This window comes from Linepithema humile, chromosome 4 (genome assembly GCF_040581485.1).
Source record: "Linepithema humile isolate Giens D197 chromosome 4, Lhum_UNIL_v1.0, whole genome shotgun sequence".
NCBI classification, from domain to species: domain Eukaryota; kingdom Metazoa; phylum Arthropoda; class Insecta; order Hymenoptera; family Formicidae; genus Linepithema; species Linepithema humile.
The window spans coordinates 11,126,425-11,256,778 of record NC_090131.1 but is presented as its reverse complement, the minus strand read 5'-3'; the positions used below and the strand labels follow the sequence as shown (position 1 = coordinate 11,256,778).

Here is a 130,354-nt window from a genome sequence, read left to right as displayed (position 1 = left end):
TGGACAAGCATTAGTCAAGACATTATTACAAGAAACAGCCTTTCCACGCCTTATTGGCTGAATTTCCGCAGCTCACTAGCCCGACCGGAAAGACGGAATCCGCGCCGCACTCAACGATGCGTTACATCGAAACTACACCGGGACCACCGGAAACGTGAAGGCCGAGGAGACTGGCGCCGGAAAAACTTAGAGAGGCGAAACAACAATTCGACTTATTGCTGCAGGAAGGCGTAATCGCGCCGTCCAAGAGCGTATGGGCCTCGCCGTTGCATATGGCACCTAAGAAAGGTGGCACGTGGCGACCATGCGGCGATTACCACAAGCTCAACAACCAAACGGTGCCGCACAGGTACCCGATTCCGCACATCGAGGATTTCACACAAGTTCTTCACGGGAAATCAATTTTCTCTACACTGGATCTGGTTAGAGCTTACAACCAGATTCCAGTAAATCTGGAAAACGTGCCTAAAACGGCGATCACCACACCGTTCGGCCTATTTGAATTTCTTAAAATGCCTTTCGGCTTAAGAAATGCAGCTCAAACGTTCCAGAGGTTTATCAATGAGGTGACACGCGGGCTTGATTTCTGCTACGCCTATATCGATGACATCCTGGTAGCATCTCACGACGAAGAAAAGCACAAAAAACATCTAACATTATTGTTCCAGAGACTCAGCAAATACGGAATGCAACTCAACCCGGCAAAATGCGTGTTCGGCAGAGAGGTCGTAGCATTTTTGGGGTACCAAGTCTCAGCAGAAGGAACACAGCCCTTACCGGAGAAGGTCGAGGCGATACAAAAATTCCCGAAGCCTACCACCGTCAAGCAGCTTCGGCAGTTCCTCGGAACCTTGAATTTTTATAGGAGATTCATTCCGGGAACAGCCATGGATCAGGCTACTTTGACGCGCTCAAAGGCAACCAAAAGGAAAAACACCAATCGTATGGAGCGCAGAAAGAGAGGCAGCATTTGAAACGTGCAGAGAGAGCCTCGCATGTGCAACGCTCTTGGCGCATCTAGATCCGGCAGCAGAACTTTCTTTGACGACCGACGTCTCGGATTTTGCAATCGGAGCAGTAATCCATCAGTATGGCAAGCACGGGCAGCAGCCGGTGGCGTTCCTCAGCAAAAAATTGACCGCCGCGCAGCAGAAATACAGCCCGTACAACCGAGAGCTCCTGGCAATTTATGTAGCCATCAAACATTTTCGGCATTGGTTGGAAGGAAGGGAGTTCACAATATACACGGACCACAAGCCGTTTGTGTACAGGGTGCTTCCGCAACATACAGATCAGTAAGTCGGGTTGCCTATTTGTTTATCGGCAGGGGCATACTTTACCGACCGTGCAGAATAAGGTTAGATCGCAAGTCCGGCAGAAAATAAGGTGTAAGATTGCTAAGAATACCACCGATAGACGGCGCCAGCGGACGGCAGCCAGATGATCGAGCAGCGCCTCGATAAAATCGATTCTGCGCGGGCGCGCTCCCGCCCCATATTTTTAATGTTAAACATGTAACCGATCTGTTTTCGAGAATGTTCCAGCGAGTCGACCTGCGAGAGAACTGAATATCGAGATTCACTCTCTAACGTCGGGTCGAGCTATTAAGTCACAAAATAAAAGAAATTATAGAGAGACTGTCGGAAGTATAAATTGAAAAAAACTTGTATTTTTCGGTCGTACTAACATTATAAAATCGCTGTTTGCTTAAATTGATTTCCAATATAAGTGTTCTATTAGAATCAGTGTTTTAACATTCATTTACAAACTGCTTTTTCATCCATAATAATATCGTTGCCGAATAAAACTCACTTAAATAAATAAGGTCGGAGAGAGGACGTAAACGTCCTACCGTTCAAAAAGTTAGTCGTTGCCGAACATTATATTTTTCATATTTTATTTAAAAATTACAGACTGTCGGTAAATTTCTTACAGCTCAGAAGTGGGATTACGGTATCCTTGAGCCGTGTCGTGTTGAAATACGTTAAAAAATCACTGCCGTGTCGTGCCGAAATTGAAAAAGGGCTTTTCAAGTCCGCAACGTGTCGAAAAAGAACTAAGATCGCTGCCGTGTCGTGTCAAAGTCGAAAACAGGCTCTTTGAGTCTAAAAGCAGAGAAAAACTATTAAAAAGACGTTGTCGGGTCGTGTCGGGCAACCAACATGCCAAAGACGAGGTCGATGCTAGATCGGGAGGATTTGGAGCAGGCTTCGTTAGAAGCGATTCAAAGGGAGGCTCGGCGGTATCAGATACCGGTAATTAACGACCGAGACCTCCTTATTGATCAAATACTCACCCACCTTGAGAGGATTGGGCCGTCGGAGAGGACGGTGGACGAACAACAGGCGGTTGGTGAGGTCCACGTCCCAGCAGCATCGTCTGCAAAGCGAACAGTCGGAGGAGAGCCGCTGACGTCGGAGATGTTCCGTCAGGCGATGTCGGACATCTCCACAACGATCTAGAAGCAGCAGCAGGAGCTTCAGCAGCAACAGCAGCAGTTCATGCTGCAGGTACTGCAGCAGCTGGCGCCGAGGGCGGGAAACGTCCAGGTGATCTAGTCAGACGGAGAGGCAGACCCAGGTAGCCCTGAAACAATTAGCAGAAATGAAGGTAATGTGTCGAACAATTTAAATTCAGCGATAAACGGCCAGACTCATATTAGTGCAAATACATTACCGGCGGGCAACGCGGTTAGTTGGCTGGCCTCTCAGATTCCGGAGTTTAGTGGCGGTGAAGACGAAAATGTTGCCGTGTGGTCGAGACGGGTCGACCAAGTTGCCGTCATACATGGCGCGTCCAACGGGGTCACATTACTGGCCGCGTCCAGTAAATTAACGAAATTCGCCTGCCAGTGGTATGAGATCCAGACGGGCGAAGTGATCGGATCTTGGCTAGCCCTGAAAATTGAACTCAATAAAATGTTCGAAAAGAAAGTGCCATTTTACAAGGCGATGCAGAAGGTCGAGGCGCGAAAATGGAACGCGCATAAAGAAACGTTTGACCAATACGCAATCGCCAAACTCGCGTTATTGAACAGTTTAAATTTACCGTTAAAAGACTCGATACATCTGTTTATAGGCGGAATAACGCAGAGCTCATTGAGAGCCATAGCTCTCTCGATCGCGGGCGACTCAATTGACGACTTTCTAGTGAAAATGCGCCGTATCGCGGAGGGTGGCGTTGATACCGAACGGAAACGCGGTTCGTCAGCAAACGCGCCTAGAGAAACGAACGTTAATTTGTGCCGAAATTGCGGGAAAAAAGGACATACGCATAAAGAATGTCGAGGTGACACTACCTGCTTTTACTGCAAGGCGAAGGGTCACCGTCAATTTGATTGCCCCGTGCTCAAGAGCAAGGGCGACGGAAAGCCGACGGTACAGGCTCGCCAGGCGACGGCCTATACAGCAGCAGCTGTTTCCTCCGTGGCGTCGAACGACGACGTCGTGGCGATCGTCGCAGAACCAGCCGGAGGCAGATTAGAGCTGTCCCAGCCGACAACGAAAATCACGAACGTCTGCGAAGAAAAATGCGAATTAGAAGCGTTAGTTGATACCGGCACTCCGGTATCATTTATTAACTATCGGATTTTTGCTAAATTTATAATGCCGAAAAAATTCTACCGGCGAATAGGGACTTAGTAAATTTGAGTACAAAACCGTTGAAGGTCGCAGGGATCGTGCCGACTAAAGTAACGTTAAAAGACATTGAAAACAAAACATTCGAAATCCCGTTGTATATATTAAACGAGTCGTACACAGGTGATTTGATTCTAGGTCGCGACTTCATAAAAAAGAACAAACTCACCTTAATTTATAAACACAGCGACGCGTCGGAGGTAAGCTCAACAAGCCGAGTCAGCTTGTTCGAGCAATTGCCGCTCTATATTGAAGATAATCAGGCGCACGACCTGCAGAATATAATTGAAGATAGCATTAGCAATATAGATTTAGAATTTAAGGAAAAATTAATTAACTTGTTAGTAGATATAGAAAATAAGAATGTCGAGCCGATCGAAGATAATTATGAAGTAGAAGTACACTTACGTGATCCTTCAATTTATGCATTTGCGCCGCGACGCTTTGCCTATGCGGAGCGCCTACAGATTAGAGAGATCACCGATGATCTATTAAAAAGAAGAATTATCCGTCCGAGCGTCTCACCATATTGCGCGCGGATAATACCTGTAAGGAAGAAAAATGGTAATATCAGATTATGCGTCGATTTAAGGCCATTAAACAGAGTCGAAAAACAAAAGTATCCGTTTCCGGGTATCGAAGACTGCTTGTCGCGTCTGTCGAATAAAGCCGTTTTCACTTTATTGGACCTGAAAAATGGGTTCCATCAAATCAAGGTACACACGCATTCAACACGGTATTTTTCATTTGCGACGCCAGACGGACAATACGAGTACACACGCTTGCCTTTCAAGTACTCAGAAGCGCCCGCCGAATTTCAAAAACGTGTTATTCAAATTTTAAATCCGTTGATCCGTGCGGATAAAATTTTAGTATATATAGATGACGTTTTAATTCCGACTGAAACGGTAGAACAAAATTTCAAAATTTTAGAAGAGGTGCTTTACCTATTGAAACAGTATCGCTTCGTGTTGAATTATAAAAAATGTATATTCATGAAAAGCGAGATTGAATTTTTGGGATACATTATATCGTCAGACGGAATCGCATTAAATCCAAGACACACGGAGTCGGTAAAGAATTTTAAACAGCCAAGAAACGTTCACGAGGTACAACGATTTTTCGGGCTGACTAGTTATTTCCGAAAATTTATCAAAGATTTCGCGATTAAAGCGAAGCCGTTGCACAATCTTTTGAAGAAAGATACTGCTTTCATTTTCGACGCGGAATGCATGAGAGCATTCGATCAATTGAAAAATGAACTCACCTCAGCGCCGGTTCTAGCGCTTTATAACCCGGCCCTCGACACGGAACTGCACACCGATGCAAGCAGTCTGGGCCTGGGCGCAATACTGCTTCAGAAGCAGAACGACGGTAGATGGTGTCCGGTTGCGTACTTCAGTCAGGCAACCAATAATGCTGAAACGAGATATCACAGCTTTGAGCTCGAAATGTTAGCGATCGTGAGAGCAATTGAAAGATTTCACTTATATCTTTTCGGGCTAAATTTTGTAATTGTTACCGACTGTAATGCCCTTGTGCATGCAGTAAACAAAGCAAATCTTAACTTGCGAATTGCGAGATGGACACTCACCTTGCAAAATTACCGCTTTAAGGTGACGCACCGGCCGAGCAAAAGAATGGCACACGTCGATGCCCTCAGCCGATGCACCGGATACGTGAACGAGCTACCGCTCGAGAGGGAGCTCGAGTTCCGACAATTAGCCGATCCTAAAATTAAAGCAATTAGTGAAGAATTAGAGTTTAAGAATAGCGATAAGTTTAAGTTAATTAATGGTTTAGTTTATTTTATCCGTAACGGGGAAACGAGTTTCGTCGTGCCGGAGTCGATGGAGACCTGCGTGGTCAGGGCTCACCACGACGACATGGCCCATTGTGGCCTAGAAAAAACATTAAAAGGAATCAGACAAAATTATTGGTTCCCGTCGATGCGGAAAAAAAATCTACGATTACATTGAAAATTGTCTTACGTGCATAATGTCCAATGATGCGCCTACTCGTAAAGAGGGGGAGACGAGTCTCTATCCCTCGCCAACAGCACCGTTAGAAATGCTGCACCTTGACCATTTCGGTCCGCTGCAGGAATCTGTGGATAAATACAAGCACATTTTTGTAATAGTCGATGCGTTCACACGATTTACGTGGCTGTGCCCCACGAGATTGACATCCACTGCTGAAGTGGTGGATTATTTAAAAAAAATATGTTATACTTTCGGTAACCCACGAGAAATGGTGTCGGATCGAGGTACTGCGTTTACCTCCAAAGATTTTGCGGAGTTTGCATCGGAATATAAAATTATGGGCGTATTGCCCGAAGGATTTGTTCGACTCGGTTGAAAGTTTTATATGAACCAATTTATGTTAGAAAAATATAATTTTATTTTTCTCGTCAGAGAATGAGTATATGTACAAGTTTTGATTTGTGTATTTAAATTAATTGATTGCGCCAGAGGCGCTTTCTCGGTAAAGGTGTAAGACCGAGAATTAAAAGAAAAATTGACGGGCGCGGTAAGAGATTACCGACCGCGTCTTGGTATACTGAACGGGTCCTAAAAAGGACGGTTCAATTCAATCCGCTCGTTGTAGCCCCTTTCCCGGCGTCGGTGGAACTCCGTTCGGAAAGTGGTCTTCCGTCTGACAACTGTTCTCTGAGCAGGCTCTAGGCGGCGAAGTTTGGATCGCCACGGAACGAGTTTCCGGTGTGCCGTAGGGATGGGCGATCTTTCCAAAAGAAACGATTTTTTGGATCGATCTAGATCGAAGACTTAAACATCGATTTGCCAAAAAATCGACTGTCAAAGAATCGATCTATTAAAAATCGATCTTTTTTATCAAATTTTACAAAATATTAAATATTATTTAAGATTACTCAATTTTTTATAATTACAGCATATTTTTGTTTAAGTATAAAACAATAATTATTGTTTGTTAATATATGTTTATTATTAATGTTTTACAAACATTCATATGTGTGTGTGTGTGTAAATCCTATTTTTTTGGTTTTACAGTCTTCAAATTATTTATCACATTACTTATTACTGATTACAATATCAGCATTAGACACGCATTATTAACATTATTCTTAATATTACTGAGTGTTCAGGAATAAGTATAATTTTAAAGTATATCTCGTCAAATTCGCTGTTGATATTCTCGTTCGAAATCTCACTCATTATTTTGTCAACACAGAACGATACGCGGCGGTCGCGCGACGCGGATCGCCGGCGCGATTCCCCTAAATGAGCGCTCCGCGCATTCGCTCTCTTTCCGCGGGTGAGTAGGCTTCCAGACACCAATCGATACAGATCGAAATACTGTTCGCCTCGCTTATAACACCTTACGTATAACTGTGACTCGGATAATAAAGATTTAATTTAACGAATACAAGAGGGATTCTTCCGAAAATTACCGCCTTGGTGTGCGAGCCTTTGATACAAGGTTTTACCAACGCAAACCGAAACATTCTGGTCCTTCGAGCCGGATCGTCGCCAAGGAGAATTACTGGCCTTCCGAACACTCAAATTCCGAATCACGATCGTCGATATGGACACCTCGACATCTTTCGAGCAGCTTTTGTCTCTACAAACCCAGAAGATGGGTTTCGTATCCCGGGCGCTCGCCAATTACAAGAAGCTGGGGCAAGCCAAAATGACACCTGCGGTAACGCGTCAACGTCTCGTCACCTTGAAGGAAGCCTTTACCACTTGCCAGGAGCTCGACAGTCGAATCGTGCTTCTTGCGGACGATGAAGACAGAGCATCGCATGCCTACTTTACGAAGAATTCGCTTCTGGAATGTGAGGACTGCTACCACGAGGCTGCCGACTACATGGCGGAGGTATTAGAGAGCTACGAATCCCGCACCCCTCCCGCTACTTCATCACAAAACGTAAGTGGCTTTCGTGATGTACTCCGAACCGCGTCGCATCTTCCGAGGATCAACCTACCAACCTTCGACGGGAGCATCGACAAATGGGAAAGTTTTCGCGATAAATTCCAATCGATGATTCACAACGATCATAGTTTGTCAAATGTCGATCGCTTACATTATTTATGCTCATGTGTAAAAGGGGATGCAAGTGACGCGCTTGACCACCTCGCGGTAACCAATCATAATTTCGATATCGCGTGGAAAATTCTGGTCTCTCGTTACGACAACACACGTCGTCTCGTTACCACACATTTACAATCGCTGTTGAATTTGCCGTTGCTCACAACAGAAACCGCTCATGACCTTCGTCAGCTTCGCGACCAAACCAACAAAGCGATACAAGCGCTTAGGAATCTCAACCGTCCTGTCGAACATTGGGATGATTTGCTTGTTTTGCTCGTTGCACAAAAACTTGACAAATACTCGCGTAAGGCTTGGGAACTCAAGCTCGGTGATACTGTAGAATATCCGCGTTATAATGAACTCGATCAATTTCTCGAGTCTCGAATTCGCGCGCTCGAGGCGATTGCACCACCTCCAAAAGAAAAGCCATCCGCTACCTCTAAAGGAAAAACTCTCGCGGCGCATACCGCGTCTACCGTTTCGTTCGCATGTCCGTGGTGCAAAGCCAATCACTTATTATACCAATGTTCTACATTTTTAAAACAAACACCCTCCCAACGTTTCGATTTTATTAAACAGCAAAAACGATGTTTAAACTGCTTTAGTAGTAAGCATTCTGTCAAAGATTGTTCAAATTCTCGCGTATGCCGCCAGTGTAATAAACGTCATCACACGTTGTTACATTTCGATAACTCGACTCAGCCGGATAAAACTGAGTCACCACCGGCGATAAGCAAAATTGTAAACGAAGTCACGTCGCATTTACTATCGAAAACCGTCGCGCCGAATTCTAATATTCTGCTCGCGACTGCCCGTGTGAAAGTCTACTCGCCTGTTGGACGTTTTACGACTGTACGCGCGCTTTTGGATCAAGGCTCCGTTTCTACGTTTATTACCGAATCGCTCGCGCAACGTTTACGACTCCCAAAATTAAATCGTTCGATTTTCGTCACCGGCATCAGCGAGATGCAATCCGTTGTCCGGCATGCTGCCCACATTACCATTACGCCGGCGAATTACGACGAACCCGCTTATTCAACGACCGCGCTCATTCTTCGATCGTTGACAAAATATCTGCCGAATCGAATAAGCACTATGTGCACGTGGAACCATGTCGACGGACTCCAATTAGCTGATAGTGACCCCATGAGTACCGACCCGATTGATATGATAATCGGAGCGGACTTATTCGGCATGCTTGTTCTCGATGGTGTTCGAAAAGGTTCCGAAATGGAGCCTACCGCGCAAAATACCACTCTCGGTTGGATTATTTCAGGTCCAATCGCATCGTCTTCGACCAATTGTTCGATTTCTGAGATCGCGCATCACGGAGTTGTTCTTGAAGCGTTAGATCTCGACCTTCGTCGTTTCTGGGAGACTGAAGAAGTCCCTCAGCCCCAACGCCACAGCCCTGACGAGCGAAAGTGTGAAGAGCACTTCCTCGCTACCCATTCCCGCACTCCTCAAGGACGCTACATTGTTAGATTACCGTTTAAAACCGGACCACCAATCTCGTTAGGAGAATCTCGTTTCATTGCCGAATCGAACCTCTACCGCCTAGAGCAACGTTTCAGACGCAACCCATCTATCGCTTCCGAATATCACGACTTTCTCGCGGAGTACGAAAACCTCGGTCATATGATTAAAAGTCCACCGACAGAAATTGTTCATACGGATCAAAGTTATTATATACCGCACCACGCTGTCTTACGTGACAGCAGTGCAACCACTCGGCTGCGGGTTGTTTTTAACGCCTCCTGCCGTACCACTAACGGAACCTCGCTAAACGATAACATGTTTATCGGACCTAAACTTCAAAGGGATTTGGCCGCTGTCATAATGCAGTGGCGCCAACATCGTTACGTATTTACCGCCGATATCGCTAAAATGTATCGGCAAATATTAGTTGACTTCCGCGATACTGATTATCAGCGCATTCTATGGCGCTCTTCTCCCAGTGAACCTGTTCGCGACTACCGTCTTCTCACTGTGACGTACGGCACTGCCGCCGCTCCATATCTCGCTCTTCGAGTGCTCGACCAACTCGCTGAAGATAACGGTGCCCAATTTCCATTAGCCGTCCCGGTTCTCCGTCATCAGACATACGTCGATGATTGCGCGTTCGGAGCCGATGATCGCATCCTTGCACGGCAAACGCGCGACCAATTAATCGCGCTTCTCGCTAAAGGAGGCTTTCGTCTGCGAAAATGGGCAAGTAATTCCACAGATCTCTTGTCAGACCTCGATCCTGCCGATCATGGACTAGCCACTCACAAAGTCCTTCAAGACGATGAGCACCTTAAAGTATTAGGAGTCATTTGGAATCCGAAGCTCGATGCGTTTCAACTTCGCGTATCTCTCCCGTCTTTGCCGGGAAAAACCAAAAGAACTGTTCTCTCGACTATCGCTAAGTTTTTCGATCCGATGGGATGGGCTACTCCCGTCATCATCGGTGCGAAAATATTCATGCAACGATTGTGGTCGCTCCAATGTCAGTGGGACGATGAAATTCCATGTGAACATTTCGACTACTGGGCAAATTATCACCACCAATTACCGTGTCTCGAGGCTCTCAGTATTCCGCGCTGGACGACGCATGGATCCCATACTCTGCACAGCGCACTTCATGGCTTTTCCGATGCCTCAACTATGGCCTTTGCAGCAGTTGTTTACCTTCGCGTTGTTAATGTCGATGGCTCAATTACCATCTCTCTTCTCATCGCAAAATCGAAAGTGGCACCTCTTAAAACGATCAGCGTTCCCCGATTGGAATTGTCAGCTGCGCTTCTTCTCGCTCGGTTAGTTAATTATGCGCGTTCTGCTCTTCAACTTCCGAGCATCGAATGTCACTGTTGGACCGACTCAACGATCACACTCGCTTGGCTGAGGCAGTCTCCGTCTCGATGGAAAACTTTCGTTGCCAATCGCGTTTCGATCGTTCAGTCCTTGCTTCCTGGAATTTATTGGCGTCATGTCCCAACTCAGGACAATCCTGCCGATTGCGCTTCTCGCGGTCTAGCTCCCGATGCTCTCGCAAATTATAATTTATGGTGGGCAGGCCCTTCATGGCTTTGTCAATCTCCAGAGTCTTGGCCGACTTTCGATCTCTCGATACCATCTGATACCACCCTTGAACAGCGTTCTCAACCACCTATTCACTCCTTACATTCGACCCCTCGTTGGAATCTCGCATCACGTTATTCCTCGTGGCCTCGATTGCTCCGAATTACCGCTTACCTTTACCGTTTTCTTAATCGACTCCGATCCTCTAAAAGCGCCTCGCCTACACCAGCGAGTCTGCTTCCCGAAGAGATTCAGAAAGCCAAACATTACTGGCTCCAGGTTATGCAGTCAGAGATGTTTCCTATTGAAATCTCGACTTTACAACGGCAACTTCCGTTACCAAAAACCAGTTCCTTATCTGCACTCAATCCTTATTTTGACGCTGACAGACTTCTTCGTATCAGAGGACGGCTCCGTCATGCATGCCTTCCAGAAGCGACAAAAAATCCGCTCGTATTACGAGCACACCCATTGTTAATTCTTATTATTCAGCATCATCATCTAAGAACGTTACATGCTGGTCCTCAATTAACGCTCGCTTCATTACGTAATGAATTTTGGATTATCCGATCTCGCGCTACCGTCCGTGCCGTTCTGTATCAGTGCGTACAATGCACTCGTGAGCGCGCTAAAAAACCTGTCGAACTCATGGGCGATCTACCGGACGCGAGAGTTAACCGTGCCGCTCGCGCATTTATACATACCGGCGTTGATTACGCTGGACCAATCGCTGTCCGAACCGCGCCCGGCCGAGGACACAAATCGCAAAAGGCTTATATTACGTTGTTCGTATGCCTGACGACCAAGGCTATACACTTAGAACTTGTTTCCGATTATAGTTCGCCGACCTTTATTGCGGCGTACCAGCAATTTGTCTCCCGCCGAGGACTACCGCAGTCCATGTACTCAGACAATGGAACAACATTTCATGGCGCTAACCGAGAATTGTCCGAAGCTCACGCAAAAGCAATTCGCGATCCAAGTTTTCGAAATCGGCTCGCTACCGATGGAACCGCGTGGCAGTTCCTACCCCCAGCCGCACCCCATTTCGGCGGACTGTGGGAGGCCGGTGTTCGGAGCGTGAAACACCACATAAAGCGTTGCATAGGCCTCCACACATTAACCTTTGAAGAAATGACCACACTTCTTTGCCGCATTGAAGCTTGCCTAAATTCCCGTCCGATAGCTCCCGTTTCCGATAATCCTGATGATTATCACGCGTTAACGCCTGGTCATTTCTTGATCGGTACCCCTCTTATCGCTCCCGCCGAACCAAGCGTGCTCGATTTAAACGAGAATCGATTGTCGCGTTGGCAAATGATTCAACGTCTGACGGAAGAGTTTTGGCGGTCATGGTCAAGCGATTACTTGCACTCCCTTCAACAACGCCCAAAATGGCGCGTTATACAGCGACTGGCTAAAGTCGGCCAAATAGTCCTAGTGCGCAATCCCTTAGCCCCGCCAAGCCAATGGGAACTTGGACGAATTATCGCTTGTTATCCGGGAGATGATGGCCTGACGCGAGTTGTCACGGTCAAAACTTCTCGTTCCGAATATAAACGTCCGATCGTGAAACTATGCTTCTTACCTGTCGCGATTAATACCGAAGAATTAAAAGATTCCGTCATGGCGGGCGGAATCTCGTCTTTATAAGCGATACCATAACGTTCTTTGTTAGTGAAATCTCAACCGGATACCGATATTCATTGTACAGCGTTTATTTCATTATGTATTCTATCGTTGTCAAAACCATTTCTAACTCCTTTCGAATGTATACATTCGAGGCGGGCGGTATGTTCAGGAATAAGTATAATTTTAAAGTATATCTCGTCAAATTCGCTGTTGATATTCTCGTTCGAAATCTCACTCATTATTTTGTCAACACAGAACGATACGCGGCGGTCGCGCGACGCGGATCGCCGGCGCGATTCCCCTAAATGAGCGCTCCGCGCATTCGCTCTCTTTCCGCGGGTGAGTAGGCTTCCAGACACCAATCGATACAGATCGAAATACTGTTCGCCTCGCTTATAACACCTTACGTATAACTGTGACTCGGATAATAAAGATTTAATTTAACGAATACAAGAGGGATTCTTCCGAAAATTACCGCCTTGGTGTGCGAGCCTTTGATACAAGGTTTTACCAACGCAAACCGAAACACTGAGTTTATCACTTAAATTTAATACTCAAACTAAATATTGCATATTTTATATATGTATTATTGTGCGATTTTTTTAACTTATAAATAAAAGGGTAGACTTAAAACAGGTACAAATGTAACTTAATCTGAAAGATGCCAATCTACCATATTTAAAGAACTTAAAAATAATAATCTAGAAAGCCTATCGCCTTTCAGCCGATTGCGATTGTCTAACATTATGTTACCTGTACGGGAAAAAAGTCGTTCCGAAGGAACCGATGTCGCTATAGTAGACAAGTACTTAAGGGCAATCTTACTTAAGTTGAAACTAGTACTTTCTAAAGAGGTCCAGTACTGTATTGGATTCATTTCTAAAGGCAAAATATCTTGGCTGAGATAATTTTTCAATTGACTATGTAAGCCAGATCCAGAACCATTTTTTGAAATTAAGTCATTAGCCTTTGCAACTAATGAGCTGTGGGTACTCCACAGACTAGTTGAGTCGACTTCAGTACGCACACTAGTTTGATTTTCAACATTTACTCGTTCATTTTTTGTCACATCTTTAAGTAATTCATTAATTTTATGAATTGCATTACAGCATGACAATTGACTTTCAAAGTATAATTTACGAAATCGCGGATCAAGTATCGTTGCAATTGCATAATGCTCATTGTTTTCAATATTACTAAATCTTGCATTAATTTCCTGCAAAATATACTTTTTTAAATGTTTTCCAATATCAGATTCTGGATTTAGCTCGTTTATTTTAACACGTAGTAAATAAATCATAGAAATGACCTTGCTGATTGTAGGATATTTTTCGCCAGATATTTCTGCAGTAATCGTTTCAAACGGTTTTAACATTTTTAGTATTTCTTGAGCAGTTGCTACCTCAAACGCGGATATCATGGGCGGAGAATTGCGTTGATTAATCAAAACTGCACTTACATGATCGATTACTTGCATGAATCTTTCAAGCATATAGTAAGTAGATGACCATCGCGTAGAAACTTCCTGAACTAATTTCAAAGAAATTCCCGAAACGCTTTGACTTTTACGAAATTCATCCGCCGCAACAACGCTATGTTTAAAGTAACTTACAATTAATTTAATTTTATCAATAAGTAGTTTCAAATCTGGCAGTTTTTCAAACATTTTAGCGGGAATAAGATTTATCGAATGCGAGAAACATGCTACATGTTTACTTTTGCCAAAAACAGTTTCTACTGCTTTTACTATGTTCGCAGCATTGTCTGTTACCACGGCTTGAATTTTACATAATGGAATATTCCAATCCTTACAGACTGTATTTAAAACGGTTCCTAAATATGTTGCGGTATGCCTTTCTTCCAATTCGTATACTCCTATTGACACGGAAATCAATTCACCTTCTAACATAAAGTGGACAGTTACGCCCAAAAAACTAACCGTATTCAGGACTTCGGTTCACACATCGCAGGTTAAGATAATTGTAGTTGCAGCCGACAGTTTGTTCATCATGAGAAGCGACAGCATTTCATACTTATTGTCCATTAGTTCCGTGAATTGTTTACGAGCAGGAATTTTGTAGAGAGGAGCAATAACTTTTAAAAAATATTGAAAGCCATTCTTTTCGACCGTGTTTAATGGCATATTATCTTTGGCAACCATGAATAAAAGGGCATTAGTTATTACCGCTGCTTTAGCACCTCCATCTGTAAAATAATTAGTCAATATAATATACTTACTTATTATTAATAATTGTTTATAAATACACAAGTAAAACACACACACACACACACACACAAAATTCTAGCAATCAATTACAATAGTTTACAGCCAAAAATTATTTTGAACCAAACAAAGTGTTATAGATTTTTGGATGCTGAAAACAATGGCGCAAATCAAATTCCACGAGCATGTCAGGTTTTCAGCATCCAAAAATCTATAAGAAACATCTTGTCTAGTGAATAATTATTTTAAAAAATATTTTCTGTAAACTACTGTTATTGTTCTAACCTACCTACTTTTTCTTTACAGATTTAAATAACATTAAAATGCAGTTGTTAATAATTTACCTTCAAAAGCTGTGATCATTTTTATTGCAGTATCGATGCGTGGTTGCGACGAGCTATTTTTGCGTTTACCAGATATTAACATTTTTGACGCATCAGTAACCTGTAAATTTCATTTTTGTTACATTACAAATATTAAAATTATTCCGTGAACATGTAACTACAATGGCTCTCTTTTTCGCATGTATTACCGATGATGAATTCACTTTAATTCCCGTACTTGTACTGGGAGTAGGATTAGCATTAGGCGTAATATTCTCAGTCTCTTCAGTCTGGAAAAATAAATTTCGAGATATTAGGACATTAAAAATACGATATATTTTTAATATTTTTTTATTTTGTTTAAGTAATAGTAGTACTAAAAATATAACAAAAATTTCGGGCAAAAATATATAATTGAATCGCGCTTTCGATTGAGCTGCATCACCCCAATCCGCACATGTAAACATTTATAATATTGATGGTCTGGTTAAAGTTGCACTTTTGACGTGATAATTATAAGTGATGAGTTATTCTATTAATAAATAGATTTTCTGAATTATTACATACAAAAATAAGAAAAAAAGTGCAAACTTCAACGTGGATCAAGCTTTGCGACCATGCATGCCAATTAAAAGCACAAGAAATTAACATTTGTCTCCGCATTGTACTTACACATGAAGCTTCAGCAGGAATATCTTGACACACTTCAATGAATTGGTCATCCGTTGTTTGTTGAATGCCACGGTTGTTTGCTATGTTTTCCCCAATGGCTTTGTGACATCTTTTCAGATGGTTAGTTAGGTTAGTGGTATTGCCACTACATCTAACTTGCCTTTGGCATATTTTGCAAATACCACCACGTGAATCCTTTAAAAAGTATTGCCACACACTGCTTCTTTTCACCTTACCCATTTCAAACTTTTTTTGTATTTTGTCGCCCTTTTTATACTTCGTCCAGCAAGAGAATTATCTGACTCGGACAAAAACTCGTCCATTTTACGCAGGCCCCCCCCCCCCCCCCCCCCCGGCACCCATTCCACATAACTGTACTGCTCATGCAGCTTGTTAATGCCAACGCTCTCCCCACTTTGACCGCTATGCTTCTCCTATGCGCAAAAAGAGGTATATTCTCTTTGGACAGAGTATAGACAGTCCCGAGTAGGAAAGAGATGTCAACGAAAACACGTGACCAGTTCTGTGATTGGCTGACACAATTCTGCATAGGAACAGGAATCGGTATAATTGGCTGGCACTGAAAATCAGAATTGGTCACGTGATACTGTTAGCGTCTCTCTGAATATATTCTCTATTGTGATTGATATACCCACAATCGATAAATGTATCAAAGCTTATGGAGGATTCACACCGCGTCCGATGTTCGACGTACGACGTCCGATATCCAATAATAGAGCTGGTTTTCTAAATGATAAAATATCTTTAGCTAAAATTTCTAGAAAACGACCTCTTTTATTGGATATCGGACGTCGTACGTCGGACATCGGACACAGTATGAATCCTCCATTAGAGCAAACAAATTTGTATAGATGCATAATGCACATACGCGAAAAATCAACCAATGCGTTCAGTGGATTTTATATTTTTATAGCATCGATCTTTGGTCTCAAGAAACGATTCACTGGATTAATCGAAACTGTAAGATCGATCTAAAAAAATCGAAAATCGGATGCAAAAGATCGATTCTTTAGAAGATCAATTTAAAATCGCCCATCCCTAGTGTGCCGGTGGCTGCCACCGTCTCGGCTCTCGCCTTGCGAGGCAGCGTGAGAAAAACTGCGAGACAATTTGCCTCTGGTTAAGTTCTGCTAAAGCAGAGTATGACTCAGATCAAGGGCTCTTGGAGAGAGCTCGCCTTGAAGCAAGTGAGTGAGGAAAGATCTGCGGAGAAGCTCTTTTATATTGCTTCGATCGAAGCTTGATCGCGAAAAAGCTTATGGTGGTATGTTACACCAATTATACTGTCGTGATCAGGAGGATGTCCGGAGACTAAAGAACGAACGCTCGACACAAGATCTGGGTAGGAAAAAGATATATTTTTCACTCAAACGGAAAAGCGTCCTACACGCGAACCACACGTAAAAACAAGTGACTGTCCGTTTGCACACTGCGCGCCTTTTTCTTCTTCCGCGTCCTCACGAGCCGAGCGCTCTGATTGGTTGCGGCCTTTTTCGCCGCTCGATCTAGTGACTATTTTATTGTCACCACTTAACAGTGCGCCACAATACCCCCTTCGAGTAACGTAATTATTATCTACGATACTTTACCCGAGAGCTTACATCTAAATCACAGTTTCATAACTAAGTTTAACGTTCTTACTTTTAATTAATATGTGCGCGTGCTTAATGCTAAAAAAAAGTCTTTATATGAACACACGCATAATTATGCTGGAAAAGAAAAGAAAACAATTAATGGAATGAAGAAATAAGGAATACTGTAGAAGAATAAACTTAAAGTCTCTAAATTTATAGTTTATAGTTTGAATCGGAGACGTTTTGTCTTAGGACCGCTATAAGTTTTTAGCACTCTTTGGCTTTGCACTATCACCGGCGAGGTTGGCTGCGATACCTTCACTGTCACTTTTTTGCCAGCCACTGACCTCTGCTTCGTAGTCAGCGTTGCTGTAGGTGCGGTGATGTTACCGTTTGACGATTTTGCAGGCGTGACTTTCGGTTCCTCCGGCGTTTCCGGCTGTTGAGATGGGACTTGTTGACATTGGTTATCCGAATTGGCTTGGGCTGTCATGCTGATATCCTCTTGAAGTTGGTATGCCGGTTTTTAACGCTCGGTATTGACAACCAGTTCCTTATCGGCGTTTAACCGAATCTTGAAAACTCTGTCAGTGATTCTCTCTAGGATTTTGAACGGTCCGGAGTATGGCTGCTTGAGAGACTTCTTCACCGTGTCATCGCGCAAAAACACATGTGTACAGGTGTACAGGTCCTTGAAAACGAAGGATGTGTTCTTGATGTGGTGTGCGGTAGGCGTCGGTCTAAGTCTTCGCATAATCTCGCGAAATCTCTCTACAAAAACTTCGGGATCCTCGTCCAATTCTTCTTCCTGGAAAAACTCTCCCGGAATACGTAGTGTAGAACCATATACCAATTCCGCGGGTGTGCACTTGATGTCGTCCTTATACGCTGATCGTATGCCTAAAAGTACGACAGGCAACGCGTCGATCCAGTTGGACTCTTCATGGCACATCAATGCTGTTTTATTTGTACGGTGAGAACGCTCTATCATGCCGTTTCCTTGTGGGTGGTACGCAGTGGTCCTGACCCTCTTGCAGCCGATCATGTTTTTTAGGGCGTTGAAAAGTCGAGCTTCAAATTGGCTGCCCTGGTCTGTGGTAATGCAGCGAGGCGCTCCGAATCGCGCAATCCAGTGGGTATACAGAGCATTAGCGATGGTGTCAGCTTCTATATCTTTGAGCGGAATTGTCTCCGGCCATCTGGAAAAACGATCAATCAAGGTTAAACAATACTTGTACCCATTAATTGAGCGAAGTGGTCCCACCAGGTCAGTATGAATGTGATCAAAACGTCTGCTTGGAATATGGATTTTGTCTGGGTGATTTTTATTGTGTCTATGAATTTTAGAGCGTTGGCAGACAATGCACGTCTTAGCCCAAAGCGTAATTTGTTTGTTCATGCTTGGCCACACGAATTTTTTGCTAATAACTTTGGCTGTGCTCCTCCCACTGGAATGAGATAACCTATGGACATTGTCGAAGATTTGTCGTCTCAATGATTTGGGTATGTATGGGCGGATGTCTCCTGTAGACACGTCGCAGTACACTGCCTCCAAAGCTTCATTGATGATCACTTTCTGCAGTCGTAACGAAGTATTGCAAGATTTAAGCAGATGCTTAAGCTCCTCGTCGTCCTTTTGTTCCCAGGCGATTTGAACGTCGTCCACAATTACAGGTATTGCAATAGTTTCTACTCTGGAGAGGGCGTCGGCGGCCACATTTTCTGCCCCCACGATGTGCTTGATGTTGGTTGTGAATTGGCTGATGAAGTCCAGCTGTCGAAGTTGATGCGGAAGAGCTTTTTCGGGTTTTTGTTTGAACGCGAACACCAGCGGTTTATGATCCGTTCGTATCTTAAGTTCACGGCCCTCGACCATGTATCGAAAATACCGTAGTGAATTATAGATTGCTGCTAACTCTCGGTCATATGCGCTCCATCCCCTTTTACGTTCCGACAACTTCTTTGAGTAAAAACCGATGGGCGACCACTTCCCAGATACTTGCTGTTCCAACGTAGCTCCCATACAGGTATCAGATGCATCGGTGGTAAGTCGCAGAAGTGCATTTTCCACCGGATGAGTTAGAAGTGTAGCGTTGGCCAACTCGCTCTTGCAGCGTTCGAACGCCAGTTCAGACTGGGCTGTCCAAAGAATAGGGCGTTTGTCGTTCTTGATGCTATTTTTAATATAAGCGTTTAACAATGCTTGACTCGAAGCTGCTCTTTCTACGAATCGACGGTAAAAGTTGATGAGCCCTAAGAATCTCCTCATCTCTTGAACGTTTTCTGGTTTCTTGTATTCGTGAATTGCGACAACACGGTCGGGTAACGGCAGCGAACCCTCGCTGGTAATTTCATAACCTAGGAAGGCGATCTCGCTCTTGCCGAAAACGCATTTCTCGACCTTGATTGTAAGGCTGTAACGGTGCGTATTTTTACGCCTCACGGGCGGTGCGTAATGATGCGGAATTTCGACGGTATGCGGATTTTTCGATGCGGAATTACGACGGTGCGTAGTTAGCGAAGCGGATTCTTACGACGCGGAATAACTCGTCGGTCTGCCAGAGTTCGTTCGTGTGGTTTATCGGGAGACTCCAAATTAACAAGAATAATTTAAAGAAAAATAACTATTTATTCAATAAAGCATTATAATTATAAAAGAAAATAGTAACAACGAGTACATGTGTATTTCTGGAACGGTCTAATATCTTAACGGTATAATCGGATACAACTATCGTAAATAAATAAATAATTCCTTATCGGTTAGACGAGTTAATATTGCGACGGTACATGTTTATAATTCTAATTGCGAACGAATGAATAATGAACGGAAAATAAACGGCGTAAATCGTTGGTGCGCTTTTGGCTGAATTATAAACAAATTAAATTATTTAAGGGATTAGGCCACCCCTAAAGTTTAAAAAAATCGAATTTTTTTTTTTGCTTAAATCATTAGTTTTAAGTCTTAAAAATAAGATGAAAACAGTTTTATAGCGAAATTGCACTCCTAACATGTTGTTAGAGCTGTCTTAGCGAAGCGCCTCGCCGCGCTGCCGAGCGGCTTAAGGTGTTTCGGAGCGCGGCGGCGTTCTTTATGCTCCGCAGGTATATAGGACCATTTTTCGAATGAAAAGGGGGTCCTGCTCGATATATATAGATGTCACTACAATTATACAGCTGTTATAGCGTCGGTTTTAGTGTCACGACGCCGTTAGTAAATATCACACGTGTTACGTTATTTCGGAGCATTTAGAGTAATTTAAAAGTTATGGCGAGTAAAAAGATAACGTATGATACCAAAAAGGGTTCCCGAAATACACCTGGACGTGCTTGTAGAACTAACATTAATAAGAGAAAGGTATTAAATCGATATCAGATGGAGCAAGAAACTGAGAGTGTGAGCACCTCCGCCAAAAAAATTAAGACTTTGATAGAAGAGTATGATACAGAGATATCTTCGGCTTTTGAATATTGTTTTATTGATTTTTTAACTGTTTTTACTGCATTATCACAAATATTAGTGTGCAAACAATGTGGAACAAGAGTTGTTTTTAATGACAAAAGTAAGCGAGGCTTAGGTTACAAAATCGTGGTGAAATGTGACAAATGCGAACCAACTGTCATCAATGCTGTTCCAGTTATTAAAAAAAATGCATACGGTATAAATCGCCGTATTATTTTTGCCATGAGATTGCTCGGCATCGGTCTTCATGGCATAACAAAATTCTGCGCTTTTATGGATTTACCACACCCAATTTTTCATTCTTTCTACGACACTGTTATTAAAAATATATTTACCGCTACTACTGTTGTTCGTGAAAAGTCGTTAAAAAAAGCTGCTGCAGGAGAAAAACAAATTAGTGAAGAAAATGGTCACAACTGCTTAACAGTATCCGGCGATGGATCATGGCGCAAAAGAGGATTTTCATCTTTGTTTGGCATCGCTACATTGATTGGATAGTTTACTGGTAAAGTTGTAGATGTTATTGTGAAATCCAAATATTGCAAAATGTGTGAGTTCTGGGAGAAGAAAACAGACTCTGCTGAATACGAAGAGTGGGCAAAAAATCATCATAATCAATGCCAAGCAAACCACGAAGGTTCGTCCGGTAAGATGGAAGTGGACGCTATTGTGGAAATGTTTTGCCGATCTGAAGAATTACATGGTGTTAAATATTCTAACTACGTGGGTGACGGAGACAGCAAAACATTTAAAGGCATATTAGATTGTGAGCCTTACGACAATTTTACTGTGTGCAAAAAGGAGTGTGTAGGCCATGTGCAAAAACGCATGGGTACTCGGCTTAGAAATTTAAAAAAAAACAGTAAAGGTCTGGGTGGAAAGGGTAAGCTTACCGGTAAATTAATAGATGAATTGACAATTTATTATGGCTTAGCAATCAGGCGTAATGTCGATTCAGTCGAAAAAATGAAGAAAGAAATCTAGGCAACATTGTATCATAAAATATCGACTGACGAAAAATTACAGCACGACTTTTGCCCTGCCGGCGAAAACTCTTGGTGTTCCTACCAAAAAGCGAAGGCAACTAACAAACTTTCAGAATACAAGCATAAAACACCAATGAAATCTGTTGTTTTCGATGCTGTTAAACCGATTTATGAAGAATTAAGTAAAGACGAACTTTTATTAAGATGTTTAGGAGGCTTCACGCAAAACAGCAATGAAAGTTTTAACGCGACTGTGTGGGCACTGGCACCAAAATCTTATGCAAGTGGAAAAAAAAGAATTGACATTGCAACAAATATTGCTGTTTGTAATTTCAACGATGGATTCAGGAGCATAATGGAAATTATGGAAGTTTTAAATCTTTGTGTGGGCCCCAATTGTTACAATTTTTGTGAGGAAGCGGACGCGCGGCGCATTAAAGCGGCTGAGCACAGTCTGACCGACGCAGCAAAAGAGGTCAGAAAATCGTTATTATCCACTAAAAAGAAAGCTGATGAAGCTGATACAGAGGTGGAAGGGCAGCTTTATGGGGCAGGCATCGCAGACTAAAGGTAAAATTAAAATTTTTATTTTTATAGACAAAAAATCCTCTTGAAAAACTTTAAACGTGTTTTTCTCAAAACAGCATTTTTTAAATCGGTGTACAATATAACTTTTACAGTTTTTATCCGATTTACTTGAAATTTTAATAGTATATTCTTCAATGTATTCTGCAAAGAAGTACGTAGGCTTTTTCCAAAATATTGAAAACTTTTTTTGCAATTAACATTTTTATATGTAAATTTTAGGACAAAAATGCAAATTTTTAGTAAAATAGTTGCCATTTTGAGAAAAATCAATATTTTGAAAAATCCCTACGTACTTCTTTAGTTTTTGATATGTAGATTATGAAAATCTTTCGTTTTTTGTTCCAGGTCAAACCGTGTGTCTGAAATCCTGTACACCGATTTCAAGTTGCAGAAAAACAGGATTTTGCAAGTGAGCTAGTGTGCCGCCATTTTCAATATTAAAAATATTAAAAAAATATTTTTTTACTATGTTTTATATGTACAATAAAGCCCTCTAAACAGATTTTTAATAAAGTCATTCATTTACTCAAAAAAAATTCCTAAACTTATGCATGATTTTAAGGCCTCAGGGATGGCCTAACCCCTTAATCGGTCGGTTCGTACGGTACGAAGCAAAGTAATAAAAAATAAGCGATAACGCATATATCCGAGCCTTGCTGAGTCATCGACGGTTGCCGGTACGCTGTGTCCAAAGACAGTGAGAGACTTCTCTCGTGCAAGGGGTATCGGAAGTCAAACGCCGGGAACACCCGACCGAGGCAGAGAACACCCTGTCCCTAGAACGACGGAGAGTCGGAAGTCGAACGCAGAGACACCCGGCCGAGGCAGAGAACGCCCTGCCTTTAGAACGACGGAGAGTCGGAAGTCGAACGCCGAGACACCCGGCCGAGGCAGAGAACGCCCTGCCCCTAGAACGACGGAGTTATAGGAAGTCGAATGCCGGGAACACCCGACCGAAGCAGAGAACGCCCTGCCTCTAGAACGACTATCGGGATGGGAGCGAGTACGACCGGAGTTTCAGAGTGCGCCCTGAGGCTTGTCCAAGTCGTACTCGGGGAATGGGTCTCGATCTGTTTCGCGAGCCGGCTTTTATACCGGTCGCGCTACCCCCACTTGGGGTGCTACCCTACCCGGCGGCTACCCCTTCTTGAGCTTTTACCCTCGAGTTGGGGGATCGGATTGCGGCCCTAAATGGGGGTGCTCACGTGGAGCCCGCGTGCCGCTTAGTAACAGCGCGTGCTGTTACAAGGCCATGTTCGCTTAACCTAGCGAAGACTTCTCGTAGGTGTTGCACGTGCTCCTCTTGATCCCTTGAGGCTATTAACACGTCGTCGATGTAGCAGTACGTAAAGTCCAAGCCGCGGAGGACGATGTCCATCTTGCGTTGAAAGGTTTGCGCTGCGTTGCAAAGCCCGAAGCACATTACCGGAAATTCGTACAATCCGAACGGGGTTATAACAGCTGTTTTTTGTATGTCTTCCTCTGCGACTTTTATTTGATGATACGCCCTTACCAGGTCTAGTGTAGAGAATATCTTCTTACCACTGAGACGATGGGTAAAATCATGAATGTGAGCGATGGGATACCTATCAGGTATCGTTATACGGTTAAGTCCACGGTAATCCCCACATGGGCGCCATGTGCCGGCTTGTTTCTTTTTTACCATGTGTAACGGGCTGGCCCACGGACTATTTGATGGACGGCAAATACCTCTCTGTAGCATGTATTCAAATTCCTCTTTGGCAGCCTTATATTTTTCAGGTGGTAAACGACGAGCTTTTCCTGCTACCGGTGGTCCTTGTGTGACAATGTGATGTCGAAAGGTGGATTCATCAGTAACGATGGGCTTATTTCCCTCCTGGGTAATCTGGACAAATTCTTTGAGAATGTCATAGTAAGGTCCCTGGTCGGTGATCGTCGTGAGTCCCAAACACACTGCTGGTTCGACGGTTCCCTTACTGGTAAGTCCTGTCCTACAATCGATAAGCTGTTTCCTGTTAATGTCGACGAGCAAATCGAAACGTTGGAGAAAATCAGCACCTATTATCGGTGAATGCACGTCGGCGACGATAAACATCCATTTGAAATCTCTTCTGAGTCCCAAATCGAGCGAGACGACTGTCTCCCCGTACTTCGCGATGGCTGAGCCGTTTGCTGCGAAAAGGTGTGTTTCGTCCGGCTTAGTTCTTTCTTGTGGAGGTATGATAGAGACGGATGCCCCCGTGTCAATCAAATATCTGCGTGCTGACGTAGGGTCTGTGACGTGCAAGCGGTTTTCGAGTGCGACCTCCTTATTGACCGCTGACAGTAACGACGGAACTAGTTTTCCAAAAGATATGTGCACTGTCCCTCACAGTACTTGGCTTTGTCTCCAAACTTTTTATGATAAAAGCATATCTTGCTCTTTTTCTCTTTTTTCTTCTCTTCAAGGTCCTCTTCATCCTCTTTTGCTGGAAGTGCTAGGCGTTTCCTTGAAGATGAGCGTTGTCGACCTTTCCGGTGCGTGTTGCCGGCCTCCCCGCGCGAGACGTGTAAGTTTTTAAACCTACGCTCTACCAAAGAGAAAACTTTTTCCGCGATGGCGTCCACAGGAATCTGCGACACTGCGTTTACCGAAGTACGAGAAATCTGCGCTTCTGTGTATCTATCGGCGGCTTCAGCCAACATCTTTAGCTGAGCGGATGCATCGACTGTTGGATCGACCGGACTAGTCACCAGAATGCAGCGGAGAGTCTCTGGAAGTGCATCGAGCCAAATAGTTTTAATGGCATTCGAAGATAAAGCAGTACCTGACAGGTTTTGTATCTCTCTCAAAAGATCTGACGGCCGCTGCGAGCTTCCGAGCCTCTTCTCCTTAATCACTCGCCGCATCCGTTTTTCCTCAGACTCTTCGCATCTCTCAAGGATTGCTTTCTTGAGAGTCTCGTATTTGTTGGCCTCGGGTGGAGTTTCCACGATATCCGCGACGAAATCGAAAGTGTCGTTGTCCAGTTCCACGAGCACTTTATGAAATTTACTATTATCGGACGCCACTTTATGCACGACGAATTGCGACTCTAATAACCGAAACCACGCTTTTGCCCTATCCGGTGTGAATTTTTGCGATTCGATTTTGTCGACCGCGTCGACCTGAGGACGTGCATTTCCGTATGCCCCTTGTGAGCTTCCTGAATCATCGGAAGTATTCATGCTCGTTCTCGTTTGTATTATCCGTATCGTTTGTAGGAAATACGAGAATATCGCGACGTTCGCGTGAAACCTACGCGAAAGTTAATCTCGTGCACGCAAAAAGAAAACGCGAGCTCTCGCGCGCCCGTCTTACTGTTTTTTCTTTGACGAACACAGAAAAAGGACACCTCGTAACCTGTCGGCCATCGATCACGTCGGGGTCACCAATTATGGTGGTATGTTACACCAATTATACTGTCGTGATCAGGAGGATGTCCGGAGACTAAAGAACGAACGCTCGACACAAGATCTGGGTAGGAAAAAGATATATTTTTCACTCAAACGAAAAAGCGTCCTACACGCGAACTACACGTAAAAACAAGTGACTGTCCGTTTGCACACTGCGCGCCTTTTTCTTCTTCCGCGTCCTCACGAGCCGAGCGCTCTGATTGGTTGCGGCCTTTTTCGCCGCTCGATCTAGTGACTATTTTATTGTCACCACTTAACAGTGCGCCACAAGCTCTTCACCGCCTGCGCAACCTGGCGGTGTCTCCGCAAGTTCATAACTCGGTAGAAGGCCTGCGGCGCGTAGCGGCGCCGCGGCGTATTATGCCGCGTCAGTGTAGCGGTGTGGCGGTGAGCCGCCACAAAAATAAAACACCGAAAAGTAGCCGTAACGGCTCCATGGGCGAACGGCCTAGTGAAACGCGTCAACCGATTTAAAAAATCCTCGTTAACAAAATTGTTAAGTAACGCGGCAGATTGGAAAAAGGAACTCGGAAGGTTGCAATATATAATTAATAATTCATACCATGCGGTAACCAAGTCCAGTCCTTCCATGCTGCTACTCGGTTACGAACAGCGCAACCATGCCGACCAAGATTTTGCACGATTCACCAAGGCCCTGGCAAGCATTGACACGGACCTGCAAGCCGAACGTCACACAATTCGTGAAACGGCGCGCAACGCCACAGATTTGATACGAAACTACAATAAAAATTTTCGTGACATTAACCTAAGGAAACCGTCGATGTACAATCAGGGTGATTACGTCATGATTAAAAACTCTAGGGTTAAGCCCGGAAAAAATGTCAAGTTAAAACCAAAATTTATAGAGCCATATATGGTTAAGAAGGCCCTAGGAAATAATAGATATGTAATTTCAGACATACCTGGATTCAATATAACAGCGAAGCCCCTCGATACGATGCTTTCGTGCAATCGCCTCAAACCGTGGATCAGATGTGATCCTCTTGAGGACAAATCAGAAACATTATAAATTATATTATGTTATTTCAATATAAAATAAATAATGCTTTCCGCTGATTAGGTTTAAGATTATAGTAAGTAAGTGTATATAATTTGTAATAACGGCTTGAATACATACCCCGAACAGGTTCACAAAATCACACACGATGAACCACGGACACATACAGTCAATTGCGCAATAATTTCACTTGAGGAAAACTTCGAGGACGAAGTTCAAGGCCAGGACGGCCGAGCTGAAAGATTGTTAAGAATACCATCGATAGACGGCGCCAGCGGACGGCAGCCAGATGATCGAACAGCGCCTCGATAAAATTGATTCTGCGCGGGCGCGCTCCCGCCCCATATTTTTAATGTTAAACATGTGTAACGGTGCGCATTTTCACGCCTCACGGGCGGTGCGTAACGATGCGGAATTACGACGGTGCGTAGTTAGCGAAGCGGATTCTTACGACGCGGAATAACTCGTCGGTTTGCCAGAATTCGTTCGTGTGGTTTATCGGGAGACTCCAAATTAACAAAAATAATTTAAAGAAAAATAAATATTTATTCAATAGAGCATTTGGATTAATAATATAATTATAAAAGAAAATAGTAACAACGAGTACATGAGTATTTCTGTAACGGTCTACTATCTTAACGGTATAATCGGATACAACTATCGGAAATAAATATTTTAATACTGAGTAGACTGCGTAGTTTATTTAACGTGTCGCGCGTTTGGCCGCAATTTAAATAATTATGAACATGATTAATCCTATTTAATTCTAAATCGGTCGGTTCGTACGGTACGGAGCAAAGTTAAAAAAAAATAAGTGATACCGCGTATATCCGAGCCCTGCTGAGTCGTCGACGGTTGCCGGTGCGCTGTGTCCGAAGACAGTGAGAGACTTCTCTCGTGCAAGGGATATCGGAAGTCGAACGCCGGGAACACGTGTTCCCAGTAAACATTTTTGCTGGTGGAAGTTCTAAAAGATATCTAAAAAATATCTTTAGCAAGATATCTTGAAGACACTTTGAAAAGAACTCTAAACGGTATCGCAAAGACGTCGTGTTGCACGACGCGACTGCTTGATGGCGCGACAGTCGTTTTCGCCTATAAATATTTGGCACGGTTCGTGTGTTAAAGATATTGATTGTTTGTTTGCTTGATCGATACAACTAAGTGCTACTGTGATCTGCGATTTTTATTATTTTTAACAAGTGAGTGCAAAAACAGACTATTTTTTTTAACAATTTGTGTCTTTAAACTCAATCTGAAAAAAAATTACAAAAGGTTAGTCAGTATTCTTTATAAAGCCTTTAATTCTTTTACGTATGATTAGCACGTGATATTTCAATAGGTTATGTATTCCTATTAAGCGAAGATTAATCTGACATGATAAATAATATATACCTTTACAAATTTACAAACAGCTAAACATTATTTAATCAAATTTCTTTTGTTACGAAGATTTTTTGAAATAACTGAATCTGTACATTTTCTAACTTTTAAGCTCCTCCTAAGGATATAACCTTCAAAGAGTATTGTCCATCTGCGACAACAATATATATTTCTTACATGTTAACGTAGACAATTTTTCAACAAATCTTTATCAAAGAAATGTCATATTTACAATTAAACAATTCAGCAAAATAAAGTAATGTTAACAAGTTAATAATATGGATCTCTAAGTAAATGTCGTTCAAGATAAACAGTTTAAGAACAATAAATATAATATATACAATAAAATATAATACATAAAAATATAATACATACTTTTTGGCATCAAATCTACATATTAGCGAGCTATAGTTTGTTTCTCAATTGGTTACATAATTAGATAATTAAAAACAGTAAATATTTATAAAAATTAATTAAATTTGTATTAATCGTTAGATGTTCGGCTATTGAAACATTTACTTTAAATATGGATAAATAAATATTGATGATAAATATTAGATTTGTGCAATAAATAACATGTTATATTAATAATATCAAATGTCACAATAAGCTAACTTAATTTTTTTACTCGACTGTTTTGGCATGATTTTGGCATTCAATATTTATTGGCGATTATTCCTTCAGTTAAAAAAATTTTAAATACATAAGTTTATATAACGTTAATATATTAAGCTTTATTTTAGCGCTATAGTCTTTCGCATGACACTTTGTGTGTTTCAAACCATACGTTTTAAAAGAAAACAATTCTGTTTAAAAAACGAGAAAATATTTTTAAAAAGTCTTATTTACATTAAACTTTATTTTGGTTTTCTAAAATATTTGCTATTATAAATTTATTAACATTGAAGTTATTGAATCGATAATAGCAAATATTTAAAAAAAAATTTACATTTAGTTTTATTTTTGTTTTTTAAAATATTTGCTTATCAATAATCGATGATTAATGATTTGTTAACATTAAAGTTTTAGAACGGCCAAAATTATGCCAAAGCGTAAAAAATATATTGATTTTTCTTGATCTCAACAATGGCGTCGACGAAAGGAAATATCAGACTTTGATAAAAATAAAATTTTCAATAATACGAAAGAGGAACATTGTGAAAAAATTGATGTTTCTCAAGCATCCGAGGCAAACGACGATAATGTCAATGGCATTGAAGAAATGATTACTTCTGACAATGTGCGAGAAATAACTTATCATTCTTTTTCACATTTCTGACGCATCTGACGCAGAATCTAAATACGATTCAAGTGAAAGCGACGTGGAATCAAGATCTGAACTTTAATCTCCAGAAAGAAATTCCATTGAGAAAATTTCTAAAATCATGGGCCGTTGAAAATAACATTACGCATTCTGCTTTGACAAAATTGCTGAAGGGTCTTAGGCGTAATGGCCATGAAAATCTTCCCAGCGATGCAAGAACATTACTGCAAACACCAACTATAAAATCAACAGTGCCAATTGAAAGCGGATCTTTCTATTACCATGGCTTGCGAAAATCACTGGAAGAATACCTAACACGTACCAGGTCTATCAATAAATCCATCGAAAATCCCATTTTGATTAATTTAAGCATTGATGGGCTGCCGCTTGCGAAAAGTTCAAAGAGTCAATTGTGGCCTCTTTTAGGGCAGATAATTCATGACGATTGTAGAGAGGAACCATTTTTAATCGGAGCGTTCCATGGATACATGAAACCATTGAATCCTGACGAAATCGTTCGTCCATTTATTGAAGAGTATTGCGAAATAAGGAATAAAGGATGTACGTATCACGGGAAGAAATACAATGTTTTAATAAATTGTGTAATATGTGATGCCCCGGCTAAGGCATTTTTGAAATCTATTAAAAGTCATACAGGATTCTATGGATGTGATAAATGCGAAGAAGAAGGGGAATGGATGGAACACCGAATGGTATTCCTTAATGAAAGTTCTCAATTGCGCACAGATGAAAGTTTTTTATTACGCCGAAATGATGATCATCATATAGGCGATTCTCTATTTGAGGCTGCTGGATTAAAAATGGTGACGCAGTTTCCATTAGACTACATGCACTTAGTTTGCCTCGGCGTCACAAAAAGGCTACTACATTTTTGGATAAAAGGAGTAAAAGGCATTAAGATGCGTGCTTCGGACATTAACGAACTATCAGCTCATTTGAAGACGTTAGGACAATATATACCTAGAGAATTTGCCAGAAAACCGAGAGGACTAGATGAATTAGATCGATGGAAAGCGACAGAATTAAGATTATTTCTGTTGTACACCAGTTTGATTGTTCTGCAGTCACGCTTGACTGATGATTACCTTAGACATTTTTACGCTCTTCATTGTGCTATTTCTATTCTATGCAATGTCTTTGATTGTCAATATAATAACGGATATGCGAAGGAGCTATTAGTACATTTTGTCAAGGCGTTCAAGATTTTATATGGTGAAAAATATGTCACATACAATGTACATAATCTGATCCATTTAGCTGAGGATGTCAAGATATACGGATTTCTGGACATGTTTAGTGCATTTCCTTTCGAAAATTTCTTACAAAAACTAAAAAGAATGCTGAGGAAAAGTGCTCAACCTTTAGAGCAGTTGCAGAGACGTTTACGAGAAAAAACATTGAGTGTAACAAGTACTGATAATTGTCAACAATATCCTATTCTCAAATATCCCAAAATTGAAGAATTACCGTTTGGATGCACCAATCCGCACAAAGAAATTGTTTTGTCGAAGTACACACTGTCTTGTGCTAACCAGGCGGATAGATATTGTTACACAACTGATAAATCTATTGTCAAAATCGAGCACATTGCCAAGAAAAATGGTGAATTAATTTTGATTGGAAGAGTACCGCAGAACACCTCGGGTTTGCCATTTTATCCATGCGATTCGCGTAATTTAGACATCCACATTGGAAATGAGTGGTCACAGTTAGAAGTGTTTCCGTTAAACACTGTACGTGGAAAAACAATGAGACTTCCTCATGAAAATACGTTTTGTTTTATTCCAATTCTGCATACCGACAAATAAGGTAAATTCAACTCTATCTTCTATTCTCATTTTATATGACATTTAATTTAAAGAAAGATTTTTTATTTTAGCCACTAAAAATAAGATTTTGTATTTCTGCAAATGTATTTAGATTATTCTATGCCAATTCAACAAGGCTTTCATCTTATAACTCTTTGTTGGGATGGCGCTTAAGTCAGTTCTTCATTCTCATGATTGGGCGCTATTCGCTATTGGATGGAATTTTCTCGATTGCTTACTAAACACATTATTATTATTCGACACCGACCTGTGTAGCGTTCGTTTTATAAATATATATTGTCTCTTGCATTTTATTGTGGCGGGTTCTGTGATTTTCTATTCCACCTCCACATATCACATCACTCTTTAAAGTTATTCCTATTTTTTTGTAAAATTACTCTTAATAAAGAAATTCAAATTTTTGTGAACAAACTAGGAGACAGAACGCAATCAAATAAATTTCTTTTTATTAATGCAATTTAAAATTCTTACATTACCGCAGATGTATTACGTGGCATTTTGGGACGAATACTGTTCGGCTGTTGCGGACAATTGGGTAGATTTTCAATGCAAAACTATTATGTTTCCACCCGCTGGAACCAATATTACAACGGTTATAAAAAAGAAACTTCCACCACAAGATTCGTGGAACATTTATACATACAGTAAGCTTTTCAGGCCTTACAACACATTCGAATTGGCACGCAATGCCGAAAAAACTTGTGTCGATATATCGAGCAACGATGAAATTCGCCTCACTCAATTGTCGGAGTACTCTACGCCCGTATCGGCAAAGCGTCTTGTCACGAAAAAACGTTTTTATGATGACAGCGGCGAAGACGATGAAAACAATAACGGTATATTTTCACTATCTATAAAATCTATATGTATAAAAAATTTTGTTAAAGTGTACGAATAAACTATAACTACAAATTATGTAAATTATTTTATTGCGAACACTATAATTTAATATTTATATTGTACGTTCTACAGAAAGTTCTCCAAAATCAAAACGAACCATATCTCGTCCTCCAGATTCATATAAAAAACGTAAAAATGAGACAATTAGCGCAAGAAAGGACGAAGTACTCGACTCTCATCTCTCAGTAAGTATCTCTGCAATAGAAATGTTCAAGCATAAATATTTTTATGAGTATTACAACTTGGTGACGTTAATTTATATAGTATGTTATATGTTAAATATTATACACATTTATATATTACATATTTATATATATAACATTACATGCACACTTCAAATATATAAGCTTTGTAAATATATATTTCCAATTTATTATTTAATTATTCCTACTAATAGCTTATTTTCAATTTTCCTAACCATGTATTACAGGCAAGTACATCTGCAAGTTCTATGCAAAAACCGACCGTGCGCAACATTATTCCTGCGACATTAAACTGTCATCCATATTCTATCGAAGTTTTCGAGGAAACCGAAAGAAGCGAGAACGATGAAGATTCTTGTATCGAAGATGAAGACTGTACCTTGGAAAGTGTACAAAAACTATTTTATGACAAAGAAAGTAGGACTAACAGCAGAAAAACTGTGTCTGGTACGATTTTTATGAATCTTGTATTCCAGTGCAATAAATTGTTTACATCGTCTTCATGAATATTTTTTGTGGTTCATATAATCTAGACAAATCATCGTTTTCGCTGGATGAGTCTCAAAGATCCTGAGGGCAAAAAGTAGAGGCCAGAAAAGCACACTCCGAATCAGAAGAACCTGTCACTTTAGGTAAGTGACTCTTTCTTCAGATTATCATTTTACCGTTATACTGAGAAATCATATCAAATTGAAAGTATGTTTTTATTTATAGAATTTTTTTCTTGCAGAAATAGTTTGGAATAAACTTAACAAACTAAGCGAGGAATGGCATGCGTTTCAAGCGGAATATAAGCGAGATGCCAAAAAGCAGAACGCAAAATTCACCGAACTAATTGCAATGTTAAAAGAAAAAAAAGTTTCTGCCGAAATAGAATCTAGTTTGCCGGATGAATCGCCTGATACTTTCTTGCCCGATTTTCCGTTAACGTCACTCGAAGAGTTCTTCGAATTTAACACGAAACTCACAAACGACGAAACATTACAAAAATATTTTGTATATATTTTTTATAAATTTTATATTAATTATTAAAAGTCACTTTGTTCATAATTTTGTATTTTAATACGTATATTAAATAAATTAATAATATTTAAGATGTTCTTTTCAGAAGCAAAAGATTGCAAAATTAATTGGAGGGCAGATGACTACGCAAAAAACAGTATCAACAATCCTATCGAATATGATGGCATATAAATTAGGTCATAGAATGTCCTGGACTGGCGCTAAAGGGTCTGTGGCAGTAAAAGACACAACTTTTATGAATGTTATTATTGGTGAGTAATTCGGGTACAGTTTCTGTAATAATTTAATTAGATTTCCTAATATGACATATACAATGTATGTGTATACTTTAGGTGCTGTCAGTGCATTTATTGCAAAGGGCCAGCACCAATGTGGTAGAAATCATAAAACACATCAAAAACTAGCTACAACATGCTGGCGATAAAATCCGCCGCTGTAAAATAGAGCTTGAGATTGTTCTTTAAATACACAATGTCCGCTAAAGTAAAACTCTTGAGGCGCGACGCGTATGCACGTGAGCGATTAAAAGTACTCGGACGAATAAAACGTGTAATACGTCAGGATAGTCTTTTAGCCGAAATGAGGAACGAAGGGATGACAGGCACTAAAGACAAGTATAATCACCATCACTGATAAATCTTTATTATCAAGATAAAAGAACACGTGTGTCTTGTTACACGTACTAACGCACAATGCATATAGGCAAAATAAGAATAAGTAATACAACTCCGCGTAAAGCTTCTTTCTTAAAAATTAAAAAAAAAAAACATATTCCACACGTAGGGGAAGGTGGGGTAAGACGGACCGCGGGGTAAAATGGTCCATTTACTAGATCTTATTAGTACGTACCTCTATCTGCTAGATAAACATAAAATTAATTTCCTTTTTGATGCTTTTTAACTGTTTAAAAATTACGTCATTATATCATAAGACTATCGTAAGTTATTTATAAAGAAACGTCAAATTCTTGCAAATAGATCTCGTGATCTAATTTCTTAGTATTACATTTTAAGTGACTAAGATTGCAAAACTTAAAATTTTTAAATTTTTCTACAAGTTCCATATTTCTGGTTATTTAGAAGTAATATTTCATCAGTTACATTTAAAAAATAATTTTGATACAGGTAAATAAAAATAAGATAATATTAATGTTGTTATGTGGGGTAAAATGGACCAATTTAAATGGGGTAAAACGGACCAATTTATATATTTGTTCTACTTATATTTTCTACTTATACTTTCTACTTATAGTTTTCTGCTTATATATTTGCTCTGATTTGAGAAATATTTTACATTTCATTTTTTTTTTACTGGCAAAAGCTATGAAAAATAAAAAACGCACTGTTAAAAGTAGAAGAAACTTGAAATTTATTGAAAATAATGTCTCCAAATAAAAACAGATTTTATAATAATTATTTATTTTATTTACATGCTTTATTTTAAAATGTTATATTTAATGTTATATTTAATATAAACGTTAAAAATTATAAAGATTATAATTATTTTAAAGATTTGTGTGTATAATAAAATGATTAATGTTAAATTAATTTCTATTCTTATTCAAAAATATTTAATAAATAATATATAGTTTTGATTTTGAGTTAATCAGTTAAATTATTTCTTGATCCATACTATCTCGGCTTGGTCCGTTTTACCCCATGGGATGGTCTATTTTACCCCATCCATGGGGTAAAACAGACCAAAATTAAGTTTTTAAAAATCTTAATAATAATTCAAACTTTTGCAAATTTTGAAAATTTAACATTATAATCTTATAATAAACATTCTACAGTTTTTTCATGCTAAATTTCAGTTATTTTTTGTCATTAATATAAAAAATATAGCCATTTTCGCTTAGAGGGTCCGTCTTACCCCACCTTCCCTTATTTAAATTATATCTTTATATTAACTTTATATTATATCTTTACTTATTATATCGTTATTATATCGTTATTATATCGTTTATTATATGTTTATTATATGTATTTATATCTTTATTATATGTAACTTATCTTATTATATATCATAAATGTTCTGTGATAGACTATATATATATATATATATATATATATATATATATATATATATATATATATATATATATATTTATTATAATAATAATAAAAAATTAAATTATTTACAAACAGATACATGCGCCGCGGTTTTTTATTGTAACAAATTTCTATATAAGAACGTTTTGCAAAAAGAAAAAAATGATGTTTTATATACAATTAATTTTAAAAAATATATAAATTAACAAGAAACTGATGTTTTAACAAATTCTTTATTAAATTTTAGTATCTATACTTACTGCTACTACTTACTGCTTTCTATACAATTAGATTCAATGTTTTTTCAAATGTCTTCGTGATGTTTGACGTATATTCGGTATAAGATATACATCATATATATATATCGTCAAAATTGTCTGAAAGATATCTTTATAAAGATCACAAAGAATAATTCAAGATATCTTTAAGATTTCTTAAAGAAGTCTAAAAGTGTTGCATAAGACATCTATTAGATTTCTTTTCAAGGTCTTTTGGGCAATTTCTAAGATATCTAAAAGACATGCAAGACATCTTTTAGGCATCTAAAAGATATCTTTTTGTTTACTGGGACCCGACCGAGGCAGAGAACGCCCTGCCCCTAGAACGACGGGAAGTCGGAAGTCGAACGCCGGGAACACCCGACCGAGGCAGAGAACGCCCTGCCCCTAGAACGACGGAAAGTCGAAAGTCGAACGCCGGAAACACCCGACCGAGGCAGAGAACGCCCTGCCCCTAGAACGACGGAGAGTCGGAAGTCGAACGCCGGGAACACCCGACCGAGGCAGAGAACGCCCTGCCCCTAGAACGACGGAGAGTCGGAAGTCGAACGCCGGGAACACCCGACCGAGGCAGAGAACGCCCTGCCCCTAGAACGACGAGGTATAGGAAGTCGAACGCCGGGAACACCCGACCGAAGCAGAGAACGCCCAGCTCCTAGAACGACTATCGGGATGGGAGCGAGTACGACCGGAGCTTCAGAGTGCGCCCTGAGGCTTGTCCGAGTCGTACTCGGGGGAATGGTATCGATCTGTTCCGCGAGCCGGCTTTTATACCGGTCGCGCTACCCCCACTTGGGGTGCTACCCTACCCGGCAGCTACCCCTTCTTGAGCTTTAACCCCCGAGTTGGGGGATCGGAATGCGGCCCGAAATGGGGGTGCTCACGTGGAGCCCGCGTGACGCTTAGTAACAGCGCGTGCTGTTACACATGTAACCGATCTGTTTTCGAGAATGTTCTAGCGAGTCGACCTGCGAGAGAACTGAATATCGAGATTCACTCTCTAACGTCGGGTCGAGCTATTAAGTCGCAAAATAAAAAAAATTATAGAGAGACTGTCGGAAGTATAAATTGAAAAGAACTTGTATTTTTCGGTCGTACTAACATTGTAAAATCGCTGTTTGCTTAAATTGATTTCCAATATAAGTGTTCTACTAGAATCAGTGTTTTAACATTCATTTACAAACTGCTTTTCCATCCGTAATAATATCGTTGCCGAATAAAACTCACTTAAATAAATAAGGTCGGAGAAAGGACGTAACCGTCCTACCGTTCAAAAAGTTAGTCGTTGCCGAACATTATATTTTTCATATTTTATTTAAAAATTACAGACTGTCGGTAAATTTCTTACAAAGGCAAAAGAAATTTGAGTTTTATCATTCTGGTATAGTGTAAGATTTATTAATATATATATAATAAAATTGTAACGGTGCGTATTTTTACGCCTCACGGGCGGTGCGTAACGATGCGGAATTTCGACGGTGCGTAGGTAGCAAAGCGGATTCTTATGATGCGGAGTTTCGACGGTGCGCAGGTGGCAAAGCGGATTCTTAGGACGCGGAATAACTCGCCGGTTCGCCAGAATTCGTTCGTGTGGTTTTTCGGGAGACTCCAAATTAACAAAAACAAATTAAAGAAACAAAATAAATATTTATTCAAGAGAGCGTGATAAAAGAAAACATTTAACAATGAGCACATAAGTAATTCTTTATCGGTTAAATTATCTAATGTTTTAACGGTATAAACGGGTATAATTCTAAATGTGAACGAATGAACAACTATCGGAATTAATCGGATAATAAATAAATTGCGTAAATCGTTAAATGTGGTGCGCCTTTGGCCGAATAATAAACAACTTAAATTATTTAATTCTAAACTAATCTTTTGATTGGCACAGATAAACGTTATAATTAATCCTAAGTTGGTCGGTTCGTACGGTACGGAGTCAAAGTATTAAAAAATAAGTGATACCGCGTGTATCCGAGCCCTGCTGAGTCGTCGACGGTTGTCGGTGCGCTGTGTCCGAAGACAAAGAGAATCTTTCTCTCGTGCGAGGGATATAGGAAGTCGAACGCCGGGAACACCCGACCGAAGCAGAGAACGCCCTGCTCCTGGAACGACGAGAGGTCGGAAGTCGAACGTCGGAAACACCCGACCGAAGCAGGGAACGCCCTGCTCCTAGAACGACGGAAAGTCGGAAGTCGAATGCCGGGAACACCCGACCGAAGCAGGGAACGCCCTGCTCTTAGAACGACGGAAAGTCGGAAATCGAACGCCGGGAACACCCGGCCGAAGTAGGGAACGCCCTGCTCCTAGAACGACGAGGTATAGGAAGTCGAACGCCGGGAACACCCGACTGAAGCAGAGAACGCCCTGCTTCTAGAACGACTATCGGGATGGGAGCGAGTACGACCGGAGCTTCAGAGTGCGCCCTGAGGCTTGTCCGAGTCGTACTCGGGGGAATGGTCTCGGTCTGCTCCGCGAGCCGGCTTTTATACCGGTCGCGCTACCCCCACTTGGGGTGCTACCCTACCGGCAGCTACCCCTTCTGGAGCTACCTTCGAGTTGGGGGATCGGAATGCGGCCCATGATGGGGGGTGCTCACGTGAAGCCCGTGTGGCGCTTAGTAACAGCGCGTGCTATTACAAAATATATATACAATTGTATATAATAATTTATTAATTATATATAATATAATAAAATATATACAAGGTGTCCCATTTGAGACAACTAAATACACTCACCCGAAAAAAAGCGGTACACTGAAAATGTGGGAAAAATTCATCAAATTTCAACTGACGATAACTTCGTAAATGATAAAGATAGAAAGTTGTATAAAATATGAAAATAAAGCTTAGAATCTCTACTTTAAGAATCGATGTATTTCAATGTTGCAAGATAAATTTATTGAAAATGGCGGATGATAAAGCGAGAGCATGCGAAATTGAAAAATAATGGTTCGAGTTTGCGACGGTGCACGACGTAAACGAAAAAATTGTAGTTTATTGGGATCAAAAGCGTATGAAAGTACAGAGTCTCCTCTTTAAAATGCTTCTTTATGCATCTCGATCCGATGATTTTTCGCTGAGAGATTCGCATTTGAAGTAAGAACCTGCCTTTTTCTTCAAATGCGAATCTCTCGGCGAAAAATCATCGTATCGAGATGCATAAAAAAACATTTTAAAGAGGAGACTCTGTACTTTCATACGCTTTGGATCCCAATAAGCTACAATTTTTTGTTTATACCGTGCAATGTCGCAAACTCAAACCATTATTTTTCAATTTTGCATGCTCTCGCTTTGTCATCCGCCATTTTCAATAAATTTATCTTGCAACATTGAAATAAATCGATTCTTAAAGTAGAGATTCTAAGCTTTATTTTCATATTTTATACAACTTTCTATCTTTATTATTTACGAAGTTATCGTCAGTTGAAATTTGATGAATTTTTCCCACATTTTCAGTGTACCGCTTTTTTTTGGGTGAGTGTATTTCGAAAAATAAGCATTGTACGAAAAAATGTCCCAAATAAACTTTTAATATTATCAAAGGGGACGTCTGCCTGTGCAAAAATTAACCCGCCCCCACCGCCCCTTGGGGGTGGGGCGGGTGGCAACTTTGAAATTTCAAATGGGAACCCCCATTTTTTATTGCAGATTCGGATTTTTTGGAAAAAAATACGTAAGTTTTGTCCGAGACATTTTTTCGAATCGTGATAGATGGCGCTGTAATCAGTGAAAATTAGTTTTTGCCATTTTCTCTCACCATTGGGGTGCTTTATTTTGGTGAGTCCCCTCGCCTCTCACTATTCAATTACAATAAATGCTCGAAATGATGATCTTCCATTTCGATGCATTTATTAACTCTAGCTTGGAATGCTTGTACACATGTAGAAAGTGTATCTGGCGTTATTTGTGCACAAGCATATCTAATACGTTCCACCATGTTTTCTCGAGTATTTGGTACTTCTGTATACACTTTTTCTTTAAGGTAACATAAAATTATTTTAACTTTCAAAATTATTTCAAAATTATTTTAACTTTCTCCTCTATAGATAAATAATCCATTATTTATTTGCTGAAATAAAGAAGGCGTCTGTAAAAAAACAAGTAGCTAGCGTACGTATTACTGAAATTTACTTGACTTGAAATTTAAAGAATCCAGTTATTGAAGAATTGTTCTGACTTAATTTCTTTCATTTATTTTGTTTCTCCTTTTCAGTATTTTCAGTATTTCAGAAATTTACTACATATGTAGATGCCTTATAGTTTTGGTACGCTAGCTACTTGTTTTTTTACGGACGCGTTCTTCATTTCAGCAAATAAATAATGGATTATTTATCTTTAGAGGAGAAAGTTGAAATAATTTTAATTTATGGTGAGTGTGGAAGAAATATCGACGAAACTGTTACCCTCTATGCTGACCGTTTCCCTGATAGGCCACGATCACGTGCTATTTTTTTTCGTTTGGTTAAACAATTTACTACCGAAGGAAATGTAACAGCTAAAAAAAAACCCGTAGAGCGACTGCCACGGAGGAGAACAATGGAAAGAAGAAAGATGGCAAAATTAACGGCAAACTCATGACCAAGATGTTGCCGCAACAGGTCAAACACATTGGACAAGAAATGCTCAATGAATGCAAAACTATAGGCAAGTATCAGTATTTGGTAAAACGTACTATGCCGGACGGTGTCTGCGCGTGAGATCGGTGGATTTATTCTTTGCCATTTTAATTATAATTTCTTGTATTTTCACCGCCTTTGTATAATTTTTAATATTTTACATGTAATTTAAATTAACGTATTATTTGTGTTGTCTTCGTGAATTTCAGAGGATGCTAACAATTGCGAAATAGGCTTCAATTTCAACAAATGCATGTACCAAGCAAATCCCGTGGTATGTATAAAGGCGCACAATGAATATTTTAGTATAGAAATACAAAATATTAGATAATATATAATTTCAATAATTGTTAACGCAAGGCGCTATCTCATTGTGTTTTTTCCAGGCCTACTTTGTTATCTAAATAATAATATGTATTTGAAAGTATGATAAGAACTCAGAGCATCATCTGTAAATTGTAACATAAAATAAAATTATCTAAATGTTATCAATTTTTTAAAAATATTTAAATATTTTACTTTTATTTTTCGTTCTTTAATTTATATAAATAGGGTAAAATACGTATTCAGAGTAAAAATAAAATAAGTCAAGTTTTAAAGTAAAAACATTTAATAACATCTTTGTACATGATTTGATATAATAGTAATTTTCGTATGTATCCATTGCGTTTAATATTGTGTTATATCACACAATTTAACGATTTACATATCTGATAATGCAGTGCAAGTTCGACTTGATGCATTATGCATTCTAATATTTATCTTAAAATATTATGTCGAAAGTTTTTTAATTCTTTAAGTGTAATGATGGATATATACATCATTTAAAAACTGACATGATAATCGCAGTCTATGCGTCATTCCAGAAAAAGTGGTTTCCATCTGTAAGATTTTCACAAAACAGAGCATTCAAGATTTTTTTAAACTAAATTCAAATTTCTCATCAACATTTTCAAATTTAATATGGGATAATCTAGCTGCAAACACAAATTTGACAAATATTCCATTCTCATCAAACGCCTAAATTTCATCTGACAAAAAATTTTGAAATGTATTAGAATTATGTGTTACACGTTGTATTGATTCATTATATCTTTTATATATTTTTCCATCCTATTTTCCTTTTGTTTATTATCTTTTATTACTTAATTTACAGGGTCAAATATCTTATCCCTTACAACAAATTATAAAACAAAAAAAATAAACAAAAATATTCTGCAGAAATTCGACAATTTGCATTGACATTAAATTTTTATTCTTCAAAAGCATATAATTACATTCGTACACATTTTGGCGATCTTTTACCACACCCAAGAACCATAAGAAAGTGGTATTCTATGTTACATGGTAAACCAGGATTCACGAAAGAAGCTTTTGAGGCATTAAAATGTAAAGTAAAGTCAAGAACCAATTATTTGCAATATTGTACTTGATGAAATTGCAATACGTCAGCAAGTGACATATGATGGCCACAGATATTATAGATATGTTAATTTAGGTGTTAACGAGATAAATATGGACGCTCCACTTCAGGCTAGAAATGCTTTAGTTTTTATGGCTGTTTCCTTAAATGAGCATTGGAAAATACCTATTGGTTATTTCTTAATAAATAGTTTAACTGCGACAGAAAGGGCGTCTTTGCTTAAAACATGTTTAGAATTAATGTATGACGCAGGTACACATGTACATTCTCTAACATTTGATGGCGCAAGTGTTAATTTGAATATGTGTGTATGTCTAGGTGCTAATTTTCAAATTGGTCCATCTTTTAAACCATATATTTTACATCCGGTAAGTAAAGAAAAAGTATTTTGTATATTTGATCCTTCCCACATGGTGAAATTAGTCAGAAACACTTTAGGTGATAAAAAAATTCTTAAAGTTCAAAATCAATTTATATATTGGCAAAACATCGTCTTACTTCAACAATTGCAAGAAAAAGAAGGCTTAAGAGCAGCAACAAAAATTACTAAAAAACACATTTTTTATCAAAATAATAAAATGAATGTCCGGTTAGCTGTACAAGTTTTAAGCAATAGTGTCAGCTGTGCTCTCAAATTTGTTGAACAATGTGGTCTTACAGATTTTCAAGTGCCTCAAGAAACAGCTCATTTTTGTGAAACTTTTAATAATGCTTTTGATTTATTAAATGTTCATTATAGATTTTCTAAAGGTATTCAGCAAAAAGCGGCTCTTTGCGCTGAAAATTTTACAGAATTGAAAAGTCTTGCATATAATATTATAAACTATATTACTAATTTAAAAGATACTAATAATAAAAAAATTTTAGAAACTAATAGAAAAACAGGCTTTTTAGGATTTATATTATGTTTGCAAAATATATTTGATTTATTTGATGTATTAAAAAAAAAGAAATTACAATATTTATTAACATATAAGTTAAGTCAAGACCACATTGAAACATTTTTTAGCGCTTTAAGAAGTAAGGGTGGATTTAATAATAATCCAAATTCACAGCAATTTGAAAATGACTACAAGCGATTATTGGTGCGTCATGAAATAAACGCTTCTGAACAAGGAAATTGTTTAATAAATGACGTGCAAATATTGTTTTTTTCAGCAAAAAGTTATCAATCAGATTCATTATATATTGAAAATAATGAAGCACATGCAACATCAGTCGAGATATTTGACCACGATTATGTCTCAAATTTATGGACACTTAGTCCATTTATTGAAGATATTATTTCATATATAAGCGGTTTTGTCGTTAAAAAATTAATGTATGCTAAAAGTATGTGCCATATATGTGCATTTTTTCTCACAAGTACAGAAAATACCTCAAAATTAATAATGTTAAAGAACAGAGGAAATTTAATATTTCCTTTAAATAACGTGATAAAAATAGCAAGAACATGTGAAAGTATTATTAGACAAGATAAGGATTTCATTTTTCAAAGTCACAAAAAAGAATATTTACTTTCAAAAATTTTTAATGCAGTTTGTTTTGATGTATTTCTAGAAGATGAAATGTTACAACATATAATGTCGCAGAATATTATAGAAAATCATAAGACACAATTGATAAAAATGATTATAAAGTGTTATGTTAATATAAGATTATTCTATGAAGTTAAATGTGCAACAAATTTGTCCAAAGAAAACTATGTATATTAGACAAAAGTATACAAAACTAATACTATTTAAGCATCAATGAAGTTTTTAAATATTTTTTTTATTATTTATTACAATAATTTTTATTGTACTAGTTACTATATATACAAGATATAATTAAAATAAGATAACAAACTTTAGAGGAGCAAGAATATTACATAATAATAAATATTACTTTTTTATTTTTTATTAATAATATATATTTTATATCAGTAACAGTGGGTTTGACGGACATATGTTAATGTCAAATTTTTTTTCACGTTTAGTCTCGCTCCTCAAAGTTTGTTATCTTATTTTAGTTCATCCTGTACATCCTGTATATAATTATTGTTCATTACAGTATTTGTTTTTGGTTATGTGCATCATTATTTTTATTTTATTTCGCAAGACTATTATTACATATTACTACATATTATTATATATAATTTATAATATTGTTATGTCCCTGATATCTCATCGTATCGATATATCGATATGTCAATGAGTTTCCTTGGAGACAGGTTGTTGACATCTCACGCCTTTCAGATTTCGGCTGGCTGTCTCGTTGTACGGATGTACTTAGCAGCACGGTCTTCTTTTAAAAGCGCTCTTGTTAATTAACATGTGTTTATTGTGTTACTGTTGTTCTGAGTTAATAAACTGTTAATAGTTCTTTCTAAAAGTGTTGGTTTATTTGTGTAAACCGCGCGACACGTTTCGGAAACGCAACATTTTGGGGGCTCAGCCGGGATCGAAAGTGCTCAGTGCATAAAATTGAGAAATGGCCACAAGAACGGAACAACGGGCAGGAGCCGGCGTAGCAACGCGAAAAAGGCTTCGACTACAGAGTGTTCATGCGTCCGATTCGATGGAAGAATCTTCAACAACAGAAGCTTCGACGCTTCAAGCAGTGATGAGGAAAATTCGGCAACTGCAGTCAGAACGCCGGCAGCAGCAGGAAGAATTCGTTGAGGAGATACGGATGCGGGACGATATGCTCCGAGAGATGGAGGAACGAATGCAGAACTACGAAATTCAGCTAAGTCGTAGAAATAATAGAATAGATGAGCGAATTGCACAAAGAGATAGCGCGGAATTAGATTCACGAGAAACGATCGCGAAAGAATTAGGGTTTAAATTAAAACCCGATAATTTTGACGGGACAGTTCCGCTTCGGGAATTCTTCACACAATTTGACTTGATTGCGCGAGCGAACCAATGGTCAGACTCGGCAAAAACGGTCGCGCTCGTCTCATGTCTGCGTGGCAAAGCTCGTACGGTATTAGAATGTATAAGGGATCTTGAAAATCTAGAGTTTTCGGAGCTCAAAACAAAATTGGAATTGCGTTTTGGAGAAAGTCATCTTGCTCAAACGTATTATTCACAATTTACGAATCGCCGACAGAAATTCGGTGAGGATGAGGCGACACTTGGCTCTGATATCGAGCGATTGTCTCAATTGGCGTATCCTGAGTGTACACATCAGGTTCGGGAAAAGATCGCATGTGCGCAGTTTATTTCTGCACTATATAACGGATTTGTGAAGAGAACGTTACAATTAGAGGGAGTTTCATCCCTTAAAATTGCAATTCAAAGAGCAATGGCTGTGAGAGTGATCCAGGAGGGAAATCATGAAAAACAACATTATTTTAAAAACAAAAATTATGATAATGAAGGAAAGAAAATGGAAAATGAAAATTATAAAAAGAAAAATGTTGATCTGAATAAAAATAAAGTTTTCTTAGATCAGAAGGCACGCTCTACGAAAGAGTGTTGGCAATGTGGTGCTACCGGTCATTTTCGTGCGGACTGTCCTGCGGTAAAACAAAAGGCCGGGGAAAACTAGGTTTTGTCGAATTAGTCGGGGCGAATTCGACAGGAAAGTGTAGAGCCTCGGAGGAGAATGTAAATACTATAATTTCTAGAAAACAAATGTTTTGTTTGAACGGTTTTGTAAACGGCTGTAGATGTAATTTTAAAATTGATACAGGCTCAGATGTGACTCTAATTCGGAGCGATTTTCTTAGTTTTTCGAAAAAGATTTCTTTTAAGGAATCATTTATTCTTAAGTATCCAACGGGAGAAAGAGTTCCTATTAAGGGAAGGGTAGAAATTTTGGTAAAAATAGGAAAATTTAAAGTAAAATTATTTACGTATGTGGTTGATATGCTTGAGGAATGTTTATTAGGGGTTGATTTTCTTTCAGAAGTGAAGTTTGATACTTTCTTTAATTCATTTTTCGAAGGTTCTTCTTGTAAAGGAGAAATTCCGATTTGTTCTCGTGTAATGGAAATTCCTTCTACTTTGAAGGAACTATTCGAACAAGAAACAAGTGGTTTGGAGGACGAACAGAAGAAACGTTTTGCTCAATTTTTGATTGAATTCCAGGATGTATTTTCGGAGGAGGTTATTGCGGGAAATTGTAAGGAAGTTGAACACAAAATTACGCTAATGGATTCTAACTCAATTAAACAAGCCCCTCGTCGTGTCCCTTTCCATTTTCGGGAAGAAGTCGATAAGATAATAGAGGATATGAAGCAGCAGGGAGTTATTGAGGAATCTTATAGTCCATGTGTATCCCCTGCGGTTATAGTAAAGAAAAAAGATGGTTCCATTCGATTTTGTGTTGATTATAGGAAATTAAATTCAGTAACAATTAATGATTCTTTTCCTTTACCTCGTATAGACGATATATTTGATAAACTGTCTGGCAATAGTTGGTTCTCTACTCTTGACCTCAAAAACGGTTACTGGCAGATTAAAATTCGTCCGGAGGATAAAGAAAAGACAGCGTTTTCGATAGGCAAAGGTTTATGGCAATTCACTGTCATGCCTTTCGGTCTTTGTAATGCTCCTGCTACTTTCGAGCGATTAATGGAGAAAGTACTTCTTTCATTATTGAAAGACTGCTTGATGTATTTAGATGATGTCATTATCTTTGCTACGAATTTTGACGAGTTACTCGAACGTTTAAGAAAAGTTTTTCTAAAACTTCGTTCTTCAAATTTAAAGTTAAATCCAAAAAAATGTTTATTTTTAAAGAGGGAAATTAAATATTTAGGTCATGTGGTTTCTGAAAGGGGTATTGCCACTAATGAAGAAAAAATTTCTGCTGTTAAAAATTGGCCTACTCCTGTAACTAAAAAGCAAATTAGAAGTTTTCTAAGATTCTGTTCTTATTATAGAAGATTTGTTAAGGGATTTTCTTTAATAGCCAAACCGTTATTTTCTTTAACGGAAAGTTCTTCGAAATTCATTTGGACGGAGCAATGTAATACTGCTTTTGAAGAATTAAAACTTCGTTTGACGTCTTCTCCTATACTTTCTTTCCCTACGGAAATTGGGCAATTTATTTTGGATACGGATGCTTCAAATCATGGAATGGGAGCAGTACTTTCTCAAGTACAAGATGGTAAAGAAAAGGTTATAGCTTATTTAAGCAAGGTTTTTGATAAATCCGAAAGGAATTATTGTGTCACGCGTAGAGAGTTGTTAGCTATTATTGTTTTGTTAAAATCTTTCCATCATTATCTTTACGGAAGAAAATTCTTGATTAGAACTGACCATATCTCTTTACGTTGGCTAATGTCATTTAAAAATCTAGAAGGACAACTGGCACGCTGGCTGGAGCAAATTCAACAATATGATTTTGAAATCATGCATCGCAAGGGAATCTTGCATGGAAATGCTGATGGTCTATCCAGACGTCCATGTGAAAAGGTTAATTGTCAATATTGCTTTAAAGCTGAGACGAAAGAAGAAAAGGAAATTGGCCGTATTATTTTTGATTCCTTTCAGATTAATTGGAGGGAGGAACAATTAAAAGATTTAATGCTTAATAAAGTTCTACGAGGGAAAGAAGTAAATTGTCGTCCTAATTTACAAGAGGTTGTTTCTGAGGATTTTTCAGCTAGAATTTATTGGACTCTATGGGATTCCCTTCTGGTTGTTACGCCGTGCCCGTGACTCAAAGATCTCGTCGCGGGCCAACGCAGTATTCGGGATCCGTCGTGTAGGGCCAAGGGGGTTGATCCAAGGGAGATAATTATTGAACGATGTTCAATGAGAAATAAAATATCTTTATTCACTTAGCACTCGCGTACACTTTATTTAACGGCTTCCTCACAGTCGCTACGATCGCGTAAAATACAAACTCGGAGTTCGCGATACCGACGTGCAGCTCGTGCTTAGATCAAACTTAAAAAACCCGTGGTGACAATCGAGTCACCTTCTTTTATACAGATCAGTATCTAGGTTAGCAACGTCTGCTTTTCCTTGAATGCTGATCTGCTTCGCTTGTTTGTGAGGCAATCCGCCGATCGTTTCCTCATACGGTTAACGCCTCAGCGTTTAATTACTTGTTTAAAGAATAGCATTGGTCAATATCTTTGTTAATTTTAAATACCTTATTCGTCTTTCTAAGAACGTGTTTCGAATTGAAAGTTTTATTTGCTAATTCTTTAAACAATAGCGTTGCTAAATTAAAATATCTCGTTGTAGTCTTTCGACACACAACATGGTTAAAGAAGCTGTTCTCTATAAAAATTGGGAAGCAACTAATTTCAAAAAATCCGTTCTCCAAATTATTGTTCCAAAGCAAAGAATCAAACAAATCTTGGAAATAGCACACGATTCTTCATCAGGAGGTCATTTTGGAATAAATAAAACATTGGATAAAATTTGAAGGCGATTTTATTGGGCGTTATGTAAGCAAGATGCTGAAAATTGGTGTAGGACTTGTGATGTGGATTTGTATAGCAAAAAAAGGACCTTCTGGGAAAGGGAAATCTGAAATGCAAATTTATGACACCGGTTCTCCTTTTGAGAGACTTCAAATGGACATTCTTGGTCCATTTCCCACTTCCACTTCTGGGAATAAATATTTGTTAGTTATAATGGATTGTTTCACTAGGTGGGTAGAAGCTTTTCCTCTTAAAAATTTTAGAGCTAAATCGGTAGCGGAAGTTTTTGTTAATCAATTTATTTCTCGATATGGAGTACCTTCGGAGCTTCATACTGATCAAGGAAAGAACTTTGATTCAAAGCTTTTCGTAGAGTTATCTATTTTATTAGGAATTAAGAAGACTAGGACAACTCCATTGCATCCGCAATCAAATGGAATAGTCGAACGTCAACATCAGACAATAATAAATTACTTAGCGAAGTTCGTATCAGAAAATCAGTTAGATTGGAACCGCTGGATAAGAATGTGCTTGCTAGCTTTGAGGTCGGCTAGGCATGAAGCCATCAGAACTACTCCTGCTGAAATGTGTTTTGGAAGGGACTTAACACTTCCATTAGATCTTCTCCGCGGAAACCCTCCACAAGAATTTGTGTTCACTAGAGGGAATTGTGTTTTTCAATTAAAAGAAAAATTAAACTCCATTCATGAAGAAGTTAGACAACTTCTGAATATGAGATCTTTAAAAATAAAAACTCTTTATGATCAAAACGCTCGCCGTATTTTATTCAATCCGGGACAAAAAGTCTGGTTGTATAATCCTCGAAAATTTATAGGAAGGTCCCCAAAATTACAGAGTAATTGGGAAGGATCTTTTGAGGTTGTCAAAAGGTTAAATGACGTAGTTTATTGTATTAGGCAGTCCCAAAAACATAAGTATAAAATAATTCATTTGGATAGGTTAGCTCCTTATAATGAGAGACAAATATAGAGTCAATAGGAGTCTGTCTTATTATTATTATTATTATTAAAATATTTAGTTTACTCTTATTATTTTTCTATGTATTATAGTACAAACAAGAAGGAAATTCGTGGAGCAAGGAATAAAAAGAAAAGGAAGGAAGGAAGTTTTCAGAAAACAGGGCGACAGGAATCTGTTTATGAAGTCTGCTTCGCCCACGGTTTTTGAACCGTGGTTTTTCAGATTTCGGCTGGTTGTCTCGTTGTACGGATGTACTTAGCAGCACGATCTTCTTTTAAAAGCGCTCTTGTTAATTAACGTGTGTTTATTGTGTTACTGTTGTTCTGAGTTAATAAACTATTAATAGTTTTTTCTAAAAGTGTTGGTTTATTTGTGTAAACCGCGCGACACGTTTCGGAAACGCAACAATATATTGCAATTATATTATAATATAACTTAAAGAATAAATTGTTATAATCAAATTTTCAAATGCCTTCCACCTATTTTAAATCTTTCTACTTTCAACTTAAGCGGTTATTCATTCGCGCAAGCGCATTGACCGATTTCGTACAGACAAGGATAGATAAATGTAGGGGACACTTTTGTTATGTATATTTAGATAGGCCAAGATCTATAGAGAGAAGGTTACCTTAGTAAAATCCACGGTGTAAAAATATAAGGTGATTTCACGACCATTGTATTCTATCAAAAAATCTGTGATCAAGATGTCATAGTTAAGGCATGTCACACAAGATGTCACGTTGGTGCAAAATCCCAAGTAAAAAAGAATAGAAGATATGGATAGATGTGGATAGAAAAAGATAGATGATGAATCTCTAAAGCACATCTATATATAATTATAGTCCTAAATAATACAAATTTTTTAAAATAAAACTTAACATTGTGTATAAAAATATATATTACTGACAAAATATTTTTTTATTTTTTTATAACAAATTATTCTTACAAGGGGAGGACGCGGACTTCGGGTCACCGATTTCAAAGAAATTTTTATATGGTATAGTACTCTATCAGAAGAGTACTTGAATAAAAGGATAAGGCGCAACGCTTAGCTGTTTTCGAGAAAAATCGATTTGAAGTTTATGGCGTCCCTTATATTCCGGTCCTATTGGATCGATTGTCGAGATGGCGGCGTAGCTCGGGCACTTAGGCCCTAAGCTATCATGCTGTCGACCTAGGTTCGATCCCTGCCTATTATACTTTTTTTTATTTATTTTATTTATTCTAGCAAATATTTATTCATTATATTATAATTAAATAAAATTATTTTAATTAACAATTTTGTTTTTTTTTTAATTTGCACTTTCACTACTATTATATAAAAAATAAAGTAAAAAAAACGTCTACAATTTAAATAATATTATAATTATTATTTAATACCAGAAATATTTTATTAATCATAATTTAATTTGGTGTGTAGGAATATACGTTACAGAAGGGAAGTAGTCTGAAGGGGAGCTAAAAACTGTTAGCAGTTACCTGATGTGACAACATTAGGTATACAAATATTATGGTTGGAGCAATAAGTAACTCAACGAAGTTGAGTGAAAAATTACATACCAAATTAAATTATGATTAATAAAATATTTCTGGTATTACATAATAATTATAATATTATTTAAATCGTAGACGTTTTTTTTACTTTATTTTTTATATGATAGAAATAGTGAAAGTGCAAATTAAAAAAAAAAAACAAAATTGTTAATTAAAATAAATTTCTTTTATTATAATAATATAATGAATAAATATTCGCTAGAATAAATAAAATAAATGAAAAAAAAGTATAATAGGCAGGGATCGAACCCAGGTCGACAGCGTGATAGCCCAGAGCCTAAGTGCCTGAGCTACGCCGCCATCTCGACAATCGATCCAACAAGACCGGAATATAAGGGACGCCATGAACTTCAAATCGATTTTTCTCGAAAACGGCTAAGCGTTGCGCCCTATCCTTTTACTAAAGTACTCTTCTGATAGAGTACTATACCATATAAAAATTTCTTTGAAATCGGTGACCCGAAGTCCGCGTCCTCCCCTTGTTAGTTAAATTTGCAAAAAAAATAATTAATAATGTATTCCAGTCTTTATAGAAAATTAAGTTTCTTTAAGAAAATGAATATTTATAATTAAGTTCCGCAGGACAATAAAATTTTAATAAAATTTATATATATATATATATATATATATATATATATATATATATATATATATATATATATATATTTAAAGTCCCTCAACACGTAGCCACCTAGCGGTTCAATGTGGAACAATGACAGAAATCACAAAAATTTGTTGCCGTGAAATCACCTTATATTCTTACACCGTGGTAAAACCGGTTGAGGGCGAGGGACGATGAAGTAAGGGGGGAGCTAGAAACAGCTTGATGGCAAGGAGCGATGAAGGAAGGGGGGAGCTAGAAACAGCTTGATGGCGAGGGACGATGAAGGAAGGAGAGAGCCTTAGAACATATATACTGGAAGGGGCATAGCTGACTTGCCGTTGTCCTCAACATCTATCTATCCTTGTCTGTACATTTTATTGCAATACGCATGAGTCGATTATGTTCATGTGTGTGATGACAAACTAGACAAGCTTATCTATGATAAGCCTTCCAATATAATCAAGTCTAAAGAAATAATCATAAAAAAGTATACAAAACTAATACTATTTAAACATCAATGAAGTTTTTAAATATTTTTTTTATTATTTATTATAATAATTTTTATTGTACTAGTTACTATATATACAAGATATAATTAAAATAAGGTAACAAACTTTAGAGGAGCGAGAATATTACATAATAATAAATATTACTTTTTTATTTTTCATTAATAATATATATTTTATATCGGTAACAGTGGGTTTGACGAACATATGTTGATGTCAAATTTTTTTTCTTGTTTGGTCTCGCTCCTCAAAGTTTGTTATCTTATTTTAGTTCATCCTGTACATCCTGTATATAATTATTGTTCATTACAGTATTTGTTTTTGGTTATGTGCATCATTATTTTTATTTTATTTCGCAAGACTATTATTACATATTACTACATATTATTATATATAATTTATAATATATTGCAATTATATTATAATATAATTTAAAGAATAAATTGTTATAATCAAATTTTCAAATGCCTTCCACCTATTTTAAATCTTTCTACTTTCAACTTAAGCGGTTATTCATTGGCGCAAGCGCATTGACCGATTTCGTACAGACAAGGATAGATAGATGTAGGGGACACTTTTGTTATGTATATTTAGATAGGCTATGCCCCTTTCAGTATATATGTTCTAAGGGGAGAGCATGATGATCTCATCGACAAACAGTAGCTGTCTGAGATAGCTTCTGTTTGCCGATGAGATCATCATTGCCCCTCTTGCCGCTCGCCCCTCTCTGCATTTGCCCCTCTTGCCGCTCGTCCCTCTTTACGCATGAGATAACCTTCTCTCTATAGATCTTGTAGATAGGCTATGCCCCTTCCAGTATATATGTTCTAAGGTAATAAGACGCTGAGAAGTTGGAAAATCTGAACTTCTGAGCGTCGACGCTGAAACTAGTATGACGTCATAAAATCGTCTTGACACGCGTCAACTGACGCTCATGAAAAGGCACCTTTAGCGTCCCCCTCCTCTGCTCGCACCAGAGCAAACCCTACTCTAACGCAAGTCCTCATACTTGCGTCACTTGAAAAAAATAAGTCCTAGTGAGCAGACGTTTCATTTTAAACTCACTCGAAAAAAATAAATCCTAGTGAACAGACGTTTCATTTTAAACTCACTCGAACAAAATAAGTCCTAGTGAGCAGACGTTTCATTTTAAACTCACTCGAAAAAAATAAATCCTAGTGAACAGACGTTTTATTTTAAACTCACTCGAAAAAAATAAGTCCTAGTGAACAGACGTTTCATTTTAAACTCACTCGAAAGAAGTCATTCACAAAGTACAGACGTGTTCTAAAATCGCGCTTATACTCAAAAAGGTCATAGGGTGTGATCCACTAGATGTTGCATATGCTTCGAAACGTTTACGGTACGATCCACTAGACGCTTCGAAGCGTTTTCATAGCAGTTATGACGTCATAAATACGTCACGGATATTCGCTTCTAGCGTGCTTCAAATGCTTCAGCCGGAGAGGTAGTATGCCTGAAGCGAAATTTTGAATACTTAACAACGCGGGAAGACCAATCGAGAAAAGTGCCAATGGTGACAGTGTTCTTAGATTTGCTATTATTTTGTTATTAATAAATCAATTGAAATTAATATTAAAGCAAAATGACGAGCATACAATTATTAGATATTAATACTGGAATTGTTCACACATTACAAGTTTCCGAAGAAGATGCACAAAAGGCTAATGAAGGTAAAATATATAACATAACCTATATGAGTATAATTGAAAGAGTAAAGAGAAGATTTATAACTTGATATATATCTTTTTAAATAGATTTGTTGTTTGCAACTCAACTTTTAAATAGCCATAAAACATCATTGACTCAGCCAGTTGCCAAACCAGGTAATATTTTATGTATTGTAAATTTTGAAATAGATATTTATGTTACAAACTAACATTAATAATATAAGTTTAGCACTTTTTTTATAATTTTAAATAGAAAAATGTTTAATAAATAATTTATTTTATTAATAGGATCTTCAAATCATGACTCAAGTTATATTACACAGATGGATATACAGGAGTCATCAGTGGAAGAATCTTCAACCTCTTCTGAAGAAAAAGGTATAACATATTATTACTATGTTTTTACAAAAAGAGAAAAGTTTACTTTAAAACTACAAGAAGATAAAAATATAGTTAACATAATGTGTTGTTTTGTAGGTGTTTTTCATTGGCCACATGAGGCAATTCTTTTACTTCTTACATTATATGCAGAGCATGAGCAAATTAAAAGTGGAAAAATATCAATGAAAAAGATTTGGAATATTATTGCTTCTGAATTAAATAAAAAAGGTTATGATGTCACAGATCTGCAATGTAAAAGTAAAATGGCAGGCATGAAAAATACTTACAAGTTATATTACACAGATGGATATACAGGAGTCATCAGTGGAAGAATCTTCAACCTCTTCTGAAGAAAAAGGTATAACATATTATTACTATGTTTTTACAAAAAGAGAAAAGTTTACTTTAAAACTACAAGAAGATAAAAATATAGTTAACATAATGTGTTGTTTTGTAGGTGTTTTTCATTGGCCACATGAGGCAATTCTTTTACTTCTTACATTATATGCAGAGCATGAGCAAATTAAAAGTGGAAAAATATCAATGAAAAAGATTTGGAATATTATTGCTTCTGAATTAAATAAAAAAGGTTATGATGTCACAGATCTGCAATGTAAAAGTAAAATGGCAGGCATGAAAAATACTTACAAGAGTATAAAAGATCACAATGCAAAAAGTGGCAATAATAATAGAATATGGCAATATTTTAGTGTAAGTATATAATAAATTTATTTAAAATTATAATGATATAAGGCTCATATGATTTTCAAAATCAAAATTATTAAACAGGAGCGTAAAGAGCCACACAGCAAGTTGATCGTGCAAAGGTAATAGTGTATTACTTAATTTACATTATCGTAGAATATAAACGTTTCGGCTTGTCATCAAGCCTTTATCAATATAAATAATAAAAAATTACAAAAAAAAGCCGCAACGCATTCATTACAGAAAAAGTGTGATAACATAATAAAGTTTTTCGGAATAATCCATAGAAGAACAGACGTAACGTTCAAAATCAAATGACATTAAGATTGTGGTAAAAACATAGTGTAGGCGAAAAGATCATTAAGATTTTGACCATCATTTAAAATGGACCTAAGTGTTTCTCTCCTATCTTACTATTGAGGGGATGATCTTTTCGCCTACACTATGTTTTTGCCACAATCTTAATGTCATTTGATTTTGAACGTTACGTCTGTTCTTCTATGGATTATTCCGAAAAACTTTATTATGTTATCACACTTTTTCTGTAATTAATGCGTTGCGGCTTTTTTTTTGTAATTTTTATTATTTATATTGATAAAGGCTTGATGACAAGCTGAAACGTTTATATTCTACGATAATGTAAATTAAGTAATACACTATTACCTTTGCACGATCAACTTGCTGTGTGGCTCTTTACGCTCCTGTTTAATAATTTAAATTTATTTAATATGATGTATACTTGTGTTTTTAGTAAACCATGTATTATATTTTAGTGAAACATATTGTATAACTATGTTATGTAATATATGTCTTTTTATGTGATATATATAATTTTTCTGGCATATTGTAGATTATGGATGAACAATTTAATGATAAACCTTGGATAGCTCCAGTACTTACACTGGACAGCAATAATCCATCTCCACTAAAATCAGAAATTATTAACATTGGATCTGAAAAAAAGAAGTTCCTCAGATAAGTTTCAGATACCTTCTAAACGTAAGTATCACAATTACTATATTCAATAAAATGTAGTATAATAAATTTAAATAAACATGATTCTAATAATTATAGTATATAATTTATATATTTTTGTCTTACGAGTATATAATGTTATTTCCGTAAGGGAATTAGTATTCTGTTACAATAAATATTGCACGTACATAATTACAGGTATTAAGCAGTTTGCCTTGTTGGAAAAAGTAATCACTGTGACAGAAGAAAATATTACTCAGCGTCAAAAAATGCACGAAGAAGCAATGGCTTGGCAAGATAAATTGCTTAACATTCTTGAAAAGATGATTACTAAATAATATGAGAAGAGAAATCGTATTAAATACCAAAGCGCCTAATATTAAAAATATTTCTTGTTTTTTTCAGATTTAAGATTGTTACAAAGTAATTTTTGTTAAACCACACGTATATAGATTGGCATAACTTAATCATATAAAATTATTATTTTAAAGCCTATATTTTTTATAAGAAGCTCTAAAATGATATTATTTCATGTGTTCAGAGTATTATGTTGTTTTGTATTTTTATTATCAGACTGAAATTTTATTTTATTATAATTTATATAGGTTTATACGTGTGCATAAATAAAAAGTTTTATATTTATAATTTCATATAATAATTTTTATTTTATAGGTCAATCTTTCTAATAAATGTGATATAATGTGATATGAAATAAAATACTCATATTTATATTAAAATATATAAAAAATATTATAAAGTTATATTTAAATAAACATATTAATAATATATTTTTTAAGTGCGTCTCATTTGTAAATTAGCACATATGTTATTCCGTTTTATTTCTGCAATATTTCTATTATTACATTCGAATCTTTGTAATGATTCTGTTTCTTGAACTTCTTCAACAATGATGCCATCTTGAAATTCCAGTCCATCCTTTTTTAGTAGACAAATATTGTGCAGTACACAACATGCTAATATATGGTAAGGTATAATTTCGATGTCATTCATTGCCAATAATTGTAAAAGACTTCTCCAGCGGCATTTTAAAAGAGCAAATGCTCGTTCAATCACCATTCTACTTGAAGAATGACAATAATTATAATTTTTTTGATGTTGTGTCAAATGTCCATTATCAGTATATGGAGTTAAAAGATGCTGATGCAGTCTGTAAGCAGCATCTCCAATCAAATGTATAATGTCAGGAAACTTTTCTGCATTATTCTTTTCTATTTCTGATATATTCTTCAATAGGTGATAAGCGGAATACACGAGCATCATGGACCGAACCTACATTTCCAACATAAATATGTGTGAACAGCCTTCTGTGATCACAAACAGCCTGCAAAGATTAAACAGTTCAATCACATTATTCATATTCATTATCAAATTTTATCAGTAGTAAATTATATCAAAATTGTATCAGTAGTAAAGTATAATACACATAATAATAGGCAAACTAATCATACTAATACTTAAAAATATTATTTAAACATTACCTGAAGCTGAATTGAATGATGATCTTTTCTATTTACATAGGTCTCTGCATTTTTCTTCGGTGCAGGAATGTTAATGTGAGTGCCGTCTATGGCTCCAATTGTATTAGGAAAATTATTTATACTGGAGAAACCAAGCACAATTTCTTCAATGTTATTCCCTGTGTGCCATACTATGTATTGTGGCGAAAGCTCGCATAATGCTGCACTAACAAGACGCACAGCTCTTATAGCAGTGGCATGACCAACATTAAATCGTTGGATTATAGATCTAAAACAAAATTTTTTTTATTATAGCTACAATACGAATTAATATTATTCATAGTTAATTGTATAATGAAATTAACTGTCATATTTATAAATCTATATCTATACCTATATGAATCTGGAGTCGCAAAACGCCATAAGCTCAATAGAAGCTGCTTTTCTGCAGGTATCATTTCATTCCCTTCAATACTGCGAATAAGTTTCTTTCCAATTTTTCTCAAAATAAATTCAAATGTTGACGGTAGCATTCTAAGTTATAAAAGTGCAAGTTAATTATACAAAATTATGCATTTTTAGGTATATATTTATAACAGTATATTGTAAGAAATATATATAATGACAATATACATACCGAAAGTGAGATTGTGAACTGCATGCTATTGAGTAAGGGAATTACAAATTCCACATATTCTTCTATTTTGGGAATTCGTTGAGGATTGTTTCTCAAAGCTTCTATTTGATCTATTATTATTTGTAGATCTATATTTTCATTATTATAAATATAATGTAGAGATTCTTGAAAAATTTTGGCTATACAAATTATGGCCACGTTTGTTTTCATATTAATAATCAATACTATTATTAATGTTCATCAATACTGATATTAATATTAAGGTTATGTTTTTAATGTCTTCTTAAGACTATTATATTCTTACGCTTCGCATTGATCCACTTGTGTAGCGTTGGCAATGTCAGTAGCGCTAACGGATCACTCTATCGGAAGTATTTGTAGCAAGTTTATTTGAAGCATTTGAAGCGTCTAACAAATTGCACCCATAGTGAGTCCTCAATACAAACACGTTAATTTTAATAAATAGTCAAATTCGAGTCCCGCGATTCAATTTTGTAAGGCGCCGGGTTCCATTTCCGGGATTTCCTACAAAAATAATTAATATTTAAATCAAATTCAATTAATTACATTTAGTATATGGGCAGCGTTCCCATAAAACAAATACAATTACATCGTTTATTGAAAAACACATTTCATTATAAATTAAAAATAAAGTTTAGTATAGTAATTCTAGCATTGTAATAAAATATGTAATCAACTATAAATTTAAGCATTCGTTTAATTATTTAAGTACCAAAAATTAATAATTAGAAGCAGTGTATGTACGCGCTCAGCAATCTACATATTTCAGCGAACAACATTTATTGAGGTAAGAATTATAAAATATATTAATTACTACTAACTTTAAATAATATCATAAAATTCTATGCGATATAAGAAAGAATAAAGTCGAGACAGTGCGCGATCTAATTGCATTCCATCACCAAAGTATAGAGATAGATACGAGTATCTAATCAAAGAGAGATTACGGTTACCGGCTTCTCTCTCTCATTGCCTAACCATTCGTAGCTTCGCGACAGACTCTTAACTAATTGCAAGTGCATAAGAAAAAATTACCGTGAGTTATCGACTCGTTTCTCATTGTGCGGATCTTCGTCGACCGCCCGACTCTACTGTCCGCGCGCACCGTCGAACGCCCCCACTCTACTGACTACGTGCTTGAGCTATCGGCTCTCCCGGAGAGCCTCTCCGTCTTGTGCGGATTTTCGTCGAGCGTCCCGTCAAAACTGCTCGGTACAGTCAACTCAAAGCCAACGCGAAATATAGTCCGCGCTAAAAGTTTTCGATATAATAAGTTAGATTCTATACTTAGTTTTTAATTTCGATATTACTATTATTATTACTACATACATATACTTACATACAGATAATCATTAGAGTTTTATCACATAACAAGAACTATTACAATTAACCAAAGTCAAATAAAATATCAGTTCTAATATTTTACTAATAATTATTTATTCATTACTTTATTTAGCTGTGTTTAGGAGGAACATTTAAATATAGTAAACGGAAATTCTAATAAAGAAGGAACCGAATATTATTAACATTATTATTATCTCTGCGAAACAAAGATAAGGTACCATCGTTTACCCTTCTCTATTAACAATTATTTTACGATTTATTAATATTTAAATTATGATCTTTCCTGATAGATGTCTCACCAATTATATATTAACTACAGAAAACATCCTATAATACCCTTATACCCTAACTTTAATATAAATATTACAGAAACATTTACTAATAAGTTCATATATTGTTGTGGCGGCACACCGCCACACCGCTGCACCGAAGCGGCATAGTACGCCGCGGCGCCGCTACGCGCCGCAGGGCCTCAGCCAAGTTCTGAGCCTACAGCTACACCTCCAGGGGTGCGTTCGGAAACCTATTCCTCGGGGTAGAGATTAACTTGTCTAAGAAACGTCACGTGACCACCTGGGTAAATATGGCGGTCGATGAGAAACAAAAAACTGTCCAAACGGTTAGGGTAAAGACTGAGGGAAAAAAATGGCAGAAAATTTAAAACAAAATATAATTATTGCTACTGTAATAGTTATGGGGACACAACTTATAAAAGATTGTGAATATTCAGAAACGTCTTCATCAGATAGTGAAATTGAAAAATTATTAAAGGTTAGTTATTGCAGTTTAAGGTTAATTACGTGTATTATTATTAGTTTGTACAAAATGTTTTATATTATAATATTTGTTTATTACAGAAGTTCGCTAAAAGAAAGAAGATACAGCGTATTGAGAGATATATTGAAAGAGTTGTATCAAATTATACAAATCATCAATTCCAATCTCACTTTTAGATTACACGTATTACATTTGAAGTTTTATTGACAATTCTTGGTCCAAACTTGGAAAATAATTTAGACACTGGTAAGCCAACAACGTCAGTAGAGAAGCAATTACAATAGTATAGCTAGGAGAGTTCAAACCCATGGGGCAATGCGGGGGAAGAGGGGAAGAGGGGATATCGGATTACGCTGCGTTAGCACTTTTGGAGGGGAGGGGGGTATCGGATTACACTGCGTCAGCACTTTTGGAGGGGAGGGAGGTATCGGATTACGCTGCGTCAGCACTTTTGAAAAGGAGGGGAGTATTGGATTACGCTGCGTCAGCACTTTGGAGAGGAGGGGATATCAGATTACAGATCTTTGAGGGGAGGAGGTATCAGATTACAACACTGTAGAGGGGTATCAGGTTACACACGTTTACAGTTGTAAAAGCGCAGCATCAGCACTTTTGCGATGTGTATATTAGGTTACAAGAGATTAGAGAGGACCACATATTTTACGGATTACGTCATCACTTTTTAGAATTTGCAGGCGCCATTTTGCGTCGTCAGCACTTTCGGCACTATTTTGCATTGTTACAAGAATAATATCACTATTTTTAGCAGCAGCCACGTCAGCATTTTTTTGACGCCATGGTTGCCAGATTTCTTTATATTTAGTCAGCACTTTTAATAGTGCCGTGTGCAAAAGCCCATAGCAACAGGCAGCCACGTCAGCATTTTGGGCGCCATTGTTGCCAGATTTCAATGTTTTAATCAGCATTGTCAGCATTTTTTTAATTAGTCGTGTGCAAAAAGCGGGTATAAAAAGCTTGCGAAAAATACAAATTGTCACAATTGTTCAAAATGGAGACGGAGCGTGATCTCACCGTTCAAGCTGCAAACATTAAAACGTTGAGAGAGTTCCTCCCATGGGACTACGAGTGTGACGAGTACCTCAATATATTGAGGGAAAAATGTCGCAAGAAACAACGCACTGGACTAATAAATTTTTTGGTGGCGCAAATAACACGTCTGGAGGGTGTAAAAAACACCCTGCATGAGCGATTTGTGCCCATCGGTGCTGGATATAGAGCGAAGAAAGGATTCATTTGGAAAGAAATCGAGACGGCCTTCAGAAACCGTATATTAACCAGCGCAGTCATTAACTCGGACTATATCAAACCTTGTCCATTTTTGGAACAAATAAAAAGTATAATCATAAAGCGGATCCACAGCGTCATGGTGAAACATGGCAGTGTCAAGATCAACACTATGTTCAACGGGGAATTTATCGTTGGTGACAAGACTGCCGTAAAGACCATCGCCACAAAAAACCGTGAGCTATTTCCCACATCTGATCTAAACGAATGGTACATGAAGCATATGGTTGACGCCATCCTGACGTCTCTGGAGGAATTTCAAGAACGCGACAGCGGATGGGCATTGTTACATATCTTGGACCTCACCATCAACGTCAAGAAGTTCAATCCTCTGCACGCGGGATGCCACATCAAGTTACCGCGGGAAATTTTATTCAAAAGGGCAGTGGTCAACGTGCAATCGACGGACAATGTATGTTTCGCGTGGGCAGTCGTCGCTTTACATCCAGCGGAAAAGTACTCGGAAAGAGTATCGCAGTACCCGCACTATTCAACGGTGCTGAATTTGTGCGGTATCGAGTTCCCCATGACGCTTCCACAAATCTCAAAATTTGAAAAATTGAACACCACCACCGTAAACGTATTCACAATCGAAGGCCGTTCAATCATTCCTCTGCGTCTCACCGACGATAAAAAAGAGAAGCATGTCAACCTGCTCTACGTGCCTGGAAACAACGAGGCACACTTTGTATATATCAAGGATTTATCGCGGTTGGTGAGCTCGCAACTGAGCAAGCGAAATGGCAAAAAGTACGTTTGTGATCGATAAGTAAAAACATATTTATAGAATAATTTGAAACTTTATTCGCAGTATTAATTATACAAATTATTACAGGTGTCTACACTACTTTCGGACTAGCGAGAAATTGTCAGTCCACAGTGTCGACTGCGGGAAGATGAACAACTGCGCCGTCATTCTTCCCAACGAAAACAACAAGTAGCTGACGTTCCGCAACTACAACCGGAAGGAGCGGCTCCTGTTTGTAGTGTACGCCGATCTGGAATGCACGCTTGAGAAGAAGGAGGAACAAGATCATACAACCTACGCCTACCAACATCACAAAGCGTTTAGCGTAGGATATTATGTAAGTTGTACATACGATAATTCATTATCTAGTTTTAAGTCTTATTGCGGTGAGGATTGCATAGCATGGTTCGTCAACGAACTCCACGATTTGGCGCGCCGTGTGAAAGCAATCCTTACCACCGTCGTCCCCATGGCGGATCTTACGCGGGAGGAATCGGAAAAATTCCATAGCGCTGTTAATTGCCACGTGTGTGAAAAACTGTTTGCATCGGAAGATACGCGGGTGCGCGATCATTGCCATCTGACCGGGCGTTACCGAGGTCCCGCGCACTCATCGTGCAATCTAAATTACAAAGACTCCCACGTTATCTCCGTAATATTTCACAATTTATCCGGTTACGATGCGCATTTCATTATTAAAGATGTCGCTAACGCCTTTGAAGGCAACATTGATTTACTGCCGCTGACAAAAGAGCGATACATTTCTTTTACAAAAAATGTTAAAGATACAGAGGATAAAAATTCCAAAATTTGCGTCAAATTACGTTTTATAGATTCATTTAGATTTCTCGGCACCAGTCTGGAAAAATTGGCATCTTATCTGACAATAGATGAATTAAAAACTTCACATTCCGAATTTAGTTATTTATCCGCGGAAAATTTCAATCTTCTTACGCGCAGTGTTTCCCTACGCAATGTGTTTTCCTACGAGTATGTCAACAGCGTCGACAAGCTCCGGGAGACTTGCCTACCTCCGCGCAAATCATTTTACAGTTCGTTGACTGGTGAAACGGTAATCGAGAGCGATTATGCGCACACAACAAATGTTTGGCAAACTTTTTCGATTGAAACTTTAGGTCAATACAGTGATTTATATTTAAAAACAGACGTTCTTTTGTTAGCGGATATTTTTCAAAATTTCAGAAACACGTGTATCAAAAGTTACGGTTTAGATCCTGCTCAGTATTACACATTACCGGGATATACGTGGGACGCCATGTTGAAGCACACGGGCATCAAGTTTAAATTACTCACAGACATCGATATGGTCATGTTCGTTGAACGCGGTATACGCGGCGGTCTTAGCCAATGCTCCAACAGATACGCTCGCGCAAATAATAAATACATGTCATCGTACGATCCATTGAAACCATCATCGTACCTCATTTACTTTGATATAAACAACTTGTACGGCTCAGCAATGTGTCAACCGTTGGCCTATGCCGATTTTCAGTGGGTCGAAAATGTCGCGAGCTTTGATGTAATGTCCATAACATCCGATTCGGCTACCGGTTGTGTTGGAAGTCGACCTTGTGTATCCGATGAATCTTCACGACGCGCACACTGACTTACCGTTCTGTCCAACGCGCGATAAGCCGCCCGGCAAGCGGGAGGTCAAGTTACTCGCTACGCTATGCGATAAGCAGCGATACGTCATCCACTACCGTAACCTGCAACAATATATTTGACACGGGTTGCAGGTTACAAAGATTCATCGAATATTGCAATTCGCGCAATCTCCATGGCTTTGAGGATATATAGAATTAAATACACAATTTCGGACACTCGCGAGCAATGAATTCGAGAAAAATTTATACAAATTAATGAACAACGCGGTTTTTGGCAAAACTATGGAGAATGTGCGAAATCATACGGATGTACGGCTCGTTACACAGTGGGAGGGACGATACGGAGCGGAGGCCATGATCGCCAAACCAAATTTTCATAGCCGAAGCGTGTTCTCGGAGAATCTAATCGCCATAGAATTGCGGAAACTCGAAGTGAAATTTGACAAGCCGATCTACGTGGGTATGTGTATTCTCGACATATCCAAAACCTGCTTGTACGAGTTTCACTACGAATACATGGCACCTTTATACCGCGACAATTGTAAAATTATGTACACCGACACAGACAGTCTGATATACTTTCTACAATGCGAGAACGTATATCACGATATGAAACGCGACCTTTCAAAATTTGATACGAGTGATTATTCCGAGGACAATGTTTACGGTATACCGCGTGCGAACAAGAAGATACCGGGTCTGATGAAAGATGAGAACAACGGCGCGATCATGACGGAATTTGTCGGACTGAGGGCGAAAATGTATGCGTTGAGAGTCACCGGCCAAAAAAACACCAAAAAGGTCAAAGGTGTAAAAAAGAGTGTAGTCGCCAGAACTATAACGTTTGACGATTACACTCGATGTCTCAATGATGATATCGAGCTGACGCGGCGTCAATCGTGTATCCGATCAAAGATGCACGAAGTGTACACTGTATCAGAGTCAAAGCTCGCGTTCAGTCCGTACGATGATAAGCGCTGCATCGTATCCGGTTCCACCGACACTCTACCGTGGGGACATTATAAAATACAATTGTAGTATTAGTATTTATGTATAGTTTATTATGTTGTATATAGTTTATACATTATATTATTTATATTGTTTATACACTAGTGTTAATATTTATGTATAGTTTATATATTATTTAATAAATAACACCATTGCAGTACATGTATATAATTGTTTATTGTACAATAAATATATTTTATTACAATACATTGTTTTTATTTATCCAAGAGTTGTGCGAGGAATCAAATCCTAACCATTTTACAAACACCTTGAAACCGTGTGAGCTTTTCGGACGCGGTATAGCTCGCCGGAATCCAGATTCGTTCGGTTGGGGGTGTGTCAAGAATGTACGCGAATTGTTAATAATAAATAAGAAGACGTGTTTTATTCAATTAATATGTCTGATGACTGTGTGTACATGCGATGTGTGTTTGCGATGTATGTAGCGAGATTTGTATAAATGAGATGTACGATTGCGATGCGAAAAGTATATACAAGCAACGGCGAAATAAGTAGAAAAGTATCGGTGAGATCAGTATAAAGGCAACGGTGAAATAATTATTAAGCAACGGCGAAATAATTATTAAAGCAGCATGAAATAAATATAAAAGCAGCGTGAAATAAATATAAAAGCAACGGTGAAATAATTATACGGCAACGGCGAAATAATTATTCAAGCAACGATGAAGTGATTATAAAAGCAACGGCGAAATATGATAAAGTTTGACGTGAGGCGTCTTAGTGCGATCGGCGGAACGATCGGCGCAGGCGCGTTGTGATCGAGTCGTAACGGTTGGCACACGACGGAGCGCTGGTCGGTGAGTGCGTTCGTAGAGTGTCGCGAGTCCGTTCGATAATAGATCGATGCGGACTATTCGGCGGCGCGGATTGGTCGACGCGGTTTTGCCTGCCGGGTGGATTACGATTCGAAATCCCGGCGAATAAACGCGATATATGGATTAGGATGCCGATTACGCTCGGCGGAAGTACGAGAACGCTCGTACAAAGGCGAGAATAGAACGGCAATCCGGCTTGGTGCACGGGAATGCCCGTTGCACGAAGATCGGTGCCTAGAGAGGCCGAGTGCGCTCGGCGGGAGTACGAGGATGCTTGTACCAGAGAGTAGCCTGAGAGCGGTCATCCCCCCGATTTAGCTGCAACCACAATTCAAGACGCCTCTATGTGCACAAAACGTGCACATTGAACTACTAAGCCATGTGCATGATACTTTCCAGTGGGTAACATGCTATGTGCACAATGTTTGGTTCTGTTCCATGCTATGTGCACAATGTTTGGTTCTGTTCTATGCTATGTGCACAAAATGTCGGTAACACAGAGCTAGTAGGGTAACATTGATGTATATAAAATAAATTTTCAATAAAAACATGCACGTGTCATTTATTTATTTTTATGTTAAAGCTTAATTTACAATAAGTTCTTTTTAACATCAATATATGTGACAATTTTGTTAATAAAAATTGCATCCAAGAATCGTGACATATAAACTTTTTTAATTTTTGTAAATTCTATTTTTATATTTTGTCCTTACTTTACAATTTTTACGTTGCAAGATTATAACTTTAGATACATATATATATATACGCGAGTTACTTATATAAATACAAAGTGTCCCAAATGTTCCGCAACAGGCAAATATCTCGAAAATAAAGCATTTTTGAGAAAAATGTTTCAAATAAAAGTTGTAGAGTTTAAAAAGATCTATTTACTGATCTTATTAGTTTGACCTTGGATAGAGTTCTCGAAATTATATAAAGATCAAATTTAATGTTTTAAATGGAACTTCCTATTTTTATTGCATATTCTTGTAGGTAAAGTCGAAACGTTTTCAAAACAACATAAAAAAGTATTTTTTCATTAAGTACTTTTCGAGTTATTTTATATCTTAATCTGACATATTTTGATATAAAATCTAAAATGTCTCATAAAATATTTAGTTTTCGATAATCTTACCGTAATATTTTTATGTACAGAACAATAAGATAAATCAATTGGTGTAAAAAAACTCATTATTATTTTTAAGAAAAGAAAAAATGTAATTTACAATGTACTTTTTTAATAATTATACGTTTTCTTTACACCACTTGATTCGTATCATTATTCTATACATATAAGTATTACGGTAAGATTATGACAAACTAAATATTTTATGAGATTTTTTAGATTTTATATTAAAATATGTCAGATTAAGATATAAAATAACTCAAAAAATACTTAATAAAAAAATACTTTATTATAGTGTTTTGTAAACGTCTCGACTTTAGCTACAAGAACATGCAATAAAAAATGAGGAGTTTCATTTAAAAAATTCAACTTGACCTTTATATGATCTTGGGGACTCCACCCAAGGTTAAACTAATAAGATCAGTAAATAAATCTTTTTAAACCCTACAACTTTTATTTGAAACATTTTTCTCAAAAATGCTTTATTTTCGAGATATTTGCCTGTTGCGGGACTTTTGGGACACTGCATATACCTAGTATAAACTCGCGTCACTTGAAACAAAATAGCATCTCCATAATAACACGCTCAGTCTTGTGAAAAGGGAGAGAAGTTCTAGTATCACGTTGACAATAGTGGACAACAGATAGTTGACTTGCGAAGGATTTGTGAAGGAAGGACTTGTTAAACATTTCATTTTTAATTGTGTCGCGGAGCAGTGTTATCACGTTGACAATAGTGGACAACAGATAGTTGACTTGTGAAGGATTTGTGAAGGAAGGACTTGTCAAACATTTCATTTTTAATTGTGTCGCGGAGCAGTGTTATCACGTTGACAATAGTGGACAACAGATATTTGACTTGTGAAGGATTTGTGAAAAAAGGACTTGTAAAAAATTTCATTTTTAATTGTGTCGCGGAGCAGTGTTCGATTAAAAGATAATATAAATAGTTGACTTGTGAATGTGAATATTTCGGTCGTTTTGCAGTGCAGTGTTCAATTTTATAAAATTAGTTTAAGTGTTTTATATATTTATTTCTATTCTCTCTTTTTCCATTACATCTTTCTTCATTCTTTTTTTCTTTCTTTCTTTTTATTCATTTTTTATATATTTTTTTTATTTACTTTTATTTTAATGTAATATTTACTATGTTTATTACTATTTATTTATTTTATTATTGCTAATTTTCTCTCATTACTTGTAAAGTGTAATTGTAGTTTTGTGAGTTCTAGGATAAATAGAAGACGTGATTAAAAAAGTTTTGAGTATACAAGATTTTACAAACAAAAATAATAATGAGTAATCAGTGCAATGTAGAAACTATTTATGATAAATGCGTGTATAGAAACTGTCATAATGGGCGATATTCCACGGGAACTCATTTATTTAGATTCCCATCGAAGACGGATACAAGACAGAAAATGTGGATACGTAACAGCGGTAAGTTTTTATTTTTGGCAAGATACGAAATCTGGTGTAAAATCACACTGTTAAAAAAAAAATCATTTAAAGTTATATAAAACACGTAAATAAGATAAAAATGTAAGAATTGATGGCTAATCTAAATGTTACTTAATGAGTTTATAAAATGATAAATAAATTAAAAAATAATTTGTACTTATAACAGTGCTATAAAGTATCTACTAATTTATTATAATGTCAAATGTGTGTATGCGCGCGCGCGCGCGTGTGTGTGTGTGTGTGTGTAAACAAATACGATGTATATCAATGCTCGGAATTACTTCAGCTTCTCAACCGATTCTCACGGCACGCCTCCTTTCCTCTCCTTACCGCGCGCGCCGTAGCCGCTAGGACTAGCGCCGCCGAGCGTTAGGAGCAATGCTATCCGATTAGTTTACTATCCACTTAAAAAAAAAACGCGTCAGCAATAGTACCTCATGAGTGACATGAAAATGTATTGAAATATTTCCGCATAAAAAATTTAAAAATGAAAAAAATATTTTTAATAAATTTTTTTAACTTTTAATGATCAAGGGAAAAGAACCCAACATTAATTGGAGCAGTGCGCACGGTAAGAAGAAGAAAGAAGGCATGTGCCGTGAGAATCGACTGAAAAGCTGAAGTAATTTCGAGCACTGATGTATACAATCGCATGTAATGAATGTTAAAAATTTGAACGTTTAAGAAAAATATATCTGTTATATTTTTGGATATATGTACTTCCGAATGTCCCCTACTCCCGATCGACATGAAATTTTATACATAAATACTATTTGATATGAGGAATAAAGTGCGCGTAGTCCCAACTTCGGTTTAAAAAAAAAATTTTTTTTTTTAATTATTATTTTTTTAACATTATTTTGATAAATATTAACACGCACTTTATTCCTCACATCAAATAGTCTTTATGTGTACAATTTCAAGTCGATCGGAAGTAGGGGACATTCGAAACTACACCCATATTTTTTATCTTTGACACGAATTGAAATGAAATAATATAAATGTCTTGCGGTACTTTTTTTCTACACGACAACGGTATCGAATTACCGCGTCAGTGTATCGTGAATGTAAACACATGTAGTATCCGCTCTCTTCTCTTTTTCATCTTGCGAAGTCCGCTAGAACATTTGCCGCGATACGGCAGCAGGATATCAGAAACAAACGCGGCTCATAGGCTGCAGTGGAGGAGATAAACACGAGCGAAAGGAGCGTACATGTGATACATTACGCTGTTTTCGCTTGTGTGTTTATCTCCTCTACTGCGCAATGTGGCCAGATTTGAGACGCAAACAGCAGCAGCAGGAATGAAGGGGTACCGCACACATGCGCAAGCCACGTACATGTGAAGCGCGGAGCTCACATGTATGTGGTTATCCCTTCATTCCTGCTGCTGCTGTTGTGTTTCAAATCTGGCTACACTGGCTACACTGCTACTGCCGTTAGAGATCACTCGTTTTTTGGCTGCCCAATTAGTCCATATCAGATGGACTAATTTCAAGAAAAGATCTTAGTGACGACAATGATGTCGACGACGACGGGTACGAGCACGACGGTGCCGGTCCCGGTGACGACAATGACGTCGACGACGGCAGGTACGAGCATGGCGGTGCCGGTCCCGGTGACGACAATGACGTCGATGACGGCGGGTACGAGCATGGCGGTGCCGGTCCCGGTGACGACAATGACGTCGACGACGGCGAATACAAGCACGGTGGTGCCGGTCCCGGTGACGACAATGACGTCGACGACGGCGGGTACGAGCATGGCGGTGCCGGTCCCGGTGACGACAATGACGTCGACGACGGCGGGTACGAGCATGGCGGTGCCGGTCCCGGTGACGACAATGACGTCGACGACGGCGAATACAAGCACGGTGGTGCCGGTCCCGGTGACGACAATGACGTCGACGACGGCGGGTACGAGCATGGCGGTGCCGGTCCCGGTGACGACAATGACGTCGACGACGGCGGGTACGAGCACGGCGGTGCCGGTCCCGGTGACGACAATGACGTCGACGACGGCGGGTACGAGCATGGCGGTGCCGGTCCCGGTGACGACAATGACGTCGACGACGGCGAATACAAGCACGGTGGTGCCGGTCCCGGTGACGACAATGACGTCGACGACGGCGGGTACGAGCACGGCGGCAACGATGCTTACGGCGATGCCGGTGACAACGGACACACTACTTTCTTTAAATGTTAGTAACATTTGTTTATTTATAATTTAATTTAATAATTTTTCTTGATAAATTTATTCATAATTTGATTTAAAGTTTGACTTTAAAAAGAAATAGTTAAATAAATTATTAATGTAAATATTAATGATTTAATTAATGATTAAAAGAATTTATGTACTTTTTGAATACGCAAAATATTTTGTATTCATTTTTTTCTTAAAATTATAATTTTAAAATTAAAATATTTTAAATGCTTAATCTTTTAAAGATATATAGTTATAAAAACATTTTTATGCAGATTCTATATGTACATTATATTTTAGGTACAACAATTAAAAAGGATAATAACAGAAGCAGTTCGTCGAGGAAGAGGAGGTACGGGAAGAGGCAGGGGCAGAGAAAGAGGCCGGGGCAGAGGAAGAGGCCGGGGCAGAGGAAGAGGCCGAGGCAGAGGAGGCAGAGGTGGACGAAATGGCGTCACTAATGTATATAATTATTACAACTGACATTAATATAAAAACTATTCTACTTATTATACTTATATATTATACTTATACTTATTAATATATATTATACTTATTAATAGATATAATATATATTATATTTATACAGGCATACATAACATACACACACACATACACACACAAAGTTACAAATAAGATATTTTTCTGTAAACATTAAACATTTTTATAATAAATAAATGTAAACTTTTTTATGAGAATAAAAAATTACTATTATATAATAATTTTATTTATAAAAAAATTGTTCTACCCTTTTTCTCATCTTCTTTCCGCTTTTTCAATTTTTCCCTTCCCTCTCTCTCTCTCTCTCTTTATTTTTTAAAATTATATTTTTTTTTATTATTAAAATGGACGAAATTAGTAGCTAAAAGAAATAAATAAGATAGAGAATAAATAAAACAATTTTAACGTAAAATTTGTTTCTTATTGAATATTTCTATTTCTTTTTTTTCTAATATCTCTTGTCCAATGTGCAGCAGCTCTTATGTTAACGTGAATAAAATCGAATAGTGCATCATATTAATACCTTTGGGTTCTATTCCATCTTTTTTGCAACATGCCTTCAATTCTTATATAAAAAAAATTTAAGTACTTTACATTATATATATATATATATATATATATATATATACAAGGTGAATAAAAAAGTACTGGAACTCCAGAATATCTCTAAAAATATGAGTTTTATAAAAAAATGTTTCAGATAAAAGTTGTTGGATTTAAAAAGATCTATTTACTGATCTTATCAATTTGACCTTAGGTGGAGACGCGTCGGAGATTGAAAGGTCATCTTCATTTTTTTAAACGGAACTATCCTAATTTTTTTATATCAATCGATTCCTTGCAATATTCGGCGTAAAATGCTATAAAAATAAGATGGCCAAAAATTGAACAGTTTACGAGATATTTTATACTTTAATTAGACATAATTTTACACAAATTATGAAATATCTCGTCAAATATTCATTTTTCAATCTTACCTTAACACTTTTATGCACAAAATAATGAGAGGAATCGATTGGTGTAAAAAAAAACACATAATTGTCTTTCAGAAAAAATATGTAGCTGAAATAATATATTTTTTTCTTAAAAACAACTATGTATTTTTGTACACCAATCGATTCTTCTCATTATTTTGTGCATAAAAGTGTTGAGGTAGGATTGAAAAATGAATATTTGACGAGATATTTCATAATTTGAGTAAAATTATGTCTAATTAAAATATAAAATATCTCGTAAACTGTTCAATTTTTGGCCATCCTATATTTATAACTTTTTACGCCGAATATTGCGAGGAATCAATTTCTATAAAAAAATTAGGATGGTTCCGTTTACAAAAATGAAGACCTTCAAATCTCCGAAGCCTTTCCACCCAAGGTCAAACTGATAAGATCAATAAATAGGTCTTATTAAATCTTACAACTTTTATTTGAAACATTTTTTTATAAAACTCATATTTTTAGAGATATTCTGGAGTTCCAGTACTTTTTTATTCACCTTGTGTATATATATATATATATATATATATATACATAATATAAAGTACTTAAATTTTTTTTATATAAGAATTGAAGGCATATTGCAAAAAAGATAGAATAGAACCCAAAGGTATTAATATGATGCGCTATTCGATTTCATTCACGTTAACATAAGAGCTGCTGCACATTGGACAAGAGATATTAGAAAAAAAAGAAATAGAAATATTCAATAAGAAACAAATTTTACGTTAAAATTGTTTTATTTATTCTCTATCTTATTTATTTCTTTTAGCTACTAATTTCGTCCATTTTAATAATAAAAAAAAATATAATTTTAAAAAATAAAGAGAGAGAGAGAGAGAGGGAAGGGAAAAATTGAAAAAGCGGAAAGAAGATGAGAAAAAGGGTAGAACAATTTTTTTATAAATAAAATTATTATATAATAGTAATTTTTTATTCTCATAAAAAAGTTTACATTTATTTATTATAAAAATGTTTAATGTTTACAGAAAAATATCGTATTTGTAACTTTGTGTGTGTATGTGTGTGTGTATGTTATGTATGCCTGTATAAATATAATATATATTATATCTATTAATAAGTATAATATATATTAATAAGTATAAGTATAATATATAAGTATAATAAGTAGAATAGTTTTTATATTAATGTCAGTTGTAATAATTATATACATTAGTGACGCCATTTCGTCCACCTCTGCCTCCTCTGCCTCGGCCTCTTCCTCTGCCCCGGCCTCTTCCTCTGCCCCGGCCTCTTTCTCTGCCCCTGCCTCTTCCCTTACCTCCTCTTCCTCGACGAACTGCTTCTGTTATTATCCTTTTTAATTGTTGTACCTAAAATATAATGTACATATAGAATCTGCATAAAAATGTTTTTATAACTATATATCTTTAAAAGATTAAGCATTTAAAATATTTTAATTTTAAAATTATAATTTTAAGAAAAAAATGAATACAAAATATTTTGCGTATTCAAAAAGTACATAAATTCTTTTAATCATTAATTAAATCATTAATATTTACATTAATAATTTATTTAACTATTTCTTTTTAAAGTCAAACTTTAAATCAAATTATGAATAAATTTATCAAGAAAAATTATTAAATTAAATTATAAATAAACAAATGTTACTAACATTTAAAGAAAGTAGTGTGTCCGTTGTCACCGGCATCGCCGTAAGCATCGTTGCCGCCGTGCTCGTACCCGCCGTCGTCGACGTCATTGTCGTCACCGGGACCGGCACCACCGTGCTTGTATTCGCCGTCGTCGACGTCATTGTCGTCACCGGGACCGGCACCGCCATGCTCGTACCCGCCGTCGTCGACGTCATTGTCGTCACCGGGACCGGCACCGCCGTGCTCGTACCCGCCGTCGTCGACGTCATTGTCGTCACCGGGACCGGCACCGCCATGCTCGTACCCGCCGTCGTCGACGTCATTGTCGTCACCGGGACCGGCACCACCGTGCTTGTATTCGCCGTCGTCGACGTCATTGTCGTCACCGGGACCGGCACCGCCATGCTCGTACCCGCCGTCGTCGACGTCATTGTCGTCACCGGGACCGGCACCGCCATGCTCGTACCCGCCGTCGTCGACGTCATTGTCGTCACCGGGACCGGCACCGCCATGCTCGTACCTGCCGTCGTCGACGTCATTGTCGTCACCGGGACCGGCACCGTCGTGCTCGTACCCGTCGTCGTCGACATCATTGTCGTCACTAAGATCTTTTCTTGAAATTAGTCCATCTGATATGGACTAATTGGGCAGCCAAAAAACGAGTGATCTCTAACGGCAGTAGCAGTGTAGCCAGTGTAGCCAGATTTGAAACACAACAGCAGCAGCAGGAATGAAGGGATAACCACACACATGTGCAAGCCACATACATGTGAGCTCCGCGCTTCACATGTACGTGGCTTGCGCATGTGTGCGGTACCCCTTCATTCCTGCTGCTGCTGTTTGCGTCTCAAATCTGGCCACATTGCGCAGTAGAGGAGATAAACACACAAGCGAAAACAGCGTAATGTATCACATGTACGCTCCTTTCGCTCGTGTTTATCTCCTCCACTGCAGCCTATGAGCCGCGTTTGTTTCTGATATCCTGCTGCCGTATCGCGGCAAATGTTCTAGCGGACTTCGCAAGATGAAAAAGAGAAGAGAGCGGATACTACATGTGTTTACATTCACGATACACTGACGCGGTAATTCGATACCGTTGTCGTGTAGAAAAAAAGTACCGCAAGACATTTATATTATTTCATTTCAATTCGTGTCAAAGATAAAAAATATGGGTGTAGTTTCGAATGTCCCCTACTTCCGATCGACTTGAAATTGTACACATAAAGACTATTTGATGTGAGGAATAAAGTGCGTGTTAATATTTATCAAAATAATGTTAAAAAAATAATAATTAAAAAAAAAATTTTTTTTTTAAACCGAAGTTGGGACTACGCGCACTTTATTCCTCATATCAAATAGTATTTATGTATAAAATTTCATGTCGATCGGGAGTAGGGGACATTCGGAAGTACATATATCCAAAAATATAACAGATATATTTTTCTTAAACGTTCAAATTTTTAACATTCATTACATGCGATTGTATACATCAGTGCTCGAAATTACTTCAGCTTTTCAGTCGATTCTCACGGCACATGCCTTCTTTCTTCTTCTTACCGTGCGCACTGCTCCAATTAATGTTGGGTTCTTTTCCCTTGATCATTAAAAGTTAAAAAAATTTATTAAAAATATTTTTTTCATTTTTAAATTTTTTATGCGGAAATATTTCAATACATTTTCATGTCACTCATGAGGTACTATTGCTGACGCGTTTTTTTTTTAAGTGGATAGTAAACTAATCGGATAGCGTCGCTCCTAACGCTCGGCGGCGCTGGTCCTAGCGGCTACGGCGCGCGCGGTAAGGAGAGGAAAGGAGGCGTGCCGTGAGAATCGGTTGAGAAGCTGAAGTAATTCCGAGCATTGATATACATCGTATTTGTTTACATACACACACACACACACAATATGTTTATTAGAAATATTATTAACATATATTCCATTTACAAATTTTTTATAATGTGAAACATTTTTTATCATTCATTAAGAAAGATTTTTTAATATAATATATTTCAATTATAATTAAAATGTAAATATTATTTATTTATATATAATTGTTTACATTGCAATTCTTGACATTATTCATATATACAGACATTGTATATATTAATTGAGGGCGCGGATCAAAGAACTCTCCCAACGCTCGAAATCCTGCAAAAGTATTGTCCAAACGTCTCAGAGCATGAAAATTTTGAAAGTCGCAAAATTAAATTTTTTAAATATAGGTTTGTAAAGAATGACGAGACGGAACTTTTTTCTATTTGCAGTTTTTTTGTTAGATGCTTATTTTTATTAATAAAAATAAAAAACTGAAAAATTTTTATAAATTCAATAAGATTTTAAGATATAAATCGTCGTAATTTGGCCAAATTTTGTTGAAATTGTTTGAAATTAGATATACGTATGCAGTATAGTCTAGCGATGCCTACAAAACAATAAAGAAGCTGAAAATCGCCTATTGTTTAATAATAATTAATTGCAAATTGAGGCCAATCGGTAACCACGTTTTTTTAATTTTGTCGACAAAAAGTATCGAGGGAACTTGAAATTTGAAACAACTTCCAGTGAGACATTTGTTCCTTACTATTGAAGGAAGATTTCTGGAAATTTTCAGATCGATTCATTGAAAATTTGCGGAAATATGCATTTTATAAGAAAACATGCGACGTCGCCAATGATAGCTCCGTGAGCGCTGGGCACCATCAGGCAGCGTACTCGCCGTTCGGCTTTCCAGGATTCGATTTTATAATGATTTTTTACAATTTTAACTATTGTTATTTGTTAAATTACTATCGTCCTAGAAACCGCGTCTCTGGAGTATATGTGAAATATTTCGAAATAATAATAATAAAAGTATTTAATTAAGGAACCGTATAAATAATAGTTTATCATTTCGATATTTCGTGGGAAGTGAGCGATTGTTCAAATGTATAACCATTAAAAAATTATTATAAAATCGAGTCCTGGAATACCGAACGGCGAGTACGCTGCCTGATGGTGCCCAGCGCTCACGGAGCTATCATTGGCGGCGTCGCATGTTTTTTTATAAAATGCATATTTCCGCAAATTTTCAATGAATCGATCTGAAAATTTCCAGAAATCTTCCTTCAATAGTGAGGAACAAATGTCTCACTGGAAGTTGTTTCAAATTTCAAGTTCCCTCGATACTTTTTGTCGGCGAAGCTAAAAAAACGTGGTTACCGATTGGCCTCAATTTGCAATTAATTATTATTAAACAATAGACGATTTTCAGCTTTTTTATTGTTTTGGAGGCATCGCTAGACTATACTGCATGCGTATACCAAATTTCAAACAATTTCAACAAAATTTGGCCAAATTACGACGATTTATATCTTAAAATCTTATTGAATTTGGGGATAAAAATTTTTCAGTTTTTTATTTTTATTATTAAAAATAAGCATCTAATAAAAAAACTGCAAATAGAAAAAAGTTCCGTCTCGTCATTCTCTACAAGCCTATATTAAAAAAAATTAATTTTGCGACTTTCAAAATTTTTGTGCTCTGTGACGTTTGGACAATTCTTTTACACGATTTCGAGCGCAGTGCGAGTTCTTTGATCCGCGCCCTCAATTATTAATAGTCTTATAAATTAATACAATATTATGTTTTGGCTTCAATTATTTTTAGAAATAATAATGTGCTTTTTTTGAGTTAATAACCAAAATATTTTTTATTTATTAATATTATGGAACATATACATATAGCAATTATAAAAATGTGTTATTGAAAAAATTATTTTATAGAAATTTGTTGGAATGGGTTCTGTAAAAAAGTTAACAATTAAAATGTTATTAAATATTTATAATTAATGTTACGTGTCATAATTCTGTTGCAGGAAATATTAATTTGGAAAAATGGTCTGCCAATTCTGTTCGTCGTGCCGGTTTATGTGCAAATCACTTCAATATAGACAGTTTTAAGGGAGAAGACAAAAAAAGATTAAAACGTGACGCAGTGCCCATTGGATTCAACGACTTACGAAATAAAAGAATCTGAAATAATAATAGAAACAGCTGAGAGAATAAACGAAATGGAAAAAAGGGAGGAACTTAGAAATATAAACAATAATACAACAGCAGGGACGTCATTTGATAGAGCTTGCGAGAATGATGAAATAAATGAACAATTATTTGAACAGCCTCCATCACGAACTTATTTTCCACCACGGTTGAATTTTGATACTTCATCAGAAGAAGATCTAATGGAATGGATACATTTAGAGCCTACAACGTGCGAAAATGTTCCTACGCATGATCAGATAAGTACAATAAATAAAGAAAAAAATGAAAAAGATAAGACTCATTCAGAAATATTAATTAATTCTTTAAAGCGTGAAAATACTCGTTTGCGTCGTATTATAAAATGTTTAAAATTCCGTTTAAAGACTCGGCAAATACCTAAAAAACGAACAAATAAAAAAAGTAAAAAAATTTTTCTAGAAAATTTAATCGAGGAGCAAGAATTGCATCCTCTTGCAAAAGCAATGATAAATTTACAACTACATACGCCACATGCGCCATATACAGAACAAGAAAAAATTCTTTCAAAACAGCTTTTTTATTATTCAGCTGCTGCACTGCGTCGCTTACGAAAGGCAGGTTGCAATTTTCCTGCAGAAAGAACTATTAGAAGATGGCACGAAGAATATAATATGATGCCAGGATTTTGCGATTTTATATTTAAAAAATTACAAGAAAAAATCTCAAAGATATCCGAGGAACAAAGAGTATGCGCTTTGAAATGGGACGAAATGTATATTAAATCGTATGAAGAATATTCACTCAGACTTGATCAAATAGAAGGGCTTGTTGATCTTGGCCCTTTAGGAAGAACACATGAGAGAGCAAAATGCGTATTTGTATTTTGTCTGGACAGCATAAATGCGAGTCATCCCTGGCGTCAACCACTAGCATATTTTCTTCCAGGTAAATGTATGAAAGCGGAAGAAATTGTTATTTTAGTAAAAGAATGCTTAGATAAGTTGAGCAAGACAGGTGCTGATGTGCGACTCGTAACATGTGATCAAGGCACATGTAATCAGAGCGCTTATAGTCAACTTGGCGTGAATTCGGATAAACCATTCTTCATACATAATGAAAAAAAATACTATGCATCATATGATTTTCCGCATTTAGTAAAAAGATTGGCGAGTTTACTAAGACAACACAAATATTTGTATTGTGATGGAAAAGTAATCGCATCATATGCTGATTTTGAATTAACTTGGTCCATTGATGATACCGCAAAAGGAGGCTCAAATTTGTTATCTCACATAACAGAAGCCCATCTTTATCCAAATACTTTTGAAGCAATGAATGTGAAAAGAGCTTTTCAATTATTCAGTCATAAATTTGCAGCCGCAATGAGAACAGCAGGCTACGGAAAACAATTACAGACAAGTTCATGGGAAGCGACGGCTGACTTTACAGAGCGTATGAATAAAATAATTGACGCCTGTAATTCTTATAGCCTTAATATTAAATTTGGTGGCAAACGATTATTATCGTATAAAAATCCTGATATTGAGGATTTATTAACAGATTTTGTTGGATGGTGTTCAAGATGGTCCACATCATCAGAAAGAATATCGAAAATTCCTTGTTTGAAAGGCTTTAGCTTAACAGTACAAGCTATTCTAAAAACATATAAAGATCTGGAAAAGCAATATGAAACATTCGAACTTGCTACTGGATTATGCAATCAAGACTCCGTCGAACATTTATTCTCCAAATTAAGACAGCGCGGAGGATTTAACCCTAATCCTACAGCAAGAATGGTTCGTCTTTCTCTTAGACATATACTCTGTACAGGATATATTCAAACAAGTGAAAAAGGCAATGTTCTGTGCCCAGAAACGGAATCTCTTATTAATCCACCGAGTAAATTCATAAAGACAATGGAAAATTTCATGAGTGAAAGTCATACTGTTATACAACATGATATTGATCCTGAAGATGAACTGCTTATGGAAGATACAAAAATTCTCGAAGAATATGATAATATCGAAGATCAGGAAAATATAAATCCGCTTAACTTTTATGATCAAAATGCTATTGCATTTTTCGCTGGATATGTAGCTCGACGAAGCATTGCGAAAACAAATTGCGATAATTGTCGCAATATTATGATGAAAACGCCAATGGATTACGCAACGGAAAATGAAAAGTATATAGAATTTAGAGAATATCCAAACATAGACGAAGACGCTCCTACTGTAACAAAATTAATACGACCAACAGCTGTTTTTACCAAAGTGGTTGAAACACAATTAATAGCATTTAATCAGAAGTGGCAAAATTATTGGGCTTCCTCACAAATTTTGAACAAAATAACCAATGAATGCGTAGATTTAACGAATAAAATACATTGTGGATGGTTCGATAAAAACGATGCGTGCTACAATCATCGACTTCAAGCGCTGAAATATATGATTAGCGTTAAACTATATTCTCGTACGAGATATAATAATCGTGCTAATAAAAAAGGCAGCGCATCTTGCAGAAAAGTCAAAAACTTTTTAAATAAATAAATTTTAGTTGCGATTATAAAAAAAAGTTAGAAGAATAAACCGTCTTGGGCACCATCTTATATAATAAAGAAAAATAAATAAATGATGCGAAGAAGAAAGAAAAAAGAAGAGAGAGAGAAAGAAATAAAATAGAAAAATGAAATGACTCAGCAATGCAAAAACTAAGAAGACAATAAAGGTGGAATAAAAGCAATAACAGGTATTTATAAACGAAAAAAGGTATGTATGAAAAAGTCAAATAATGTAGAACGTATCTTTATATAAAAGAAATAACGAAACTTTCAAATACAATATATTGAAGCAAACATTTCTTGTAAATTATTATTATTATTTATATCTTATAAATCATTATTGCAGGAATACTTATTGCAGCATCATAATATGATTTGTATAAACATATTTTATGACTGAATATATCTCATATGTTCAGTCATAAAATGTTTACAAATTATGTTACTTTGCAGCAAGTATTACCCTCAAATAAGAAGGAAAATAAGCATGAATTTTTCAATTTCGTAGAAAATCGCAATCACAGTTGATATAATTGTATAAATCATTGACTAGCAGATCTCATCACGGAATAAACAAAAGATTTTAGTGCGATTTAATAAGATTATGCTAAGAAATTGTAAAATCATGCATTTCCTGATTATCAATAATGCAAAATAAGATATAAATAATAATGCAATTTAAAGGAAATTAATTAACGTAAAACATATAAAATCATTGGCACACGGTATTTACAATTAAGATAAGACAGACAAATACCGTGAAATATATCATACAAATAATTTTAATAAATCTATAAACAATAAAATACGTCTTGCACATAAATATTAAGAAAAATAGACGTCAAAAACAACTGATTTTTTCAGCTTATTATTAGGAAATGTACATTATGTACATTTCTCCGTGATACGATCTGCTAGTCATGGATTTATGCAATTATTTCAACTGTGATTGCGATTTTTACGTCATGTCTCTTAAAATGAAAAACAAATTGAAAGCCAATGAACAAAAGCAAAAAAAAACATACATCTATGCGCCTATATACTTATATTTATCATCAAAGATTTTAATTTTTTCAATATATACGTTCCACATTAAAAACAATGTTTTGCCAAAATTATTTATTAATAGCTCCTTTTAAAAGAAATATTTTCAAATATAATTTTTAATATTTTACAGCTTTCTTCAATATAAATTTAATGAGTACATTCAGTTTTGACTAAATAATAGTCTAATTAAAAATTCGAAATTTAAAAACTGATTGCAAATAATATATTAAATTTAATACTAAAAAATGTAAATATGTAATTTAATATATAATATAATTTGAAAAAATGAATAAAGTAACAAATAAAATGTTTTCTTACATATATTATGCGAAACTACTATCTGGCTTTGTAAATTAGAACTTATTATTTTTTCTATATTTGCCATATTTGCATAATTTAAAAGTTATTAATATACAGAATAATAATGATTAACAAAGCCGGATATTGGTATTATTTTTATATAAAACCTAAACCTTTTATTTTATATCTCTGCTCTTATTTTATATACATATTTTACACGCATATTTTACACACTTTTTTGTTTTAAATTTATACTATATAACTAACTTAAAATTTTTGTCTTAAATATTTTTAATAATATTTTATATAATTTTATATTTAAATTTACATTTTATTATTATTGTAAATATATATATTATGAACATTGTATATATTGAAAATATTCTGTCGCCTTTCCGTAAGACAGTAAGTATTCTATCATGTATTTTTCCACAATAATTCTTCAATTTATCCATTTCTTGAAACCGATATTAAATTATTTTCCTTTCAATTTCTTCGTGCATAAAATAAATATCTTTGAATGTATAAAACTTTGCATTTATTATATGTACTACATAACGTTATTTATTACATATCGTAAAATTCAGATTCAAAATTTAAGCATAAAATTTAACAGAGAGATAAAAATATTGTTCTTTAACATTACATACGTAGTTGCATATACATGTAGCAGAAATTATTAATAAATAATAGTGTATGGCCATTAGTATGTATTATCGTAGAATAATTGATGTTTTACATTATCTTTTTTTTATTAAATTTCTTAGACTGCAATCATATAATGCATCATATGAACATCATATGAATATCATATCAACATCATGCAATCATGAATATATGCATATGGATATTATTAGAATATATATGATAGTTCACATTTTCAACAAATTTTATAATAAATATCATATTGCAACTTTTATTAAATATTGATCTATTAATAGAGTTAAAAGTCAATTATAACGCACTTTCCGAAATAACCTGTTATATTTAGTGACACGTTGAAATCTCGAAATAGCTGTTATTCTACAGTTCGCCTAATAAATATACGTTTAAAAATTTTTTGTTTAAGTTTATAAATTAAGAAACACTAAATATTTTTCTAAAAAATTATTATTATATATTATACTTCCCAAATATATGTTATAATTTTTGTAACTATTTTAGTTATATTGATAATTAAAGTTTATACTAAAATTTGCATTTATGCTCTGCACATATAAAAATCTGTAAAAATCTATCATTGGGAAAACCTATAATTGTCGTAAAATAAATCATATAATATTTAATTATAATTAAATTGTAAAGTAAAGAAAAATTATAAAAATAGAATTTACAAAAATTAAAAAAGTTTATATATCGCGATTTTTGGATGCAATTTTTATTAACAAAATTGTCACATATATTGATGTTAAAAAGAACTTATTGTAAATTAAGCTTTAACATAAAAATAAATAAATGACACGTGCATGTTTTTATTGAAAATTTATTTTATATACATCAATGTTACCCTACTAGCTCTGTGTTACCGACATTTTGTGCACATAGCATAGAACAGAACCAAACATTGTGCACATAGCATGGAACAGAACCAAACATTGTGCACATAGCATGTTACCCACTGGAAAGTATCATGCACATGGCTTAGTAGTTCAATGTGCACGTTTTGTGCACATAGAGGCGTCTTGAATTGTGGTTGCAGCTAAATCGGGGGGATGACCGCTCTCAGGCTTCTCTCTGCTTGTACGAAGGCGGAATTAGAACGGCGATCCGGCTAGGTACACGGGAATGCCCGCTGTACGAAGATCGGTGCCTAGAGGAGCCAAGTACGCTCGGCGGGTATACGAATACACTCGTATGCGGAGGCAAGAATACCGAGGACGCTCGGCGGTACACGAGAACACTCGTGTGCTGGAAAAGGCATAGAAGCCGAGTACGCTCGGTCGAACTACGAGAACGCTCGTAGAGTGATGCTCGCTGTCTAGCAGCGAACGGGATCTGGTGAGAAGACGTACAGCCGGGCCTCTTTTATACCCGGCTGGCGCACACTGATCTCAAACAACATGAGCTGTCTCAAAACCCCCTACAGCCTTCAATTTTTGACCGATTTCAATCTTTTTTTTTTTTAAATAATCTGTATAAAATTTCCAAGAGATCTGTGGGAGCCGATTTTTAAAAAACTTAGTTAACAATTCTAATGTTTAAACAAATTAGGAATTTTTGGATTTTTTACTTATATCTCCCTAAAAATTATACTTTCGTGGTATATATTGCATGAAATTTATGTAAAAAATTGTAAAAATGAAAAAAAAGTGTTGATATAATAATCCAATTGTTATAAACAAATTAGATTAAACCATTCAGGTCCATGAGCAAACCATTAGCGTTAGCAAGAAAATGAATACAGATATGACAGCATTAGGTAAAAATATGATTATGCATTAAAAAAAAATTTGCCTATTTGTTTAAACAATTTTTGTTTAAACAAAAAGTTATAAACAACGAGATTATTAGAAACTAATAGCGTTTTTCGCTTTTACGAGAAAAATTACGAAGGGAATGTGCCTTGCAAAATTTTTTTTAAATCTTAATTTTCAATAAAAAATATAAATAAATATTTCTATGACGAGTGAGTGCCCATTTGGACCCATTCATGGGCAAATCATTAACGATAACAAGAAAATGAATACAAGAATGAGAGTATTGGGTAAAACTACGATTATCCATTAAAAAAAAGTTTTTATTAATATTGTTTAAACAGTTTTTGTTTAAACAAATTGCTAAAAACAGTGAGATTTTCAAAAACTAATAACGCCATTCGATTTTACGTAAAAAATTACGATGGAAGTGTGTCTTAAAAAATTATAACATACAATTGTTTATTTCTTTATTGTATTGATTAAACAAATTGCTTCTTTCCACCTACCTTTAAATTACATTGCAAATAAATCTTAGAGATTGAAATTTGTTATTGGATAATATTGAGAATTTTGTGAATTGTTTCATATTGGAAGTAGGAAAAAGTTTAGATCAATTTTATGAGGTTTAGTACTTCATTTACTTTATTATTATAGAATTTATGCATCCAATGTCATCAGAATAAGTTTTCTTTGTTTATGCGAGGTTTAGAGTATTTCATTTGTTTCAGTATTATAAAAAAAGGAGTTCTATAAAATTTGCTTATTCGCTGTCAGTATAAATTTTCGTCTTTTGCTTTGTTTCCCATTTGTTTCGTTATTATAATATCGAGTTAAATAACATTTTGGTTTTTAAAATAGCAAAAGTTTACGTGTTTTTTACAAGATTTCGTTCGTCATTCGTTTCAGTATTATATAATTTGCGCATTTAATGTCAAAATAAGTTTTGGTTTTTGTTCAAGGTTTTCTTAGTTTTTCATTTGTTTCAGTATTATAGAATAATTGAATTCTATACAATTTTCACATTCGATATTAAAATAAGTTTTTGTTTTTTGTTCGAGGTCTAGAGTATTTTATTTGTTTCAGTATTATAAAAAAAGGAGTTCTATAAAAGCTTATTCGCTGCCACTATAAATTTTCGTCTTTAGCTTCGTTTCCAATTTGTTTCGGTATTGTGAAATCGAGTTTAATGACATTTTGGTTTTTGAAATAGGTAAAAGTTTACGTGTTTTTTACAAGGTTTCGTTCTTCATTCGTTTCAGTATTATATAATTTGCGCATTCAATGTTAAAATAAGTTTTGGTTTTTGTTCAAGGTTTTCTTAGTTTTTCATTTGTTTATGTATTATAGAATTAAATTCTATAAAATTTTCGCATTCGATGTTAAAATAAGTTTTTGTTTGTTCTTCGATGTTTAGAGTATTTTATTTGTTACAGTATTATGGAAATAAGTTCTATAAAATTTGCTAAATCGATGTCAGATTAAGTTTTTGTCTTTAGTTCAATACTTTGTTTTTTATTTGTTTCTGTATTATGAATATTGCGGGTTTGATGTCAGAGTAATTTTTCGTCCTATGTTCTATGATTTAATTAAATGATTAAAAATTTGTGTTTTACTAAGGCGTTTTTACTTTTAGTTTTATCAATTTTTTATTAGAAATGGAAAAGTTTGAAATTTCTAATAGTGCTTTATGCAATATACTGTTAGAACCTGAAAGTGATAAAAGCATTAATGCTCTAATAAGCCACATTAGACAGCACTATGATTTGGATGACAAAACTTTTGTATTAGTAGAGAAAAAACTTGTTCGATCCTTTATGCCTACTTTTAAATCAAAGTTTTCCAGTGTTTTATATAACGAAAATGTGTTTAGAAAAAAAATGCTAAGTGGTTGTCTCAACATTTCTATGTTGCTTTTAATGAGGATATAAATGTTGGTGGAAGGCCTGTTGTGGAAGATTTTAACAAAGGATCGAGAGCCACAAAGTATAGAAAAATTCAAACGATTGCAGAGAGTTATTCTTTCGAAGAAATTCAGAAAGCTTTTTTTAAACATTTGCGTGACTCTGGAAAGGAACATTTAATAGCAAATATAGAAAATTTGTTATCTGAAACTTCAAAGAGTGATCGAAATACAAATGATCCTATTTCTTTTACCGAAGATGAATGTATATCCCTTATAGAAGATGCAAAGTTGTCAAAATGGCAATACGACTCTATACGAAAACAAATTTCTGCAAAAAATGCTGATATTTTAATTCCTTATCAAAATCTTTCATTAGCAAAACAGAAATGTTATCCTTCTCCAGAGCATATAACCATAACCGATAAAAGTGCTGATGTCGATTTACAAGCTCTTTTAAACCATACATGCAAACGCATTTTAGAAATTCCACGTCTGCGTGTTAAAGATAATTTAATTGGAAACAATACAGAATTGTCATTAACTATGATTTCAAAATGGGGATGTGATGGTGCATCTGGTCATAGCCGTTATAAACAAAAATTTTCTGATGGAACTACTTCTGATGAAAGCATTTTTGTAACATCAATTGTGCCTCTTACTTTGGTCTTGAATAATGCAAATGCAGTTAATCAGAAAGTAATTTGGAGTAATGCTCAGCCTGGTTCAACTAGACATTGTCGTGTCATTAATTTTGAATTCACAAAAGAATCTAAGGAAACGATAACAAAGAAAGTTAATCAGATAAATGATAAGATTACATTTTTGCAGCCAACAACAATTGAGACAGATTCTGTTAAAATTAAAATAAATCACTCCTTGTATTTAACAATGATTGATGGGAAAGTTGCACAGGCCTTGACTAATACTCCTTCTTCTGCATCCTGTGTCATTTGCCAAGCAACATCCTCGGAAATGAATAACTTACAAAAATTATCTCTTAAGACAGTAAATGAAGAACATTATAAATATGGTCTTTCTAGTCTACATGCGTGGATAAGGTTTATGGAGTGTATTCTTGATATAGCATATCGTTTGGAATTTCGTAGGTGGTCTGTTCGATCAGTTGAAGATAAACTAAAAGTTAAGGAAACAACACGAAGGATACAGAAGGAATTTAGAGAAAAATCCGGCCTTCTCGTAGACTATCCAAAACAGGGTTCTGGATCATCTAACGATGGAAATACTGCGAGAAGATTTTTCCGCGATCCGGAACTGACAGCTGAAATTACGAAAGTTGATTTGAAACTAATTGAGAGATTTGGTATAATTTTGCAAACCCTTTCTTGTGGAATTAAAGTAGATGCAAAAAAATTTGATGATTATACTAAAGAAACAGCAAAATTATATATGCAACTCTATGACTGGTACTATATGCCTTCTTCTGTCCACAAGATCCTATTTCATGGTTCAGAAATAATTCAGCACTTCCTTCTTATTCCAATAGGAATCTTGTCAGAAGAAGCACAAGAATCGCGTAACAAAGACATTAAACATTACAGAGAATTTAATACTCGAAAGTGCAGTAGAATTTCTACAAACACCGATTTATTACATAAGCTACTAATATCATCTGACCCTTATATTTCAAGCCTTCGATGTCAACCAAAATATCAAAAGCACGTTATTGATTCTCCTGCAAAAGACTTATTAGATTACTCATAAGAAACAAATTTTTAGTTTAATTCTTTAAAGATTGACGTTAAAATATGTTTTAATTATTAATGATTATGTTTTTATAATGAGGATTTGCAATACTCGATAATTGTTTGCTCATGGACCTGAATGGTTTAATCTAATTTGTTTATAACAATTGGATTATTATATCAACACTTTTTTTTCATTTTTACAATTTTTTACATAAATTTCATGCAATATATACCACGAAAGTATAATTTTTAGGGAGATATAAGTAAAAAATCCAAAAATTCCTAATTTGTTTAAACATTAGAATTGTTAACTAAGTTTTTTAAAAATCGGCTCCCACAGATCTCTTGGAAATTTTATACAGATTATTTAAAAAAAAAAAAGATTGAAATCGGTCAAAAATTGAAGGCTGTAGGGGGTTTTGAGACAGCTCATGTTGTTTGAGACCAGTGTGTGGCGGCCGACTGAACTCGGATCGACAAGCATCGGCGGTTTCGGCGGCGGGCCCCCACTAACAAAAATTCGGAACGGTCGGGTGTGGGGGTTCGTTCGGCGATTGACCGCCGTTGTTTTCGATAAAAGTTTTATCGGCGCTCGATGCGCCCTTTGGTGGGCTACGGACGATGGACGGTCCGTAGCCGTAACGATGCAGTTTGCGGGCTGCACCGTTACAACCTCATCATCCTTTCGACGCAACACCTTCTCCACGAGATAAACATCGGGTTGAGCGGTTCTGAGCAATTCGTGTTCGTACAATCCTGCGGAGATCGGATTTCCGCGTGAATCTTTAATCAAATATGTCACGGGATTGGTTCGTTGCACCACGACAATCTTAAATACCTCCGTAGACCAATTTGGCCTTTCTCGAATATAGTCTTGAATTTGCTGACGCGCACCGGATCGCCCACCTTAAATTTCGCTGGCGCGGCAATCTTTATTCTACTGTACACCGTGGACAAGAGTCTCTTTGCGATCGCGGGAGTGACATCGATCGGTCGCATGCCAATAGTTCGATGTTTACGATTATTGTATTCAAAGACTAATCGCGGTAAATCATCAATCCATCTATATGATCCATTGAGCGTAAAAATTTTCCACATCTCGTTCTTTAGCGTGCGGTTGAATCGTTCCACGACCGAGGCCTTCATAATTGAGTATGTCGAATAATGATTGATGTAATGTTTCTCGACAAGTTTCCGAAAATTTCCGTTGTAAAATTCTTTTCCTTGATCGGTTTGCAAATTTTTCGGAGTTCTTTTGTAATCTCGAAATATCGTGGAAAACGCCTCCGCCGCTTCGATTCCATCTTTAGTCTTTAGCGGAATAGCCCATGCATGTTTACCCAACACATCGATGACGGTTAGAATGTACTTGTAGCCGCTGTTAAATCGCGAGTACGGTCTCATCTCGACTACGTCAGCTTACAAGTCATCGTATCCTTTTACAACAACAGATCTGCGTTTAAAGTTTCTTCTCGCTGGTGCGTGGAGTTCATTCACGAGCAACCTTTTCTCCAAACTAATATCGTTTTTTATTTCGATTCTTTCAGTTCGTTTTTTATTATTTCATGAAGCTGCATAATATTATTTTTTTAAATACTATGAAGATCTTTAATCTCTTGATTAATTATTTGCTTCATCTGATTCATCAATTCCGCATTATCCGCAGCAATTTTTCTGTTGGTTTTGGATATATCCTCATTGATGTAAGCCCGCAGATCTGTAATATGCTTTTGCAATGTTTCAAATTTTGTGTGAATGTAAACGTTGCTATCCTTCCTCCAGTTCTGTACAGTAATCTCCAAAATTTGAAGTTTCAAAAACACTTTCCGTTTGGAATTTTCGCAAAGTAAACAATTTCTATTTATACGATTGTCCATGTCGTTACTAATAGTCTTGAAGCGATGATCCAAGTGTTGCTTGTTCACAGCATCGCTATCGGCTTCGAGGCTGGCGAGACGTCTAATTTTACGTGACTTGGCGTTGAAAACTTTGCCATCCACGCAGAGACAATTTTCACGTACGTAATTTCTAAAGACTCCACCGCTCCACCGAGCTTCTCCTCTCTTTGCGTCGTTTTTTACAAGCTGTATTCCAAACTTGTTGATAGACATTCCCGCAGCATTGCACAAGCAATACTGACATTAGTTGAAAGGTGGTGCTCAATTTATAATCAGACCCGCTGTACGCAGTTCCTCGATTATTGATAGAAACTCGTTGTCGTGAGCGTTGTTTCCCGCCTGACGGAAGGCGTCTAATAATCAAAGACGATCGACCAATTCATTCGGATCATCCCAGTGCACATAATCGATCGCTTTGTTGGTCACGGTCATGGTCTGCGGTGTAATGTTTCGTCTCGTGCTACACTCGGGTAACGCGATATTGTGACGAGTCATCACACCTCCACCTCTCTTGTTGAAACACATTAGAGGTGCAATGATATTTTTATACTTGTATCCTTTATTTCCCAAAACCGGTAAAAGCATGTTATGACCGCGTCTGTGAGCATTGGTCACCAAAAGTATGCTCTTGTATTTTTGTTTGTCATCCTCCGTATATATCGCATCGTCGGGAATTCTTTTGAATATCAATTCAAACAGACCGGGCGTACCCGCGTATATCACATTGTCCACAATTATGTTATCGTTTTTATCGATGTCAAAGCGCTTGTCCCCAAGCTGTGTACCCTCATTGTTAAAATACACTCTGTAAACTTGATCCGTCTTCTTATCACCGCTCAAGAGCGCTCCGATGTACTCTTGCCCCAGCGGGCCTAGTTGACCGTACAACGCTTCTCGGCCATCGGACGTTTGCATCGTCCTTCTCACAGATGTTACGAAAGATGGGTTCGTCGTTTCGAACACGCTTTCAGTCGATAAATTTGTTGGTGATTCAAATGTCAATTTTCGCGGTTGGAGCGGAGTCGAAGTCCGTATTGGTGATGAAATACTCGATCGCATCCGCTTGCTTTTTTTCTCGCTGTTCAACTGCTTCCGTTTGTTGTTGTAGTTTGATTCATCCATAACCTCAATATCGAAACTTGGTGTAACCGTTGCATCCGTGATAACCGAATCATCGTCACCGCCAATGTTCTCAGCGATTTGTTTCAACGGTTCGACGATTGGTTTAAAATGCTTCTCCACATCCGTCTTCTCCACTATCCTTCCAGTCTTCAACGCACGATGCTTCTTGCGGATCGATTTGCTCGTACGAGCAATCTCCTTCGCTAACCTTTCCCGCTCCTCGATACCTTTTGTGTCGAGCGTCATCATCGACGTTTCGAGAACAACTAACCACTCTGTGATACCGCGAACTCGTTAAAACCACGTCTGTATCGTCCATCACCAAGCGTACTATCCTTGTCTATCACAAAGAAGCCGTACTTGTGTTGCCAACATGCGCGACACAATGTACTGAAATCTTCGTATGTCATGTCCGTATTTACATGCTCGTTGTAGATACGTTTAAGGTTGGTACCATCCTGCTTGAATAAGATCAACAGGTTCGCGTTGTCGCGTACAAGATGTTTAGGTATCTTCGCGTTTGACACAGACAGAAGCAATCGACTTTGGAATGACGACCCATTGCAAAGTATTCCCGTATCGCATCCTGCTTATCGCAGGCTATGTCATCAAAGATAAATATAGAATTTGATAGCGCCTCGCTCGGAGGTATCACAGTACAATTATCCGAGAAATGTAAAGTAACCGATATCATCAATCAATCCGAACAATCTTTCGAGATACTGATATTTCGGCTGCTGTAATGATTTTGAGTACATGTACACGTTTTCAAAGCACACACCGTGCGGACTTTCCAACAGACTCAACATTACGTTTGTTTTACCGCAATTCGAGGGGCCGCAAATGATACCGCATATCGTGTTTGGTAGCATTTGACCGTGTCTGGATGCACAAGCCCCTCCCACCCGCATCTTATCGTCCATGTTTTTTACACGAATCGTGTACGGTTGTCGGACAAACTTCATTATTACTGGTTGACGTTCGATGGATACCAGCTATTTATAGGTGCGCGCGGCTCGAACATTCTTCAGTTGGAAAAATGTTTTTCGTACTGGCGGACGATATTTTACTTTTGACGGTCGAGGAGTTGCGATTTATACCGAAAGTAATTCTTCTGCTAGAATTTGGTCGGTACGTGGAGCAACTGTGGCAGAAACTTCCTGAACATTTAACGGAAGATCCGGAAGTGCAAGGTTATCGTCGGTGTCTCAAGCATTACAATCAACAAGGCGATCACATCGACGGACCCACGCCGTATGTTAAAGATTGCTCTTTATGCAATTCATGAATCACGTGATAAACGCGCTTCCGTTCGAACTGCTCATACCCGGGTATCAATTTTGCAGTCCGGGAACTTATCTGCGGAAACGGCTCGAGCGAGGGGATCGAGGAATCAATCCGCTGGACGCGGCGTGCCGCGATCACAACATTGCGTACTCGCGTAGCGACAAACTAGCGGACCGACAAATCGCCGATCACGTTTTCGCCGATAGAGCGCGGAAACGTATCATCGCTAAGGATTCGACTCTCGGAGAGAGGACCGCTGCTACTGCTGTTTGGGCGGCGATAAAAGCAAAGACAAAATTGGGTATGGGAATGGCGAAGCGAAAAATAAAGAAAAAAGTGAAAAAGCGACTGCTCCCGGTAGCAAAACGCGGTGGTATCTTACCATTGTTACCGCTTCTTGGAGTTATCGGTTCGCTGGCCGGTGGTGTGGCAGGTGTCGCAAAGGCGGTGAATGACGTCAAAGCTGCGCAGCGACAACTCGAAGAAACGCAACGTCATAATCACGCTATGGAAGGACGCAGACTTTATTTCGCTCCATACAAACATGGCAAAGGAGTCTCGCAAAAGAAAAAAAAAAAAAAACGCTGAAAAGAAGATAAAAATGCCCGCGGGTGCCACCACCAATTTACAGTTGATGCAAATGGCGATACGTATGCGAATACTGTATTTCCGAGGCGTCTACATGCGTAACGCTTTACTGCACAAGATACATCGAAACGAGAGTGGTATCGTAAATTTGGACGATGCCGATGGACCGGGCACGCATTGGGTGGCGTACGCCAAGAGAGGCGATCGCGCCATGTACTTTGACAGTTTTGGTAATTTGCAACCACCGAAGGAAATTGTACGCTATCTCGGCACCGATACAACGATAACATACAATCGCACGGCCTATCAGACGTACAATCAAACAATCTGCGGACAATTGTGCCTCCGACAAATGGATTTAAGAATCGACCCATCGTCGATCGACGTCAGTCGTCGCTAGAATCATGTCGCTGACACTCACACTTAGCGGCAAGAGCAGCCTCCTCATGGTGGACTATTTTCCACCGATAGATTTGAGCGATGGAGAATACGAACTCGGCTTAATTACATTGGAGACCTACAACACGATACCCAACGTGACGTTGACAAACAACAAATTTTACTTTGACGACAATGATGAGGAAATTACAATTCCTGAAGAATCGTATGAAATGGACGCCATTGATGCATATCTGAAAGGTGCAATTTTACAAAAACAAGAAAAAAGTGATGATGATGATGATGATTATTCATTGTCACTTCGTCCCAACGTTAATACTATGAACAGTGAAATCAAGTGTGCTTTTTGAATAAATTTCTCTAAACCAAATACCATTGGACCATTGTTGGGATTTTCGACAGCTCGTATACTGGAACTGAGAAGGTGGTACGAATCAGACTCCTCGGTAAACATTATAAGAGTAGAATGCAGCATTACCGCGGGTGCGTACGCCAACGACCAAGTATGTGCACGCGATACACGAATTTTCACCGAACGTGCCTCTGGGATATAAAGTCTCGGAAACGCCGGCGCAAATCATTTACCTTCCGGTCATCGCAAGGAGCGTTACTGATATTACACTACGTGTGGTAGATCAAGAAGGACGATTGATTGACTTCCGCGGAGAGGAAATTACCATCAGACTGCACTTGCGACGACGTGGTGCGAGGAAATGCTCGTGTTGAACGAGAGAGAACAGCGAGTGATTGAGAAAACAACGAAAATTGAGAAAAAATCACCAATCAAGAAGCTGAATACATCGAGTGTAAGCTTTTTAAAATCATTGGGATTTGCTGTAAGAAACGCTTAAAGAGATGGATATACTCAACATTGCTAATGAACCTGTTTTCGACGAACGTATCGTGAAATATGAGATGCACACGTACAATCCGTACGCTAACACGACGTTGGGACACAGCGATGAGATACGAATACCTATACAGCAACAGGATTTGTACACGTTGCCGTGTGAGAGTTTTCTTTACATTGAAGAAAAACTCGTTACGAATCCTACTGATGAGGCTAGAGATAACGTGTGTATAATGAGAAATAATTGTGTCGCGTTCATGTTTGATAAAATGCGATACGAACTCGACGGAGTTGAAATTGATCGTAACAGAAACGTTGAAATAACGAGCACGATCAAAAACTATATATCGCTGACGACGGAGAAGAGCAAGACGCTGAAATACGCATCGTGGAATCCGAATGGATATCCGTTGATCAATGAATACTTTAATTTTTGCATTCCGTTCAATACCCTTTTGGGATTCTGCGAGGATTACAAGCGGATTGTAATCAACGCGCGTCACGAACTTGTATTGATGCGCTCGCGCAACGATAACAATTGTCTAATCGCACGAGCTGGTACGAATCCAATGATTGAACTACTCAAGATACAGTGGCGAATGCCACACGTAGTTCTGAGCAAAGTCAACAAGCTGTCTCTTCTTCGAACTTTGGAAAGCGGAAGATATTTGAGTATGTGTTTCCGTTCGTGGGATCTGTATGAATTTCCCATGCTGCAAAACACGACCAAGCATTCCTGGGCAGTCAAAGCCGCGACGCAATTGGAAAAACCGCGATACGTAATCTTTGCTCTCCAAACCGGCCGAAAAAATGTGCTCTCTGAAAACACTGCTCAATTTGATGTAAACTCACCAATGTGAGACTGCATCTGAATTCAGATTTTTATCCGTATGACGACATGAACCTGGATTTCGATAGGAATCGATACGCTATACTGTACAATATGTATGCGGGTTTCCGCAAAGCTTATTACGGATTCGATAATACGTATTTGGATATCGATGAATTCTTGAAAGCCGGTCCGTTCATAGTCATAGATTGTTCGCGACAAAACGACTTTGTCAAGAGCGCCACCGTTGACGTGCGAATAGAATTTTATTGTAAAGAAAATATACCGGCCAACAACACCGCCTATTGTCTCTTTATACATGATCGAATGGTTGAATATAATCCGTTAAATAACGTTGTGCGCAGACTCGTATAAAAAGTTATAAATTTGACGTGTGCGAATGGGAACGTTAGTTTTCCGATGATTGACAACGATGTCTGACGTACTAATTTTCGTCGACTTGCAAGGTTACGCGTTCAACAACATTTTTATTGTGAAAGAAGCAGCGGTACTTCGAGATGGTGAAACATTATCTCATTACGTAAACACGTACTATGAAATTTGTTGACAAAATCGGAAAAATTGCTGGTATGTTGGTTACGGATACACCATCACGGCTTTCGATGGGAAGATGGACACGTTTCGTATAATCAGGCGAGAAGCCTTATCAACAATGCCATTGGTACGGAACCGCCTCTGATATATGTGAAAGGACTCGAGAAGAAGAAATGGCTGTGTGAGATTTTGGAAGATGATGTAGAGATCGAAACAATCAATGTGGATTATGAGGATATTACGCGTCTGAAAGATTTAGATGTAATCGGAACCTTGCGTTGTGGATATCACACTAGACATTGCGCTATGCAGAATGTTTGCAAATTGTACAAGTGGTGGTTTGAGCGTAACAAACATGTAAAACAACTATGATTTATGTTAATAAAATGATGTATATTGCACCCGTATGACTTTTATTCCGCCTTTTACCCGTTACATAATCCGCCATATAATATGACCTATTGCTTATCTCGCGACGTATAATAGATTATACGTAAGAACATTTATGCGACATGTAATATCTGTCGCTTATCTCATGAGATATAATAAATTATTATTTGTAAGAACGTCTCTCGTACATCTATCGAACATCTATCGAACACCTATCAAACGTCTCTTGAACGTCTATCGAACGTCTATCGAACGTCTATCGAACGTCTATCGAACGTCTATCGAACGTCTATCGACCGTCTCTCGTACGTCTATCGTACGTCTATCGTACGTCTATCGTACGTCTCTCGTACGTCTCTCGTACGTCTATCGAACGTCTCTCGTACGTCTATTGTACGTCTCTCGTACGTCTCTCGTACGTCTCTCGTACGTCTCTCGTACGTCTCTCGTACATCTTTAAACGTCTATCAAACGTCTATCGAACGTCTATCGTACATCTTTGAACGTCTATCGAACATCTATTGAACGTCTCTTGAACGTCTCTCGTACACCTTTGAACGTCTATCGAACATCTATTGAACGTCTTTCGTACGTCTATCGTACATCTTTGAACGTCTATCGAACGTCTATCGAACGTCTATTGTACGTTTATCGAACGTCTATCAAACGTCTATCGAACGTCTATCGAACGTCTCTCGTACGTTTATCGTACGTCTATCGTACGTCTATCGTACGTCTATCGAACGTCTCTCGTACGTCTATTGTACTATCAAATTACATATGATGGAATATTCCTCCAGAATGTTCTTTGAGAGAGGAATTACATTTTGAGATTGTGTAAGAAATTAAGAGTGCGTGTCTTTGTCATTTATGTTGAGTTTGAAAAGATAACTCCCCATAGAGTAGCCATATAGATTTATAACACATCTATAGGATGCGTTATATTCCTCCTCAAAGAAGTATTAATATAATGTTACATTTCAAGATTACGTTAGAACTTAAAAGTATGTCTTTGTATTTTTTTTAAATTAAACATTCTATTATTAAAACTATAAATGTATTATAATTTTTTCGATATTACGGCGATGTTACTTGATGTGCGCGTTGTAGGATAAGTCAGTATAGTGGATAAGATGAGACGGGACAATAAAAAAGAAATTTTAATTACAATTGAAATAATATTTATTAATATGTAATATATATGCAATTGTTACAACTCCGCAAAGACCTGAGTCACCAGTTCACAATCAATTATGTTATTCTTATTAAATAAATCGCTTTTGTGATTCGCCACGTGATCGGGGTCCTTCCCATTCCTCGCGATTTCTGAAAAGTGCGCGAACTTGACATCAACCATACCGGTAACGTTGTTCAACGAATAATTGATGCAGTCTACACAATATTCGAATGCAAACATGTTACACGCGGTTTGGCTTGACATGATTAAACATAATGCTGATGTTGCTAGGCGCATTACTTTTAGGTTGTTAATTTTTCCAAAACTTAACATGCAGTGTCCAACGGTCTGAGACAGTGCTTTGTCCACATCATTCTTAAAGAAGCTGGCGATGATGCCCCGTTGATTCATGAGTTCTTTCCATACGCCGTATGATAGACGTAACTCCTTGCCATGGTTGTCACCGAGAGCGATTTCCACACGGCTCGGCGTTGAGACGTTGATTCCGATGTCAAGATACTTGTAGTCGGTTTTTGTCAACGAGTATCTTTTAGCCAAAACTCTGGGAGGCGTGATCATGCTTCTATCGATGCTTAGCGAATTACTTCCATTTCTGTGGAAAAAAGCTTGCGTGAGTTCAAAGTGTAAGAATGGCGGTGAGTTCAAAAGTGCGAATAGTAAGAGAGCCAACTTATTCGTTGGGCGAATATTTCCGCTTCTTCGTGAAGGTCTCCACACCTTGCTGTTTGTTGGTCAGATTACTCACAGTTGTCTGCTGTACGGTAGAAAACATCGTTGCTATAATTCAGGTGAAGCGTTGCAGCAAAGTAGTGATTGTCCAAATGATTTCAGATAACTGTGACAATTTGTATTTTTTGCGAGCTTTTTATACCCGCTTGTTGCACACGACACTAATTAAAAAATGCTGACAATGCTGATTAAAACATTGAAATCTGGCAACAATGGCGCCCAAAATGCTGACGTGGCAGCCTGTTCCTATGGGCTTTTGCACACGGCACTATTAAAAGTGCTGATTAAATATAAAGAAATCTGGCAACCATGGCGTCAAAAAAATTCTGACGTGGCTGCTGCTAAAAATAGTGATGATATCATTCTTGTAACAACGCAAAATGGTGCCAAAAGTGCTGACGACGCAAAATGGCGCCTGCAAATTCTAAAAAGTAATGACGTAATCCATAAAATATGTAGTCCCCTCTAATCTCTTGTAACCTGATATACACATCGCAAAAGTGCTGATGCTGCGCTTTTACAACTGTACGTGTGTAACCTGATACCCCTTCACAGTATTGTAATCTGATACCTCCTCCCCTCAAAGAGCTGTAATCTGATATCCCCTCCTCTCCAAAGTGCTGATGCAGCGTAATCCGATACCCTTCTCCCCTCCAAAAGTGCTGACGTAGTGTAATCGGATGCCCCCTTCCCTCCAAAAGTGCTGACGCAGTGTAATCCGATACCCCCCTCCCCTCCAAAAGTGCTGACGCAGCGTAATCCGATATTCCCTCTTTTCCCGCACCCCCCTCATTGCCCTATGGGTTTGAACTAGGGATGGGCAAAGATCACTCGATTAATCAAACATCGTTGCTTTTTTTATTAAAAAAACGATTATTCATTCGATGTATTTATGTTCGATCAATTGCAACATCGTTATTTTTTTTCTCGATGTTACAAAATTTTTTACTAGATTTACTAGTTATAAGACTGAATCTACAATAGGTGTAGTAAGCTTTAAGCCGTAAGAAATTAACCAATCACAGTCTATTATTTTTCTATAATTTGTCTATGACTGGTCAATTTCTTATGGTTTAAAACTTACTACACCTATTGTAGATTCGGCCTAATGCTTTTTACACACAAGGCAGCGATCACATAACTTTCCCCTCGGGAAAAAATAACGTTATCGATGCATGAAATAAAACGCACTCAAAGTCAACGTGTCTGTAAGCCATATTAAACGAAACTAATAGCGTTTTCGAATAAACGGGGTTTGAACGATCTAGGGTTGATCAATCACTATTTTACTATAAATGCAAGTCTTTCATTGGTGGAGAGGTTGCAATGACGTCATTAACCAATCTTGGGTCGTTCAAATCCTGTATAATCGAAAACGCTATAAAACTCAACGTATCTGTGGGACCCACAGTGTGGGCAGTGGGACATGACGCAAGTCGTGAACAATCGCAAATGAAACGTGATGTGCTCAGGTAATACCAGTGCGGTGGCAACGACGGAAGATGTCCGAAATTAAATATAATATACGTTCACTTAAGAATATCCGTGTCACGGTAGTTTCGAGGACAATCGAAACAATGAGCCGGTAGACATTACGTGATGAGAAGTCGTCTAAATCTAACGCGCGATCGGGTTTGCAATACAATAAACTTCAATGTAAGTATAGATTTGTGTAATTTAATATCGTGTAAATATGCATGCAATTTTGTACATGGTTTATATTATAAATATATTTTTAGGAGAAAAAATATGAGTGCTAAAAAGCATACATCACATAAAAGCATTGTCTGGAAATATTATGTAAAACAAGATAATGTATCTTCTCGTTGCAAATTATGTACAAAAGTTTTAAAACATGGAAATAATACAACGAATTTGATGCAGCATTTGCAAAGGAAACATACACTACATTTGCATAACAATAAGCTTACAAAAAATAATGAACAAGAAAATCAGAGTGATAGCAATATTAATAGTGAAGATGATATGATATATACTGTAGATATAGACGATCCGAATCCTAATGAAGAGAATCCTAATGTTTCTAATTGTTTGAATGTCACGTCTTGCATACTCAAACATAAGATAAATTATAGAATAAATATATAATACCTATATATATAATATCTATCTATCTATTTATCTATATATATATATATATATATAAATCTGTTATTTTATTTATTAGAGATGTGTTACAGGTAAGACAGCTAGTCAATGAAAAGATTGATGATGCCTTTCAACGAATTAATTCTTTTAAAGGTAAGTTAATATGATGTACATACAATTGTGTATAATCGTGAACAGAATGGGTAGACTATTTTCTTGCTATAATTTTTGGAGTAAATATGCATTTTAGGTTACCTCACCAATTTTGTTGCTCTTTTAATATGTAGAGAGGGGGAGGGGGAGGTATTCTGAGCAAAATTTTCTAATAAATTAAGTAGGGGACGGCATTATCCCTCATTTAATTTATTAGGAAAAGTTGCTCAGAATAACCCTCTCTCCCTACAACATATTAAAAGGGCAACAAAATTAGAGGTGTGACCTAAAATGCATATTTATCACTTTTAGGATGCACAAAATATATTTATGCAGATTACTGCTACAGATTATTTAGTAATTATTTTTGTACTTTTGTATATTTTAAAATTTGTTAAAGTTTTTATTATTTTATCTATAATTTTCATCTATAAGTATCAATGATTGAAGATATCTAATAACTATTTTGCTTTTTATTTTTATAAAAGGAGGCACGCAAGCTTGCAATATAACCAATATGATTGCATACATAATTGCAAAGGATAATCTTCCTTTATTAACAGTAGAAAATGAAGGATTCACACAATTGATGAAGATGGTTGCACCTTTATACACGTTACCAAGTAGGAAAACAGTAACAAGATTGTTAGATTCAAAGTACGATATTTTAAAAAATAAGTTTATTTATGATATACAGAATATTACTTTTTTCACAATTACATGTGACATTTGGACAGATATATCTAACAAAAGTTACTTGGGTATAACTGTACACTACTTAAAAACTGAGACACTACTAACAAAAGCTATTATAGGTGTGATTCCATTAGAAAAAAATCATACGTCAGAATATATTAAAGATGAATTACTTTCGGCGCTTCAAACTTTCAAAATTGATTCGTCTAAAATCATGGCTGTTATTACAGACAGTGCTCCCAATATGGTCAATGCAATAAATAGTGCATTTGGCGTTAAGAAACATATTCCATGCATGGCACATGTTTTGGCACATTTAGTTCCTGATAGCTTAAAGATATATATATATATATTAAAATTTTAAAAATTTGGAAATTAACAGCAGAAAGAAGTAAGCCATTCGCCAAGTTAAAGATGCAAGCATGCAAAACTAAAAAAATAGTCAAGAGTCGAAATTATAATCAAAAATAATAATCAAGAGTAAAACTGCACTCCTATCAGAACTCTTTTGTCGATTTTTAAAGAATTTTCTCAATTTTGTTTTAAATAAATTCCCAATCTTCACGATTTAAAGATACTAAAAAAAGCAATATATTAAGCCTTTCTGGTGTTAACCGATTTCTAATCTCTGATTTGATAATACCTGCTTTTGAGAAAATGCGCTCAGAAGGAACAGATGTACCAATAATTGCTAAATATCTTATTGCTATATTAAATAGCACAGGATAGGCATGTTTTAAAGTTTGCTAATATTTTAATGGATCATTATGTCTTGAAATCACTGGTTGACTCAAATATTGTTGTAATTCTATATTTCTACCACCGGGTTCATCGCGGATTTCAGTATATGATGCAACTAAATTATCATGAAAATTCCATAAAATATTGGTTTTATTCATTCAACTGGGATTGTAGAACTTCGATTTTCTTCTACTTGCATTAAAGAATTAATATAGAAAATTGCATATATATATATATATATATATATATATATATATATATATATGTATGTCCAGAGGTAGTTTTCGGGACATTTTGTGCGACGCAATAGCAGTTTTCAGGACTTTTGTTGGTTTTCAGGACTGTCCCGAAAAAATTTATATATCCAAAGGCAGTTTTTGGGACGCCCCGAAAACTGCCTTTGGATATATAAGAGAACTGTCCTGAAATGTACCACTTCATATATAATGTTTATATATATAAATCATTTGTATAATGGTATTTTTCAGGACCTATTAATAAAGTCCAGAAATTAATACACACCGATGTATATATATCGTAAATCATAATATATATTTCCAAAGTAGTATTTCTAGTAATGATTCTAATAAATATAAGCTTTATATATATATTTCTTAATTAATATACTCACAAGTAAAATACTTAAGTCCCGAAAGGTGCCTTTATATAAGTTGAAATATTAAAACCGTTATTATTTTTAATAATGATGTATATATCAAAAACATACTTCACGCACACATTACAGAAAAAAATATTGATTACAATAATACAATAATAGATAGCAAGTATATGCGTGAGCGGCGCACGAGCAACTGGACCGTGTTTACCCGAACAAAAATAGATTGTAATTATATAAAATGATATGATATAAATTAATTTCATATGATCATATATAATAATATCTAAAATTTGACTGTGTTCATAACACAGATAAAATAAAAAGATATTTATTAAAAAACGCAAAAAAACTTGGCGCTGCTACAGTAAACTACATATTAATTTCATTGCTTTATAATACTTTGTGGTGTAGCAGCGCCAAGTTTTTTTGCGTTTTTTAATAAATATCTTTTTATTTTGATTAAATTTTTTATATTTTTTTATCTTTTAATTAAATATTTTTATTTTTTAAATATATTAAAAAATTTTTTAATTTTATAGAATTTTATAGAAGAGTTTTATAGAAATAGTGTACAACTTTTTTCATAGTTTTTTAGTCCCACTTGGTGCCATTTCCTGATATCATATTTTTTTGTAGAAAGTATATATAATAGCTTTTTTGAAAATTTTAATATACAAGTTTTTTTTTAAAGGTTTTAATATATCTCTTGATAATATATATGACAGGTTTTTTTGATAGGTTTAATATATACAACAATTTTTTTGAAAGATAAAACAATACGGTTTTGTTTTAGTTGTGACAAGAGCGTGTACTTGGTTCAATTTACATTAGTGTAGTTGTGAAAGTGTAAAGAATATGCTCAAGTGTGTATAACGAATTTAAAACATTACGTTTATAAAAAGGCAGTGTCTAAAACTGTTTGTACAATAATGTTACTGCTAGGAGGACTTTAAATGTACTTGCAGAATCATTCCTGTAAAAAATTGTAAAATAGGTTGTATTGATAGAGCCTATATAGTTCGAATAGAAATCGGAAAGTTTCATAGTTGTATTTCTGCTGTTTTGTTAGATTTTTTTCGTGGATGGACGCATCGCATTTGCGATTGTTATACGCATTTGCTTTAGTTTCGCGAACAGATTTCTTTTGTATTAAAGATTAATTTCATTAACAATAAGAGATTATTAGGACGCAGATGTTCGTGCACGATCCCGAGTCGGGCGCGGAGAACCACAGCGTGCGAGTGCTCGCTAAAGTGAGGTAGCAAGTTGCTCGCTCTCACTCGCACTCACACGCTGCGGTTCTCCGCGCGCGACACGGGATCGTGCACGAAAATTCACGTCCTATTCATTAGTTTATTAAGATATATAAAACAAATCCATATTCTCTAACAATGTTAATTAATCGTTTTTCATTTTGGAATATCATGCAACAAAGACTCAAGTCTTTATTATTAGATCTATTGAAAATAAAATTGTCCTGGAAACTGCCATTGTATATGTTACAGTTTTAAAACTGATTAGAAAAGATATACATAGTCAATATCTATATTTCAAAAACGATCATAAAATTAGGATAATTATTTAAATAATGAATGAAATTGACTATTGCTTTTATTTATTTCAATAATCTAACAAATTTTACTTTATAGGTTTGTTCATGTATGTTTCAATAACAGGACGCGCGATCATTCTTGTCGCGCGGTAAAAGTTAGTCAATCAACTGATAACTTTTTCATAAAAACAAAAGACTGATTGGCTACTGCGTCGTACGACAAGCGTTACCGCGTCCAGTGTATAGAAGCCATAAAACTACATACCGTACATACTATATACGTTCAAGAATTATTTCATTTGATATGTAAAAGTCATTTTCGTTTTGTATGTATATATACGACTGAATACTTATGTGAAAAAATGTCACGATATATATTGTTTTTTTGTAATTGTCATAAATATTACGGAACAAATATGAAACACAAAAGGATGAACGTTAAATGTGCAGTTAATAGAAATTGTAAGAAAACATGTATTATACGTACAATTGCACAGAACAGTAAGTATTCATTTTTATTTTATTTACTTAAAATAATTAAAATATTTTCAGCGCATGTTGCATACATTCAGCATAACCTATTATAACCTATTTGACAGAATATAACCTTTTTAATCAAGTAATCTTTAATCAAGTAACCTTAATAATCAATAAATAAATCAATATAAGCCATAAATATGTATACATTTTGCACAGTATCGTTATTTTAACTTCCTTTTTAGTTAAATTCTTTTTTAATTAAATTCTCGCAGCAACACGTTTTGATCAATTGTGTCCAAATAAATGAAATTAAATATTCTATTTTTACAGAAAATAAAGACGATCTTTTTATAATCGCTAAAAATTTAAATACAAATAATCCACGCATTGTTCTGGAGAAAATAAAATTAATTATTCATGATAACAATAGTAAGTATTACAATTTTAAATTCTGAAACTACGTGTGATATTTACATTGCATTTTTATTTTCTACACTAAAAATTTTTCTATTTTTTGCAGTAAATACAGAAACATCACAAGATGTTTGCACTATTAATATGAATACTAATAAGCATATTAATACCAATAGTTTGAACAATGCCACTGATTTTGACAATAATACAGAAATTTTTCTTAATAACGAATATGACCATAATGCAATAAATAATGTCAATAATACACATATTGATTCTGATAATGCCATGATACTTTCCAAAGATAATAAGAATAGTAGAGTAAAGACTATAAATCTTAATGTAACAGTTTCCCGTGATAACGATAATAATTATAAAACAGTAGATAGTGATATTAATACCAATAATTATATGAATAATAATAATCCTAATAAGAATATATCATTCTCCTGTGATAATGACGAAGATCATAGCATAGCAGATAAAGCTATTAATGCCAACAATTCTACGAATGATACTGATTTTGATAAAAATGTGATATTTTCTTATGGTAATAAATATGGTCACGATGCAATAAATGTTGAAGATTACGCCAATAATCCTAAGAAACATGCTGATTCTGAGAATGCCATAGTATTTTCCAATAAATGTGATAATAAGCATAGTAGAGTAAAGGCTGTAAATCTTAACGTTACATTTACCTGCGATAAAAGTTACAATACAGTAGATGATGACATTAATGTCAATAATTCTATGGATGATAATAATCCTAATAATAAAATATCACTTTCCTGCAATAATGACAAAGGTCATAACATAGTAGATAGTGCTATTAATGCCAACAATTTTACGAATAATACTGATTTCGATAATAACGTAATATTTTCTTATAGTAATAGCAATGGCTGTAAAACGGTAAATGATGATATCAATACCAATAATTCTACGACTGATAATGATCTTCATAATAATATATCATTTTCCTTGGATAATGATAAAAATCATACTATAGTAGATAGTACTATTAATGCCAACAATTCTATGAATAATGTTGGTTTTGATAATAATGTGATGTTTTCTCATGATAATGACAATGGCTGTAACACTATAGATATTAATATCAATAATTTTATGAATTGTAATAATTCTGATAATAATATGACATTTTCTGATAATGACAATGCCAATAATTCTGAAACTGGTGTTGTTCTCAATAATGTCATGATATTTCCCTATGATGATGACAATAATTCTAGTATATTGAATGATCTCACTACTGCCAAAACTTCTACGATTTACAATAATAGTGATAATAATATAATATTTTCCTGTGATGATGATAACATTATTAGCAACACACAAATTGCTTGTGCAAATATAACAAATACTTCTGAATATCTACCTTCAGCATCGGAAATTACAGTTGAAAACGAAACTACAGAACATGAAAGCATTCACAATAATAATTCTACAACTAATGATAAAAATTCTTCAGAATCACTGATAGACATTTCTTTTATAAATACATTTGGTTGTAAAGAAGACAATTTACATATTCCATTCTCCCAGCCTAAGGGACTTCAAAAAAAGAATTTTTGTTACTATTGTAAAAAGTTTCAAAGTAAAATTGCACGCCATTTAGAAAACGTGCATAAATTGGAACCTGAAGTAAAAAAATTTCTGTTATTGCCAAAAGGTGATCATATTTTTTTATTTTAATTCTATAGAATATTGTATATTTTTTATAAATAAAATAAGTATTAATAATCTTGTTAATATGTATATACATTTTACACAAGTTTATTAATATGCATTTCTTTATTAATATGCATTTCTCAATATTATTTTTGTTTTAGGTAATTTAGAGAGGAAAAAAATTATCGAAACTATTAGAAGAAAAGGAAATTTCATATTTAATACAGATCCTGCCATAAATACAGGAGAGTTAATTGTTTGCCGAAGACCTGCCAAAAATAGTTGTAAAACAGTACGAGATTTTACGAGCTGTGCAAAATGTAAAGGATGGTTCACTAAAAATAATATCAGGCATCATTTTAAGCAATGTGTAGGTGTATCCAAAGGCAGAAGTGTACAAATTTTAGGACGTGCTGTGATGGGAAGAATACATGAATGTGCAAGTGAGACAGTAAGAAAAGTTTTATTCCCAGTTTTGAGGGAAGATGATGTTACACGATGTATTAGATACGATAAATTATTAATAACATTTGCAAACAAATTATGTATCAAGTACAATCTTCAGCATCAACAAGATATGATACGTGCTAGACTTCGACTATTAGGACGGTTTCTTATCGCAGTAAAAGAATATAATCCTGATGTAATAGAATTTTCTGATATATATAATCCTTCTATATATGATGATTGTCTTAAAGCAGTAAATAAAGTAGCACATTTTGATAGCATTAATAAAAAATATGGTGCACCATCAGTTGCATCAAATATTGGGACAAATTTAAAACAAATTGGCAATTTGTTAATAACAGAGTGCATAAAAACAAATGATATAAAGAAGCAAAATAGTACAGAAAATTTTTTAAAATTAGTACAAGAAGATTATGGGATTTCTATAAACAAAACAGTGGAAGAAAATATAACACAATATAAAAGACAGAAAAAAATTACGCTTCCATCTATGGAAGATATAAAAAAGCTACACTCATATCTAAAAAACGAAAGAAAATTATTATACACAAAACTTCAGAAGAAATTTATGTACAAAACATGGCTGGAACTTGCAAAAGTTACACTTACGTCTACACAAGTTTTTAACAGGAGAAGAGCAGGAGAAATTGAACGTGTTACTATAGAAGATTTTAATACTCGCGAAGGTATAACAAAAGAAGCATATTTTGATTTATATAAATCATTAGGAACCAATTTACAACAGGTAAAAATTATTTTTTTATGTGTAAATAAAATACAAACTAATATGCAATGCAAAATAAAAATTCTATAACTTTTTTATGTAGGTTGCTGATAAATACGTAAGATTCTTAATTCGTGGAAAATTAGGACGCACAGTGCCTGTGATTTTAGACATGGAATTAGTTCAATGTATTGAATTAATTTTGAAGCACCGACAGGATGCAAATGTTTCTGAAAAAAATCCATATGTATTCGGCATACCTAATAGCAGTAAGCGCTATTTCAAATATTTAAGGGCATGTATCCTTATGCGATATTTTTCTAAAAAATGTAGTGCACAAATACCACATACATTAAGAGGCACTGAATTACGCAAACATATTGCTACAACGTGTATTACGTTGAATTTATCTGAAAATGAAGTGGACGATTTGGCGAATTTTATGGGACATCACGAAAAAATTCATAAACGCCACTACCGGCAATCAATACCAGCAGTAGAGATCATTCGTATGACAAAGTTTCTTCAAGCAGCATTAGGTGAAAATATGCAACAAGAATCTAATAATAGTGATTCAGGTATAATTATTTACCTTTATTACTCCATATATTTATATAGTTCTTTTTATAAAATACATTAACTATTGTATAACGTTTTTCTATATTTTTTATTACACATACGTATTTTATCAAAAGACAAAATTAGGTAAAGGCATCTATAATCCGATTCAAAAAATTAATAATAAAAATAATGTTATACAACCGCGGACGTCGATGTGTAGAAATTGAGTGGAATAACAATAAATAGTATGAATATGTAAAGTATTAGTAATATATAATATGTATATATATATAGTATATAATATATATATAGTATATAATATATTTACATATTGTTGAAGAGAATCTAAATTGAAACGTTTCATTGTCGTAATCATTTCTGCTCCGCTCAATTTTTGTGCATCGATATTCGCAGTTGTGACACACATAAATCTTAGTTTTATGAATCAATTTTAATATATATAACATATATACATAACAGTTATCATAATATTATATTATTAATAATAGAGGAGAAAGTGCAAGATACTAGTGAAGATACATTGAGTGAAGAATCGGAAAGCGATGCCGAAACATGTATGATAAGTTCACGTAAACCTCTTTCAGTACAATCTAAAAACAAATTTTCTAAAACTTGCATAACAGATAAGCAAAAAAAATCAGTAAAAAGCAAAATTATACGTCAAAATCGTACAATTGCGAATAGCGACAGTGATTCTAAAACTTATTCTCCAAAAATGAAAAAACGTCGCAGTAGTAAGTTTATTTTTACTTTTACTTCATACAGTGTCTTTACAAATTTATCAAATAAGAGTGTGTTCTCTTAAATACTATTTAGTATTGTTTTCATGATTATGTCAATATATTGAGCTCTAATGTATAATGCAATTTGATTCAACAATTTTAATATACATAATAATAATATTTGATTTAAGAAATAATAATAATTCCTTGCTAACTTAATTTAAAAATTTCATTTATTTATATTATTTATTCTTATATTTTCCATTTTTAATTTTTACATTTTCTACATATTTTTATAATTATAATTTGATTTTATTAATAATTAAACAAATTTCTCAGTATTTTAAAGAAAACTTATATAAGTAATCCGAAACTAGTATAAATTAGAATAACATGAAATTAGTAAGAAATACATAAAAATTTAAATTAAGTTCAGGTGAATCATTACTTTTTATATAAAATAGTATTATTGATTATAATATTTTATTTATTTTGTAGCGTCTCCATTTGGTCCAACAAAAAGAAGACGTTGGATAGAAGAAGAACGTAATGTAATAATGAAAGAATTTCTAAATGAAATTAGCGCTTCACAACTACCATCTAACAAGAAAATTTCCCATGTAAAAGAACAAAATAAGTGCTTAGACAATCGATCTGTTGCTCAAATTAAAACATGGATCCATAATTATATATCTGGCAAAATTAAACGCCACTAAATGCATAAATGTTTATTCAAAAATATTTTAATCGTTTATTAAAAAAATACGATAATTATTTTTACTTAAGTTTTTAACAATCGCAGAAACATTAACTGTTTGTGATTATACATGTGCAATATATCATGTTCCATATACTATTATATGTGTTACTACATGTGCACTATGTCATTGTATTGAAAATATTTTAAACTTCTTTATTTTTTGCAAAATCAAATAAAATATCTAATAATTTTAGTTTTGGACACAAATAAAAGTTAACACAATGTTATAAGAATTTCACAAAAAAGAAAGTTAACGAAGCGGTACTGTGCAACCATTCGTTTTTAGGGCATATGTCGATATTAACTGTTTGTGATTACATGTATAATACATTATATGCCATACGCTATTATATATATGTTATTATATATGTTTATATGCACTATGTTATTGTATTGAAAATTTTTAATTACTTTGAATAAATATAAAATAATGATGATACTCTATTTTACGATTGCACATAAAATACATGTTTTTATAATTCTGATTATCCGCACATTTAATGTTTATCCTTCTGTATTTTTTATTTTTTATACATAATATTTATTATAATCATACAAAAATAACATACCTTATATTACAGCTTTCATGCATAATGTAACCGATACGTACAAACGAAACAAATTGAAATGATCCAATGACGCTTATAAGCTTTCTTCAGATAAATTTTTATAGACAAAATCTAACTCAAATCTTAGGAAGACCTTCGCATCAAACATTTCATGTGAAGTAGGGTAATCAATCAGCCATCGACGAGATTAAAGACTCGCTGTTCTTCGAGCAAATCTTCAAGACCACTATGTTGACTCGCTGAGTCCAGGGATAATTGAAGAACACTAATGTTACTAATTGCATCTGTTATTTCACAAAAACGATTAGAAATTTAATCTAATTTGTACATTTATGTATACAATATATTATATATATATATTTTTTTTTCTTTTATATATAATCTAAAATTGTACTTATATTTATATATATAATACCTTATATATTAATCATCACGTCACGTTAAAAATATGACAGAACATGTACAATGAAATCCTGAATAATACGATATATAAGTATTGATTATGTCACATATATATGTATATGTGTCAATACGGCGGTGTTCATAATTTTTTAATAACGGAATTTTTAATACATGTAACAATCATATTACTCTTCACGCCATGCAAAAATTTAACCATTATCGTTATCAATGCATCAAAGTACTTACGTTATAATTCAAATTTCATACCTTTTGCGACACTTCTGTATTTATTTAATTTAATAAATAACATTGGATTATCTAATTCATTAAGAAATTAATTATATTTTTCAAACTAGTTGATAATAATTATTTACAATCCTTCGTAATTAAGCACCATATCATAATCGATCGCACTAATGTAGTAACAGATATGTTTATATATGTATATAATAATTACATGAAGAGAAAGTTAGATTACGGAACATTAATTTTGACACTATTTATTTAACTTAGATATTAATTTATATATGTTTTCAAAACACGGGCATTGATTATGATTTTTCTGAAGTCCTTAAAACTGCCTCATATTATATAGTGGCAGCTTCCGGGTCATTATCATTTTCAATAGGTATAATATTAAATAATCGAGTCTGTTGCAATTGAAAATTAATTTTTGTAATTGAATAATGACTATTAATATTATTAAAATTATGTTATACATATGTGTGAGGATCAACTATAACAATAAACATGTTTCATTTATTAAAGGCAGTTATGAGAGTATAAAAACATAATATGCAAGCGTGCATTGTAAATTTAATACATGAGTATATATGAAATCATAATCTTTAAGACTGTTTATATAATAATCTACCTATCCTGAAGATTTTAAATATTTCCAAATCTTTGTATTAGGCATTCATCAATGACATGTTAATTGACGTGTTTTAAGTGTAGAAAAATCTGTTTAATTAAAGATGAAACATATATGAGTTAATATCTAAGTTAAATAAATAGCGTCAAAATTAATGTTTGGTAATCTAACTTTCTCTTCATGTAATTATTATATACATATATAAACATATCTGTTACTACATTAGTGCGATCGATTATGATATGGTGCTTAAGTTTAGTTAAAAATGTAATGTTAAATCATAACAAAATAATGAATGCATTAAATTATTCCTCATAACGAAAATATTTAAATTTCTAATTCATACATATATAAATTATCATCTATTATCATCTTTTATATGTAATCTTAAATTGAAAATCTCTAAGGGCCTATCCAGACAAACTTGCATAGTCGCATAAACATATACATCAGGAAATGGATTGGTTCATTTCCTTATTGACATCATTGCAACCTCTCCACCAATGATAGACTTGCATTTATAGTAAAATAGTGATTAATCAACCTTGGGTCGTTCAAACCGTGTACAATCGAAAACGCTATATACAAGTGTGTCTGGATAGGCCCTTAGAGATTATCAATTTAAGATTACATATAAAAGATGATAATAGATGATAATTTATATATGTATGAATTAGAAATTTAAATATTTTTGTTATGAGGAATAATTTAATGCATTCATTATTTTGTTATGATTTAATATTACATTTTTAACTAAACTTAAGCACCATATCATAATCGATCGCACTAATGTAGTAACAGATATGTTTATATATGTATATAATAATTACATGAAGAGAAAGTTAGATTACCAAACATTAATTTTGACGCTATTTATTTAACTTAGATATTAACTCATATATGTTTCATCTTTAATTAAACAGATTTTTCTACACTTAAAACGTCAATTGACATGTCATTGATGAATGCCTAATACAAAGATTTGGAAATATTTAAAATTTACGGGATAGGTAGATTATTATATAAACAGTCTTAAAGATTATGATTTCATATATACTCATGTATTAAATTTACAATGCACGCTTGCATATTATGTTTTTATACTCTCATAACTGCCTTTAATAAATGAAACATGTTTATTGTTATAGTTGATCCTCACACATATGTATAACATAATTTTAATAATATTAATAGTCATTATTCAATTACAAAAATTAATTTTCAATTGCAACAGACTCGATTATTTAATATTATACCTATTGAAAATGATAATGACCCGGAAGCTGCCACTATATAATATGAGGCAGTTTTAAGGACTTCAGAAAAATCATAATCAATGCCCGTGTTTTGAAAACATATATAAATTAATATCTAAGTTAAATAAATAGTGTCAAAATTAATGTTCCGTAATCTAACTTTCTCTTCATGTAATTATTATATACATATATAAACATATCTGTTACTACATTAGTGCGATCGATTAGTTACGATATGGTGCTTAATTACGAAGGATTGTGAATAATTATTATCAACTAGTTTGAAAAATATAATTAATTTCTTAATGAATTAGATAATCCAATGTTATTTATTAAATTAAATAAATACAGAAGTGTCGCAAAAGGTATGAAATTTGAATTATAACGTAAGTACTTTGATGCATTGATAACGATAATGGTTAAATTTTTGCATGGCGTGAAGAGTAATATGATTGTTACATGTATTAAAAATTCCGTTATTAAAAAATTATGAACACCGCCGTATTGACACATATACATATATATGTGACATAATCAATACTTATATATCGTATTATTCAGGATTTCATTGTACATGTTCTGTCATATTTTTAACGTGACGTGATGATTAATATATAAGGTATTATATATATAAATATAAGTACAATTTTAGATTATATATAAAAGAAAAAAAATATATATATATAATATATTGTATACATAAATGTACAAATTAGATTAAATTTCTAATCGTTTTTGTGAAATAACAGATGCAATTAGTAACATTAGTGTTCTTCAATTATCCCTGGACTCAGCGAGTCAACATAGTGGTCTTGAAGATTTGCTCGAAGAACAGCGAGTCTTTAATCTCGTCGATGGCTGATTGATTACCCTACTTCACATGAAATGTTTGATGCGAAGGTCTTCCTAAGATTTGAGTTAGATTTTGTCTATAAAAATTTATCTGAAGAAAGCTTATAAGCGTCATTGGATCATTTCAATTTGTTTCGTTTGTACGTATCGGTTACATTATGCATGAAAGCTGTAATATAAGGTATGTTATTTTTGTATGATTATAATAAATATTATGTATAAAAAATAAAAAATACAGAAGGATAAACATTAAATGTGCGGATAATCAGAATTATAAAAACATGTATTTTATGTGCAATCGTAAAATAGAGTATCATCATTATTTTATATTTATTCAAAGTAATTAAAAATTTTCAATACAATAACATAGTGCATATAAACATATATAATAACATATATATAATAGCGTATGGCATATAATGTATTATACATGTAATCACAAACAGTTAATATCGACATATGCCCTAAAAACGAATGGTTGCACAGTACCGCTTCGTTAACTTTCTTTTTTGTGAAATTCTTATAACATTGTGTTAACTTTTATTTGTGTCCAAAACTAAAATTATTAGATATTTTATTTGATTTTGCAAAAAATAAAGAAGTTTAAAATATTTTCAATACAATGACATAGTGCACATGTAGTAACACATATAATAGTATATGGAACATGATATATTGCACATGTATAATCACAAACAGTTAATGTTTCTGCGATTGTTAAAAACTTAAGTAAAAATAATTATCGTATTTTTTTAATAAACGATTAAAATATTTTTGAATAAACATTTATGCATTTAGTGGCGTTTAATTTTGCCAGATATATAATTATGGATCCATGTTTTAATTTGAGCAACAGATCGATTGTCTAAGCACTTATTTTGTTCTTTTACATGGGAAATTTTCTTGTTAGATGGTAGTTGTGAAGCGCTAATTTCATTTAGAAATTCTTTCATTATTACATTACGTTCTTCTTCTATCCAACGTCTTCTTTTTGTTGGACCAAATGGAGACGCTACAAAATAAATAAAATATTATAATCAATAATACTATTTTATATAAAAAGTAATGATTCACCTGAACTTAATTTAAATTTTTATGTATTTTTTACTAATTTCATGTTATTCTAATTTATACTAGTTTCGGATTACTTATATAAGTTTTCTTTAAAATACTGAGAAATTTGTTTAATTATTAATAAAATCAAATTATAATTATAAAAATATGTAGAAAATGTAAAAATTAAAAATGGAAAATATAAGAATAAATAATATAAATAAATGAAATTTTTAAATTAAGTTAGCAAGGAATTATTATTATTTCTTAAATCAAATATTATTATTATGTATATTAAAATTGTTGAATCAAATTGCATTATACATTAGAGCTCAATATATTGACATAATCATGAAAACAATACTAAATAGTATTTAAGAGAACACACTCTTATTTGATAAATTTGTAAAGACACTGTATGAAGTAAAAGTAAAAATAAACTTACTACTGCGACGTTTTTTCATTTTTGGAGAATAAGTTTTAGAATCACTGTCGCTATTCGCAATTGTACGATTTTGACGTATAATTTTGCTTTTTACTGATTTTTTTTGCTTATCTGTTATGCAAGTTTTAGAAAATTTGTTTTTAGATTGTACTGAAAGAGGTTTACGTGAACTTATCATACATGTTTCGGCATCGCTTTCCGATTCTTCACTCAATGTATCTTCACTAGTATCTTGCACTTTCTCCTCTATTATTAATAATATAATATTATGATAACTGTTATGTATATATGTTATATATATTAAAATTGATTCATAAAACTAAGATTTATGTGTGTCACAACTGCGAATATCGATGCACAAAAATTGAGCGGAGCAGAAATGATTACGACAATGAAACGTTTCAATTTAGATTCTCTTCAACAATATGTAAATATATTATATACTAATACTTTACATATTCATACTATTTATTGTTATTCCACTCAATTTCTACACATCGACGTCCGCGGTTGTATAACATTATTTTTATTATTAATTTTTTGAATCGGATTATAGATGCCTTTACCTAATTTTGTCTTTTGATAAAATACGTATGTGTAATAAAAAATATAGAAAAACGTTATACAATAGTTAATGTATTTTATAAAAAGAACTATATAAATATATGGAGTAATAAAGGTAAATAATTATACCTGAATCACTATTATTAGATTCTTGTTGCATATTTTCACCTAATGCTGCTTGAAGAAACTTTGTCATACGAATGATCTCTACTGCTGGTATTGATTGCCGGTAGTGGCGTTTATGAATTTTTTCGTAATGTCCCATAAAATTCGCCAAATCGTCCACTTCATTTTTAGATAAATTCAACGTAATACACGTTGTAGCAATATGTTTGCGTAATTCACAATCTTTGCAAAGTATTATGGCATTATCAGAATCAATATGTGTATTATTTATTAACATTATTTATTGCATTATGGTCATATTCATTATTAAGAAAAATTTCTGTATTATTGTCAAAATCAATGGCATTGTTCATACTATTGGTATTAACATGCTTATCAGTATTTATATTAATAGTGCAAACATCTTGTGATATTTCTGTATTTACTGCAAGGAATAGAAAAATTGTTAGTGTAGGAAATAAAAATGCAATGTAAGTTTCACACGTAGTTTTAGAATTTAAAATTGTAATATTTACTATTGTTATCATGAATAATTAATTTTATTTTCTCCAGAACAATGCGTGGATTATTTTTAGCAATTATAGAAAGATTGTTTTTATTTTCTGTAAAAATAAAGTATCTTAAAATTTTATTTACTTGGACACAATTGATCAAAATGTGTTGCTGCGAGAATTTAATTAAAAAAGAATTTAACTAAAAAGGAAGTTAAAACAACGATACTGTGCAAAATCTATACATCTTTGTGGCTTATATTGATTTATTGATTATTAACTTGATTAAAAAGGTTATATTCTGTCAAATAGGTTATAATAGGTTATATGTTGTGCTGAATGTATACAATGCGCTGAAAATATTTTATATTATTTTAAATAAATAAAATAATGTTACTTACTGTTCTGTGCAATTGTACGTATAATACATGTTTTCTTACGATTTCTATTAACTGTACATTTAACGTTCATCCTTTTGTGTTTCATATTCGTTCCGTAATATTTATGACAATTACAAAATAATAATATATATCGTGACATTTTTCACATAAGTGTTCAGTCATATACGTACGTACATACATAACGAAAATGACTCTTACATACCAAATGAAATAATTCTTGAACGTATATAGTATGTACGGTATGTAGTTTTATGGCTTCTATACACTGAACGCGGTAAAGCCCGTGTCACACTATACGCATTGAAGAATGAGATTAGAGATCGAAGATTGGGAATTTGACTAATCAGGAAAAAGTAATATTTGTGTGCTTCTTCCCGATTGGTCAAATTTCCAATCTTCAATCTGTAATCTCAATTTTCAATGCGTAGTCTGATACGGACTTACCGCTTGTCGCACGACACAGTAGCCAATCAGTCTTTTGTTTTTATGAAAAAGTTATCAGTTGATTGACTATCGTGTTAACTTTTACCGCGCGACAAGAATAATCGCGTCCTGTTATTGAAACATACATGAACAAACCTATAAAATTTGTTAGATTATTGAAATAAATAAAAGCAATAGTCAAATTCATTCATTAATTATTTAAATAATTATTCTAATTTTATGATCGTTTTTGAAACATAGATATTGATTATGTATACCTTTTCTAATCAGTTTTGAAAACTAACATATACAATGGCAGTTTCCAGGACAATTTTATTTTCAATAGATCTAATAATGAAGAATTGAGTCTTTGTTGCAATATGACACTCCAAAATGGAAAACGATTAATTAACATTATTAGAGAATATTATAGATTTGTTTTATTTATCTTAATACACTAATGCATATTACGCGAACGTTCATGCACGATCCCGTGTCGCGCGTGAAGAATCACAGCGTGCGAGTGCTCGCTGAAGTGAATTAGCAAGTTGCTCGCTCTCACTCGCACTCACGAGATCGTACACAAACGTCCGCGCCCTAATTATTATTATAAAATGTCAGAAATAATTCAACTGTTATAAATATTAACAATATTATTATGTCCTGGAAACCGGGTTTTACATAAAATTGTATAGCAATAAATGGCATATTTCAGGACATCATTGTATTTTTGAATTTAATAAATGTTAAACACTATTTATCAGAATAAGAATTATTATTATTATTTTTTTAAACGTATTTCTATTAACGAGAAGCGATTTTGTACAATTGTAGAGTGATTTATACAAAATAAAGCAATGTCCCTGGAAACTGCCTACTTATATACAGTCATGTAACTATAAAAGGGCATATTTCAGGACATTGTTGTATTTTTGCTTTTAATAACTATTGAACGCAAACTCTTGCAATTAGAATTATTAGTTTCTTTTTCTTAAATATATTTCTATTAATGGAAAGTGATTTTGTATGATTGTAACGTAATATGTACAAAATAAAAAAAAGTCCTGAAAACTGCCCACCTATACATAATTTAATTGGCTAAAAAAAATAGGGCATATAAAAAAAAAAAAAAGATACCACCAGATTTATATTAATGCTCTGCATAATATAAGATAATAAAATCAGGTGGTATAAAAATGTCCCGAAAACTGCCTCTGGACAAACATATATATATATATATATATTAAAATTTTGAAAATTTACATGTGATAATATAATGTACGTTTATAACTACACATATAATATCACAAGATATTTAATATTGCAATAAAATTACAATATATAACTTTAACTCAAAATTTAAGCAAAATATAATTAAAATACAAAATATTTTTTTTAATTTTGAAAATTTGGATATATATATATATATATATAATATATATAAATTTTATATAATATAATAAATATATATATTAATATTAATAATTGTTATATATTTTTTTATTTTTTATATTATTTATTCCCCCTCCCCTCCTCTCTCTCTCTCTCTTTCTCTCTCTCTCTCTCTCTCTCTCATTATTTTTTTGACTGATATATAATTCCATCTTTTGTGTATATATGTACAATATTTGTTTTTAAAATTATTATTTCTTACTGTTCTCCATTTACCATTTGCCATTTGTGTACATGGATATGCGTCATTTTTAATTTAATTATTTATTAATAATTTTATGTACTTTACATTTTCTGAAAGATTAAAGAAGAATAATTTAAATATTATAAAATTTCTGTTTTAGATACAATTTGTAAGAGTAAAAAAAGTCAGCTGTGACAATGCATTAATCTTCGAAACGTGTGTAATAAAAGTTTATAAATGTATTATATTGGTATTATATTGATTATGACAACATTTTGTTTTAAATAGTAATCAATAAATCATAATTATTTTTATAAAGATTATGAAAAAATGTATATATAGAAAGATGTATATACAAAATTTTATATAAAAAGTACATATTTTAAAACAAATATATAAACATAAAAATGTATCTGTAAGATATATATCTTTACTTTTTAATACGTGATTACGTTTATACATCACTCGAAATCAAATTTAATAACATCTATAATTATAAAACTGGCTAATCACAGCTATTCCTCTGAAAAAAATGACTGTGATTGGCTAGTTTTATACCTACAAATGTTACTAAATTCGATTGACATGTAAGACCGGATCTACAACAGGTGTAGTAAATTTTAAGCCGTAAAAAATTAACCAATCACAGTCTATTATTTTTCTATAATTTGCTTGTGACTACGTTTTCACGTCACCCATAATTAGGTTTAATAACATCTGTAGTTATGAAACTGACCAATCACAGTCAATCCATTTTTCAGAGAAATAGCTGTGATTGGCCAGTTTTATTACTACGGATGTTATTGAACCCGATTATGGGTGACGTGCAAACGTAGTCTGTGATTGATGAATCTTTTACGACTTACATTTTACGACTCTATTGTAAAACAGGCCTTAATCTTTTATATGTAGTCTGATATGGGCTTCAGATTTGTTTAAGACCTTGTTTACACCGATCGTTTAGTATGCGTACTAAATCTGCTTCTCTGATAAGTATAAATTGTTTAGTATAAAATTTACACCAATCAAAGTAGCAGATTTAGTACTTGGTATACGTACCAAACGGTGCAAACCAGGCCTGTTATAAAAATTAGAAATTAATTGAACATCGTTGATGTTTTCAAGAATTAATCGTTTATAAATTACTTTTGATAATCGATTATTTTAAAGTAGATTCTTTTTTAAGCATCGCCCATTCCTAGTTTGAACTCTCCTAGCTATACTACTACTTACTACTAATTACTTTCAGTAATTTGGCTCTTAGCAACTCCTGATTCTTATCGGTGTGTATTTGAACGTGTAAAAGATACATATAAAAGATTACATATATGTAAGATTCCTAAGAATTATCAGAAAATTGCCGTCGATAATGCAGGGAAAACATTATCATGTATTTAGAGAAATTTTGGGTATATGATTATGTCAATAATAAAGGAGGTCGCTACTCGGCAAATATAAAAGTCGGTGCAAACGCTAAAGCCAGGAGAAGTACTCAAGTAGCTCCGAAAGTAAAAAAGAAGAAAAGAAGACAGTGTATAAGACGACTTGGCAAAAAAAAATACTCTATAAGAAAAAGGACTCAGAACATTGTTCGACTTATGGTGAGAACGTTGCCATTGTGCGAAGATCACAGAATTAATTGATAATTTCATTTCGGCTATCGGCTCATTATTTTATTGTTATTATTTCCTGTTTGTTCACTAATTAATTTTTGAACTTTTATTAAACATTAAATTGTATTCATCCTGATACCGGTGTGGCTTTATTTGAGAACCTTACAGCTAAGGTTTAATAAACTCAGAAGTGGGATTCGTGAACAAAGACATTTTGAACAAAGATATAGAGAATAGGGATAAAGAACAAGAACGCTAAAGACTAGAATTAAAAAAAAAAATTGATTATTTAAAAACGATAAAATAATAACGTGGTTAGCTTGTGTTACAAGACGGTCGCAGGAAGTGAGCGGGATTTGTGTCAGCCAATCAGCGCAAAACACGATTCGTCCGTTAAGTTCAAAAGAAAAAAAATAATCAGAAAAAACGATATACGAGAGTCGAGAAATAGTAAAAATTCAGAAAAAAAAAATGGATTGAGAAGATTTAGAAGCATTAAAAATTAATCAAATGAGAACGCTGGCAGCAAAATTAGGAGTGACTGCTACGGGTTCACGTTTAGATATGTTAGATCGCATTGCTGATTTTTACGATTGTAACGAATGGCCAAGGCAATTTGATGTCGAATCAATTGCAAGTGAAACAAATATGGGTACTAACGAAATTGAAATTGCGCAAGAAGGGAGCTCGTCGTCGTCGAACGCACAGATAATGCACAGTCTTCAAGAAATGTCGAAAGTAATGCAGGGGTTAATGCGTTCACTGCAAGAATTAGAAGAGAGACAGAGCGCGGGAAACGGAAGGTCCGAAGCGTCTCATGTGCCGCAGAGAGAAGCGTGTACGGTAAATTCAGAAGGAAGTGTGAATGGTGATAAAAAATGGCAGCAAATTAAATTTGCTACAAGATTAATTCCATTTTTCTCCGGGAAAGACGAGGAAAATGTGGTACGATGGATCGAGAGAATAGCCAGCATTGGAAGGCTACATCAGTTTGGTGAAGAAATTTTAGTTTTGGCAGCAATCTCTCAGCTCAAGGGACGAGCGTTAGATTGGTACAATCGGCAGCCCGTGGAATCGGTGAGTGCCTGGGAAGATTTTAAATTTCAAATAAGAAGGCATTTTGAATGCAGAGAATCTTGTAGTTCGAGACTAGCAAGAATTAAGAGAAGGGTGTGGAAGGAAAATTATATACGTTTCTCAGAATATGCAGAAAGCAAGTTAAATTTAATGCAGATGCTATCGTTGACCGAGCGAGAACAGATAGAATTATTGGCAGATGGAGTGAGAGATCCCGTGGTACGGAGAATTGTATTTGGATCTAGTCATAATAACGTTGCTGATTTCATAAATTTTGTGAGAAAAGTGACAGAAGATGCAGTGGAGCATAAAGTAAACTATAAAGACAGATTTCGACCAAGAAATGCTGATTTAAATGAGAGTAAGAGTGCGAGTGCGAGGCTAAATAACAGAGAAAAAAAGTGCATGACGTGTAAAAAGACTAATACTACGCAAGAGTGTAGATACGGAAAGCCAAAATGTTTCAGTTGCGGAGAGGAAGGACATATTAGCCGTTATTGTAAAAAGGGAAACAGCAAAACAGCTGATACGGTTAGTCATCATGTGAAGAAACAAGGAGAGTCAGAGAAGGACAACGAGACATCACACTCAACCGTATCCGTATCGACGGTACAAGTAGGCAGTCGAAGAGAGAGAGGGGAAGAAGGAGTTTGGACTCAGGTGTGTACGAGAGAACAACCGGGCCTGAAGCTTCATGCTCTCATAGACACTGGAAGCCCCGTGAGTTTCATAAGATATTCAATTTATAAAAATTATTTTTCACATAATAAACTGCTTGAAATGGATACAACGCGAGAATTTAATGGTGTAAATAATTCGGCGATAATGGTTTACGGGAAAATTTTTGTGGATTTAAGTATTAATAAATTACCGAAGGCTTTTTTCCGAGTAGAATTATTTGTTGTAAAGGAAGAAACAATGGAGATAGATATTTTGTCAGGTAGATCTTTTATAAATAATCCGCGTTTAAAAATATCAATAGTTGGAGGCGAATATACGTACGAAGAAGTAAATCAAGCAGAGGAGGCAATACAATCAATTTTTAACATTAATGTAATAGAACATCCGAACAAAAGCGATATAATTATAAATAATCTAGAGTCGGATATAACATTTGCACAACGCAGAAGACTTTTGGATTTAGTAGAAACGGTCGACGCAATGGAAATCGAGCCGGTAAAAAATGACTTTTATGCAAGAGTCTATCTAAAAGATGAATCTTTATTTCGATATGCCCCCCGTAGAATGTCGTTTGCGGAGAGAAAAGAGTTGGATGCGATAATAGACGATTTGTTGGAAAGGAAAATAATAAAATCGAGTGTTTCTCTTTATTGTTCTCGGGTGATACTCGTGGAAAAACGAAATGGACAAAAACGAATGTGTGTTGATTTACGTCCATTAAATCAAAGAATTCATCCTCAAAAATATCCCTTCCCAGTTATTCAAGATTTGCTTGATAAATTACATGGAAGAAAAGTTTTTACAAAGTTAGATTTGAAAGATGGTTTTCATCAGATCGCGATTCATCCAGAGTCAACTAAATACTTCTCTTTTGCAACGCCCAGTGGCCAATACAAATTCCTTAAACTTCCATTTGGTTATTCGGAATCACCGGCTGAGTTTCAAAAAAGAATATTCGATATTTTTAAGGAAATGGTCAAACAAGATAAGATCTTGATTTATATAGATGATATTTTAATTGCTACTGAAACCGAGGAAGAAAATCTTAAAATTTTAAAAGAAGTTATGATTTTGTTGAAACAGTATAATTTAGAACTGAATCTAGCTAAATGTTTATTCATAAAGAAAAGTATTGAATATTTAGGATATTTAATTAATGAAAAAGGGATAACGTTAAGTGATCGTCATATTCAAGCAATCCTTAATTATCCTTATCCTAATAATGTGCAAGAATTACGTGGTTTTTTAGGATTAAGTAGTTATTTTAGGCGTTTTATAAAACACTATGCGATAAAAACTGAGCTTTTGCAAAACTTACTGAAGAAAGAGGTGACATATAATTTTGATAATAATTGTAAAAACGCATTCAATTGTATTAAGCAAGAATTAACGTCGCCACCAGTGTTGTGTGTTTATAATCCGACAGCTGAGACGGAATTGCACACCGATGCTAGCTGTCACGGATTCGGCGCTATCCTTTTACAAAAACAGGCATCAGGCTTGTTCGGGCCAATAGCCTATTTCAGCAAGTCAACCTCCGAAACCGAAAAAAAAATATAGTTTCGAGTTGGAAACATTAGCTATTGTTAAAGCGATAGAACGATTTCATGTTTATTTGCAAGGAATTTCGTTTACTGTGATTACTAATTGCAACTCCTTAGTTTTAGCCATGCGGAAAATAAATATTAATCCGAAGATAGCACGTTGGAGTTTAATGTTGCAAAACTATCAGTTTACTTTGAAACACCGTTTTTCCGACAAAATGATTCATGTAGACTGCTTGAGCAGAAATATATTGTTCGTTAATAATATCCCAGATAGCACAAGTAATCGTATTGAATTCCAAAAGAATTCGCATTTTCGACTTCTTAAAGACCTCAGTATTTCTGTTTAAAAAGAACTGAAATAGAATTTATTTTTGCATGATCAAAATGATAGAATTATAATGTACTCTTTAAGACTTCAAAAACGATTTTGATCTAGACTTCTTTAAGAATTATTTTTTTTTACTTGTAAAGAGTTCCGAAAGAGTTCCTTTGCGAAAGGTCCAAATGGACGAAAAATAAGTACTCATTAAGAATTTATTAACAGTATCATTTTTTAGAGGTCTGCGCATGAGCAGTGTGATATGTTTGTTGTTATCATGGCAACGAGTTTCACGGCAGCGCTGAGTGTCATTGTTGACATTAGAATTCCGCACTTTGAGCGATCGAGATCGAGCTGCGTGTATTCTGTTTCTATAATTTCAAGTGCCGTGAAAATCGCGTTTTTCTTCGTCTCTTTTGTTCTACTTTTTCTACCTCTGTATTTCTATTGCATTTTCTTTCTTTTTTTTTCTTTCTTTCCTTTCTTTTTGTTTCTCTGTGTGTCTCTTAATTCTCTCTCTTTCTGTCTCTTTCTTCTACTATCTCCATCAGTTAATCAGACACTGACGTGCTGTAACCTACTAAACGGTAAGGACATTGTCAAATTTTTTTTAATCCTATTCTTTAATTCAATCTTCTCGTCTGTTTTTTAATGCACATGCACGAAAGAGATGATATATTTTCCCAGAATTTTTCGGAATCCGTGATCCGTGTCTCGCTATAATTCTTTTGTAGAATGAGTCTAAAACTTTCCTTGTATTCCTTTATCGATATTCGCCGTCGCGACACACATATCACAGCTACGCCTATCGCACAATCTCTTATCGCATCTCGCACGTGTGCCTCATCTTTTGTGACGGCGATGGTCGCGATACTCTTTGTGAAAATGGCCCGCTCGGTACCGATATTTACTTTATCGATGATACAAGACACAGAAATTAGATTGAGGTTGCAAGAATGATATTTATCTCTCGATATCAATAATTCTCGGTGACACACGGTCTCGTCGATGAATTTATCGTGCTCGGTGTAAACACTTCGGCCCGAGAAAGGTCGTATGTATTTACATAAATTAGTGACCGATATCGAGTTACACTCGCTACTCATCACTTTTGCTTGCATCATAGAAAACAGCTTGAGATAATAATAAAATAATTTTATAGATTATTAGCAACATGCCAAAACGGAAACGCTACAATAACTTGTCGGAACGTCAAGTCTATCGTCGGCTCGCTGAACAATGGCAAGAAGATGTAATGCTTGTAGACAGTTCATCTGTCGATGACGAGTTTCTCAATAATGTACCTCGGCTTCCGATGGGCATTGAACACAAGCGAAATAAAGAGAACCTTAATCCTGCAACTGATGCAAATAACGCAGAATATGGCGTGGCTAAAAATGACCCTCAATTTATGATTAATAACTTTGCAGATGACTTTGCAGAAAATGTTATTAATATTCAGAACATTGACAAAACTGTTGAAAACATTGCACAAGATTTCGTGTCAGAAGATTGTGACAGTGATTCAGAGGAGGATCTCGAAAAGGACTGTCCTGCAATTATTTTGGAAACTTTTGATTTCGTAGAGGAATTAGCATCCTTCGCATTGGATACTGCAATGAAACATGTTCATTTAAATCGCCTTTTAAAACTTCTGAGAAAAGCGGGTCACAAGAACTTGCCTGAAGACTCTCGTACACTGTTGCAAACACTACGTACTTCTAATATGGAAATTACCGACTGCCCGCCTGGAACATACCTCCACTACGGATTGCAAAAAGCTCTAGAAGAACGCTTGCAAAATAATACATTTTTCATCTCTGGAACAGAAATTATGTTGGATTTAAATATCGATGGGCTACCCATTGCAAAATCTTCTGGAACAAGTTTGTGGCCTATTTTAGGAAAAATTATTAATGGCCCTTTTAATACCCCGTTCGTCATTGGAATATATCACGGGGATAAAAAACCATATTCAGTTCACGACTATCTAATACCTTTTATAAACGAATATAAAAGACTGAACAGTGAAGGATTTGTTGTGGATTCAAAACAATTTATTGTCACAATAAGATGCATAATTTGTGATAGTCCCGCACGATCCTATGTGAAATGTACGAAACAATTCAATGGATATTTCAGTTGCGGAATGTGTACTGAAGAGGGAGATTTTATGAATCGGATGGTCTTTCTTTCTGAATCAGCACCACTACGGACAAATGAAACCTTTAGGCGCAGAACGAATGAAGAGCATCATACAGGTACTTCACCATTTGAGGCATTACCTATAGATATGGTTATTCAATTTCCGCTGGACTATATACATTTAGTATGCTTAGGAGTTATGAAAATTTTGTTGACGATATGGTTCGATCGTCGTCGAATTCTAACATTACGCGCGGAGGCTGTACAACAATTATCTGACGCATTAGTGATCTCAGGACAATGGATACCCAAAGATTTCAACAGGAAACCTCGAGGATTGCAAGAATTGCATCGCTGGAAAGCCACTGAATTCCGGACTTTCTTGTTATATCTAGGACCGATTTTGCTACAACCAATTCTTTCGAAAAAATATTTGGCTCATTTCAATGCTCTAAGTTGCGCTATTCGGATATTATGCGACCCACACGATTGTTATGTCAACAATGCCTATGCTAAAGAATTGTTGGTTTATTTTGTGCAACAATTTAAAACCCTTTATGGAAAAGAGTATGTTACGAGTAACGTACATAATTTGATTCATCTGAACGAAAGTGTAAAGGCATTTGGCACGTTGGACGGATTTAGTGCTTTCGATTTTGAAAATCACATGCAAACTTTGAAACGTTTGCTCCGAAAACACGCGAAACCATTGCAGCAAATTCATCGACAATTATCGGAGATTGGTCAGGCCAAATCTTCGCAAATAACAGCAAATATAAGTGGTATGAATCTCAACTATCCTCTGGTAAAGAAACCAGTTAGGTCCAACCTTCCTATGGGTTGTCACAGAGAGCATCGAGTTTTACAATTCAAAAATTTGGAAATATCAAATAAAAGACCAGATAATTGTTGCTTCATGGCTGATGGAAGTATCGTCATGATCAATCATATCGCATTCAGAGGAAATGTTATTGTCGTTATTGGTTGTGCATTTTTAAACAGGAACGATATTCAGAATTATCCATGTGCCTCGAGCAACTTGCACATATATGAAGTAAAAAATCTGTCACCTCCACAAATATGGCCTGTAGACCAAATATGCCGCAAAGCTGTTTTACTAACGTTTCAAAACAATCAATATGTAATGCCACTTTTACATCAGTAATTATTGTCGACGTGAAATCGTTAACTTGCAGATGGTGCGATATTATGTTGTATTGTGCGAAGACTTTTGCTCTCTCGTTCCTGAGCATTGGGTGCATCTGGATCATAAGTTCATTCTTTGGCCTCCAAAAAACATGAAATTCATAAGAAAAAAAATGCATGTACTTCAACCAGATGACCGATGGATCAAGTACGAATATCGTAAACTCCTGGGACCTTTCGGTTAATATTTTTTTGTAAAACAATTTATAAACATAATATTTTAAAAATGAATTATCACAATAAAATGTCTTTATAAACTTAACAGAGACCATTGAAGTTGCCAATCAAGTAGAGGAGCATTGCACGAACGCTTCCACAAATGATGATACGGATGATCTGTGTACGAAAGCGTTAATAAAACCGGCCAAGAAACGTGTCACCAAAAAACCCGCACGTCTTGAGGATACCTCGGAAGAGGAAGCAGGTACTGTTAAAGATTAAATTGATTAATAGATTATATTACAATTTACAAGTAGCCACAATAATAATCATTCTAATGATGACATCAATAATTAATTAAATATGAATTTTTCAGCTACTGACGATGATATTGGCATAGGTGCATTCGTACCACCACCTTCAAATTACCAGGCCCAACAGAAATGTGATCATTCTGCGAAAAGTGTTAGTCCTACGGTCACAGTTTCGGTATCAGAACTTTCACCAGTCGACGTATTGCAGCATAACTCTATTTTAGGTACAATTATATTTATATATAGTAATATATTTTATACTATATATGTAATTTAATTTCTAATATAATTAATTTATATGTTAAATATAACTAATATATTTAATTTCTAATATAATTAATACTAATATAATTTATAATTTATAATTTATATTAATATATTGCACAATTGATAATAATATATTTCATAACTTCTCATATTGCCATGTCATAATACACACGTATTTCATGTCGATATTTTTATAGAGAACGAAAAGTTGTTATCGCATGATGTATCCGAGGAGCTTGAAAACTTCGATGCAGTTTTTGAAAGAGAAATTGCATTCGCATCTCTTCAGGTAGAGAATTCTCCATCACGACACTGGCAAAATGTATTGGCAACCAACAAGGATGAGAAGCAATCTCAAAGTGAGTTTTTATTTTATTTGTTTGAATCTACGGAAACGTAGATAGATACTGATGTAATAATATAACACATTACACGAAACGTTTTTCAACAGATACATGTCAAAGAAATAAAAGTATTGTCACGACGAAGTCATTAACCAACCCTTGCAAAAAGAAACTTTTGCCTACTTCCATACGAAATGAATGTCACAAGGGAGTGTCATTACCGTTGAAGAAACAGCGAACAGGTAATATTATGTTCATAATTTGTATACATAAAAAATGATATGTACAAATAATAAAGGCTATGCTTTTATATTCGAAGAACAATCGATATATTTTCTTATAAAAATTCAATTTTTTAAATGTTTTGACAATTTATCAAATTATCAAAATATAAAAAAAAAACAGGGAAATTAAAATTCTTCAATTGCCTAGTTATTTCAATGATTTACACCTTTGATGTTGCAATAATAAGACTATAGATTCATGTTATTTTCCTTTAGTTGAAGATGAGTCGTCGAACATGCAGGAGAGCGATGATGACTCCAAAGAAATGGACGAAGAGCAACTCGATGACACTGATCAGAGGCGCTTGTTTCAACAACGAGGAAATGCTCGTTCATGTGGTAATGTATAATTCGATAATATTCACGTATAAACTGACATAGGCATTGCTAATTACATTTTTAATCAGAGCACCAGGTTATAATTATAAAATGTTCCGTTTTAAATTGTAACTGAACAAATATTGTAATGAAATTGTTAACGAGGAACTATAATGAGTTTTCCCATTCTCATTTCCATTGTAATCTCATTATTCTCCACAAAAGAGTTACAAATTGGTATTTCATTTTATCGAGTAGTTTCATAGTCATGAATAATTTTCGGACTATTACTGCAGTAATTGGTAAATAAACATGTCCATCAGTCAACAATTTCATTGCAAGATTTATTTAGTTTCAATTAAAAAATGAAAGTTTACTTCAAGACTAATTGATATTTCTATTAGAAAATATAATATGTATATAACAAATGTATATATATATAAAAATTAAAAAAACACATTTCATTTGTTGATAAACAAAAATGTGCATTTGTTTCAGAACCGTTGACTGAGGAGCGGTTTTTAAAATATTATAAAACAATCATGACGAAACTCAACCACGTCATAAATCAACTCCAAGATCATGGTAGACCTGTGCTGAATGAGGAGGTTGACAACCTCCTGCCAGATTTTCCACTGGAGACAAGTGAAGATCTGGAGATTTTTAATGACAATCTGCAATCTGCGGATGTATGCAAGCAATTTGTAAGTTTATGTACATGTACTAAATACAATAGTTACATGATGCACATTTTTTGATTACATGTACTTTGCAGACTCGCCACATACTGCTCATTGGTGGAACGGATGCAGCAAAATTGACACGCGGCATATTGAGAAACATAATGACAGACCAGCTAGCAAAAATATACTCCTGGTCGGGACAGCGAAACACTAAAAAATTCCGGGCTATGAAGGTTTGCCAAGTGATAATCGGTGAGTTGATGAAAACAATTCAAAGGTTATATTATATTACAGAAAGCTCTTATAAAACCGTTAATAATACACATTTTTATTTTAAATTTTGACTTAATATTTGAAAAAGTATATATATATAATATATATATATATATATATATATATACACACACACAACTATGTCTTATAATGCATTATTATATAATTATTTAATAAAACACTTTTCTATTGCAGAAGGGGTTTCAAGTTCCCGGCAAGTGCCAAGAACAAATGTTGAAGCCACAATCCGAATGTGGCTACAGCATGCCACTGACCGCATAAAATAATTTCAACTAAATTAATATTTTTATTTTTCTTCCTTTTTTTATAAATTTTTATTTTTAACTTTTCATATATGTTAATTAATATGCGTAAATATTATAGTAATAAAATAATATAATAAAAATAAAAAAGCTAAATTAATAATAAAAAAAACATTACCAATATTTATGTATATTTTGTGTGTCTGATGATGAAATAAATATAATTCCGTAATATAATAGTATAGTTGCGTTCAACAGGCGTCAACAGTTGCAAAGCTGCTTATAGTGTTTCTAGTGGTTCAATTTTCCAATTGAATAAGACAGTTTTTGTAATAACCCAATTGAAAAATTGAACCACTAAAAATGCTTGGCAGTTTTGCAACTATTGGCGTTTGCTGAATGCTCAATGAGATTCTTCTGAGGAGCAGAATTCTTATAGAACGTTTTTGGATTAGTACAAGAATTCTTTTTGAATCTATTTTAGTTCTTTAATAACTCTTTTCGAACTTCTTTGGAATCTTTTTGGAACTCTTTATGAATTCTTTACGAACTCTTTCTTCCTTATTTGGAATTCATTTAGTGTCTATAAAAGAATTCACAAATACTGACATAACCCTGAATTCTTATAAAATTAATTATGAATTCTTTTGGGATGGAAATGAGACACATTAAAGAATTCATTTTGGAATCTGCGAATTCTTGAGGAATTCTTTTTGAATTCTGTTTGCTATCTGGGATGTCATTAGAAGATGAATAATGTATAGACAACTTGCGGATCCAAAACTATTAGCGATTGCGAAAGAACTCGAATTAAAAGAAAACAAATATTTTGAATTAATAAATGATTTACTTTTCAGAAAATTTAACGACAAATCACTATTTGTGATACCAGAAAGTATGATAAACAGTGTAATTAGAGTAAATCATGACGAGTTAGGACATATAGGTTACGAGAAAACGCTGCATGCTATTATACAAAATTATTGGTTTCCATGTATGAAGCTTAAAATTCGGCAGTATTTAGAAAATTGTATAACTTGTTTAACATGCGCCATAGCATCCGGAAAGTCGGAAGGCGAAATGAGCATTACGGAAGAAATTGTATCTCCTATGCATACGATCAATATAGATCATTTTGG

General features: G+C 35.2%; 12 protein-coding genes and 2 pseudogenes across 16 annotated transcripts; 9 read left to right on the top strand and 5 right to left on the bottom strand.

Moving 5' to 3' along the window:
• Positions 1 to 7,202: 7,202 nt before the first annotated feature.
• Positions 7,203 to 12,428, top strand: LOC136999506 (uncharacterized). Its single transcript, XM_067353847.1, has one exon. It carries the CDS (start codon positions 7,203 to 7,205, stop codon positions 12,426 to 12,428), a length of 5,226 nt encoding a protein of 1,741 aa, XP_067209948.1.
• A 7,084-nt stretch (positions 12,429 to 19,512) lies between these two features.
• Positions 19,513 to 22,663, top strand: LOC136999358 (uncharacterized; annotated as a pseudogene).
• A 793-nt stretch (positions 22,664 to 23,456) lies between these two features.
• On the bottom strand, positions 23,457 to 25,444 carry LOC136999505 (uncharacterized). Its single transcript, XM_067353846.1, has 2 exons — positions 24,610 to 25,444; positions 23,457 to 24,409 (listed from the first exon to the last, which is right to left on the bottom strand). Exons 1-2 carry the CDS (start codon positions 25,442 to 25,444, stop codon positions 23,457 to 23,459), a joined length of 1,788 nt encoding a protein of 595 aa, XP_067209947.1.
• Positions 25,445 to 52,156: 26,712 nt separating this feature from the next.
• LOC136999504 (uncharacterized) lies at positions 52,157 to 55,803 on the top strand. Its single transcript, XM_067353845.1, has 7 exons — positions 52,157 to 53,398; positions 53,483 to 53,551; positions 53,684 to 53,773; positions 53,873 to 54,100; positions 54,234 to 54,487; positions 55,332 to 55,458; positions 55,556 to 55,803. The coding sequence occupies exons 1-7, from the start codon at positions 53,311 to 53,313 to the stop codon at positions 55,792 to 55,794; spliced, it is 1,095 nt and encodes a 364-aa protein (XP_067209946.1). The 5' UTR covers positions 52,157 to 53,310; the 3' UTR covers positions 55,795 to 55,803.
• A 419-nt stretch (positions 55,804 to 56,222) lies between these two features.
• LOC105678365 (putative nuclease HARBI1) lies at positions 56,223 to 59,767 on the bottom strand (annotated as a pseudogene).
• A 272-nt stretch (positions 59,768 to 60,039) lies between these two features.
• Positions 60,040 to 61,997, top strand: LOC105678366 (uncharacterized). The gene has a single exon (XM_067354125.1). It carries the CDS (start codon positions 60,723 to 60,725, stop codon positions 61,785 to 61,787), a length of 1,065 nt encoding a protein of 354 aa, XP_067210226.1. The 5' UTR covers positions 60,040 to 60,722; the 3' UTR covers positions 61,788 to 61,997.
• A 1,652-nt stretch (positions 61,998 to 63,649) lies between these two features.
• Positions 63,650 to 65,033, top strand: LOC136999661 (uncharacterized). The gene has a single exon (XM_067354126.1). It carries the CDS (start codon positions 63,650 to 63,652, stop codon positions 64,430 to 64,432), a length of 783 nt encoding a protein of 260 aa, XP_067210227.1. The 3' UTR covers positions 64,433 to 65,033.
• A 2,687-nt stretch (positions 65,034 to 67,720) lies between these two features.
• LOC136999503 (uncharacterized) lies at positions 67,721 to 70,743 on the top strand. Its single transcript, XM_067353844.1, has 3 exons — positions 67,721 to 67,804; positions 69,299 to 70,025; positions 70,328 to 70,743. The coding sequence occupies exons 1-3, from the start codon at positions 67,721 to 67,723 to the stop codon at positions 70,486 to 70,488; spliced, it is 972 nt and encodes a 323-aa protein (XP_067209945.1). The 3' UTR covers positions 70,489 to 70,743.
• Positions 70,744 to 73,154: 2,411 nt separating this feature from the next.
• LOC136999502 (uncharacterized) lies at positions 73,155 to 73,945 on the bottom strand. Its single transcript, XM_067353843.1, has 2 exons — positions 73,907 to 73,945; positions 73,155 to 73,778 (listed from the first exon to the last, which is right to left on the bottom strand). Exons 1-2 carry the CDS (start codon positions 73,943 to 73,945, stop codon positions 73,155 to 73,157), a joined length of 663 nt encoding a protein of 220 aa, XP_067209944.1.
• A 14,300-nt stretch (positions 73,946 to 88,245) lies between these two features.
• Positions 88,246 to 91,731, bottom strand: LOC136999393 (uncharacterized). Its single transcript, XM_067353343.1, has one exon. It carries the CDS (start codon positions 90,337 to 90,339, stop codon positions 89,329 to 89,331), a length of 1,011 nt encoding a protein of 336 aa, XP_067209444.1. The 5' UTR covers positions 90,340 to 91,731; the 3' UTR covers positions 88,246 to 89,328.
• A 1,488-nt stretch (positions 91,732 to 93,219) lies between these two features.
• Positions 93,220 to 94,970, top strand: LOC136999501 (uncharacterized). Its single transcript, XM_067353842.1, has 3 exons — positions 93,220 to 94,070; positions 94,133 to 94,412; positions 94,698 to 94,970. Exons 1-3 carry the CDS (start codon positions 93,220 to 93,222, stop codon positions 94,968 to 94,970), a joined length of 1,404 nt encoding a protein of 467 aa, XP_067209943.1.
• A 6,983-nt stretch (positions 94,971 to 101,953) lies between these two features.
• On the top strand, positions 101,954 to 109,820 carry LOC136999735 (uncharacterized). Of its 3 annotated transcripts, none has more exons than XM_067354367.1 (7): positions 101,954 to 103,286; positions 103,596 to 103,694; positions 103,786 to 105,375; positions 105,536 to 106,587; positions 106,670 to 107,144; positions 107,637 to 107,702; positions 108,369 to 109,820. In XM_067354367.1, the coding sequence occupies exons 1-7, from the start codon at positions 103,148 to 103,150 to the stop codon at positions 108,584 to 108,586; spliced, it is 3,639 nt and encodes a 1,212-aa protein (XP_067210468.1). In that variant the 5' UTR covers positions 101,954 to 103,147; the 3' UTR covers positions 108,587 to 109,820. The 3 variants fall into 3 exon arrangements, with proteins under 3 accessions (XP_067210468.1, XP_067210469.1, XP_067210467.1); XM_067354366.1 differs by having other exon boundaries at positions 101,974 to 103,286; positions 107,637 to 107,882; XM_067354368.1 differs by lacking the exon at positions 107,637 to 107,702 and having other exon boundaries at positions 101,956 to 103,286.
• A 3,074-nt stretch (positions 109,821 to 112,894) lies between these two features.
• On the bottom strand, positions 112,895 to 116,514 carry LOC136999737 (uncharacterized). Of its 2 annotated transcripts, none has more exons than XR_010890054.1 (4): positions 115,664 to 116,514; positions 114,775 to 114,993; positions 114,082 to 114,327; positions 112,895 to 113,595 (listed from the first exon to the last, which is right to left on the bottom strand). XR_010890054.1 is itself a non-coding variant. In XM_067354371.1 (4 exons), exons 1-4 carry the CDS (start codon positions 115,800 to 115,802, stop codon positions 113,378 to 113,380), a joined length of 642 nt encoding a protein of 213 aa, XP_067210472.1. In that variant the 5' UTR covers positions 115,803 to 116,513; the 3' UTR covers positions 112,895 to 113,377. The 2 variants fall into 2 exon arrangements, 1 of the variants encoding a protein (XP_067210472.1); XM_067354371.1 differs by having other exon boundaries at positions 114,262 to 114,327; positions 115,664 to 116,513.
• A 6,530-nt stretch (positions 116,515 to 123,044) lies between these two features.
• On the top strand, positions 123,045 to 129,398 carry LOC136999736 (uncharacterized). 2 transcript variants are annotated; one of them, XM_067354370.1, is made up of 10 exons: positions 123,045 to 123,546; positions 126,301 to 126,490; positions 126,576 to 126,734; positions 126,846 to 127,007; positions 127,248 to 127,409; positions 127,502 to 127,636; positions 127,895 to 128,017; positions 128,495 to 128,700; positions 128,772 to 128,931; positions 129,148 to 129,398. In XM_067354370.1, the coding sequence occupies exons 2-10, from the start codon at positions 126,301 to 126,303 to the stop codon at positions 129,237 to 129,239; spliced, it is 1,389 nt and encodes a 462-aa protein (XP_067210471.1). In that variant the 5' UTR covers positions 123,045 to 123,546; the 3' UTR covers positions 129,240 to 129,398. The 2 variants fall into 2 exon arrangements, with proteins under 2 accessions (XP_067210471.1, XP_067210470.1); XM_067354369.1 differs by lacking the exons at positions 126,576 to 126,734; positions 126,846 to 127,007; positions 127,248 to 127,409; ... (3 more) ...; positions 128,772 to 128,931; positions 129,148 to 129,398 and having other exon boundaries at positions 124,122 to 126,412.
• The last annotated feature ends 956 nt before the right edge of the window (positions 129,399 to 130,354 follow it).

What these genes read in the sequence shown, in the direction of transcription:
- LOC136999506 (XM_067353847.1), top strand. Translation starts at nt 7,203, where the DNA reads ATGGACACCTCGACATCTTTCGAGCAGCTTTTGTCTCTACAAACCCAG.
- LOC136999505 (XM_067353846.1), bottom strand. Translation starts at nt 25,444, where the DNA reads ATGAATACTTCCGATGATTCAGGAAGCTCACAAGGGGCATACGGAAAT. An exon ending in TGGAGACAAAGCCAAGTACT is followed by an intron (nt 24,410 to 24,609) that starts GTGAGGGACAGT and finishes ACCTTTTCGCAG; the next exon opens with CAAACGGCTCAGCCATCGCG.
- LOC136999504 (XM_067353845.1), top strand. Translation starts at nt 53,311, where the DNA reads ATGACGAGCATACAATTATTAGATATTAATACTGGAATTGTTCACACA. An exon ending in TGGATATACAGGAGTCATCA is followed by an intron (nt 54,101 to 54,233) that starts GTGGAAGAATCT and finishes GTTGTTTTGTAG; the next exon opens with GTGTTTTTCATTGGCCACAT. An exon ending in AAAAAAGAAGTTCCTCAGAT is followed by an intron (nt 55,459 to 55,555) that starts AAGTTTCAGATA and finishes TAATAATTATAG; the next exon opens with TATATAATTTATATATTTTT.
- LOC105678366 (XM_067354125.1), top strand. Translation starts at nt 60,723, where the DNA reads ATGGAGACGGAGCGTGATCTCACCGTTCAAGCTGCAAACATTAAAACG.
- LOC136999661 (XM_067354126.1), top strand. Translation starts at nt 63,650, where the DNA reads ATGAACAACGCGGTTTTTGGCAAAACTATGGAGAATGTGCGAAATCAT.
- LOC136999503 (XM_067353844.1), top strand. Translation starts at nt 67,721, where the DNA reads ATGGGCGATATTCCACGGGAACTCATTTATTTAGATTCCCATCGAAGA. An exon ending in AATGTGGATACGTAACAGCG is followed by an intron (nt 67,805 to 69,298) that starts GTAAGTTTTTAT and finishes CTGCCCAATTAG; the next exon opens with TCCATATCAGATGGACTAAT. An exon ending in ACACACTACTTTCTTTAAAT is followed by an intron (nt 70,026 to 70,327) that starts GTTAGTAACATT and finishes ATTATATTTTAG; the next exon opens with GTACAACAATTAAAAAGGAT.
- LOC136999502 (XM_067353843.1), bottom strand. Translation starts at nt 73,945, where the DNA reads ATGCGCAAGCCACGTACATGTGAAGCGCGGAGCTCACAT. An exon ending in GTGAAGCGCGGAGCTCACAT is followed by an intron (nt 73,779 to 73,906) that starts GTATGTGGCTTG and finishes CTGCCCAATTAG; the next exon opens with TCCATATCAGATGGACTAAT.
- LOC136999393 (XM_067353343.1), bottom strand. Translation starts at nt 90,339, where the DNA reads ATGATGACGCTCGACACAAAAGGTATCGAGGAGCGGGAAAGGTTAGCG.
- LOC136999501 (XM_067353842.1), top strand. Translation starts at nt 93,220, where the DNA reads ATGGATATACTCAACATTGCTAATGAACCTGTTTTCGACGAACGTATC. An exon ending in TTTGATGTAAACTCACCAAT is followed by an intron (nt 94,071 to 94,132) that starts GTGAGACTGCAT and finishes GGATTTCGATAG; the next exon opens with GAATCGATACGCTATACTGT. An exon ending in ATAACGTTGTGCGCAGACTC is followed by an intron (nt 94,413 to 94,697) that starts GTATAAAAAGTT and finishes TCGTATAATCAG; the next exon opens with GCGAGAAGCCTTATCAACAA.
- LOC136999735 (XM_067354366.1), top strand. Translation starts at nt 103,148, where the DNA reads ATGTCACGATATATATTGTTTTTTTGTAATTGTCATAAATATTACGGA. An exon ending in ATTTCTGTTATTGCCAAAAG is followed by an intron (nt 105,376 to 105,535) that starts GTGATCATATTT and finishes TTTTTGTTTTAG; the next exon opens with GTAATTTAGAGAGGAAAAAA. An exon ending in TAGGAACCAATTTACAACAG is followed by an intron (nt 106,588 to 106,669) that starts GTAAAAATTATT and finishes TTTTTTATGTAG; the next exon opens with GTTGCTGATAAATACGTAAG.
- LOC136999737 (XM_067354371.1), bottom strand. Translation starts at nt 115,802, where the DNA reads ATGTCACGATATATATTATTATTTTGTAATTGTCATAAATATTACGGA. An exon ending in ACGTACAATTGCACAGAACA is followed by an intron (nt 114,994 to 115,663) that starts GTAAGTAACATT and finishes TACTTTGCAAAG; the next exon opens with ATTGTGAATTACGCAAACAT. An exon ending in ATCTAATAATAGTGATTCAG is followed by an intron (nt 114,328 to 114,774) that starts GTATAATTATTT and finishes TATTAATAATAG; the next exon opens with AGGAGAAAGTGCAAGATACT.
- LOC136999736 (XM_067354369.1), top strand. Translation starts at nt 124,134, where the DNA reads ATGCCAAAACGGAAACGCTACAATAACTTGTCGGAACGTCAAGTCTAT.